Raw genomic sequence first — 139,664 nt, 5'->3', positions numbered from 1 at the left:
GGTCTTACTTCTAAAGTTTGTAACAATAATGACATAGCAAAACTCTTTTGTAAGACTCTCTTCTCTTTTTTTAATTTTTTAATTTTTTTAAAAGATTTTATTTATTTATTTGAAACAGAGAGAGAGTTACAAGTAGGCAGAGAGGTAGAGGGAGAGAGAGAGGGAAGCAGGCTCCCTGCTGAGCAGAGAGTCTGATGCAGGGCTGGATCCCAGGACCCTGAGATCATGACCCGAGCTGAAGGCAGCCACTTAACCGAAGGAGCCACCCAGGGGTCCCTGTAAGGACACTCTTCTTCAGGTGAGGACCCGGTCGACATTCTGCAGCGATCTTCGAACAGCCCAGGGCTTCCGTGACCTAACTTCATATCTAATGCATGCCACATCTCAGTTACAAGCTCCAAGCCCCGCCTGTTTGCTCTTCTTCTCCTGCTTCTGACCTCATTTACCACTATCTCTCCTCGCCTTCTCTTGTTTTTGTGAATGAACGGTTTCTATGGGGATACCGTTTCTGGGGCAAAAATATTGTTTATCCATGAACCAGGTATGCCTACAAGTGGTTGGGGAACCTGCTAGCCTATGGACAGCCACAGCGCTGGCTCGAGGACAAGACCAACAGCATTTCCTGGCAAACCTGGAGCAGTGCAGAGCTGAGCTTGTCAAGCTTCATTGTAGGGAAAGCTCTGGTGTGAATGCGGTATGCAGGGTAGACAGGGCATCTCGGTAGAGAGATCAGCCATTGTCCTAGGCCTACACAATGGGCCAGTCTTGGGCCATGGGAGAAACAAGCCGTTCCTCCTCTCATCTCGCTTTCCCTCACTCTCTCCCCACGCCCTCAAATGAAACAACAAGACCTATTTGGTTCAAGGGCCACTCAGTCTTCTCCAGGTATCACAACACCGAGCAGTCCCTGAGAAGCAGGTGCCCCACTCTGGGAGATTCAAGTCTAAGTGCAGACAGTAATAATGCCAGACAGTGGAGGGGCCCCTGGTGGGCTCAGTCAGTAGAACATGTGACCCTTGATCTCAGGGTTGTGAGTTCAAGCCTCACACTGGGCATGGAGATTACTTTAGGAAAAAAAAATTAAGAAATAAATAATGCCAGACAGTGCAAATGGGAGATTCCAGAACACTTGTTGCTTCTAGAGATCCCCTCGAATTCGCCAGCAATATATTTTTTTAAGATTTTATTTACTTAGGGGCACCTGGGTGGCCCAGTCGGTTGAGTGTCTGCCTTCAGCTCAGGTCATGACCCTGGGGTCCAGGGATCGAGCCCCACATCGGGTTCCCTGCTCAGCACAGAACCTGCTTCTCTCTCTCCCTCTGCTGTTCCCCCTGCTTGTGTTCTCTCTCTCTCTCTGTCAAATAAATAAATAAAATCTTTTTTTTAATAATATCTTTTTCTTAAAGATTTTATTATTTGGGAGAGCACACGTGCAAGTGAGACAGAGACAGAGAGAGTATGAGCAGAGGGGAGGGTGAGAGGGAGAGGGAGAAGAAGACTCCCCACTAAATAGGGACCCCAGTGTGGGACTTGATCCAGGACCCCAGGGTCATGACCTGAGCCGAAAACAGACACTTAACCAACTGAGTCACCTAGAGATGCCTTTAGTCAGTAATATTTACTGACAAAGAAAATTATGGTGACTATATCCCAAACCAAAAATTGGGACCTGTGGTATAGCAAAGACTTTCGTCCTACTCCCGGGTAAGAAACCCAGTCAAAGATGCACTTTGGATCTCAGTGGCATTTCTGGGATATCGGTATGGTTTAAGGAACTAAAGCATGAAATAGTGAAAACTGGGGGTGCCTGGGTGGCTCAGTGGGTTAAGCCTTTGCCTTCGGCTCCAGTCATGATCTCAGGGTCCTGGGATCGAGCCCCGCTTCGGGCTCTCTGCTCAGCGGGGAGCCTGCTTCCCCCTCTCTCTGCCTGCCTCTCTGCCTACTTGTGAGCTCTCTCTCTATGTCAAATAAATAAAAATAAAATCTTTTTAAAAAAAAGAAATAGTGAAAACTGGATTCTTTCAGAAACTGTATGTGTCCGGCAGCAGAGTTGAGAAGAACACGTCATGCCCACTCTAGCATGAGCAGTCCTTTGTTTTACTGAAACCCACCCCACCACCCCTCCACCCCCGTCATCTTTCCTCCTCTGGTGACCTGCTTCAAGAAGCTTTGTGGCTGATGGTGGCCGCAGCAGAAGATCAGTTTATGGGGTGATCTCACACAAGTCACCTACCCACCTGCCCCCCGCACCTCCCCCCACCTCCTGCCTGATTCCCCCTGTTATAGAAGGGAAATAATAAGGGCCCGATTCCCATAAGAGACTCAATCTCAGGAAACAAACAGAGGGTTGCTGGGGGGTGGGAGGGGATGGAGAGGGCGGCTGGGTTATGGACACTGGGGAGGGTATGTGCTGTGGTGAGAGCTGTGAAGTGTGTAAGCCTGATGATTCACAGACCTGTACCCCGGGGCAAATAATACATTATATGTTAATAAAAAAAAAGTAATAAGGGCCCGATTCTCCCGGTGCACCTAACGCCTGGGAAAGCGCTCCCTGTGCACCCTGGTCCCTGTTGGCACTGGCGACCAACCAGCCTCAAACAAAAGCAGCAATGTACCTCCAGGCAAGGTATGTGGGGGTGAAAACCTCCTTCCTGCAGAACCGAAATCCTTTTAGCTTTGTCTCTGAAGTACAAATGAGTTATGTATTAGTAAGAACACTCTTGCAGAAGGGTAAACTTTAACCAAGCCACAATAGAGAGCAGCTTTTGAAGGGAGGGAAGAGGGACAGCATCTCCTGGGTCACCAGCACTCCTAAAAGTGTGACTTTAGTAGGGGCGCCTGGGTGGCTCAGTGGGTTAAGCCTCTGCCTGCAGCTCAGGTCATGATCTCAAGGTCCTGGGATCGAGCCCCGCATCCTGCATCAGCCTCTGTTCTCAGCCAGGAGCCTGCTTCCCTGTCTCTCTCTGCCTGCTTATGAATCTCTCTCTCTCTCTCTGTCAAAAAAATAAAATAAAACCTTTGAAAAAAAATTAAACAACAAAGGTGTGTTTTTAGTAGTGGAAGTACACAGCTGATTGGAGTTGAATGTTTCTTCAGCCTTTCAGAGGGAAAAAAATTTTATCCAGTGGTTACCAACGGTATGGGGACGCCAAGTCAATGGGGGCACACTCATTTGGATGAGAAAATGGACTCAAAATACTTGTCAGTTGCATATTTGGGGGCTATGAAATCAGCATAATTTTGTGTCTTCGGTCTTTCAAGTTTCATACCAGAGAGGAAGCCACCAACTGTCCCCGGGAGCCATAATCAAGGACAGTACCCAGAGACCTCAAATGGACTGTATTCGTGATGCAGCATGGCTGCCTATGTTCTCACGATCCTGGAGCCTCACTGTTCTGGTTTTCTGGACAGCCCCTATCAGGAGAGCCTTTCATGGACAAAGCCTGAAACCTCAGGGATAAGCGACAGCGAAATGGACGCCTCCCTCCTCCCCCGCAAATTCTCTTCAGCCTTGGGGAAGAAAGACCCAATTTCAACAGAGAGTAAGGAGGCCTTTAAAAAAAAAAAAACAAAAAAACCCCACCAAGTTTGGTTTATGTAGGTTCAGTAACGGTCAGACTATAAATCCTGACATTCTGGTCAGGAGCCTGTCATCTTGTAACAATCTCTTCCGTCATATCTTAAAGAACATCCCTTGTGCTTCTTGTGTAGATAAGATAACCCCCAGAAGTTGAAAGTTCCTCTTGTCACGTTATCGCGTTCGAGGAGCTAGAACTGGTCATTTTGACTTCAGTAAAATTTTTTGCTTTTCTCAACCCAATTACCATCACTGAGCTCTGTGAAAGTACATGACACATGCTTCCTCCTCGTTAGGCATTTTGGACAAGTGTCAGCATTTAAGGTCATGAGAACTGGATTTTTGTTCCCTCTTAGGAGTGTGGTATTAAGAAAATTTAGCTGTGAACTAGGAGAGTTTACAGCCTTCTTGTCTGGAAGACAAGGAAATCGCAGCCTTCTTGTAGATGCACAACACTAGATTGGTCACAGAGGGGGACACAAGGCAAGGGTCTCCACAGGAAGGCATTTGATGGCAAGGACCAGAGGGAGGAATAAGGAACCCTCCCTGCCTTTGGAGGCCTTTTGCTCTACTCACTCGACAGTATGTCAAACAGACTTTCAAAACAGATTTCTTCGGCTGAGTTTTGTTTGTTTTCAACATAAAATTCTTTTTTTTTTTTTTTAGGATTTTATTTATTTATTTGTCAGAGAGAGAGAGCAAGCACACAAGCAGCGGGGCAAGCAGCAGAGGGAGAAGGAGAAGCAGGCTCTCCACTGAGCAGAGAGCCCGATGCTGGGCTCGATCCCAGGACCCTGAGATCATGACCTGAGCCGAAGGCAGAGGCTTCACCAACTGAGCCATCCAGGTGCCCCTCAACATAAAATTCTTAATTGATAATACACGTCTTTATTTTCTAATTAATGTCCTAGAAGAGAGTAATAATTAATAATGCCATGCAACTGTTACATGCATTGGAAAGCAAAGCATTAAGGGTTCTGCAATTTGATATCCTTTGCCGCCCATAGGAAAGTGCTTTCAGCCAGTGGCCTGAACCGTGATCTTGGGACCAACAGCTTCAGCATCAGCTGAGAACTTGTTCAAAGGGCAGAACCTCCAGTACCATCCCAGACCTACTGAAGCAGACCCCCCCCTGGGGTGGGGCCCAACAGAATGGGTTTCACAAGCTTCCAGTTGATTCTGGAGCACACTGACATTTGAGAACCACTGGGGGCTTCAATCATGCCAGAGGATCGGTGGGACAGGTCCTTTGCCTGGGTCTTTGCCCTTTTCTCCTGATTGGAAAAGGCAGCTTGGCCGAGGGGATGATACTGAGACCAGCAGCTATTGGATCCTTTTGGGGTTTGGCTCAACAGCCCCAGTGAAATCCTAAAGCTGAATCCTTATTTGCCTTTCCTGGAAATAACTGTCCCCATCCCTTGGATGCCTCATCTCTCTGTAAGAATCCATGGAGACGAAACCCATTGTTCTCCCTTCGATGAGTCCCACTGTCACAGACCTCGTCTGGCACCTCTGCTTTTTATCCTGTGACTTAAGGATGCTGCCTGCTATTGACTCCAGGCCCTGGTTTTGAGGGTTTTTTCATTCTCCTCCTGGAAAGACAGCTGGACCCTGAAAACATCTTCGACAAACCACAGACATTCATGTTCAAGAATGGAGCAAAGAGAACATACACGGTAACATCTTTTAATAATGTCCATCTCACCCTGGGAAACTCATTCTGGCTGTCGACTTCTACTTCTTCTGACGTTGTGTGAATTTGTGTGAATCATAACAGTAACTCCCGTTGCTGAGTGGGAGGAACCGTTTCAAACATTCACCACGCCTTCTCTCCTTGAATCCCCACGATGGTCCCTTCAGGTACAGGTAATACCGCTATCCCCAATTTACAGAGGAAGACACGGAGGCCTTGACATACTCGAACCATGCACCCCAGATCCCATAACCCAACGACCACGACACGGCAAGCTTTTTAGTAACTAAGGTCAATGCTGATCTGCTGTATTTTGGTTCTCTTCATTGGCGTCCCAGAATATCCAGCCTCTAGCAGAAGCATCGGGGAGCAATGGATTGATGGGAAACAGATGGAAAGAGAGATCCAATGAAGAGGAAACGAAAGCTCTTGACAGAAATTCAGGGACCTGGGCTTGAGTTTTGGTTCTCCACGAACCAACTGGCTGGGCCCCTGCTTGGCAAGACGCCTCACCTCCCTGGTCTGTTTCTCAGACTGTTAACTATGGCAGTAAGGTCTACTTCTCAGAGCTGGAGTGAGGATCCTAAGCGAAACTCCCCCCCAGGGGATGACAGGTTAGTTAGCATAAGCAAGGAGTCCAGCCCTGGAACCACAGGGCCTTCATTCTTGTTGCAAGGCAAGTTACATTTCTCTGTGTTTTCTCTTGGGTGGGGGGGTGATGGTGCAATCTGTGTGAGTAAGGGGATGGGAGGATGGGAACCACCCCGCCTCCTTGCCTCGGCGCTCCTGGCTGCTCCTGGCGCCTGATTCTCCGACCCTCCTCAATGCCTTGCTTCAGGCCTTATCTGTTTATTTATTTTTGTCCCACAAAGTAGCTGGCAAACAACAGGCTTCTTATGTACATTTTGGTATTTGCGGATGGAGCCAGACAGGGTCTGTGTCGGAATGCTCGAGCATTCGGGATGGGCACAAGACAGGCCTGCTTCAGAACAGCGTTCTCCCCGCGGGTCAGATCTCCATGGTTAGGTGGTGGTGGGTGGATTGTGGGGCCCATCACAGGTAACCAGTACCCCTGGGGAAAGGGTTCCCAGGGGCGCTCTGCCTAGGAAACAGGACTGTGCTAATGCCGGCTGAGGTCAGGGTGGGCTGGGAGTAGCGTGAGCCCCCACTTCGCCTTGTCTCTCTCATGCTGCAGTAGGTCCCCATGAAGGAGGGATGGCAGGGTGGTGGGGAAGCCTGGAAAGGACATCCACGCCTACAGGGGTCTCTCTGGATGGCTGGTGTGAGTGGAGAGAGAACCTGAAAGGTGGAGCAGGGAGGACAGCTGCACAGGACCACCCTCCTCTTGGGAGGGGGGAGGGGGGATCCTGCCTCTGCCTGTCTCCCCCCACCCCCCACTCCCCACCCTGCCCCCGCCCATGAGGAAGGCAGTCCACACTTTCTCAGGCACCCAGAGTGTGGCCTGGGTGAGAGTCCAAGAGAAACAGTCAGAGGACCCAGTGTTTGTGTGTTTTGGAGGCTGGGAGGCTGGAAGGGGGGCTTCTTATCACTCTAGCCCCTCTCTTGTCAGAGTAGCCAACCGAGGCTGGGATGCTGGATCTCCAGGTTCCCCCCATTCCCCCGAGGGTAATTACATGCCTCTTTGTGAAAGGAAATAGTTTCTCAGTTGAGCTGGGAAACCCCAGGCCCCGTGCCCCCTCCTCGTGGGTATCATGGGAGGTACAAGAAGGAAGCAGCTGTCTGTCCTCCGCGCTCCTCCCCCACACCCCTGCGCAGGGGTGCCGGCCGGCTGCCTGTGTTTTCTCTTGGGTGGGGGGGTGACAGGACACTTCCTTTTGACCGCGGAGGCCTCTGTCCCAACCTGCCGCTGGGCATGGCTGCGACACGGACGCTGGGGGGTGTGGGGGGAAGCCCAGCAGAGGATGAGATTAGGTGGTGGCTGCCTGGCGGAGAGTCCCCGAGGGGCTGTTTATCCACAGTTCCTCAGCTGCAGCTCGGAGTGAGGAGGAGTGTGGCTGGCCCACCCCTGCTGTGTCCAGCTGCTGGGGACCCGCCGGCTGCTTCCAGTTTGGCTGGGGGGCAGGAGGGCGGACAGGGCGGGGAGGCAAGGGAGGCTGGCGGCGGGCCCAGGCAGCCCGGCAGGATCTTCCTCCCCCAGGGCCTCCCTGGGCGGCCCAGTCCCCGGGAGGCGGTGGCAGAACACGGTGCCACGTGGGCGCATAGGTGAGGGGGCCGTGCCGGGAGCAGCGAGGGGAGCAGGAAACAGCTGTGCTGGAAGGGTTACTCATGAAGCCTGTTCCAGGATGTGAGGGTTCTGGGCACCTTTCCTCTTTCCACCGCTGGAGAAGGGGAGAGGGCGGGGCTGGGGGACCCGCCCCACAGTCCCTTCGGCCCCACATGGGGGATTCTGGATTCCGGGAGAGGTGGTGGCACTGGGCCAGAGAATTCTCTGTGGCCTTCCTCCAACACCCCTGATCTGAGGACGATGATCCCCAAGGTTCTAGGTGACTCCCCCTCCCAATTGTCCCTTAACAAAATGCAAAGTCCAGGAGCTCCGGATTGGGAAAATCAGGAAGAGGCTTGAAAATTAACCGGAATTGATAGCCCTTCTCTGACCACACAGTGATTTCTTCCCTGAGAAAAATCAGACCACCCATTTATTATGTCTCAACAATCTTCAGGCCCTAGCGGGAGGCGGACACAAACAGAGAAAAGGAACAGGGGACACACAGAGACTGTGAGGCCCTTGGGGGCAGGAAATCTCTCAGATCTTTTTTTAAAATTGAGATCATTGTAAATTCCCATGCAGTTAAAAGAAATAATACAGAGCGATTATACACTTTGCTAAATGGTAACTTTTAGCAAAACTTAGTGTAATATCACATCCGGGGTATGGACGTGGATACATTCCACCAATCTCATGCAGATGGCCCATGACTCACCTGTGACATGCGTGTGTGTTTGCCTGGGTGTTGACTTTCTTACAGTCTTGTCGCCTATGTACACCTGAGCTGTCGCAATCAGATTCTGAATGACTACCCCACAGGAAACAGGATCCCTGATGTTGACCCGGCTCCCCACAGGCCATCCCTGACCCTTGGCAACACTGGGCTCCATTTCTCAAGTTTTTTTTCTATATGAAAGGAGTCATATAGCATGTGACTTGTGGGACTGGCCTACCTCTCGGCCCAATTCCCTGAAGGTGGCTTATGTGTATCAATAGTTCATTCCTTTTTATTCTCCAGTCGTAATCTGTAGCATGTTAGTGCCAGAGTCTGCTTGACTGCTCGCCTGTTGAAGGACATCTGTGTCGTTTCCAGTTTGGGTCCTATTACCAATAAGGCGGCTGTGGACATTGGCGTCCAGGTTTTAGGTGAACACTGAGTGGTTTTCTATCCAGTGACAGCATCCTGCTGGGATCCTCAGTTACCGTTTCTTGGAAATGACAGAAGACAAACAGCACTTCTATCCAGGGACAGGTGAACGAGAACACGGGAATTCCCCCGTGTGATGCTATGACCTCCAACAACCAGCCAAAAATCAAGACACCTCTGAGAAAAGATCGATCAGAGGAGGCAAGGTCATCATTAGAGGGAAGCAGCCGGGACGGCAGGAGGAACCCAAAGGTAGGGCTCAGATTCCAGGCGGAAAAGAATGAGAACAGCGGACAGAGAGCACAGGGCAGTGCGCGCTGGTACACAGAGAAGTCCCGGAGATGCCCAGGCGGCTCTAAGAGCAAAGAGAAGGGGGCTTTGGAAGCATACCTGATTCAAAATCCTGCCAGCACCCCATTTCAGCTGTGTTCTGGGCAAGGTCCCTAACCTTTCTGTAAAAGGAACATAAATTTCTTTCTCGTAGGAGTCATAAGAATGAATAAAACAGTACGCACAGAGTTCTTGACTCCAAGTGACCCCGAATAAATGTTAGTTTCCTTCCCCTCTCCCTTCCCAAAGGGGAAGGAGGGCCAATAGACATCGGAACGGGCTCATCAGGAGCAGACTTCAGAAATCTGGTTCAAAGGAAACCCACAGAGGCACAAGAGGAACAGGGAGAGTGTGATGAAGGGTGGGGAGCTTGGACTCCGCAGCCCACTGGATTCCACACAGGCCGCCTCTCTCTGCCGTTGTGGCCGGGCATTGCCTCACCACAGAGCCGATGCCAGTGGGGTTCCGGCCCAAGGGGTCGTCTCTTCCACTACTGCTCTGCTGGTGCCGTTTTTCAATTTCTCCTTGCTATGTTAGAGGCCTGAGACCGACAGTGGTTGCCCCGCTTTGGAACAGCAACGGGATTGTGCTGCATAGGATCCCTTCCCTGCCAACTGCAAGCAACCGTCCACCAACCCCCCTCCCCTCCCCGCTTCAAATTCCAAACCCCAAACAGCCAAAGTCCTTGATGCCTCCAGAGCCTTCCAGAAACCTCCCTGCATGGCCCTCCTCCCTCCGTGGAGACTTTGATCTGACCAAGATGCTTAACCTTTTGATCCCATCATGGGACTGTACCCAGCCCTTGGTCCCTGGAAAGGGAGAAACGGAACCTTCCTTACTTGTTGCCATTCTTGTTTCTTTGAACAAGGGTTAGCTCCTTTTGGGTCTCTGCTCTGGAAGAGAGATCGCAGACTCTTGACACCCAGTTCCCATTCTTATCTCCTTCTCTTGCCTCCAGTGCCTCCCAGGTGCAGGCTGGGGTCCAGCGACCTGGACCTGCCGGGAAGAGCCCCTGGCCTTTGAAGCCAGTCTCTGGGGTGGCAGGGGACAATAGGACATTGTTTTCCCAAATGCCTCCTTCTCTCTGCCAGTTGTCCCTCCCATCTCCCTTTGGGTCTCAGAGGCTGACTTCCTCAAGTCAAGGGTGATGATACGGGAGATAGGAGAGGGAAGGTAGAGACATAGAGTTCTCCCTGGATATATCTCCTAGCCTGTCTAGGCTCTCCCTATGCTGCTCCTGTGCTCACACCAAACACCCTGTTTTGTTTCAAACTTCTTTTTTCACTGGATTTATTGATATCTCTTCTTGGCAACTCCATACCTCCAGAGCGATCTTTAAAAACATAAATTAGATCGCGTCCCTCCTCTGCCTGACTCCTTGCAGTGTCTTCTGGCTGCGCAAGAATGAAATTCCTGTCATCTGGTTTCCACTCACTTTTCCCCACCCCATCTCTGCCTCCTTCTCTTGCTCTGGCTTTCTTTCCATTCCTGGCACTTGTCGGCCTTACACGCAGGTCCTGCCTCAGGGCCTTTGCACTTGCTGTTCCATTTATCTAGGGCTTTCCTGTCAGATCTTCCAGGGGTGAGCTCCTCCTTAGTTTTCAGGATCTACCCAAACGTGTCACCTCCCCTCCTCAGAGGGTCCTTTCTTTCTTGACCTCCCTCCCCAACCCCTCCCCACAGGCCCTCTTTGTTTTCCTTCCTTCACAGCCACCGGAAATTATTTAGATATGAATCTGTGTGCTTTCCCTGCTGGAATGAGACACGGAGACCTTGCCTGTCCTCTCCACCTGTGTGTCCCCAGTATCTAGAAGGGGCTGAGCCAATGTTTTGTTGGATGGCAGATGAATCCTCCCGAGGTTGCCCTGGGGCTGGAAAAGGCCCATAATGTGGGCAGAACACTGGCTCCGGATACTGGACAACCCAGTGGCGGTTTACATCCCCACTTTGCCATACTCACTGCACAGCCCCAGACAAGTCACCCTGTCTCTCTGCATTTCGTGTTCCTCGGATGTAAAACACAAGTGCTACCATTTAGCTGCCGTGAGGACGAGAGAATCATGTGAAAGCACAAAATAGATCCGGAATAAGCACTGGTTTAAAAATAAACCCATATGGTTATCTAAAGGCAGTAAAATAGCCCCTAGGTGCGGGTACGCACCAATCTCTTCACCACTCCTTTAATCAACATTATCGTTCTTTTTATTTAAGGAGGGTGACACGCAAGGTGATGGCAAGGGAGGGACAAACAGAAAAACGCCCCTCCCCCCACCGGGCAAATCCAGGCCCCCTCTGGGTTTTGTGAGGCCCACGAGGGAGGAAGGGTTTTTACATTTATACGAGGTGGGAAAAAAAATAAAATAAATAACAAGACTAACGCGCGACTCATGAAAATTGTATGAAATTCAAATTTCAGTGTCCAGAAATGAAATGAAATGAGAACACAGCCACGCCCACTCACGGGCCTGGCATCTGTGGCTGCTTCAGCGCTGGCAAGAGCTGAGCCTCGTGGCCCCCCACAAATTTACTATTTGGCCCTCCCCGGAAGAAGTGTGTGGCCCCCCGCGGCTGATGGTCAGAAGTGAAGGGCTTGTCTCAGAGGCTGCTTGGCAGTGAGGAGGACAGCATGACCTGGTGGGGGGGACCCCTCCTCTTTCGGGGCTCCCTGTGGCCTGCCCTAGAAGGCCTGCTCCACCCCTGCCCCCGCCAGAGAAACAGAGGGGGCTGCACCTGCTAAGCCTTTTGGGGAAGAGCCCCCCCGCAGAAGCTCCCTTGCCCTGCGGCAGTGGCAGCCGCGCCTCCCCTTCCCCTTCCTTGTTCCCTGGGGGGAGGGAGGGGGTGCGGCGGTTCCAGCGGCTTAACCTCAGGCACAGCAACTGTAAAAGGCGGAGAGCCCCCAGCACCCTTTCTCCTCAGAAGCTGGGCCACGTCCACACCGCAGGCCCCGTGTAGGAGGCAGCCAGTGAGAGCCCGGGTAGATTCTTAGAAAAAAACCAGGAGTGCTAGCTGCTTCTAGGAAGTGGCAAGTCTGCTCCTAATGACAGGCCTCTCTCCCTGGGGAGCTTATAATCACCTTGGGAGTCTCCCGGTCCCTGTGGCGGCTGAGACGGTGGCCTTAGGGGTGGGGAGGAGTGTGCAGTCCCCCAGGCTGTGCAGGGAAGGGAGAAGAATCAAAACGCAAATGTGGAGACTCAGTCCTTGAACTGGCCTGGGCGCTGGGGATAGCAGGGCAGTCGAAGCCGCAGCCCAGGGCAGAAGCAGAAGCCTGCTGTTCCCCCCTCGTCCTTCTGCGGGTCCTCCTCCACCTCTCTGAGGAGTCTGGAGGGCAGGGCAGAGCCCCCCCAATGCTGCCCTGTGCCCTCTAAGGAAGAAAAGTCCCGTCCTACCAAAGACTGCTGGGGGTGCAGAGCCTCCCTGGCTCAGGTCCCAGCACCCTCCTCCCGCTTAGGTGGCCTCCCGTTCAAGTAATCAAGGTCAGGGGGCTAGGGGTTGGGGCCAGGCTCCAACACTCAGCAGATGTGTAGCCCTAGCGAGTCACCTGCTACCTCTGAAGTTGACAATACCCTCTTCTAATAATACCTGTCTCCCAAAGTCATCGTGAGGACCAAATGATATGCCAAGCATGAAAGCCATAAGGCCTGGGAGGGAATATTCCCGGGAATGAGCTACGATCTTCGTGCCCACCCCTTGCAATACACAGAGTGAGCCTACAGGCCCAAAGTGGCTGAGTGACTTTGAAAGCACCAAGGCCTAGCATGTCCCTAGCATGTCCCAAGCAGAGGAGGAGGGGGGCTGGAGGCTAAGACACTCTCTACTGTCAGGGGTGTGAGTAAGGGGGAGCTCCCTCTGAAGCCTGCTTCAGAGCTGGGAGGCCTCACAGACACTATCAACAGCTCACATCCAGGCAGCCCACCTCATGTGGTCTGATCTCAGCATCTCTGATAAGGCCCAGCCTTCCGGTGCCTGCCCTGGCAGTTAGCAGGAGATGGCAGTCTGCTTCCTGCTGGGCCTAGAGCAACAGTGCCTCTGGTCCCTGGCTCTCCCCCACTGCTCACCTGCCCAGGGTAGAGAAGGTGGGGGAGAGAGAGGTTTTGAAAGTATGGATTTCAGGGGCATCTTGGTGGCTCAGTGGGTTAAGCCTCTGCCTTTGGTTCAGGTCATGATCTCAGGGTCCTGGGATTGAGCCTGCATTGGGCTCTCTGCTCAGCAGGGAGCCTGCTTCCCCCTCTCTCTCTGCCTGCCTCTCTGCCTACTTGTGATCTCTGTCTGTCAAATAAATAAGTAAAATCTTAAAAAAAAAAAAAAAGTGTGGATTTCAGGTGGCGCCTGCCACTTGCCTCTTTTATTCTTGGAATGTGTTGGTGAAGTCCTAGAAACCCCCACGTGACCCCTGGGGAGCGCAGCACAAAGGGGGTGGCCTTGGATTCTAGTCCAGCTCTGCCACTCTGTAGCCTTGGTAAGTCACCTCTCCAGTCCTGTGTCCTCATCCTAGAAATGCAGAAATGACACCTTTCCTGTCTGTTGCTCAGAAAGGTCAGAAGCAAATGGGAGGTGTCTGGGCAAGGGTTTTGAAAACAGTGCAATTCGCGTGCAAGGGACTGCTACTTTCATGGATGGGGCAGGGGTCAAAGACACAGACTGGCAGGGCGAGGGGACAGAACCTGGCAATGGCCCTGAGAAGGGGGTGGGAGGCAGGGGATGGGGGGGAAAGGGGCCAGGACAGTGATTATTTACTGTTCTGCATCAGGCACTAAGCGAAGTGCCCTGTACTTCTCACACGACCCCATGGGATGGGTACTACAGTCCCCATTTTGCACAGGGCAACCTAGGCTCAGCAAAGTGAAATCATTTGCCCCAACTTTACCTCTAGTAAGGGCACAATTGGCCAGCAAGCCCAAGTCTAACTCCAGAATCCACGATCTTTGCACCTACCAAGTCTCTGGAGACGCTATTCTGGTTGTGGGTGTAAGATTAAAAACAGGGGTAGGGGGGTGTCTGGGTGGCTCCGTGGGTTAAGCCTCTGCCTTCAACTCAGGTCATGATCTCAGGGTCCTGGGATGGAGCCCCGCATCGGGCTCTCTGCTTCCCCCTCTCTCTCTGCCTGCCTCTCTGTCTACTTGTAATCTCTCTGTGTGTCAAATAAATAAATAAAATTTTTAAAAAACAAACAAACAAACAAAACAGGGGTAGTAGGACTGAAATGACCCGAAGCAGAGGAGGGGAGAGTCAGGAAGTATTTCTCAGACTGGGGCACAGAGCCTGGTCCATGGAAGATGCCAGGGCCATGGCCAACCTGTACAGAGCTTTTATGCAATGTAGAGAAAGGGGGATGGAGCCATGAGCCTCACTTACTTGTGCCTGGGGGGTGAATAACATGTACAACTGTACATGGCAGGCCTGGAAGGGCCTCTGAAATTAATTAAAGTAAAGAAAAACCAGGAGCACCTGCCTGGCTCAGTCAGTAGAGCATGTGACTCTTGATCTCAGAGCTGTGAGTTCAAGCCCCATGTTGGATGTGGAGCCTACTTAGGAAGAAAGGAAAGGAAAGGGAAAGGAAAGGAAAGGGAAGGAAAAGAAAAAGAAGAACCAAACGAAAGCTAGGATATAGATTTTGTGGCTTGATCCCTCGCCCTTTCCTGGCCTTGGAGCCCAGAAGAAGGGCCCCTCCTACCAATTCCTTCTGTTTCTCCGGGACTGCAGAATCTGGGGACTGGTGGCCCTGCCCAGACCTAGACTCAGGCCTGTGCCTCTCTTCCCTGTAGGCTTGGGGATGGATTGTGCAAAAGTGGTACCATACCTAGAGGCAAGAGGTTAGTTCACCATCTAATTACTAATTACTCACTTGCTTATTTTACTGAGCATTGCATCAGGACCGTGAGAATGGCTTTACAGCCGCTTAAATTAGTATCAGCTCCCCTCACCCAGCAGACACGCACACAGATCCAGGGACAGCAGTAAACCCTGCCAAAAGTCACTCCAACCCAGCCTATTCCCCACAACTCCTGATCCATTTAGGTCATCCCTCACAGAAGAGGAAAAGCTGCCCTGCCGACAGGATTCCCCCTATCGGATCCCTACGATGGGGCCTGCCACAGGTCATCCTTCCTTAGCCTGTCGATCTACTGCTCTGGGTTCAGCTTGAGGGGACACTTAGGGAAGGGAGGTTAGTTATGTCACACCTTACCTGGGATGCCTGGGAAGTCCCTCCTCTAGTCTGACTCCCACCTCTCTTGCTATAGTCCTAGCATTGCCCCCCTCCACCTCACGTGACCCCTCCCCGCCTCTGCGTCACAGCACTTAATGGTGGGTATGGCTGAGCCCTCCTCCTTGCAGTCCTGCCTTGCAGTGCCACAGGTCAGCCCCACCGGGAGAATGGAACAAGCGAGACCTTGCTTGGAGCCTCTTCCCTTGCACCCTCCTGCCCCTTGCCTGACCCCTCTATGTTGCCCCCTCTGAAGACCATGGAGTCACAGCCAGCAACCAAATCCCCTTCGAGCAGCTTGGCCTCCTGGTCTGGGCTCTGTCTGGGCCTGCACACGGCACCCAGGCGCAGAGCAGAGAGGGGGAGAGTGGATCCTGGCTCCGGCCACCAAGCAGGGAACTCGGGGCTCTGAGCACGCCCACAGGATGGGCCTCGGGCTCTCGCTGGCTTCTGCTCTGCCACCTTGGGCGAGTTTCTTGGCCTCAGTTTCCTCGTCTGTAAAAGGAGGTCGGTACCTGCCTACCGTAGAGGGACCTGTGAGAATCAAACCCGAAGTCTGCGAGAAAGTGCTTTGTAAGCCGTTAAGTATAGCACAGAAGCAAGTAATTATCATTCCTTGTCACCAGCACACTGGCCTCAGAACCCCGGCTGGGGACTTGCCAGCCATGCCCGGCTTCCCCGGATTTACCGCGCTGAACCCTGCGATCGCATCTGACCTCTGGACTTGCCGTGTAGCCCCGAGGGTCCTGCACTTGCTGTTCTGCCGCTGAATCAGAGTTTTGCAGCACGTTCTGTTTCCCTGTGAAGACCGCACGGCACGCGAGGGCAAGGAGCACGCCCCCTCCGTTCCTTCTCACCCCAGCACGGCGCCGCCGGGAGGATTCCGCAGGTAGGCCTGGATGCTTCTCCCTTATTTAGGCAACGGCCTGCATTCCTACCGACAAACTTTCTGCATACAAATTGAGAATCCCAGGTTAAGGGACTTGCTTGCAGGCATCAAATTACTACATCCCAGCACAGAGCCTGATTTGTAATTGTTATTTAATAAATGTTTGTTGAATGAGAAATGAATGACTGGACGCCTGGTGAGGAGCCTTGGAGAGCCCACACTTTTTCCACTGGAGCACACAGCCTCTCAGAGACGAGCTGGTGGGAGAGCTCGGGGCGGGCGGGGTGGGGAGCCTGGGAGCCGGGTTGCCTCCGGCTGTCCCTCCCCATTCTCTGACCCCCCACCCCCACCCCACGTAGCTGGCCCCTCAGGAGGTCTGAGCTCCTGGAGTAGAATCCCTGGCATTCACCGCGACTTAATCACCTCATTGCTTCAGGCATTTTAGAACCCAGCCCAGTTAACAAGTGTCTTTCCCAGTTAGGTCCTTACAGGGAAGTTGCCTGGTTCACTCCTGAAACCCGTTCGGGGAAGACTGTGCTACCTTTCTCACCTCTGCCGCACTGCCCCGAAGGAGTCCTGTCCAGGCTCTAGCCCCAGTCCCAACCAGCCTGTTTGGTTTCTCAGACTGAGCTCTCTCCGCTCCAGTTCTAAGGCTCCTGGACTCGAACATTCTGCCGATGCCCTTAAAATATGGGGGAGGCTAAAGGACTCAGGTCTGACCTTTGAGAGGAGAGTGGGATGGGATGGGTTTCACCGGCTCTCGGAGCTGGGAAGAGCCGTTGTGCTCACCCAGGCTCACCCTCTACCCAGTACCTCAAAGCCTTGCAATGGCCCCACCAACTTTTTTTTAAAAGATTTTATTTATTTAAAAAAATTTTTTTACTTATTCATTAGAGAGAGAAAGCAGGAGCACACAAGCAAGGGGAGAGGGAGAAGCAGACTCTCTGCTGAGCTGGGAGCCCACGGGGCTTGATCCCAGACCTGGAGATCATGACCTGAGCTGAAGGCAGACGCTTAACCATCTGAGCCACTCAGACGCCCCAGTCCCTACCACCGTCCTTAACCTGCTTCCAGCTGCTTGGGAACCGCACGCTTAGTGAACTCATCTGTGATCTGGCTGCTGTAACTCCTCTGCTGTAGGTCTGCCCTCTGAAGCCATTCCTTTTTGACACTGACTTTGCTGCAAAAGCCGGCACCTCTGCAAGGAACCTTGGGCGGGCGCCACGTTTCCCCACCTCTGTTCTCTGCTCAGCTGGATCTCTCTGCTTTGGAGGCAGTTTTGGTCTCTCCCCTGGTTCCCTAAGGGGCCCAGGTGGGTCGGGAGGGAGGGAGGGAGCGCAGAAAAATCAGAAGGAAGTTTAAATCCACAGGAAAGTTCTCTTCGTGAAAGGGTTTCTGGTTTTCAAGGTCAGAGGGAATTTTCGTGAAGGAAGTACCCTAGAAGGTGTTGTGGTGTTGTTTTAGAACCTTCCCTGCATGGGGCACCACTCAAATGGGACTGTCCCCTGCGGTGTAATGGGGGGCTGCATTGGCCAGAGATTCCAAGGCTCTGCCTTCTAGCAATGACAATCCAAGAGGAGCACGAGTGGCCTCAGGAACCAGACGCTGCTGTCATTCCCAACCTTGAGCTTGAGAGGAAGACGTGGTTGCCCAGTTCTTCTTTCACTGGGCTCAATTTCTTCCTCTTCTGCGCCCATGAAGTTTTTGTTCGGGGTGGAAATGTGGCCCAGATGTGTGGGTATAACCCCTCCAGTTCACTTTTCTCAAACTCTGCTCCATCTCATTTCTTCGCCCAAACGTCTAGGGGCAGGAGGCCCTGGGGCTGGTCTTCCTGCTCAGGTCCCTGGTGATTTCTTCTTTCTTCTTTTTCTTCTTCTTCCTCTTCTTTTTTCTTCTTCTTTCTTCTTCTTCTTCTTCTCCTTCTTCCTCCTTCTTCTTCCTCTTCTTTTTTAAGATTTTATTTATTTATTTGACAGACAGAGATCACCAGCAGGCAGAGAGGCAGGCAGAGAGGGGGAAGCAGGCTCCCTGCTGAGCAGAGAGCCTGATGCGGGGCTTGATCCCAGCACCCTGGGATCATGACCTAAGCCGAAGGTAGAGGCTTTAACCCACTGAGCCACCCAGGTGCCCCTCCCTGGTGATTTCTCATCCCTCTTTCTTCCGCTTTCCTTCATCTTATTTTATTCTTTTCCTTTTAAAAAAAATGGTGTTTATTGAGTCTATTTACAAAAGCAATCTAAGATCCATACAGGGAATGTGGAGATATAGAGATTTCCCTAGGTGCGCAGCCGCAGATCAAAATCACCCTCCCCAATTACAGAAAACCAGTGTTCACCTTTTGGTTATTTACTTGTGTTTTTTAAGTAAGCTCTATGCCCATCGTGGGCCTTGAACTCATGGCCCGGAGATCAAATAACATGCTCTACCTACTGAGCCAGCCAGGCATCCCTGGTTGCTGTTGTTATTATTTTTATTTTTAGAGATTTTATTTATTTATTCTACAAGGAACACAAGCAGGGGGAGTAGGAGAGGGAGAAGCAGGCTTCCCACCAAGCAGGGACCCTGACGCAGGGCTCGATTCCAGGACCCTGGGATCATGACCTGAGCCGAAGGCAGATGCTTAAGGACTGAGCCACCCTGATGCCCCTATTTTTTAAAATAATTTCTCTGTCTAGATATATACTTAAGGTTTTTGTTTTGTTTGTTTTTTTTAAGTAGGCTCCAGCCCAACATGGGGCTTGAACTCATGACCCTGAGATCGAGAGTCTGCATGCTCTACTGCCCCAATATATACTTAATTTTTAAAACTTTTTACATTTTTCCCCAAGTCCATTGTTTTATTTATTTATTTTTAAATTTCTTTTCAGCGTAACAGTATTCATTGTTTTTGCACCACACCCAGTGCTCCATGCAATCCGTGTCCTCTCTAATACCCACCACCTGCTTCCTCCCACCCCCAAACACTTTTTACTTTGAAATAATTTTATATTTACAAAAAAGTTGTGAAGATAATACAGTGTTCCCATATAGCCTTCCACCAGTTTCCTCGACGTTAATGTAACCACAGTACAATTACCAAACCTTAGGCATTAATATGGGTGGAGTACAATTTACTAAACTGCAGATTTTATTCAGTTTCTCCCATTAAGTTCCCGTTTCTATCCCATAATCCAATCCAAGATGCCACATTGTATTAGTATATACCTAATTTTTTAAAAAGTGTATATCCCCTGTGCATGCTAATTCGTAGTCTGCTATTTCCATTGGTATATATCATCAGTGCTTCCCTGTCAATTAAAATTCCCCAACGTGGGGACAACTGGCTGGCTCCGACCGTAGACTATGCGACTCTTGGTCTCAGGATTATGAGTTCGAGCCCCACACTGGGTGTGGAGATTCCCTAAAAATAAAATCTTCAGGGGTTCCTGGGTGACTCAGTTGGTTAAGCATCTGCCTGTGGCTCAGGTCATGGTATTAGGGTTCTGGGATCCAGCACCCCTCCACCCCCACCACAGTGGACTCCCTGTTCAGCGGGAAGCCTGCTTCTCCCTCTGCCCTTCACCCCATTCATGCTCTCTTTCTCAAATAAATAAATAAAATCTTGAAAAACTAATAAAAAATAAGGGATCCCGGATGGCTCAGCTGGTTAAGCCTTTACTTTCAGCTCAGGTCATGATCCCAGGGTCCTGGGATTGAGCCCTGCATCGGGCTCCCTGCTCACTGGGGAGCCTGCTTCTCCCTCTCCGGGCTGCTCCCCCTGTTTGTGTGCTCACGTGTGCGTGCACGCTCTCTCTCTCTCTGTCAAATAAATAAAATCTTAATAAAATAAGATAAAATAAAATAAAAATTTTCTATGTTATCGCCATTCTTAATGGTGGCATCATGTTCCACTATAGGGATTTGCCTTAAATTGCTTACCAGTGGCTTATTATTCTGCCATTGTTTAAATTATTTCTAGGGGCGCCGGGGTGGCTCAGTGGGTTAAGCCTCTGCCTTTGGCTCAGGTCATCATCTCGGGGTCCTGGGATCAAGCTCCGCATTGGGCTCTCTCTCTTGGGAGCCTGCTTCTCCCTCTCTCTCTGCCTGTTTGTGATCTCTCTCTCTCTGTGTCAAATAAATAAATAAAATCTTTTAAAAAATTGTTTCTAGTTTTTCACATTATGAAGAATGATGAGATGAACACCTTGTGCATATTTCTGATACATTATATGATACAAAATAATCTCTGATTATTTTTCCACAAGAGAAATCCCGTAAATGAAATTACTGTGTCCAGGAGACCCATTCCTCTCCTTTCCCAGTCCACAGCCAAGATTTGGCTCTGCTGGTGGCCTTTATGCTTCAACAGACTGCTCACCCCTCATCCTGAGGCAGGCAGGGTAAAAAGCAAAGAGGTCCTTAAGGGACCACAGTCACTGGATGGTGGAGATGGCAGAACATCAAGGGGAGCCAGAGCTTTCATACCTTCTCAGCCTTCTTCCAGGCTAACCAGCCCCAGTTGGGTATCTGATCTCTGTAGACAGAAGATGATGCTTCTTCTGAGTCCAGGGATAATGGGAAGGGACTGTGGTGGGGGTGGAGCCCAAGCTGCTAATGCATTTTTGCCAGCATCTTTGGTTTCTCCAATATCCAGCCAGACTATTAGCCATTCCCCAAGGATGGCCTTACTCCTCACGTCATCCCCCATTTCCTATAAATGGGAAGTGGCTAGGGAGTAGGCTGTGTGTGTGTGTGTGTGTGTGTGGTGGGGGGCAGGGAGGGAGGAAAGAGACATGGTGGTTTTCCTACAGTAGACTTCCAGGGGAACTGAGGCCCATAGAAGCTTCCACTTATGCAGAAGGACCCAGCAGTGTGAGAAGTACTATGGGTGTCAGGACATTCTCTAAGACTCGGAAGTCGCTAGTGAGCCTCTGCCTTGTTTCTGGACCCCAGAGATGATGGGGATGTGTGGCTGGGGAGTCGTCATTGGACCAAAGGATTGCCTCAGCTTCTTTATCCAAAAATGGTACTGGTGTCTCGAATTGTCATAAGGAAGGAGTGAGCTAAGATACGGGCAGCATGTAGAAAAGTAGCTGGTACCATCAGTAATAGTCAGTTATTATTATCATGACATGAGGCTGTACCAGCAGAAAGAGGAGGAGGGAGCATCTTCATAGCAGATGGCCCAGCGGGACCCTGTGCCCGGTAGGCAGGCCCTGGTGAGGGCTTCTACCTGGCTTGGTAAAGAAGTTCACCTGTACTTACTCACTCAAGGTGACCACTGCTGAATAGGGCCCAGGATCTCAGACCACGCTGTCTGCTCACTGCCCTGAGCATAAGGCATGAAGCATGTCGGCTCCTGGCCAAAAGTCAAGGGGGCAGAGAGGGGCTGCTTCTCCTCTGAGGCAGGACAGACTTGTCTGTCCTGCTCCCAGAACTGTTTCCCCAAGCCTGGAAAATACCATCGTCCACTCTCTCCTGCTCTGTAATTTTCCAGCTGACCTGGGATTCCCTCTGACTCCAGCCATCTTTTCTGGGGCAGAGGGGACACCAGCTCAGGGACCCAGAACTCTACCCTAGTCTCTCTGCAACATGGGTATGCCAAAGGCTTGGGAAAGCCACTGGGGCACCAGAGGGTCACCTGTTGGAGGAATGAGTGCTGAGACAGTTTCCAAGTGTCTAGTGACTTTGAAAGTTCTCGACTTTGCTCTGCTCTCTCCTGCACCCTCTGCCTGACGGCAACCCCACGGGGGTTCCATTGCACCTGGCCCCCTCGTGTACTTCCCACTTTTCTTGGCCTCCCAGCTCCCGTTCCCTTAGAGATGTTCTGGCCAACTGCTTACAGAAGCCCCGGTAGGGAAGGGACTTGCTTCCCATCACACCCGGTTGGTGACAGGGCCAGCAATGGGTCCCAGGCTACAGCCAACTAGGTTCTCCCCTTCAGAGGCATCTTGCTGTGATGCGGTGGTATTCCAGCGAAGAGTCCACACACGTGTGAGTTCTCTCCATCCCAATACAACGCCACAAAGGAAAAAGGCACAGCTGGGCCTCCCCCACCCCAAGGCCAGCCTGGGCCTCCAGTTCTCTGTCTCCCACCTGCATTGTACTGCTCTTGTCAAAGGCCTTCTGGAAACACGGGATCTGTTGGGAACTTGCTCAACAGCCGACAGAGGGGACATTTCACTTCAGCTCCTCACTCCCCTCCCCCAGTCACATCTTTCAGGGGACACCAAATTGAAATTCGGCTCTTAACTTCAAACAGAGGGACTGAGGACTGAGTTAGGAAGCGCTTTCCGCTTCAGAGGGTGGCGAACGGCAGCAAGAGCGACTGGGGGAAGAGGGTGCCATCTCCTTCGAACGGCTGGTCCCGGCTGGGTGGGGCGCAGCTCCGCGCGGGGACCGGCGGGCGGCCAGAATAGCACGTGCGGGTAATGGTCGCAGACTGGCTCCGGGGAGGGGAGGTGCCCCGCGGAGCCCGGCAGTCTTTACCTAAATGTTTTGGTGGCGAGCGGCGAGGGGGCGGTGCACGGCCCTGGGTAATGACAGGGCAGGCGGGGAGCCACGCGGGGGCTGCCCGTCTCGGTCGCGGCTACAAAGACCGCTCCGAGACCTCCCGCTTTCTTCCCCCGGGACCAGCCCCACCCCTTCCCACCCCTCCCGCCCCCCCCAACCCCCGACCCGCCTCGCCTCGCCTCGCCTCGCCTCGCCCCTCCCCCTCCCGCAGCCCCAGCGCGCATGCTCTCTCCCCCCGCCGAGCAACCTGGAGATTTAAAAGCGGCCGGCTGGCGCGCGTTGGGAGGAGGAGGGGGGGACAAGCTCGCGCGCGCCGTCCCCGGGTGACAGCCGCACACCTCGGCCAGGTAGTCGCGCGCCCCCTCTTCTCCCGGGGGAGGGGACCCCCCAGGAGCGGGAGAGGGAGCGGGGTCGCGCGGCGGAGCTCCGCGGGGTGGCGTGTTCCGCGCCCCGCGCTACTCCCGGGGGAGGTGGCGGGCCCCGGGAGCGTCCCCTCTGTCCTGCCGCTCGGTCCCCGCGGAGCAGGGCTTTCCTCCGCGGGGGGCGGGTTGGGCTGGAGCGCCGGGTCCCCCGCTGTCCCGGGCCCGGCGGCGGGTGGGCGGGGAGCGGGCCCTCCCGGGAGCCCCGGGCCGGGCGGACCGCGGGCGGACCGGCCGCTCGCTCCTGTTGCAGCTCCAGCGTCAGAGTTTTCTTTGGAAAGTTGCATTTATTTTCTTCCCTTGTCGCGGCTTCGCCGGAAAGGGACGGGATGAGTCACCGCGGCGCGCACAGTCCGGGACTGGGGAGCCGGGAAAGGGGCCCGCGGCCGGGATGCAGTGGGGTCCCCGGGCTCGGGCCAGCTTGCTTGGGCTGAGGTGCGGGGGTTGAGAAGGGAGGGAGAGGTGACCGAGCGATCTCGGACGTTAGTCTTGGGGCCGGGCTCTGGGCAGAGAGTTGAGGCTGGAGTGTGTGGGTGTGTGGGTTCCTCTGCCCCCTGCCCCGCAGCCTCGGTCATCCTTGCCGGGGCGGGAGGGAGGAAAAGGAGAGGCCCTTTTCTCCGCGCCCCCAGGGGGCCTCCGGTAGGGACGGTGACAATGCTGAAATCAGCAAACAGGTGTGATGAGATGGTACCTGGGCATCCGCTCTGGCTTCTCAGGACTCTGGGCTTAGGCAGCGGCATGGCCTGCTGGAGGAGCTCCCGAGGACCTGCGGCGTTTCTCCTGAGTGCGAGCCAGCCCTTCACCTAGTCTTTTGTTCCCCTGAAGCGCAGGAACCCCCCGTGACTTGCTTTTGCCCTTGACCTCTGAATCAGCTTCCATCTTCCTCGCAGACACTCTTGACTTGCTCAGCTTTTCCTCCTCCCCCTGGGCTGCTCGTCCCACCCCGCTTCCTCCTTTCTCCAGGGGCCAGAGTTGGGGTTGGGAGGGGTTTGGCATGGTGGGTACCTGGTGAGGATTTGCCCTTCAGCTGTTACACGGACCTGATCCCAGTGGAGCGGACACTAAGAATAGCCCAGCTGCTGTTTTGCTGCCCTGCAGTCTGCCGCGGGGCACAGCCCGGGCACCCAGGCCCAGGGCCACCTTCACTACTGCTCCTGGAAGCCTTGCTCGGGGTTGGGGGTGAGGCCCTGGGGGCCTCTGGCCGCCTTTCCTGATGCACCTAGCAGATCTTCTTTCAGAACAAGCAGCCTTGGTGTGGGGCTCACCTGCCCAAGGCTTGGGGAGCAGACTGCCCTTGGGGGTGGGGAAGGGAGGGCCCAGGAGGGACAGGCAGGAAGGGAAGCCCGGGGAAATGTGCAGCCCAGCTTCTCCTAGGGAGTTCATGCTGCGGTATTTGAGGTCACAGGCCCTTCTGTTGGATGGGTCCCATCCCCTCATTCCTCCCTTATCTCCTCCCCCCAGGCCTGTCATGGAGCCAGGACTGTTTTTCTAAAGGTGCTCAGAAAAATGGAGTTTGAGTCAGCAGGATGAGTCTGAAGAGGAAAATACAGCCGTAGCTGAATGTACAGCTGTGGACATACAGGCCCCAATTAGAGTATGTGTGTGGGGTGTGTGAGGGGAAGTTTTCCTATTTCCTCATGGAGCTTGTGGTGAACTTCCCTGCCCCTCCTGGCTCTCGGGTTATCCCGAAGAAGGAGGAGAAAGAGCTGCTCCTGATTCTTGGTGGCCCACCCACATCCTTCCAGGCCACCAGGTGGTGGCGGGTTGGTGTGGAGACCCCTCTCGCAGCCTGAGCAGGGCTCTGGAGGGATAAGGCAGAAACGTGGGGATGGTCTGAGGACGCTGAAGGTGAAATTAAGTGCCATCATTTGGACCATTAGAACCCCACAACACAGCATTATGGGTAAGAACCTAGATTGTCAGAAAGACAGGCTTTCTACCTTGGCTGCTCTCTTGGCTATGGAAACATTGGGTGAGTTACTTAACATCTTCAAAGCCTCCATATCCCTGGCTGCAAAATGGGGCTGATACTAATAATGACAATACTTTTCAGCTTTTTTTTTTTTAAGTTTATTTAGGTAAGCTCTACACCCAATTTGGGGCTCAAACTCAGGACCCCGAGATCAAGAGTTGCGCGCTCTTCTGACTGAGCCAGCCCGGTGCCCTGTAGCTTTTTTTTTGTTTCTTAAATGTGAATAGCTAATGGTCTGTAATATATAAAATAGGGAAAATGTAGAGCTTTATTAAATCATGCATACAGAGCACTGGACTTTGTGCCTTAGGTAATAGTAAGTGGTCAATAAATGTTAGCTAGTACTTACTATGTCTATTACCCAGGACCGAATGGACAGCAGCACCCGGCCTAGGACTCCATGCTTGGGTTCTGCTCTTGTTTCTTTGGGAGCAAGGTCTCCCCGACCTTGGGGAGTCTGTATAACTAGTGAAGAGACTGGCCTCCAGCACCCAGGTGCCCGGATTTCAACCCCGTTTCCTCTTATGCAAGTTATTTCACTATTCTGTGCTTCCCGTTCCTCCTCTGTAAGGCACCGCGTCACCTCACCGGATTCTGAGGGTTGCAGGAGCTGATACAGGTGGAGCTCTGAGCACGGCAGGGGGTGTAACAGAGCCTGATCAATGTCAGCTGTTGTTATCGGGTGACAGTGGAGGCAATATTTGTGGTTTATGCTTAGAAACCGGAGTTTCTGAGCAGGGGAGTGAGACCGTATATAATTATATGTAAACTGTGAATGACCTACTTGCTGTTGAACTTGTGGTCTAGTGCAAAGAACACACCAGGACTGGACATCCTGGCCTGTTCTCCATCAGTACTGTGCGTGACTTGTTTTTTAATCAGTCCAGAAACTCCGGCCCTGCCTATCTCCTCAAGGTGGGTGAGAGTACCAGGAGGTAATAGAGGTGAATATGTATCTTGAAAGATTAAGAGCCTCCTCTGCAGAAAGGTTATTTGCTGTGATTTTTAGGGAAACCATATGAGGAGGAGGGGGCATACTGAAGATGGGGTTCTACTCTGTTCCCCCCCGCACCCGCCCCCCAAGCTCTTTGCTCTCTGATGGCCAGAAGAAAAACCCAGCTTGCCTTTCTTTGAATAGTCAGTGGCCCTGTTTGCTGCGCAGCAAGGACAGAGGCTGGACCAGTTGGTGCCAGGCCCAGCATCGCGATCACTGATGCCACTTGACTCCCAGCATTAGAGCTGGAGTGTGGAGCTTTGTCTAGTGTATTAAGTGTCCCTGCTGGGGGGCAGGAGCTGACCGAGCTGTCACAGGGTGGTCCTGACATCTGGCCAGAACTTCCTATTTAATCCCTTTTCCTACTGTGAGGTCTATGTTTCCTCCTCCATGGGAGGAAGTCAACAGTTTTGCCACTGCCCCCGAATGACTTATAGGTCTTCTTGCTTCTGATGTTGGAGATGGGCCTGCCTCACCTATTGGCCGTGGCGTCCGTGTCTATAAGATGGCGAGGATAATATTCACTGCGCAATGTTACCCTGGGGATTACATGAGATAGGCATGTTTTGCAGAGGGCCTGCACAGGCCAGGGGCTCAGTATGTGTTTGTTCCCTTCCCCTTTGTTGATTCTGGAGATCACTCTCTCCGGGAAGCTGGGATGAGCCAGCAAGAAAGGGTTGGAGAGCAGCTCCTGGTCCCATGGCCCATAGTCCCATAGTCCCTCGGTCACCAGTTTCAGGCCAGACCCAATGCCCAGCGGGATCCTTGCCCTCAGGAGCCAGAGACAATTCCCTCCTTCCCCGATGCTCTTTGTTACCTCTCACCCCAGCCTCTAATCTCGAATATCCCTTGAGCTGGCACAAATAGTTTCCGAGCTGGAACCACACAGCCCATCCCTAGGGATGTGACAATCTAGCTTCCTGCTCCTGGCTCCTGTCGCTGCAAAGAGCTGGGTGCCCAGATACCTCGAGTGTGGCCCTGCCTGAATCCCTGGCAGGCCGTTCATGTTGCAACAGACAGGAATCCTGATTCAGCCTCACTTAAAGGCCTTCTGTTGAGGACTCTTCCTTCTAGGTCCTGCATGGGGACTGTGGTCCTTGCTTTCCAGGAGCTGAAGGGCTGATGGGGCAGAGGGTAGGGAAGGAGACCAGAAGGACCACTATTAGCATCTAACCCTGAGAGCTGCCTGTTGAGCGCAATAAGTTTTGGAGGAAAGAGGGGATCCTTTTTTGTTTTGTTTTGTTTTGTTTTGTTTTAAGATTGTATCTATTTGTTTATTTCACAGAGAGAGAGAGAGAGAGAGAGAGAGAGAGCGCACAAGCAGGGGGAGCGGCAGGGAGAGGAAGCAGGCTCCCCAAGGAGCAAGGAATTGGATGCAGGGCTTGATCCCAAGACTCTGGGATCATGACCTGAGCTGTAGGCAGACACTTGATGGATTGAGCCACCCAGGTGCCCCTGAAAGAGGGGATCCTTGATGGCTTGGGTTCCAGGGAGCCCTAGAGGATATACGGGACTTGAGCTGGACAGGAGTCGGGTGAATGAGGATGTGTCAGGGGGAAGTAACTGGAGTATGGCCATACTTCGGAAGGAAAATCAGCCCTGGGGCTGATACATTCCCCCATCTTGGTCCAGATCTGAGATCGAAACCCATTGCCACGATTTTGGGTCTGGTGTTCTTTCCACCATGCCTCACCGGGGAGGGGCCAAAAGGAGAGGTCGGTGTGTGTAGAAGTACCAGTCTCCAGTGGCTGTGTTTTGCAGGTATCTGCCCTTTTCTGCATAGGTCTGACCTGCTCAAGCCTCTGCAACATGGCTTCTTCCTCCAGGAAGCCCTGGGAGAACCGGTCATGCCCTACACCATGGGCCCCCAACTCTAGGGACTTGGGTCTTAGCATTCCCAAAGGGGGCTGCAGGCGGTGGTCTCTGTATCCCCCGCACCTCCATGGTGGGCTTGCCCGTAATTGGATCTCAGCAAGCGTTGGATGGGTAGGTGGGTGAACGAGTGAGCCAGTTAATTTTTGTGCTCTTTGACGTTCCTTTGGGGGAGCTTAGGTTGCATGCACTGAGGCATACTTCCTTCAAGCGTGGGCAAACTAGGACTCTTTAATAAAAGAGTCCTTTTTGGAAACCCCCTGCACCCTGCTCACTACTGAGTGACTGGGGTTTTGAGAACACATTTCCATAGGTCTGGCTCTGGCCCAGAGCCTTCTGATGATAAAATAGGACTGGTCACAGACTGTAGGATATCAGGGCTGAAAGGGCCCGAGACCGTTGAACTTGAGACCTTAGAGGTGGGACATCGCAGAGCTAGGACCAGCATCCTGGTCCTCCCAGTCTGGGGTTCTGCTCCTCCGTAGGTCTGTCCAGACCCTCTGTCCCCTGCCTCTTTTCTGCATGCTTGCGCCTCCTGAGGGAGGTCAGTCTGCAGGGTGGGGGCAAGGGTTGGCTGTGCGGGATGAGGAGAGCTGCCCGGTCTGGCTGGCTGGCTGGCAAAGTTCACATTCACTAGGAGGGAGGCTGTTCAAGTTTCACTTCGCAGGCGCCCTAGGAACTGAGAAGGCATCAGAGGCAGAGAACTTCCCAGCGGCCTGGAGACTGTGCCAAGCTCCCCGTTCTCCCCACCCTGGACCAGGGCATTTCTTGGTACCTCTACTCCACGTTGTAGGGAAGCATTTCTTGTGGCCCAAGTAGAGAAAGAATTTACCAATTTCTGCCAGGCAATTGGAGTCCAGCTCTGGGAGGGAGTAGGGAAGAGGGCAACTCTGCCCCCAGATGTCTTGGTTACTTGGCTCAGTCTTGGGTGGCTGCTAACTGCTGGCACTCTCCACCTGGGGGCTTCTCTACCATGGAAGGCTGTGAAAGCCCCCTCCCCAGTGCCATGTGGCCTTGGCAAGTGAGCACTTACCCGAGGGAGAGCACCATACCCGGGATTGGGCAGGGAGCGGGATGGGCGGTGGGTGGGCCCGAGATCACTTAGCCGTTCAGTTGTAAAGAACCTTAGACTCGTTCTCATTTTACACCTGTGAGTCCCTGGTGTGTGTGTGTGTGTGTGTGTGTGTGTGTGTGTGTGTGTGTAAAATGGCTTGTCCAGGCTATGTAGCAGCAAAAGTTGCTGAAATTGGACTGTTCTGTCCTGGTTCCCAGTTCAGAGCACTTGCCAGCATTTTCGAATGCTTGGAATTAGAGGGAAAGGCATGTCAGGTATCCAGCACGTGCCAGACACCTCCGGACGGCGGCTGTCAGCCACTGTGATTCCTGTCCCTGCGACGCCAACGCCGGGATCCACCCTCTTCCCATAAACCGGGGAGCTTGACTCCACCCTCCATCTCCTTCTCAGCCACCACCCGCCAGGTCTGCAGCAGTGACCTCTCCTCACCTGTCGGGGCCAGCACCTGGGGAGGCATTTGCATTCCTGGCATTCCTCTGCCTCTGGGGGCCAAAAGGGGTGTGAGTGGCGGCGGGGGCGGTGTGGGCAGCGCGTGGGTGAGAGGGGAATGCTACCTGAGAAGAAGGTCTGCTAGTCCGTCCCGCTCTGACAGCCGCTGCTCCCCTTTGGGGGTGAGAGAGTCCTCTGCCCGGTGTCCCGGCTGCGGAGGCCCGCGAGAACTTCCATGAGCTGTCTCTGCGAGGGGGATGGCATTCGTATCCGTGTCCTCGCCCTGCAAATGTGTGTACACATGGTCCCCACCTCATGCGGGGTCCGGAGGGCCACTACCCAGGTCATGTGAGTCGGGGAGCTGGCGTGCACACCCAGATCAGGCTGCCAGCAGCAGGGGCACCCTGCCGAACCCCCCAGGGCTCAAAGACCGGGGCCCCTCCCGGGGGTAGAAGAGAGCTCGAGGGTGAAGAGTAACTGGTCGCCTGGAGTCGGAGGGCACTTGGTCACAGTGACCCGGTGTGACCCTTGGCCGCCACTTGTCCGAAAGGAAGTCTGATTGGGAGGTCTCTGCCTGGAGCCAGATGTGTGTCTGTGCAGAAGGTCACTGCGGGATTGCCAGGTGACCCCTTGGGAAGGTGCTTCACCTCCACTTAGGCTGGCCAGGAGTGACCGGCCAAGGCGAGGGTCAGAGCAGCCGCAGAACTCCTGTCACTGGGTTGCAGAGGGGAGGGGAGAAGAGAGTGGGCTCTGGGGACTGCCTGCCCGCCGGTCCTTTCCCCTCCCCTTCCCCCAACCTCTTCGCATTTGTTTCCTTTCAGAAGCTGGACTGGGGCTCTCAGACAGGGCAACAAAAGCAACTTTCCTCCAAGCCACTGCCACCTGTTGGGTTTTCACACATTGGGGGTGAGTGGGGGGAGGGGGCCGTTGCTCCTTTCCCAGTGTCTGCGCTGTGCCCCCTCTGCCCCCCCAGGGCCTGGGATTCTCTGTGCTGCCCGAAGTGACAGGGCTCCGGAGCCGGAGGGGGTGGGGGGCCTGCGGCAGCTGGAAGGGGAATTGAGTGGGAAGGGGCCGGTGCTGGCAGCCGGGAGAGAGTTTGATGGATTACTCTGCAGGCCGAGAGGTTTCTCCCTAATCCCCCTTTGTGTCCCGGCCTGCAGCCCCCTCGCTCTCTCTGACAAGCTGCTAAGCAGAAGGCTTCCAGTCCGAGCGAAGAAAAGGCAGCGCAGCAGGGCCATCTCCAAATCCCTGGCCCCTAGGCCCTGGGGGAGGCCGGAGCTGGGGAGCCAGTCTGGGCTAGAGGTGGGGCCCTCCTCCCCTCCCTCCAGCCCTCCCCCTCCTCAGGCCCGGGCTCTTTCTGCAGGTCACTGCCTTTTTTGTAGGGTGGGGTGGAGGAGAGCGGACCCACCCTTCCTGCGAAGTTTGAGCCCGAGAATCCAAGACCGAATGCGGGTATGAAGGCACGCCCCAGGCGCTGTGTCCTGTGTGCCGCCCCTCCCCCAGCTGCCCAGGTAGCAATTCCCAGAGCCCCCGGCCCAGCCCGGGGCTGTAGTGAGAGCTGGCGCCTCAAAGGATGCTCATTTGCAGGGCCCCTGGCTGGCCAGCACGGCCTCTTTCTGGGGCGGCACTGGGCCCCAGGAGGGCAGAGCTCATTTCGGGAGTGTGCTAGGTTTTACCAGTAAAGTCCAAGGACATTGGTCCCCTGAGGCTGAGGCAAGGGGTTGGGTCATGGGGATGCAGGGCTGGTGAACGCCCCAGTCCTCTTCCGTGCCCCCAACCTAGAGGGCTGAGAGAACTGGGAGAGCTCAGTTTGGAATGAGATCCTAGGATCCAGTTCGGTGTGGAGGAATGGGGGTCCCCCCCTTCCTGCGTGGGGGAGACTGGCCAGGAGTGGCCCCACCCCCTTTCGGCAGCCGAGTCATTATTCCTGGAGGGAGCCCAGCCCACCCCGTTTCCTTCTCCACGGGAGGGGCTGCCTAGGGGCTGTGAGGGGTAGAGGAGCGTGTGAGAAAGCCGGGCGGCTTTATGAGTGTGGCGGGAGGACACAGGGTCGCCGAGCTGCTGGGGTCAGGGTGGATGGGGGCCGAGCTGTTTGATGTGCCTGGGCGGGTGGGGAACGCTGGTTTCTGCATAAAGAGCCCATAGAATTGCGGCCTGACACTGGCCCGCGGCGGGCTGCGGCCCCGGCTCCTCTGGCCTCTGTCCGTCAGCGCAGGGAATCTGCTCCCCCAGCCCCACCTAGGGCGCAAGGGGGGGCAGGAGCCCCTTTGAAAGCCCTCAAAGGCCTCTTTATGCATCCCTCTGACCCTCCCTTCCCGCAGGGAGCCACCAGAAGTGGGCTCTCGCCTTTCCTCCCACCGCCTTTACTCGGTCTTTTGAATTTTGGCGAAAGTTCAGACCAAGTTTGTTCTCGATGCTCAGTTTCATTTCCCCATGCTCGCCTGTGGCCGAACCCAGCGTGGGGCTTCCTGCCCAGTTTGGGTCCCCTCACCACGTTTGAAACTTCCGGAGTTGCCCCTTCTGGGGGTCTGGCCAGGGTTTCCCTGGTGGGGGTGGGGGTGGAGGGGCCCTTCGGTCTTTCCTATCTCTCCCACTGCCCAGCCCCGACCCCGACACTGCTTTCTGCCGAGGCTTCTTTGGGGAAACGTTTCCCAGGTGCTAGGGAGCTAGGAAGGTTGCCCATAGGGCTGCTGCTCCGGGGCTAGGCTCACTGTCCAGGCCAGCGGGCTTGCGTTCTGCTCCCCCAGGGATGAGGAAAGATGGCCTGGGGCAGAGCTCCACGGAGGTTCCTGGAGGTCTTGGGCTTCTCCCAGCCTTCTTGCTGTCAAGTCATTGGAGGACAGATACCTAGAACTTGAGAGGGACTCATCCTCCCCGAAGGCTGCTGCTCCTTTCTGGAGGCCAGGCCACAATCCCCTCTCTGTACCCCGCTGCTCTCCTCTTCCTGCTCCCTCCCTACCAGGTGCGTCTCCGGAGGAGGCCGGCTCTAGGGCCGTTTGCCAGATGGGCCCAGTGCTCCAGGAGCAGTGGGACAGGCAGGGAGGGTACTGGGGAGAATTGAGTTTGGTCTCCGTGCCTGCACTCCTGAGGAAGACAGGGGGTGCCCCAAATGGGGGCTGACAGTCATCGGTCACTTAGAAGCTTTGCTGGGCAGCGTGCCCTCGGGCTGCAGGAGGGAGTGGTGGCCACGAAAGTGGGAAAGTGGCAGGGAACCACTTGCCTCCCCACCGCTGTGAACCTGGGCTTCTGTGCTCCCGCCCTGGAGGGACGGCAGGTAGCCAGCTAGCACTGAGGGAGTCCTTTGTGGTGCCCTCCACCCTGAGGACCCTGGAGTGGGGATGCGTGGGGTGAGACTGGGGCTCTGGGGAACGTCCGGGAGGGGATCTTTGGAAGGGAGAATAGTCTTATGGGCTTGGAATTCCTTAGGCAGTTCTGGGCTGGAAAGAATCAACTCTAGTCTAGGTGGGGCAAGAGTGCTCTGGACCTTGGGGCACAGTTGAAGTCAAAAGATCGAGGATGGGCTTCGCAACCTAAGAACGGAGAGGCTTTGAGCCGGCCCACCTCCTACCCAATTCCTTTCAATGAATTCTTCACCTGCCCTTCCCCCCCCACCGCCCATCCGGACTGAAGGAGGATGAAGGGAAACTCCTCTCTTCACCCTCTTTCCTCTTTTTGTCTTTCTCTCTTGTGGGCTAAGAAGGGTGTCCTGCGTCTTCCAGGGAGCAAGGGGCTGGCTTAGGGAGGGAAGGAGGCAGGTGGGGTGCCTGGTGTTCTGTCGCAGGGCTGCAATTTACTTGCAACCACAGGGAGCAATGAGAGCTTGGGAATGTGGGCAGGTTGTGGGTGAGTCTGGGTCTGACAGTCTGTTTGCTCAGGGAGGACCCAAAGCAGGTAAATGTCCAGGGCCTGCCCAGACTGGGGGCAGGGAGTAGAACGGGCTGGAAGCCTTTTGACCCAGAACCCCACCCTCCAGGTTGGAGAGTACAGCTCCCTATCTTGATCTGTGTGCTGGCTCCTGGCTTCCCCAGGGATGCTGCAGCAGGGGAGGGGCTTGGCTCAGAACTGCCCAGCAGGGACTGATGTGTGGCCCCCTCCCAGCCATGCCACCCCCTATTTTACACTCCTCCCTATGCCACCCCCATAGGAGTGCATGCCTCTTCCCAAAGTGGATCATCAGGGTCTAAGCAGAGCTTTGGGGAAGAGGCCACAAGTTGCCTGGCTTTCCTTTCTGGTCTACTAGGGCTTGGAAAGCAGTTATGGGAAGGACACATCTTCCCCGGATTGGCAGCCACCTGATTTCCCTGTGGCATATCTCAGAGAGCACCTATCACAGGCTTTGTAGTGCCTAGAGAGAGAGAGAACTTTGTAGTGGAGAGAGAACCAGGCCACTGGGGGCGAGGGGCCCTGGGGGCTGTGGACCCAATGCTATTCCTGGGCCTTTGTAGGGGTGAATCGGTGAGGAGGGGATCTAGACTCCCACTGGGAGTGGCATAAAGCTCTGTCCGCACCTCTTTGGGAGGAATGAATGACAAGTTAGGGGATTTTTCTCAGGAAGACCCACCTTCTCTACTCCTCTTTATGGCTGACTTGATTTTCCCTCTTTCGTGGTCAACCCTAAACAGAGCAGACCGCATTGGGTCCTGTTGTCAGGAAGCAAGAGCTGGAGGCCGATTGCCTGGGGCTGGGGGGCACAGTGTGGCGTGGCTGCCCCAATGAGATCTCTATGCCCAGGAGGCAGGCCTAGCAGGGAGGGCCGTGGGGACATCTCTGCTGAGAATGGAGCCATTTGGGGAGCAGAGAAAGGCTGCCCGGAAAGTGGTGGGGCCTTCCAGCAGCTCCCGGTCACTGGTGTCAATACAGGCTGGTGCCGTTCGGTGCCCCCGTGAGGTGGGGACCTGGGAGCAGGCCCCACTGTCCCATGACAGTTGGGCAGTACACGTGGGAACATTCCACGGAGAGACTCCAGGGAGAGGTTTGCAAGCCAAAGTTCCTCCAGGGGTGCCCTCTTTAAGTGGTTTCAATGACAGGTTAAAACTCAACCCAACAAACCGCAGCCTCCCCACCCTCCCCACCCCCTTGTCCTCGTTCTTGGGGGCCAGGATTATGATGCAACGTGGCTTGTGGCCAGCAGCTCGGGATAGGAAGTGCTGCTCCTAACAGAGGGGAGTTGACCAGCCCAGCTTTGGGAAGTGGAGAGAGAAGAGCAAACACACAGGCTAGGCAGAGGGTCTCCAGAGGCACCTTGATAACAGGGCCTGGGGAACTGGGAATTCAATTGGTCTGATTTTTTTTTTTCTTTTTTCCATACCGGCAGGCAAGGGCAATGGCAAAGATAGTCCAAAACAGAGAAAAATGGACATCTGTTTGGCTCTGGAGTGTGCTGAGGTTTAAAAGTGATATTTACCTTATTAGTTATGTCAGCCTTAGGCTAATATTAACATGCATTTCCTGATTGGCAGCGGGGGTGGCACGGCCACTCCGTTGTCAGCCTGGGAGTGAACAGGATTCAGAGAACTCAGAGCAAATCCCAGAGGCCTGGTTCCCAGGATTTCACAGTCTGGGTTTGACTGTTATTGTCCTTCAGGATCTGAGGGATGAGCTATGTCCCCACCGAGGCTCCCCGCGCCCACAGGCGTGTAGTGTGGCCTGAGAAGCCGGACCTGCACGGAAGGCTGGCAGAAATGGGCTCCTGGAAGAGGCCGGGGCACTCAGTGGCAGCAAGGAGGAGAGGCCTGGGCGTCCGGAGCAGGGCCGAGCCACGGCAGCCAGGGAGCGCGTGAAGCCCGCCATGGTCCAGAGGCTGTGGGCCGGCCGCCTGCTGCGGCACCGGAAGGCCCAGCTCCTGCTGGTCAACCTGCTGACCTTCGGCCTGGAAGTGTGCCTGGCCGCTGGCATCACCTACGTGCCACCCTTGCTGCTGGAGGTGGGGGTCGAGGAGAAGTTCATGACCATGGTGCTCGGTGAGTGCAGCACAGCCTCCTTGCGTCCTGCTGCAGGTCCATGACACCCAGGAGGCAGGGTGCCTCTGCCCAAAGAGGGATAGGCGGCTGCTGGCTCAGGAAGAGCCAGTGGAGGCAGCAGGTTGGGCCCTGCTGGGTGGATGGGTGACCGTGGGCAGGGGTGGGGCAGTGGGTGCCCAGTAGGAAAAGAGCACAGGGACATTCCGTGGTCCCCTCAATATCCCAGACCCCTACACAGTGCCTGGCACGTAGCAGACACGGCTCTGCCCTTAGTTCAGCCCTTTCTATCTGTTACTCATTTAATCCTTGCAATAGCCTTTGGGGTCCCCCGCTTCATCAGTCACGGAGGCTGATGAGCAGTTGGGTCACTTAGGCAGGCTGGAGGGCTAGCTACCCATTAGGAAGATCAGGGTCTCCCAGCTGGGGCTCTTTGTTATTCCCTAGGGCCCAGGCTGGGCCCCGACTGCGGATGTGTTCTGCAAAAGCCACAGAAGGCAAGAGGTCACCGTGGGGCAGCTCCCAAGATGCTGGGCTCCGGTGGGGGGGGAAGGTCACACTGCCTGTTGAAACCCTGCCTCGTGCCCCCCACCTCTCCCTCGGCCCCTGTGCTCCAGGCTCACTTACCGGTTGTTCCGTGTATCATTGTGCCCATCTGAGGATGCAGTGTTAGTGGTCCTGGCTGCGAGGGCTAACCTAGAGTCTGCGTGACATACCCCATACCATGTCGAGCAAAGAAGTGGCCCTGCGTGTGGTGGTCATTTCCGTCCTCCTCCAGGAGCTCGGTCTCCCTTCCCCACCACTCCCGAGGGCCCCAGCCTGTGGCTCATACGACGTGTCCTTCCTGCAGGCATTGGTCCAGTGCTGGGCCTCATCTCGGTCCCACTCCTAGGCTCGGCCAGTGACCACTGGCGTGGACGCTACGGTCGCCGGAGGCCCTTCATATGGGCCCTGTCCCTGGGCGTCCTCCTGAGCCTCTTCCTCATCCCGAGGGCCGGCTGGCTGGCGGGGCTGCTGTGCCCGGACGCCAGGCCCCTGGAGCTGGCCCTGCTGATCCTGGGCGTGGGGCTGCTGGACTTCTGCGGCCAGGTGTGCTTCACCCCGCTGGAGGCCCTGCTCTCCGACCTCTTCCGAGACCCAGACCACTGTCGCCAGGCCTTCTCCGTCTACGCCTTCATGATCAGCCTTGGGGGCTGCCTGGGCTACCTCCTGCCCGCGATCGACTGGGACGCCAGCGCCCTGGCCCCCTACCTAGGCACCCAGGAGGAGTGCCTCTTTGGCCTGCTCACTGTCATCTTCCTCACCTGCGTGGCGGCCACGCTGTTTGTGGCCGAGGAGGCCGCGCTGGGTCCGGCTGAGCCGGCGGAAGGGCTGGCTGTCCCCTCGGGGCCGCACTGCTGCCCGTGCCACACCCGCCTGGCCTTCCGGAGCCTGGGTGCCCTGTTTCCCCGGCTGCACCAGCTCTGCTGCCGTGTGCCTCGCACCCTGCGCAGACTCTTTGTGGCCGAGCTGTGCAGCTGGATGGCTTTCATGACCTTCACGCTGTTCTACACGGACTTTGTGGGCGAGGGGCTGTACCAGGGCGTGCCCCGGGCTGAGCCGGGCACCGAGGCCCGGAGACACTATGATGAAGGTAAGTCCTCAGCAGCGGGGGGCGGGGAGGGGGCTGCTGTGAGAGACCCCCCCACCCCCAACTCCAGGGGACGGCCCGGTGTCGGGGGAGGCCTGCAGTCTGTGCAGTCTGAGCCGGCCCATCGCTGTGCATCTGGGTTCCTGATTGTTCCCGATTTCCTGGTCAGGACAACGGGCCTGTCTGTACACGAGGCTGCCACAGTGGCTTGCGGTCACAGTGCCTCAGGCCACGGAGAGTTTGCTCAGAGTCATTGCTTCCATTTGCCAGAAGAAAAGGCTCAGCTTAGTTAAGGAACAGAGTGGGCAGAGGAGTCCAGGCCGCGTCTCGGGTCCACCTGGCCCCAACTTCAGCGTGCCCTCTGCTCCCGCTGTTGACTCTCCCCCTTCCCTGGCCAGACCTTCAGCTCAGCGTTCCCGAGCTCTGTCCTGGAGCCACGGGCAGAGCTGTCTTTGGGTCCCCTCGCACCGTCTTAGAGAGCCGAGCACTAGCTGAGGCCCCGAGCAACCCTCAGGACGTGGTCCCCTGCCCTTAGCTGGAGGCTTTGACCGCACCATCTGACAACCAGCCGTGGAGGAACCTAGACTGCATGTGTGGCAGTCGGGTGGGCTGATGCCGGGGAAACGGGCCTGGCCACGGTTCTGAGCCCTCCCCAGTTTGTACCAGTCTCTTCCTGCTCGGGCCGACTTCTTCCCTCTCCCCTGCCCCCCACAACAGGGGTCCGGATGGGCAGCCTGGGGCTGTTTCTGCAGTGCGCCGTCTCCCTGCTCTTCTCTCTGGTCATGGACCGGCTGGTGCAGCGATTCGGCACCCGGGCCGTCTATCTGGCCAGTGTGGTGGCCTTCCCCGTAGCTGCCGGCACCATGTGCCTGTCCCGCAGCGTGGCCGTGGTGACCGCGTCGGCTGCCCTCACCGGCTTCACCTTCTCCGCCCTGCAGATCCTGCCCTACACGCTGGCCTCCCTCTACCACCGGGAGAAGCAGGTACTCACGCTGGCCGCTGGGTGGGGCGGGGGCGGAGGGCAGCCGGAGGAGCCCGGCCAGTGTCCGGCGGAGAGCTGGAGAGCGAGAAGTCCTTCTTTGACTGGAGAGGAAGCCGTGTAGCCCTGGGCCAGAGACGTGGGCTGCACGGAAGGAGGGTGTAGATTAGATTCTGGGAATGACTTCCTGGTGTCAGGACTATAAAGCACTTGAGTGGATAACTGCAGGAAATGCTAACTCCTTCTTTGGGGATCCAGAAGAATTGGGCTAGCGGAGGCGCTCAGTCTGGGCTGGGTTGTTCTAGGCTGAGGTGGGGTAGGGGGGACTGATCAGATGACCTCCTGGGCTCCTGGCTTCAGCTGCCCTGAGTGGTGGTGGTCTGGCCTGGGCAACGGCTCTCTTTATTCAGGGAGGGGCACTGTGATGGGCCCTGCCCCTCTTTGGTCTCCAAGAGGGAGAAGTGTCCATACTACCCCTTCTCTTTCTGGTTTATCTTCTTTTTCTGCCTAATTCTCTCTTTTCTTTTCCTGCCTCACACCTTTGCCTCTGTCCCCTGCCCCGCCCCGACAGCGGGTCTCTAAGCCCGATGCACCTGGCACGGCTCACCCGGCCACTGTAAGTTGGGGGCCTCCTTCCTGCTTGGTCCCATGCCAGCCAGCCCCTCCAGGGGCCCCGTTCTGTGGGAAGCCTCGTGACCAAAGCTGTGTGGTCACCTTTGTCCCCTTCACAGGCCTCAGGGATCTCTGCCCAGAGGGTAAGAAGTTGGGGTGTCCTGAGGGAGGAGACGCAGGCCTGCCCTCCTAGAGCTTCCAGACCATAGGGAGGAAGTTTGTCCACCGGAGGACATGAGTGAGGTAGCAGAGAAATGGTTAGCTAGGAGGGTGGTTAATTGATTAGGCAGCTGCAGGGGTGGGGCATGTGGACGGAGGGGCCAGGGTTTTGCTTGGGGTAGCCCGGTCCCTGAGGCCCCTGTCAGCACACGGATGACCTTCATTGGCCCCCATTCTGCTGCTGCCCCGGCTGGGGGCTTGGGGCTGGTGTCCAGAGGCCAGGCTTGGGCACGCGCACTCGTACTCAGGGAACATGCTCGGGCTGGTCCTCCCCTCGGACTGTGGAGTGTGTCTAGCCTTGGGGCTTCTTGAGGCTCCAGGCTCACTGGTCTTTCCGGGGGTGGCAGGCGGGGAGGACAGGTCCCGGGACGCCCACTCCAAGAAGCAGTTGATGGCACACTTGGCCACGTACGCTGTCTGTACTTGCCTTGCCTACTTCTGGCCACCCCAAGAGCTGTCTGCTTCCCTTCTGAGCTCTGCCAGGGGTCCCAGCTCCAGTGCAGCCGACTCGAGAACCCATCCACGTTAGGCGCTAGTGGGCACATAGGGGATGAATTCTGGCCCTATCCTTAAGTAGGGGGTTCTGACACACAGTGAGAAAGAAGTAAGAAGGGCTTCAACATTAGCCCAGCTAGGCTGAAGAAGTCTGGAACATTCCTCTTGTTCCTCTCTCCCTCCAGGCTGAGTCTGTTGGACCTTCCCTGTCCTGAGTCTGGGGCCATGAGCCTCACAGTACGGCCTGGGACCCCAGTGGGAGCAGAGCATCTCTCTGCGAGGTTGAGCAGTATGTCCCAAGGCAGAGTGGTGAGGGGCAGAAAGTAGGAGGGTTAACCCCCTGTGTGGGCATGTGGGCCCTCAGGGGTCCCATTTTTGGATTTTGTTCCTCTGTTCTTACACATCTCTCTTCTCACCTGTCTTCATTCTGTCTTCTCCCTCTACCTTGGGGTTCCATTCTCTTCCTGACCTGCAGTTGAAGTTTGTCTGCCCCTTACTGGTTCCAGGAGAGGCTAGAGGAGACCTAGACTTCTGGATTCAGATCTGTGCCCCCGTCCCCTGCCCTGGAAGGAGAGTCTTCATTAGACCCAGACGAAGGAGGGTCTGGCCTGCTGCACAACTGTCATTGAGGCTGGTGGCCAGGCTTCTTCCAGCCTCTGGTGTGAATGCTAGGGTCTCTTCTCAGAGCTGGGATCCTGTGCTTGGATTCCTACCTCTCCTGTTCCCCTCCTCCCCAGGTTTTCCTGCCCAAATACCGAGGAGATGCCAGAAGCAGTGTCAGTGAGGACAGCCTGATGCCCAGCTTTCCACCTGGCCCCAAGCCCGGATCGCCCTTCCCCAATGGACACGTGGGTGCTGGAGGCGGCGGCCTCCTCCCTTCTTCACCTGTGCTCTGTGGGGCCACTGCCTGCGACATCTCCACGCGGGTGGTGGTGGGCGAGCTGCCTGAGACCAGAGTCGTCCCGGGCCGGGGCATCTGCCTGGACCTTGCCATCCTGGACAGTGCCTTCCTGCTGTCGCAGGTGGCCCCGTCCCTGTTTATGGGCTCCATTGTTCAGCTCAGCCAGTCTGTCACTGCCTACATGGTGTCAGCTGCGGGCCTTGGTTTTGTGGCCATTTATTTTGCTACACAGGTGGTATTTGACAAGAGCGATTTGACCAAATACTCGGTGTAGAGTCCCTGTGACCCACTGAGGGTCACCACTGAGGACCCTGCCTCCCTGGGTCCCAACCCCTCCCCCACTCCCCACAGTGGATCCAGGTGGCCCCCTGGGGGGGCCTTCCAGTTTATCCCTGCCAAAGTGGTGTGGCTCTCTGCTGCCACCCCGTGGCGGTAAGGTGCAGAGCTGCACAGGTAGGGGACTGGGGCTTCTCTTTCTCTCTCTCTCTCTCTCTCTCTCTCTCTCTCCAGTCTTCCGGGCTGGCTGACAGTTGGTCCAAACGGGCTTCAGTCTGGATTTCTTCAGGGAGGCCAGAAGGGTAGGGCATTTCCTTAGCTCCGTGCACTGGAATGCGGGACTCTGCAGGGAGATGACCCAGGCAGGGTTAACTGCTAGTGTCCTGGTCAAGACATACCCAGAGAAGGGATTTGGAGAGCTCAGTAACCTCGACCACCTGGTCTCTCATCTCCAAGCTCTCTTATCCCATAGATTCCTTTGATGTTGTCTTGCATGGAAGTTTCTAGTATGAAACTCCTCTGCAGGATTTGAGACTATGAAAGTTATTTGTGGGGAGAGAGGAAGCCGCCTGGCCACATGGCACTGCCTTCTCCCATCCCCCAACAACTACATTTGATCAGGACATGGCTTGTTGGCCCCTATGGTGCCATCATAGGGACACAGGCCTTTAAATATTTAACTTATTTATTTAACTAAGTAGAGGGGAATCAATTCCCAGCTCTGCCATCTCGGTGTCTCAGAGGTGAGATCCCCAGTGGGCCCCGGGAGGCAGCTGGTTTATCGGGCTGAGCATTGCCAGAATCATCTTCCCTTGGGTGATCAGTCTGGCCCTAAAACTGCCTAACCCAGGAGCTTGGAAGCTCTGCTTACCCAGCTGATATCCCAAATCATGTTACCCAAGACTGGGGGAGTTGGGGGTGAGTGGAAGGTGGGGCTCCGGGTCTCAGCAGCCCCCCTAGCCTCCCCTCCTCTCTTGGCCCAGCCCACCCCCCACCCCCACTCCCCTCTGCTCTCTCCAGGGCTGGACTGATGAAGGAGCTGCTCACCCCTCCACCCCCTTCCCCCACTGACTCCATAACCCTCTCCCTGGGGCTGTTCCAGGACCGGAAGCACAGAGTGTGGCTCCTCAAGCTTTTATCCGTCTCAGCCCCCAGGGCATATCCGTGCTTGGGGAATCTCGCACGGAAACTCAGGAGTACCCCCTGCCTGGGCTAAGGAGGTCTTATCTCTGGGGGGTTTAAGTGCCGTTTGCAATAATGTTATGTCTTATTTATTTAGTGGAGTAAATATTTTATACTGTTTGTGAGCAATCAGAGTATAATGTTTATGGTGATGAAATTAAAGGCTTCTTATATGTTTCATTGGCCTGTGTTTATCTTTCCTGAGGGGGAAGGATCAGATCTCTCTCAAATTATCCTCCGCTTCCTTCTCGATAGGGATCCTGTGTGGGCAGCTTCAGTTCCCAGTGTCACCAGCAGATGGAGCCATAGACCAGTACTCGTCCTATGTTTGGCGCTTGGGCTTGGATGTGTTACCCCCTGGATTGGAGAGTTGTTGGGAATTTGGGGGTGGGGGGCAGAGAAAACATGGAGTGCAGGAGAGTGGGGGCATTATCTTTCTCAAAGGGCTCATAATGTGGCCAAAAGTTGGAACAAGCGCCCTCTGTCAACTGCAGCAATAGGAAGGAGGAAGGAACCTGGCCCGTGCAGGCTTGGATTTCAACGTCACTGAGCCTTGGTTCCTGTCTCCTTCACCCTTCCTGCCAGGCTGAGGGCGGATTCAGAGTCTTCCCTGCCACGCCATCTCTCTCACCTTTCCAGACTTGGCTGGCCTTCCTGTTCCCAGTCCTCCTGGAACTGTGTAGGTAACACCTCCTCAGTGTAGTTAACACCGTGTGCAGGAGCATCTGTGTTTGGGGCACCGGGCTGGCTTAGTGGTTAGAGCACGTGGCTCCTGATCTTAGGGTTGGGAGTTTGAGCCTCACACTGGGTGCAGAGGTTACATTTTTTTTTTAAAGGGCTAGCTTTATTTATTTTTAAGATGTTCTATATTTTATCCTAAATAAATAAAATCTTAAAAAGGGGGGGGCACCGGGGCACCTGGGTGGCTCAGTGGGTTAAACCTCTTCCTTTAGCTCAGGTCATGATCTTAGGGTCCTGGGATTGAGCCCCACATCGGGCTTTCTGCTCAGCAGGGAGCCTGCCTCTCTGCCTACTTGTGATCTCTGTCAAATAAAATCTTTTAAAAGTGGGGGGGCACCTTGGTGGCTCGGTCAGTTGGTGTCTGAGTTCAGCTCAGTTCATGCTCTCAGGGTCCTGGGGCCCAGTGGGGAGTCTGCTTGTCCCTCGGTTCCTTACCCCTGCCCCGCCTCCAGCAGTGCTCTTGCTCTCAAGTACATAAATAAAATATTTAAAATATTCTATATTTAACTTTGTGTTCTGGAAAATCTCAAACATACATGAATAATGAGCCCGGTACAATGAACCCAATTTTAACAATTATTAGCATTCTGCCATTTTAATTTTATCTACTCTCCCTCCCCAACCCATTGAGGGGGAGGTAGTGTTAAAGCATACGGCAGACACAATTTCATTTCACTTGTAAATACTTCAGCGTGTGGTTTGTTTTGTTTTTTAAGATTGTATTTATTTATTTGACAGAGATCACAAGCAGGCAGAGAGGCAGGCAGAGAGAAAGAGAGAGGGAAGCAGGCTCCCTGCTGAGCAGAGAGCCCGATGCGGGGCTTGATCGCAGGACCCTGAGATCCTTTAACCCACTGAGCCACCCAGGTGCCCCTTCAGCATGTGTTTTAAGAAGTAGGGCTTTTTAGCAACTCACAATACTATGAACATAGCCAACAAACAGCAATTCCTTATTATCACTGATTACCCAGTCCATGTATAATTTTCCCCATTTGCTCAAAAAATGGCGTTTCCCCGTTGGTTTGTTCAAATTGAGATCCAAACTGGAAAACGTGTGTCTAGCAGCCGTATCTCTGGTTTCTTTTCAACTGTAACAATTTCCCTCTTTTTAATTTTTTCTTCATGCCATGCATTTGTGAAGAAAGCGTCATGTTTTCCGCCAGAATTGTCCACAGTTACCCTGTGGTTGGGTAACTGTATCCTTGGTGTTATTGAAAGATGTTCCTCTTTCTCTCCTTTTTTCCCCTCTGAGCTGGTGACAAGATCCAAAGGTTTGATTAGATGCGTGTTTGATTGTTGCATCAAAAGGACACAGACCTTTAAATATTTAACTCATTTAACAATATATCCTCTGTATAATTCTACATAATTTTGAAGCAGATTTCATTCCATTCACTCATACTTCATTCTAAAGTACATCAGAATGTTTTCAGGGCGCCTGGGTGGATCAGTCGTTAAGTGTCTGCCTTCAGCTCAGGTCATGATCCCGGGGTCCTGGGATCGAGCCCCACATCAGGCTCCCTGCTCAGTGGGAAGCCTGCTTCTCCCTCTCCCTCTCCTCTGCTGTGTTCCCTCTCTTGCTGTATCTCTCTCTGTCAAATAAATAAAATCTTTAAAAATTAAAAAAAAATATTTTTCTACAAGGTAAGGACTTTAAAACAAAAATATAATCCTATTACTATAATCAGACCAAAAATATAATTTCTTAGTGTAATCAAATATCTAGTGTTCACATTTCCCTGTCTCATGATTTTGTAGAGTTTTTGCTCAAATTGGAACCGAAATAAGTTCCAGATGTTCCAGTTGGCTGATGTGTCTCCTAGATCTCTTGTAATCCGCAGGTACCGCCAAGTTTTCATTTTTTTTCCTTGTCAATTGTTAGAGAAACCGGGTTGTTTTCCTACAGATCCTCTGGATTTTGTGGATTACATTCCCAGAGTGATATTTCACATGTTATTGCCCCTGTATTTTCTGTAAATTGGTAAAGTCAGAGACCAGATCAGATCTGATTTGTTTGTTTTTGTAAGAATACCTAATGGGGGGTGCCTGGGTGGCTCAGTGGGTTAAGCCTCTGCCTTCAGCCCAGGTTATGATCCCAGGGTCCTGGGATCGAGCCCCACATTGGGCTCTCTGCTCAGCACGGAGCCTACTCCCCGCCACCCCCCGCCCCGCCTGCCTCTCTGCCTACTTGTGATCTCTGTCAAGTAAATAAATAAAATCTTAAAAAAAAAAAAAAAAAAAGAATACCTGATAGCTGTGTGTACTTCCACAGAAGGGAGATCTGGCTGTCTTTCTTTTTTGATGTTCGTAGTCCCTGATTTCTTTACTTATGCCCGTTATTTCACAGACAGTGGAAAATCACATTTCTTCAAAAAGTGCTTGACTCCTCCCTTGTATTTACCAGTTTTCAAAATAACGAATCGATTCCCCAACTTCCCGGATGCTGCCGGGGAGGTCTGTTCCCTTCGTGTCCTTATGCGTTCGTGGGTTTAAAGCATGTTTGCCGGCCTTCAGTCCCCCACAGCTGTTGTGCACGGCCGTGTTGCTCTTACTGTTGGCCAGGCGGAGCCTCTCCAAGTCGATTTCCGAGTCCTTTCTCAACACCATCTTATTTGGTCCCCAAAAGCTTCTTTCGTTTTCGGGCCTGATTAGATGTCCAGGCTCATCTTGTATGTTTCCTGCTACAACTCAGAATGAGCTATTTCTTCTGAGGGTTTCTGATTGCTTTTTGTGGGGTAAGGTTTTTGGAGACCATAAGATCTGCCTCAGGAGTGCCCATTACTGGGTACATCATTGGTTTTAGGCCTTTCCAGTGGACAAAGCTGGGGAAAATTTTAAAACGTAAACACATTGCGAGTTTATACTGATACTTCCAATTCAAGTTCAAGACTGTATCACACACACGCACACGCCCGCATGATTTACTTCTCTAATTTCTCCCACACTGAAACAGGCCTGGCCCAGAGGCTTTTAGAGTCTGCCGGTGTGTGGGGGATGTAGGAAGAAACAGAAAGAACCGTCCGTCCATCCATGTCAGCTTGTCTGTGCTGGAGCGCAGAGCCTGGCCCACCGGCTGGGAGCCCTCCTTGGCTGCTACAAACCGTTCCAGAGTACACCGGAGGAGACTGCAACACTCCGGAGCAGGAGACCGGGGCTCGCGGGGCTTTTCTCGTGGAAGTATTCCATGTCTGGGACTGGCCACGCCAGCTCTCAGGCCCTGGGCCTTGTGTTGGGAGTTCCTCAGGTTTTCAACTACATTCCTTGCAGAAACACACTTGCTAGGAAGGCCGGGGAGGAGAGAAGCAGGGAGAAAGGGGACTCTGGAGTGGACGGAGGAGGACGCAGCAAGTAGCCTCAAAGACCTCCCCACCTCAAAGACCTCCCCACCGGAGTCACCCAGTCCTCTCCACCGGGGGTCTTAGACAACTGCAGTCTGGCTCTGCCCGTAAAGACCACTGGGGGACACCTGGGGGGCTACGTCCGTCAAGCATCCTGATCCCAGGGTTCTGGGACCCGAGTCCCCGAGTCATCGGGCTCCCTGCTCAGTGGGGAGTCTGCTTCTCCCTCTCCCTCCGCCTGCCACTCCCCCTGCTTGTGCTCTCTTGTGCGCTCTCTCTCTCTCTCTCTGTCAAATAAGTACATAATCTTAAAAAAAAAAAAAAAAGACCCTTGAATTTAGGTGAGAGGAACAAGCACTTGTGAGTCAGATGTACCACCATGTATGGGGCAGGATATGAGTGGAAAATACAGAGCATAAACCGGAGAGTTTAGAGGAGGGAAAAGTAAGATCTTTTCTGGGGTGGAGAGAGGAAGGGCTGGACTATTCCACAGCTGGCTTCCCCGCAGAAAGGGATGGAGCCGTGGGTGCTAGCTTGTGGTTTGACCTAGGAATTGGAGAAAGGGGGGCGGGGATGGGGTTAGGTGGGTGGTGCCCCGTCCCTTGTGCCTTCATGGGTCTTCTTTCGGGCCTGGGGTGCCTGTTGGTTGAAGAGCCAGTTCCAGTGGGATCGGGGAGCAGAAGGAGGAGAGTGGGGAACAGCCGGTGGGCAGCTGGGATCTCAGGTTACCGCTTGTGCCATTGGGGAAAAAACCCTTGGTTTCCAGGGTCAGATTTGATTACAGCAGCCTGGCCCTCTCGTCACCATACTGGCTGGAGGCCCGTTTGAGAAGGGGACTTTCTGACACCCAATACTGTCACTGGACCTCTGCATACAGTGGGAGGCATGCCCCGGAGACAGGGTCACCAGACCCCGTCTGCCCCTGACCCGGCATTTGACTTCTCCATCATGCTTTGCCCTGTGCCCCACCCCTCCCAGAAACTGTTGAGCACTGGACGGCCCCCAGGTAATGTTCTCACTTCCTTTCATCAAATAGTGTTTGTCCACCTTCCTGTGTGCTGGAGCCTATGTTAGCCCTGGGCTGTGCTGACGAAAGACATGGTGGCAGCTCAGACAGGGAGGTGAGGACATGCCCTGGGCGCCGCCCGCTGGCTGCCAGGAGCCTGAGGTCCCAGGGGGTGGGGGGAGGCAGCAGGCTCTGGGGTCAGCAGACTGGACCCACAGACAACCCCACAGGCTGGCCTCATCCCAGTGACTTTATTCCAGTGACACGGGGACGGTGTGGGGCAGAGCACACACTTGCAACCTCTTTCACCAGTGACAGAACTGGGGCCAGCTGGGAGGTGTGATGTGTCCAAGGGCTCACTGACTCCAGGCCTAGGTTTATTCTATCACTGATTGCAAAATGTGCAGGTGAGGAGTCCACAAGGAGCCTCTGCATTATCCCCGAAGCTTTTCTGTAAGTCTAATGGTATTCCAAAATACAAAGGTCATTATTATTTATTATTTTTATTTTTTAATTTTTAAAGGTCTTATTTATTTATTTGACAGAGAGAGTGAGAGAACACAAGCAGGGGCAGCAGAGGGAGAGGGAGAAGCAGGCTCCCCACCGAGCATGGAGCCCAATGCAGGGCTCGATCCCAAGACCTGAGCCGAAGGCAGACGCTTAATGTCTGAGCCACCCAGGCATCCCTATTATTTTTTTTTTTTAAGTGAAGGACTTTTGACTCATCACCTCTGATGCGCACCAGTCAACTAGTGAACCATTCCTGTTTACAGACCACCCGAGAGGCAGAAGGCGCCCCGGGGCATACAACGTGGGGCGGGGTGGGGGCATCTGGAGACGGATGAAGTGTGGTCCTTGCTCTTTGAGCACTCAGGTCTGCCCACGGGAAGGCAAGATGGGTTTCGGGGAAGTTAGCGCTAACGGCGTAGGCAGCCTGACAAGAACCATCCAAGCGTAGGAGTGTAGAGGAGAGGAGGAGAAAGCACCATCGGGACAAGGCTAGTTCCTTCTGTGAAACAAGTGCAACGTGGTTTTGACCTAATGAACACGTGAAATGCACATTTCAATCAATCACACATAGATTTTCTCCGTCTCCATGCATTAGTCATAAAGAAAACCACGGAGTCTTATTGATCCTGCGTCCTAAGTGTGCTCACGCTGATTACCTCACTGCTAACCTCACGGCCACCATCCCGTGGCCTCTCTCCACCCACTCGCTGCTGGGAAGGCCCTCGCCTGCGTCCTCCCCAGAGCGCTGAACTCACTGCCCCCACTGGGGGCGGGGGGTAGCAGCCTCAGGGGACTCGCCTGCGTATGGCAGGGAAGCTCCTTCACAGCCTCTGGGGGCTCCGTTCACCTCTTTATGCCCTTCACAGCCACCTCAGCCTCTCAAACCTCAAACCTGATCCATCATCTAATTTCATGATTAATTTTATGTGTCTGTTTGACGGGGTCATGGGACGCCCAGATGCTTGGGCAACCATTATTCTAGCTGTGTTTGTGAAGGTGTTTCTGGATGAGATTAGCATTTAAATTTGGAGACAGTAAAGCCAATGTGGGTGGGCCCTGTCCAATCAGTTGAAGGCCTGAACACTACATAAAAACTGACCTTCCTCTGAGCAAGATAGGATTCCTTCTTCCTGACTACCCTCAGATTGGGACATTGATGTTTTCCTGCCTTTGGACCCAAACTAAAACATCGGCTTTCCCTGAGCCTTGAGCCTGCTGGCTTTCAGACTGGACCCTCCCCTCATTGCTCCTGGTGCTCCTGGTGCTCCTGGTTCTCAGGCCCTCAGACTTGGATTGGAACAACCCCCCGGCTCTCTTGGGTCTCCGGCTCACCAACTCCACCTGCACATCTTGGGACTTGTCAGGCTCCACAGTCTGGAGCCAATTCCTTGTTTTTTTTGTTTGTTTGTTTTTAAAGATTTTATTTATTTGACAGAAAGAGACACAGCGAGAGAGGGGAACACGAGCAGGGGGAGTAGGAGAGGGAGAAGCAGCCTTCCTGCTGAGCAGGGAGCCCAATGCGGGGCTCGATACGGGGCTCGATCCCATGACCCTGGGACCATGACCTGGGCTGAAGGCAGACGATGAACGGCTGAGCCACCCAGGCGCCCCAGAAGCCAATTCCTCGTAACACGCCTTTCCCTCCAGGTGCATTCTATTGGTTGTGTTTCCCTGGAGAAGTGACTAACGCAAGGAAGTTTTATTAACACCAGCCGAATCAGCGAATCAGCGTCTCAGAGATGCCAGAGCCCGAAATCAAACACCCCCCACTGAATTGAGTTTACAGGTGACAACACAGAAGCCCCAGAAAGAGGGCTTGCGCCTTTTACCACGCTCCCCTCTTAGCGGATGCTCATAATCCCCTTAACTGGAGACCGTCATTAGAAATAGGACTTAAGATGCAAATATCCGGGGCGCCTGGGTGGCTCAGTGGATTAAGCCACTGCCTTCGGCTCAGGTCATGATCTCAAGGTCCTGGCATCGAGCCCGGCATCATCGGGCTCTCTGCTCAGCAGGGAACCTGCTTCCTCCTCTCTCTCTGCCTGACTCTCTACCTACTTGTGATCTCTCTTTCTCTGTTAAATAAATAAATAAAATTTTTTAAAAAAGATGCAAATATCCCTGCAAAGATGAGGTACTGATACCGTAGGAGAACGTAGGTGACTTGCTGTTTTCTGAAGAACGGTTGTTGAAGGGGAGGTCGGGGCTACAGGATGGAACAACAGGGCTCCTACCCTCTTAGAGGTCCTTGTTGGAGATGTGCTGAAGAGAACTATGCAGAGCTGGAGCTGGCGTGCTTTAGTTCTTAAAAGTGAAAGGAAGAGGTCCTGAGGACAATGGGAGACAGGGACAGGAAGGACGGGGCAGCCCGGAGGCCTCACTCCTTGAGAGCTGGCTCAGAGCAGCGCCCGCCGCACTAGCCTGGGAAGCGGTGACTGCATGCATCTGGGCGGGGGGGCAAATGCACGGAGCTGGCCCCATCCTTAATTCCAGTGAACTCACAGAAAACCTGAAAATATGGATTTCAGGGTGCCTGGGTGGCTCAGTCATTGAGCATCTGCCTTCGGCTCAGGTTGTGATCTCAGGGTCCTGGGATGGAGCCCTGCTTCGGGCTCCCTGCTTGGCAGGAAGCCTGCTTCTCCCTCTCCCACTCCCCCTGCTTGTGTTCCCGCTCTCGCTGTCTCTCTCTCTCTCTCTCTGTCAAATAAATAAATAAATAAAATCCTTTAAAAAATAGGATTTCTAGCAGGAACGCTTGCATCTTTTTAAAGAGAACATTTTTAGCGCACGGCCGTCTGCCTTCCTAGTTACATTGGGATGTGTTGTGGGTAGAGTGGGTGGTAGGGTGTTTGGAGCAGTGAGGCAACCAGTAGCCTACTTTCAAACCTTAGATGCAATGTGTTTGCTTTTTTTGCTCGTATGACACTTCTGATTGATTTTCTCTTTGGGTCAAGAGCTTGAAAGAGAAAGCCCGGTTCTGTCCGGTACAGTGACTTCCCCTCCTATTTAGAGCAAGGGCAGCGGGGCAAGATGGTGAAACTGCTTGAAATCCCATCATGGGAGCAGGAGGAGCCGGGGGTGGGGCTGGGTTCAGCTCGGCCAGAGACCCCTCAGGAGGCTGGAGAGCCATCCTGGGCTCCCAGAGGGCTGATCTGGGGAGGCAGGAATGGAGTCGTGCTGTGTTTTCCAGAGAGCAGGGCTGGGAAAGGCTCTGTGAATACCCACTCTGACAGTCAGAGGGGAAGCAGGCTGCTGTGGGAGGGAGGTCGGAGCTCAGGGCATTGGAAGCCGGGCCGGACCAGCAGTCGGTGCAGGTCACGGAGGAGAGCCACGCACAAGGAATGGTTGATCTACATTACTTCGAAGCACCGCTCACCCTGAGAGTCTCCAACGGGAGGCTGTAGAGGCTGGCCAGTTGCCGCAAAGAGTGGGGTCTGAAAAGAGGAAAAGATGACGATTTGTCCAACCAAACATGCTGGTCTGTGGTGTATAACGCACTCTGCTCGGCAAGGGAAACTAAGGTCCCCGTTCCAAGGACACAAATGGCTCTAAGAGAAAACAGGGCATTCAGAGGCTATAAATGGGTAGACACTCTTCTTCCTTGTCTGCTCCACACAGAACTAGGGTAAGGTGGCAAGTTTGCATAGAACCTACGAGACTGTTTAAAGACAGCTAAGGAGAATGTCTCTGCAGGTGGAAGATGGTCAGTAGGAAAGAGAAGGAGGAGACTAGATAAACAAGGTGTTGGGAGTGACTGGCCCATTGTTGTTCAGGGAAAGGGGCTCTCTGGCCTGTGGGAGGTGCAGCCCTCTAGCGTAATGGGCCCATCTAGTTATCACGTGCTATGGTCCAAACGTTGGCACCCCAACATTTGTTAAATGTTGAAATCTTAATCCCCAAAGATGATGGTATTAGGAAGTCAGGCCTTTGAAGGTGCTTAGGTCCTAAGGCTGGAACCTTCCAGAATGGGATTAGTGTTCTCGTAAAAGTGACCCTACTTTTCCTCACTCCTTCCATCATAGGAGAACACAGAGAGAGGACTGTCAGCTATGAACCAAGAAAGGCTCTCATCAGAATTCAACCATCCTGGTGCCTTGCCCTTGGGGTTCCCAGCCTTCAGGACGGTGGGAAATAGATTTCCGTGGTTGATAAGCATGCAGTCTGTGGCGCATTGTTATAGCAGCCTGAATGGACTGGGATATTATGGAACATGCAATGTATCCAACCCCCTTCCCCACTCTGCCCTGACACCATGCTCTCCAATTAGCATGATGGTCATGGTTTGGCTTTCCATGTCAATTTCTCTACAGGAAAGGTGTATGACAGAGGACCCCCAACACGGCATTTCTCGCAGTGTTACAATTGCTTACTTGATGGTCCCTTACCCTAGATTGAAGGTTTTCCTATCCATCCCTCTCAGCACAGTGCCTGGAACGCAGCAGGAACTTGTGAAATATTTGTTTAGGGAATGGACCTGGAAGGGACAAGCATATCTCACTGGGATGGGAGGTGGGCAGTGGTCAGGAGAAGCAGCGGAGAAGTGACATTTGAGAACTGGGAGTCCTTCGTTCAATATTCAGGAGGCCCCTGTGATGGGCCAGGCACAAAGCTAGGAGACAGAGGGTGTGTGAAGGTGACAGACTCAGTGTTTGCTTTCAAGGAATTCCGTGGAACGGAGGAGACGTTCCGGGCTGAGAGGGTCACGTGAGCCAAAGGCTGGCGTCCTGGCAGTGCTGGGTGTGTCCGAGGGGTCAGGGCTTACGAGGCTAGAGTTCAGACTGAAGAGGGGCTAGCCAGGAAAGGGCCACTAATCAAAACAGAGAACACCGGAGGGTGATGTGGCCCTTAAACCTTGCCCTTCACAGGTTTTTCAGGTTAAAGTTTGGACCTTCTCTCAGAAGCAGCTAAGAAATCAGTCGTTGGATACTCTGGAACAGAGGAGGGACCCACTCAAGTGTGTGTTTCAGAAGGTTTCCTTGTGGCCATGTGGAGGTGGGCTGGCACGCCCGGATCCTGGGAAAGAAATTAGAAGGCCATTGCAATAGTCCTGGCCAGAGACAGTGAGAGCCTTGGGGACAGCCATGGAGAGGGGGTGGGGGTTGCTATTCTAGAGATTCGACACAACAGATCATGGTGACCCACTGTGCTTGGAGAGTGGGGAGGAAGGATTGCCAGGAATGACTGAGGTGATGCCCTCAGCTGGAAGTGGGAAGGATTTGGCTCGGGTGGCAGGTATAGGTAATGAGTTCAACTTGTATATTCCGAGATAGAGGGGTTCTGAGCACATCCAGGAGGAGAAGTTTTTTTTTTTTTTTTAAGATTTTATTTATTTAACAGAGATCACAAGTAGGCAGAGAGGCAGGCAGAGACAGAGAGAGAGAGAGAGGAGGAGGAGGAGGCAGGCTCCCTGCTGAGCAGAGAGCCTGATGCGGGACTCAATCCCATGTCTCTGGGATCATGATCTGAGCCGAAGGCAGAGGCTTTAACCCACTGAGCCACCCAGGCGCCCCAGGAGGAGAAGTTCTGTAGGAAACTGGAGACAGGGATCCAGAGGTCAGGGGAAAATTTTGGGTCAGGAAAAAAAGGTTTGGGGTCTTGAACATTTGGGTAGTGAACAAAGCCTTAGAGAGAATGAGGCCCCTCATGGGGAGTGCACTGAGGGACCATAACCCAGAGACAGAAACCCGAGGCAAGGCTAGAACCCCTTCTTTAGAGCTGGTGGAACAGAAGCCCCGAAAGAGACAAAAACTGGTCAGAGAGATTTAGGGAGACTCATGGAAGCCAAGAGAGGCCAGCGTTTCAGGGGAAGATACCAGGAAGGGACAGCTAAGCTTTGGAGGCCGGGGATGTTTGCCTAAAATGGGCTTGTTCAAGCTGGGCTTGAGGAGGACTCGGAGATGATGGGAGGGACAATGCCTCGAAGAGCCACTGGTGGGGACAGCAGACACACTCAGGAGATTGGAAAGCAAGTGGAAGCTGAGCAAGGGTAGGCGGCAAATAGAAACCATTATTTTTTGGAGTCTGATACTGAAGGGAAGGAAAGCTGATGGTTGAAGGGGGGGTTTTCTTAGGATGGGTGAGACCAAACAGGTTGACCGGCAGGATGGAGAGGTGAGAGGCTACCGACTTGGACCCGAGAGAGGCAAGGGGATGGAGCTGGAGGCTGCGAGGGGGAGGGCCCAAGCTTTGGGCACCCCACACCTCCCACTGCTGTCGGCATCTCTGAGCCAGGTGCCCCCCCCTTGGCCTTGCTGGTCTGGTGGCCCATGAGCACTTACTGAGCAGCTCCTGGCGAAAGGATGGCCCCAGGTGCTGGGCTGTGAGGGTGCATGAGACCTGGGCTCTCCCCTCAAGGACTCAGCCTGAAGGGTGGAACAGACGAGAGAGCATGCTGAGCCCCACAAGCAGGGTCGGTGCTGGCCGCCACGGAGACAGAGGAGGTCACCAGCCTAGGGCAGGCGACACCTGAGCTGAGACCTAAAGTCGGCACTAAAGTCAGTGGTGGTGGCGTGGGCCGGGGAATAGGACAAGCATCCTAGACAGAATGCTTCCCTACAAATCCCCTCCTGCTTCTTCTAAGGCTGATGGGCTCCTCTCCCCTTCCTCCCACCGCTCCCCCAGCACACTCCTCTCGCCTCTACTTAACTAACACCCCCTTCTGTGACAGAATGGGTTGTAGCCTCTCGTCTTTTAGAAAACTTGTAAAGAGAAGAGACTGATCTTTGTCGTCTTTGCCTCTCCAAAAGTACCCGGTGCTCAGCACGTGGTTAATGCTTAAACATTATGTATATATATAATAAAGCATTGCTTTTTTTTTTTTGAGTAAACACTACCCCCAACATGGGGCTCACACCACAACCCTGAGATCAAGAGCCCCATGTGCTACTGACTCAGCCAGCCGGGCGCTCCCCAAGATATATCTTTTGCTCTGACATTTTCTGAGGATGATGATCACTTTTAGTAAATTCTCAAGGGGGCCACTGGCACAGTAAAGGCATAGAGGTAAAAAGGGAAAGGAAAAGTAGGCAGAGAAAGAAAAATAAGGCTGAGGGAGAGGGCTGGGGGGGGGTCAGGAGGAAGCAAGAAAATGAAGATCAAGTATATTTCCAGTAGGGAGGGAGACAATTTCAAACAAGATCTAACCAGAGCTCTCTTAGCCGGGAAACCCTGCCGTTGGATTCTTTTCCATCCTGGGAGAACCCCCTCTTCTCCCTCCACTTCAGGGCTCTCCCGTTGGAAGCCGATTTCTAGACATAGTCCACGCACCACAGTTGTATCTTCAGAGCAGCAGGGAGAAGCTGAGAGAAGAAAGTTGGGAAAAAGCCCTATGGACCCAACTATTTCCCCATTTTACAGGGTGAGCCTAGACAGAATTTAAATTTCCTTCCCTTGAGAGTCTGAAGGAGGGAAGCTGCTGGCTGTGTCACCCTTCTGAACTGAGTATGCAACTCGCCGGTGCCGCGTTCTTTAGCATGGCAAGACTAATTTTGTTTTGCAGCTGGATAAATAAAGTAAGGCAAAAAAAAGCTGGCATTACACATTTTTGAATTAGCACCAAGTCTTCCAAACTCCACCTCTTTCAGGAAATGTTCCTGAATGCAGTGGGAGGTGGTAATTTCCCTCCCTCTCCCTTCTCACCACAGCGCTGCAAAGCTCGAAGAGCTGTACTTACCCCAACATTTGTCAGCCTGACTGTTCCTTCTCCATGATCTCTGGATCCTCAGCTGAATTTTTTTTTGTCTATGTCAATAGGATCATAACAGATAATGCGAGAGAACTGTAAAGTCGACGGAAGTCGTGGAGAGGAGTGATGGTTTCTGAAGGTGTCAGTGTCTCTGGTCCACGACTGAAAATTCCTAAAAAAAAAAAAAAAGAAAAGAAAAAAAAAAAGCCTTTTGGTGGTGGTTCCTGAATTTTTTGTTGTTGTTGCTGAATTAATTTTAAGTGAAAAAAATTCCACCCAGTTATCATACAATTCACAAGAGAGGAAACAACTCCGGGCTTAAAATTCAGAGAAATCTGTATCCTACAATGAGTTTAGTCAAACCCCCAGAATCTTACATGGTTACCCACAAGGTAGATTTTCAATCGAGTCACACCTTTTCCAAAGAGCAGTTAGAAAAAGAAGTGATCAGTTCTGTCCTCTTTGTCTAATATACACATATTCAATAGCAGTTTTCACAAGCAGAAAAAGTACATGTATCAAAGACCAATAAAATTGTTTTAGGTTGAAAAATATTGGAGGGCACCTGGATGTTTCAGTCAGTTAAGATCTGACTCTTGATTCTGGCTCAGGCTATGATCTCAGGGTTGCAAGGCTGAGGCCCATGTCAGGCTCTGTGCTAGGTGTGGAGTCTGATTGAAGATTTTTTTCTCTCCCTCTCCATTTACCCCTCTCCTGTCCTCTCTCTCTAAATCAACCAATCAATAAATAAAATCTTAAAAAATATACACATTAGTGGAGGAGGAAAGAGACTGAGTATAGATTCTGGTGAAGAAAAGTACATGAGGCTATTTCTGAGGTGTGTTTGGGATAGGTCATGAAGTGTGGTAGATCCGTACCATGCCCCAGGCAGGTTACTGCAATAAAGTCATGTATTGTCATGTCCTCTCTGGGAAACAGGGTCTTGTGTAAAGATTACAGCGAGGGCTGAAAGATGTTTCCATGAGCTTTCCTCACAGTCTAGAGACCACAAATACCTTGTTCAAAGGCTTGTTCCTTTGGAATACCTTCTGGAATACCTTCTGATTATAGGTCTTACTGTTAAGGGATGATATGTCTTTGCCCAGAATGACAGTCTTGGTGTAGAGATATTTCCAACCATCATGCCACTGGTGGGTCTCTGGTGAATCTTAGGGCCTTGACAGGTAGTGGGGTTAGTAAAAGCTGCCAGATGCAGGATCCAGCTAGCCTGTTTTATTTTCAAAGGTAACTTCTTTAACATTTCAAGCCCCACAAACATAATAACTATAGGGTCATTCAAAAAGAACTCAAAGTCTACTTTGATCAACTTTTTCTTTTCCTCCATCCACCACAGACTACAAGTGAAAGGTATGGATAGATAGCTTTTATTTATTTATTTTTTTAAAGATTTTATTTGACAGGCAGAGATCACAGAGAAGCAGGCAGAGAGAGAGGAGGAAGCAGGATCCCTGCTGAGCAGAGAGCCCGATGAGGGGCTCGATCCCAGGACTCTGGCATCATGACCTGAGCTGAGGCAGAGGCTTTAACCCACTGAGCCACCCAGGCACCCCGATAGCTTTTATTTTTAAAGATATTTAAAGTGAGGCCCAGAAGTGATAAGTTGTCAGGATTTTCTCAGGAGGATCAAGCTTGGAGTTTAGGGAGATTGAAAGGCGAGAACTCAGAATTCCCTGAGTTTTATTCCTTCATGACACACATGCTGCTGTTTGCTTCACATTTGTCCCTATCTGGGGCTGCTGATGCTTCCTCTGACTTAGAGCTCTCTCTTCTTTACTTCATGTGCTGCAAGACATTGCCTGGAAGACAGGACAGGCGATCGGATGGTTCCATGCTTGCTCAGAGTCCAGGAAATATTTCTTTAGGAAAAAGGGATGTTAACTTGGGGTAATGACGAGGCAGCAAAACAGAAAAGAGGAAAGGGGGGAGTTGCTTCAAGAAGAAATCATCGTAACTAGGTGTTATTGAGATAGGAAATGTAATTAAGTTAGGGGAACAAGGATGGCAGGACTGGGGTAAGTAAAATGACTGAAAAACACAATTGAGGGCAGGCCTGGGAGAAAAACACATAGGAAACCACTTAAATAAAATCTGCAGATTTTATTTGAGATAACCCTGAGTGGCCAAGGCTACAACTGGAAATCTATTGAGTGGTAAAGTGACCAAACAAGATAACAAAAAAGCAACATAATCACCATGGAGTTTGCAAAAACAACCATCTGTTGTGTGAGGAACCGTGGAGAGAGAGTCTGTATTTATAGCATCTTGAGTGGGAAAACAGGGCACATTAATAAACTTTTTTCTCCCAGTTCACCAATCTGAAATCTGACTTTCCTTCTAGTTTCTCTGCTGTCAACATGTACTGTTAAAAAAAAAAAAAAAGTCAATTTAAAAACAGACAGACTTGCTATGACTAATTTAAGAGCACCCAAAGTAGGCTCTTTTCCAAAAATACACTGCAATCGACAAGACTGTCAACTCCATCCAAAGAAATTGTGATACTACTGCAGACCCCGAGGACGAATCCCAGGTATCATCCAAATCCCAAACTTCCTGCTAGTTTGGGCAGAGCACGGTAGTCTGTTGAAGAGTTCCACAACCCTTCACTGTTCTTGGTCTCAGGCTTGAAATGAAATCTTTCTACAAGCAAATGTTCCCAAGGGTGTATCTTAAACAGCCTACTTTAATAATTCTTATTTTTTCCTCCCCCCCACCCCCCTCCACCACCAACCCCCTCCATTCTAAAATGGAAACTGTTGTGAGGAAACATTTTATATCAGAAGCCAAGAGTGCTAGTGTTTTTCAGTTATTGCACGTTTCCTCTTAATGAAAATATGTTTACATCCTCTGGTAGAGTTATTTTTAAAAAAGGTAACATCTCTTGGCAGTGTTGCTTTTACAGGAATACCTCTGTGTTATAATTATTCTGTCTTAGGGTGGAAGAGGTTGGAAATAAAATGACGTGCCAATGCTCTTCGAGAAACCTACCCGGGATAATAGGATCACACTCTACTCAGTGAGTTCAATTAATTTTACCTTGAATTCAGTTCTGGGGGTGAGGTGGAGGCAAAAGTAAATGACCCCACCATTTGGTGGGGTGTCTAGTATGTGCCAGGAAATGCATTAAGTACATGACAGTCTTTATCTCATTCGATCTTTTCAGCAATGCTGCACATTATCATCCTCATTTTACATGAGGAACTGAGGTTCAGAGGTTAAGCAACTCTCTGCAGGTCTTCCAGGTAGTAAATGGCCTCATAAAGGGAGCTCACACACCAGCTTTCTGGTTTCTCGTTTAAAAGAATATGCAATCTATTTCTTCGGGGTTTTGTTCAGCAGTCCAGCATACTGACTGTGCACCCCTTCTGCTGCTGAATTACTCAAGTAGTGTTTAGTACCAAGTGTGACTTGGTTCCTTAAGAATTCTACTTAATGAGAACCTATGTGCTAGGAACTCTGCGGGGTGACTGGAGCGCCCGATCTGCTCTGATCGTCACAGTTCTAAGAGACTGGGCTCTCTCCGTTTCACAGACGATGAAACTTTTGGGAAGTTAAGAAAGTTATTAAGATCTCCAAGACAGTGAGGGGTGAAAGCTCGACTGGATTCCAGGGCTGACTTCATCTGTCACACCCCGGGCCAGTGAGCTGCAGCGCTGATTTAACAGTCACTGGGGGTGTTCGTTGTGTCCCGGGAGCCGGTACTTGGGACAGCAAGCTGCGGCAGCACCAACTCCTCCGTCCACTCGGCCGGGGAAAAGGCAGGACGAGTGGCCCAGAAGAGATAAGCTCTCACGCTTTCGCTTAGCCACAACACAGGTGGTCCCCCGACCGCCGCCCGGAGAGCGGCACCCCCTCCCCCCGCCGCGGGAGACGCGGAGCCCCCACCCGTCCGGGGGTGCCCCACGCAGATGCAGCTCCTGGGCGCCGGACTCGGTCGGACGCTTCCGCGAGCCGTTAGCCGCCACTCAATAGTCCGGCGCAGAGCGGCCAGTGCGGGACTCCAGGGGACACTCGCACCGCGCCCAAACCCGTCCCCGGGAGCTCCCGAAACCCGGGCGCGAAAACGCCGTCGCTCACGACCCCGCACCGCAGACGGCAGCGGCTCCGCCCTTCCCGCCCCGGAAGTGACGTGCGGCGGCAGCGGCGTCTGGTAAGGGCCCCGACGTAGCCGGGGGGGTTTGAGAGTGGCGGCGGCCGCGGAGCGACTGGCAGGCCGGGCCCCGGCGAGGAACGCCCCGAGCGCGCGCCCGGCGGGTAGCGGCCCCACGACCCGCGCTGCCGCCGCCGCCGCCGCCGCGTGCGGGGGCGGGGAGGGCGGGGCGCGAGGAGCCGCGGCCGGCGCGGCGGCGGCGGGCGATGCGGGCGGCTGCGGGTACCCGGCGGGCTCCGCTCGGCCGCCGCCGCCTTCTTCGGCTCCGCCGCGGGGGTCGCAGCCGGTGCCGCGCCGTCCTCGAGCTCCCGGCGTGAGGAGGCGGCGGGCAGAGAGAAGCATCGCGCTCCAGGCGGAGACCCAGAGGCAGCCCCGCGCCCGGCCTCGGTGAGCGGCCGGCCCCGCGCGCCCCGTCCACCCCGCGCCCCTTGGGGCTCTCGCGACCGCCGCCCCCAGCCGCGGGGAAGAGGGAGCGGGGGCCGGGGCCGGGGGCAGGGGTGGGCCGGCAGCACAACAGGAAGTGAGCGTGGCGGCGGGCGCGGGGGCGGGCGCGCGCTCCCCTGGGACCCGCCCCCGGCCAGCCCTGCCCGGCCCGCAGCCCTAGCCGCGGGGCGCGCAGGTGGACCGCGGAGCGTCCGGGGCCGCGCGTGGCCCCTCAGGTCCCTGGGGCACAGGGTGGCAGTGGCTCTTCGGCCGGGGAGGGGGGTGAATTCTGACTCTTTGTGGTGACAGGAAGTTGGAAAATGAAAGTACAGTAATTCAGCGCTTCCCGAGGCCGCGTGAGGTTGCGGCTCTTCCCCGGACTTTGATCTGCTCTGGGGCGCTTGGTCGCCGAATTTTCTTCCTCTCCCCAAGCTCGCTCTTCATCCGGTGTCAAGTTTCATTTCTTTTTCTACTTCTGTCCCGCGAGCCCCCTCCCCCCTTGACTTTCCGCTTAATGTACAGCCTCGGCGAGGCTGGTCGCTTCTTGGTTCCTGGGAGGATCAGTTGGAAACTTTTGGGGGAGGAATATTAATTAACTGGCCCTGGCAGGAAATAAGGGGTATTGTTGACTGATGGAAGTAGTAAAAAAAAAAAAAATAATAATAAAAAATACACAGTTGCCTTTTCCCCAGGCTGTTGCTATTTGAAGTTTAGGGCATTCACTCTGGAGTCTCTTCCTCCTCACAGCGGTGGGTCAGGTCCTCACTTCCCCTTTGCGCGCTCCCAGCCACCACCCCACTGCGAGGGAAAACTTGGTGCTTTAATATTTAGAACTGTCAGTGGTGTTTTCCATTAAGATGTTGTAGGCTTCCGTCCACCCTTCCCCACCTCCCCGTCAGGAACTCCCTTCTCTTTGATTTTACTTAAAACTGCAAAAGTGAAATCCATTACATTCTTAGGGAAATACTGTTTTCAAGTTTTAGGGCAATGTAACTATACATTTACTATTTTCGTAATATAGGGTACTGAACAGTGAAGAGATTCCTGGTTACTTCTCATAAACGATGGTGATTTTAATTCAAAACTAGTCTTGATACATAATTTGGTTTGGTTTTATTTAAGCAGCTTGCTGAGTTTGGAGACCTTTAGTATTTGGATCTTAGCTGCTGTTTCTGAAAAATAGTTGGGCTCTGGGTCACCACAGCAACTGGGCTGTGTGTATTATAAACATGTTTAGGGTGGAAAAAGTTTCATTTACTAGAGACTTCCTTTCCCTAATAGGTTATTTCAACATGCTTTCTTTCAGTTTACCTCTGGGATTGATCTGTCTTTGAAGTGTTAACGTAGAATCAGTTTCAACATTTAACTCTCAGTCATGTTCTTTTATTTGCAACAGTTAAGTATTTCTCTCCTTTGTTACACTTCTGAAAAGCTCTTCTTGAAGTTTAATTTTAGAAAACTCGAGCTTTTCTGTGACAAAGGTTTTTATTGATAAGTAGTTAGAATAAAAGTATTTGTATTTTTCGACTCATCATTTCACCTTTTTAATAACTGCCTTCTGGAAGTTTTTTTCCTTAGCTCTCTTTTATGCCTGAGGAAATAATTGAATTTCACATTGATAGCACACCTTTTTAAAAAAATTATTTATTTATTTATTTGACAGAGAGAGAGACAGAGAGATCACAAGTAGGCAGAGAAGTAGGCTTCCCGCAGAGCAGAGAGCCTGATGCGGGCCTCGATCCCAGGACCCTGAAGATCATGACCTGAGCTGAAGGCAGAGGCTTAACGACTGAGCCACCCAGGCATCCCTGATAGCACACTTTTAGAAACTGAAATGAAGAGTTCAGCTTGACTTGATTGAGGTCCACCCAACTTTTCAATAGAGTATGACCTGATATTAGAATTGATTGAGTAAAATATTCCTTTAAATTACCCACCGAAGATGTCCATTTCATATCCATGTCAGTTTTTTGCAAAAGAACATTATTTTCCAGTGCTTCATTCCAAAACCACAATGTCCTTTGATTCTAAACAACCTTCTATCCCAGAGGCACTGTAAAGTACTAAAAAAGCATCAGCATTTTCCACTAAAGTTAGGTTCTGCCCCAAAGTAGCAGCAGCAGCAGCAGCGCACCAGCATTTGACTCAGTCCTTGCGCTCCCTTAATAACCAGAAGGGAAGGTAGACGTTGAAAGGTGAAACCGGAGCCCCTGTGGGTGCACGCATACTTGGGGGTCCCTCTTCTTTGCCCAGGATGGCACTCCTGTGCTCATTGTGGAGATGGTGATGCTTATTTCTGTCTTTGCGTGTTTACCTTAGCCATTATGAACCCATGGGGCTCAAGCATTATCTACATGGTAGGTATCAAGACTATGGAATTTTCTATGGCAATTCTTCCAAGAACAAATAGAATTACAGGCACCAAATTTGTAATTGTTCTGAGATTTTAGCTCTGTCCTTCATCTTTTCCCTTCCCTCTCGCTATCCCCTCCCTCCCTGTCTCCCCTGTTTCCTCTCCCCCTCGTGTTCTCTCTCTCCCCGTCTCTCTCTCTCACACACACATTGATACCCCGACCTCTATAAGCATTTTTTTTTTTTTTAAGTAGGCTCCATGGGAGCCCAGTATGGGGCTTGAACTCAGGACCCTGAGATCAAGACCTCAGCTGAGATCAAGAGTCAGACACCTAACTGATAAGTCACCAGGAGCCCCGCTAGGCATTCTTGGTATGAAGATGATGTCTGGAAATATGGAGACAGTTCTTTGGTTAAGCTAAAATTTACTAGGGAGTACTTTTAACAGGTTTAGACTAAAAAAAAAAAATAATAATTTAAATGGGAAGCATGTATAATTTAAAAAGTAACTAGCCATGAACAGACATCATTAGAAGAAAGGGTCTCTGGTAATTGAGAGAAATGGCATCCCCCTCCCGCCGCCCCCCAATACTTGAAGGATCAGACTATAAACTCACTCTTTTTTATTTAAGTAAGCCCTGTGCTCAGCCTGAGGTTTGAACTCACAATCCCAAGATCTGAAGTTTCATGCTCTACTGACTGAGCCAGCCTGGTAACCCCTAAAACTACTCTTTTAACTCCTTTTAAGTGAGGCTATGGGAAAGGTTAGCAGGGGAGGGTTACTTAGCATCAAAGTCACACTTCCAATTTGTAGGCCATTATCACTTAGTATCTAATTGTACTGCCCTGTGAACGCAGTTACCCACATAGGGAGTGGTTCTCCTGAGGAACAGAGTTGGTAACTGGGAGGAGAGACTTGGATTCCTGGGCTCAGCCTCTCCATTAACTATGTGACTGGAGATGTCTCCTGTTTCCTGTTCTTTTTTATTTTCCCATCTCTACTTTTGGATGACAGTATCTGTAAACAGCTTCAAAGTGGCAATTGAGGATTATCGAAGGACATTTTGAGTGTCTCGGAAAAGTTCTAGAAGCCCAGCTATCTTCCAGTAGTTTCTCATCTCCTGCCTTTTTTGGGAGCAGACATAGTTGACCTTCAAGGATCCCATCCTTTGTGAGTTACACATTGTTAGAATTAGGCTCCTAAGACCTACGGTTTTGTAATATTTATAGTGCTTGTTTTTAACATCTTTATTGAGATAAAATTCATCTACTTAAGTTGTACAGTACGGTGTTTTTTTTTTTTTTTTTAAAGATTTTATTTATTTATTTGTCAGAGAGAGAGAGGGAGAGAGAGCGAGCACAGGCAGACAGAATGGCAGGCAGAGGCAGAGGGAGAAGCAGGCTCCCTGATGAGCAAGGAGGCCGATGTGGGACTCGATCCCAGGACGCCGGGATCATGACCTGAGTCGAAGGCAGCTGCTTAACCAACTGAGCCACCCAGGCGTCCCCAGTACGGTGGTTTTAGTATATTCAAAGAGTTGTGTAACCACCACCACAATCTTAAGGTCAGAATATTTACATCAACCCATAAACAGTCACTCCCCATTCTTCTCTCCATCCAGCCCCTAGCAACCACTGATCTGCTTTCTGTGTTGAATACATTTGCCTATTCTGGACATTTCATATAAATGGAAGCTTGACGTGGGGTGTGACCCCAGGATCCTGAGATCATGACCTGAGCTGAAGGCAGGTGCCCCAAATAAATAAATCTTTTTTTTTTAAAGATTTTATTTATTTATTTGACAGAGAGTGAGAGAGGGAACACAAGCAGGGGGAGTGGTAGAGAGAGCCCAACATGGGGCTAGATGCCTGGACCCCGAGACCATGACCTGAGCCAGAAGGCAGATGCCTAATGACTAAGCCACACAGGCACCCCCAAATAAATAAATCTTTAAAAAAATTTCTTTAGGAATAAAGAATTCTCTGGCCCAAAATGTCAATAGAACCAAAATTGAGAAACTCTGGCCTAAACAGGGAAATCCTAAAACCTGAGACATTGAATGATTTTTCATTTCATGTCTTGATAATCAAAGGCCACTCATCAAAGAAGGAGGATCTATAGGGGCACCTGGCTGGCTTAGTCGGTAGAGCACACGACTCTTGATCTCAGTGTCGTGAGTTCAGGCCCCACATTGGGAATGGAGTCTCCTTTAAAAAACTGAAAAGGTGGGACGCCTGGGTGGCTCAGTTGGTTAAGCGGCTGCCTTCGGCTCCGGTCATGATGCCAGCGTTCTGGGATCGAGTCCCACATCAGGCTCCTTGCTCAGCGGGGAGCCTGCTTCTCCCTCTGCCTCTGCCTGCCACTCTGTCTGCCTGTGCTCACTCTCTCTGACAAATAAATAAATTAAAAAAAAAAAACAACAACTAAAAAGATGACAGAACTTGTAAATTAAATCAGGGAGCATTTTCTGAATTTTCAGTGCTGCCAATTTAAATGTAAATTAATTTATGAGAACAGAAAGGATTTGGAGGAGAAATGCCAGTGGAGCAAGAGTAGATTACTCCCTACATCTTCGGGCCACCATGAGACACACATACTTCTGGCAGATAAACCAAGTTGCTTGATTTAAATGGTGGTCTCAGAGGGCAGGGCTACGAGATTCTATAAAACTTCAATAACAGCGGTCCTCTGGCGATCGGCTGTCATCACACTGCTCCTGTGATGTAAGGAACTCACTTTATCTTCCAGCAAGACTTTTCTTAAGCAGTGTGCCTTGCTTAAGAGTTCGGGCTCTGGGTCCAGATTGCCTGGGTTTAAATGTTAGCTCCACCGTTTACCTCCTTGGCCTCGGACTTAACTCTTTTCTGAATCTGTTTTTTCAAATGTGAAATGAGGCTGCAAGGCTGTCTGTTTTGTAGGATTGGACTGTTGTGGGAAGGAAAGGAAGTAATGCTTCTGGAGCACAGTGCCTGGCATACGGTGTCCTGTCAGTGCCGGCTATTAATTTCTCGTGTGTCTTATCTGTGTGCTTCTTTCAGCTCACTGCTATGGACAGTGCGATCACCCTGTGGCAGTTCCTCCTTCAGCTCCTACAGGAGCCTCAGAACAAGCACATGATCAGCTGGACCTCTAATGATGGGGAGTTCAAGCTCTTGCAGGCAGAAGAGGTGGCTCGTCTCTGGGGGATCCGTAAGAACAAGCCTAATATGAATTACGACAAACTCAGCCGAGCTCTCAGATACTATTATGTAAAGGTAATAAACATCCGCCGCAGAACAAGAACGGGTCCTCTCTCCTGATGAGGTTATAAGGGACTAACGTCCTGGTTTATCTTTGAAGCCTTTTTAAACTGAGGTGTACTTGACAGAAAACATTATATTAGTTGTAGCAGTACAGCATAATGATTGGATACTTGTGTACATTGCAAAATGACCACTGTCCTGGCTTTATTGATCCAGTTTATTTGATAACTTCAGCAGTTTGGGATTAGTGGGGGAAACATGTCCGTGTTCAGCTCTAGTCCCCACTCTCCACGTATGCGTTGTTCCTAGTTGCAGTTGTCTTTAAAGAAAAAGTGAGTATAGGGTTGGGAATAAGGAAGAGAAAATTTGAGATTCTTGAGGACAAAATAAAACATTCTCGTGTGTATCATAATTTTAAAAGTTGTCACATACATGCTTGTTTTGTAGCTTCACTTTTTTTTTTTTAAGGTTTTATTTATTTATTTGACAGAGAGAGATCACAAGTAGGCAGAGAGGCAGACAGAGAGAGAGAGGGAAGCAGGCTCCCCGCTGAGCAGAGAGCCCGATGCGGGACTCGATCCCAGGACCCTGAGATCATGACCTGAGCCGAAGGCAGCGGCTTAACCACTGAGCCACCCAGGCGCCCTGTAGCTTCACTTTTTAATTTAACCCAGAGAAACCAGATTAATACTTCAAAGAATAGCTGTTCATGCACAGATTTGATTTCTTCAAGTTTATTTTTTGTTTAATTTCTTATTATTTTGGATACATTCTTGGGCTCTGAGGGGAAATGAATAGCTTAAATGGATAGAGTTAAAATGAGAAACTGAGATCCTAATTTTTTTCACCTTTCAGTGGTTGGTCTTATCAGTTTTCCCCATGGGGGTGTGGGGTAAGGAAGGCCTGGAGCTGCAGAAGGAAGTAGAGGGCCCAGCAGACTGAACGTTCTCTTTGTGCTCACTCAGGATGCGAACGGCTGGCACCTTTGGGATTAGTCGAGACCGCAGTTCAGGGATCTTTGACTTAATACAGATAATTTTGCTTGAGGGCGTCAGGCAACGGAAACCTCTCTTTTACTTACGTAATAGGTCATGTCGGTTGCTCATAAGACCTTTAAATACACTCCGCTTCGGCTCCATAGCGCTAGGACCTGGGTTTGGTACAGCTAGGTCAATGTGGGTGACTTTGAAGCTCTTGAGGGAACTACTTGCCACATAGAGACCCTTATTAGGTCCGTTTCTTCGGAGCTGTGGGAAGTGCATTGACAAGAGGGTGTAAGCGTGCTTATTTCATTTATCTACAGAATATCATTAAAAAAGTGAATGGTCAGAAGTTTGTGTACAAGTTTGTGTCTTACCCAGAGATTTTGAAAATGGACCCCCTGACCGTGGGCAGGACCGAGGGAGACTGTGAGGTCCTGAGCTGCAGCGAGGTGGGCAGCGGCTCCAGGGACGCCGAGAGCGGGGGCAGAGAGAAGCCCTTGCAGCCCGGGGCCCGGGCCTCTAGCCGCAATGACTACATCCACTCCGGCTTGTATTCTTCCTTCACGCTCAACTCTTTGAACTCCTCTAACAAGAAGCTCTTCAGACCTATAAAGATCGAGAGTCCGGCTGAGAAGCTGGCAGAGAAGAAGCCGCCCCAGGAGCCAACACCGTCTGTCATCAGATTTGTAACAACGCCTTCCAAGAAGCTTCTGGTTGAACCTGTTGCTGCCGCCGCGTCGGCCAGCCCGGGCATTTCTCCGTCTTCGGAAGACCCTCTCCGAGCCTTGGAGACTTTGGCTTCCCCCAGTCTGCCCGCCCTGGAAGACCCGGCCTCTGCCCCCAGCGGCCCCGCCACCTTTTCCGCATCCCCCGGGCCCTCGGCCTCCCCTTCTGTGCAGGAGCCCCCGAGGACACCTTCGCCACCACTGAGTCCACACCCCGACCTTGACACCGACCTCGAGTCAGTGGCGTCACAGCCCATGGAGCTTCCGGAGAACTTGTCACTAGAACCTAAAGACCAGGATTCGGCTTTGCTGGAAAAGGACAAAACAAGTAATTCCTCAAGATCCAAGAAACCCAAAGGCTTAGAGCTGGCGCCTATCCTGGTGATCACGGGCAGCGACCCGAGCCCGCTGGGGATACTGAGCCCGTCTCTCCCCACGGCTTCTCTGACGCCAGCCCTTTTCTCACAGGTAACGGCCTCTCGCTTTCTGGGGCCACTGATGATTGCATTGACTCCCCTTTTAAAACAAATCCAGAATCGATAACCGCCCGTTCTCACGCCGCTGCTTAGGTCTGCGTGAGAAAGGCAGGCTTGACCCCCGTGAGAATCACCCGGTTCCGCACCTGATCGGAGCTGCTGCAGGCGAGGGTTGGAGGGGCTCTAGAAGGGCTCTGAAAGGACTCATCGTCTCTGCAAGCCAAGAAATATTTGTCAGGCTCCTCCTAAAGCAACTACTGTCGCTCTCGCTTTTTTGGAGGGGAGTCCTTATAAGACTCAGTGGTATTTTATACAAAAATAGTGATAGCGTCAAAGGCTAGAAAACAGTAAATCCTGAGAACCTGAAGAAAACCAGTTGGTGTGATGTTGAGAAACAAAGTTGTATAGTTACATTAGCTATTTCTTAACTTGCTCATGTCCTGTAACATTTATTTATTTAAGAGAGGGAGAGAGGGGGCGGGGAGGGAGAGGAAGAGCGAGAATCTTTTTTTTTAAAGATTCTGGTATTTTTTTATTAGAGACAGAGCAAACATGAGTGGGGCAGGAGGGGCAGACTCTGTGCTGAGCACAGGCCCAACGTGGGGCTTGATCCCAGGACCCTGAGATCATGACCTGAGTCGAAATCAAGAGTCTGATGCTTAACTGACTGAGCCACCGGGGCGCCAACCCTGTAGCATTTAAATGGATGACTCCCAGGCTCCCCATTACTAAGGAGAACTGTGTTTGTGACTTTACCCGTTATTTTTCTGCACGTGACCAGATTGGGCTCTCGATTTGGGAAAGACCCTACAAAACACGTTAGAAAATACTTTGTCCTTTATCTTACTTAGGTTGTAAAAATAATTTCTGAGTTTCTCCTCATGAAAAATCTCAGACCTACTTAGTGGAGAAGAGGACAATATTTGGGTTCGGGGTTGGGGCGCCTGGGTGGCTCAGTCATTTAAGGATCTGCCTTCAGCTCAGTTCATGATCCTGGAGTCCTGGGATCAAGCCCCGAACCGGGCTCTGTGCTAAGCCCGGAGTCTGCTTCTCCCTCTCCCTCAGCCCCTCCTCCCGCTCGAGCACATGTGTGCGCGCACGCGCTCTCTCTCGCGCTGTCTCTCTCAAATAAATCTTTAAAAAACGATTTGGGTTCAGGGCTCTTGGTGTATTACTATAAGGTGGAAACACATCCTGGTGAGTCACTTAGTGACTGGTTTTGTTTTGCGTTTTGCAGACACCCATCTTGCTGACGCCCAGCCCCTTGCTCTCCAGCATCCACTTCTGGAGCACTCTCAGCCCCGTCGCACCCCTGAGTCCAGCCAGACTGCAAGGTGCTAACACACTCTTCCAGGTGAGTCACCTCCAAGCCCGTCTCCTGCAGTTGGGGCCTGGCACAGGCAGAAAGAGGAGAAAGACAGTGTCTTCACTCAGTCTCGTTCTTACAAAACTTCTGTTTAATAAATACGCTTTCCGAGGGTTAATGCCAGCCAGCAGACAGCTCTGGCAGATACGCACAGCCACGCTTCCTTTGCATTCTTTACTGTTCCATGCATTTCAGTTAGACCCAGAATTGTTTAGCACCGTGTAGATTTTTTGAACACACCCAATTTCTTTGTCATTTTAAGTGCTAGAAATCCTTTTTTTTTTTTTAAACGGAAAATACAAATGTGTGTGTGTGTGAAAATTGTAAAACCTTCATGTGAAGTTAAACGTAAACCTGTATACTTTAGGCTATGAGGGAAGGTTCTGGTTTGTTCTTTCCATCAAGGTAGGCCAGAGAACGTTATTATTTAACAAGAAGGACAAACAGCTTTTTTCTTAACGTTTTTGCTGTGACATCCTATTCTTCCGTGATAAATGGTTACTTCCTTTGTCCTCGTGAGCCACTGCAGGCAGCTTTCACATTCTGCCTCAGGGACTCTGGCAGGGACAGAAAGTGAAATTTGGGGTTGAGTAATAGGATGATAATGTGTTTTACTTTCTTTCCCAGTTTCCTTCTGTACTCAACAGTCATGGACCGTTCACTGTGTCTGGCCTGGATGGACCACCCACCCCCGGCCCATTTTCCCCAGATTTACAGAAAACATAACCTATGCACTTGTGGAATGAGAGAACCAAGGAATAAAGAAACAGAGAGACATTCAACATGATTACCTTTGAAGTGAGCGGTTAATAGTTCTACAATGCTAATAATAGACTATTGTGATTTTTGCCATTCCCCATTGAAATGCCTTTTTAAGATTCCCTTTGAATATGACTCAAGTTGGACTGTATATAAAAAATGCCTTAATTGGAGTCCAAGCTCCACCTCCCTCTTCCTTCCTTCACTCCTTCCTTCCTTCCTTTCTTTCTAATATTTTGAGCTTTGTGTTAAATTTTTGGTGGGGTTTAGCAGCTAGCTATGGTTCGCAAGAGCAGTTAAGAACAAAGTTACTCCTTCTGCCTTATTGGGACCCTTTGGCCAGGAAAACAGTTATGCTTTGCGTGTATTATTTGGAGGAATGTTAACTGCAGTTGGCCGTATCTTCAGGACTAAGTGTGTTCTGTGGAAAAACAAAAAGTGAGCTGTGCACAAGCAGTGAAGGAAAAGCAGTCATGCCTGTCCACACACACTAAAATCCGAGCAGTGCTATGGGAGAGATTCTGTTTGGCTTGAAGAGTAACGTACGTAAGCAATCCGCAGAAAAGACCTCTTCTATCGCGGTGGGTTTCTCAGCTGCATGTGTGATCTTGTCTCAACCTGTGAACAGAGCGCGGAGCCTAGTCTGTTGCAACATAGGAAGGTGTTTTAAACCTGGGGTTTAAGATGGTGTTTGCAACAACCGGTGAGAGCAGGGGAGCCCGCCTCTAGCACGGAAGTGCTGTCGGCTCTCTGGGTGGGATGATTACACCCCTGTGGTACACAGCCTGGTTAAGTGATGGCTTTTAGGAGGAAACCGGGTTTTGAAATCCAGAGGCATCTCTGAGTAAAACGTTCAGCCGGATGACTTGAAACAACATGCGGGGCTCTCCCAGTTAGAAGAGACTTTCTCTTTTCTGTTCGTCTTACCCTATTTTCTACTGCACATTTACCTTCTTTTAAACTTCAGGTTGTTAGGGCTGTGCTAGTTTTAAAGATGTGATGAGGAAGACGCAAAGCAAGGCGAAGCCTCCGCGTCTGCAGTGAGGTGAAGGTGTGCTTATTTCTCTGGCAAAGTGTTTTTTAGTGAGAGAGCAGCAGAATTGGTTTGGAAATGCTCACACGCAGGGATTGCGTTGTTCACGTTAGTAGGGAGAAGCGGAGGCCTTCCTCTCTCTGTTACCACATTGAGAAACTTTCACCGCACAGTAATCAGTGCAGATGCGGACGATGCTCTAGAGCCTCCAGACTGAATCGATACCAACATCGCAGCGGAATCGGTGAAAACCGTGGCTTTTGAAGTCTAGGATTAGGGCGCCTGGGTGGCTCAGTTGGTTAAGCTACTGCCTTCTGCTCAGGTCATGATCCCAGGGTCCTGGGATCGAGTCCCGAATCAGGCTCCCTGCTCACAGCAGGGAGTCTGCTGCTCCCTCTACCTGCTACTCCCCCTGCTTGTGTGCTCTCCCTCTCTCTCTCTCTCTCTGACAAATAAATAAATCTTCAAAAAAAAAAAATTAAAAAAGATAGAGTCTAGAATTAGATTATATGCCCCGGCTACCACCACAACACTGCCCATTAACCTTATCTTTTAACTCTAGAAACAGTTCATTGAGTCCCATAAACTAAGTGGAAAGAGGGAGTAAGGATTGGAGAGCTCAGAATGACACTGAGACAAACCAGCATCTTCCCGATGTATAATACTCACTTTAAATACGTTTCTGTACCGTGTAGAGACGCTGTAGTGTGAGACAGCCGAGCTAGGTTAGTGGTAGTGGAGGGACGTATTCAGGGAGCTGTCTTTCTGGTTGTAGCATCAGAGACCTGTTAGTGGTTCACGTGTGGTCGCCAGCTGCCGTCTGTTCTCGCGGGGTTCCAGAGCTCTGGGGAGCAGACGGTGGGACTTGTCTCCCACACCGAGCCACTTACTTCGCACGCTTGTTTGAAAGCAGACCTCTCAGCAGCACTTTGGAATAGTTTTATTAGGCTAATGACTATTTTGTACTTTAAGTGTAAGTATTGATGGCGTGATTTAACTTGATATTTTCAATTTTGAAAGCACAAAAGTATTTTATCTTTTTGAAGTAAAGGAGAAAAGCCATTGGTTGTTTTCGTAGACAGTATCTTTGAAGATTAACTGTCTCAGCACAGGGGTGCCTGGGAACCAAGGGCACCATTAAAACTCAGTCACAGCACCTTCCTGGGAACCAGTTGTAGTGAGTCCGCTGTCTGTAAACCTACCCCGGAAGCCTCCCAAGAGGTGTGGGCCTCAGGAGACGGATGATCTGCTTTCTGTTTGAGATCAACTGACGTGGAAAGTGTGGTGTGTGTGTGTGTGTGTGTGTGTGTGTTTCCTTTTCTAAATGAAAGTTTACAACTTGAGCTCAAGCGTATGAGGCAGACCGTTCTGTTTGTAAACTACCTCCTTCCTGGAAAAGTCTCAGCTTCATGTTTTTTTTTTAATATCCAGGGTCGTTCTTAGCATCAAAAGGTGACCTACCACTTAAGATCAATATTCACTGGACAGCCTTCTGTTTGGTGTCTGTGGCTGTATCCCAAAAGTAGCCCAAGTTAAGGTAAAGGAGCAGGTCGAATGAGTTTCTGAGACATCTGGGATCATCTGAGCTTTTCATCTACTCTGGCCCATATCAACTCATTTGTAGGCTGGGAAATGTTTAACAACCAGGCTCTCTGAAGGGAAAGAAAAAAGTCCATAAATTGTAGCATTTGCTGATTTCCATGATGTAAATGACTCCCCCTTTGGCTGATTTTAAGCCACTGCCTTAGTGTTGAGAAGGGATGAACACAGAGCCGCACACGCAGCCAGCGGCTGCCTCGTTTATTCCATCCCAGGGTGGATTTTCACATAAATTCTAAAATCACTTTTTTTCTTATTCATATGATGATTTTTAAAATACAAAATTAAAATCGTATGTCTAACTTCAGTAATCTTTTTTTTTTAATGGCATATCAGTGCTTTTGTGATGTAATATTCCTCATGGCATATTTTATGTGTTCTAACAAAGGTGAAAACTTCCATTGATTTTTAAAAATAAATACACGGGAATAATCCAGAAATTCTCAAAAAGTCAACATAAGCGTCTTAGAATTAAAATATAGGTTTAATTTTTCCACACTTTGATGATTAAATTATGAGTATAAATTTCCTCTTCAGATGTTGATGGGGAAAGTAATAAGCCCATGAGCTCATGGGTAAATACGGTGAAAGGGTACTGGATTTTTTTTTTAGCTGGAAGAACTCCTTGACAATGTACATACAGTTTTAGAGATCCAAAAAGGCAGGTCTGTTGAATCTATTCACCTGGCCCAATTTCTAGTTTTTTCCATACTGTGTGTCACTTGGGCTTGGAGGGGAACGGAAGCCAGAGGCTGGGGATGCTGCGGCTGGCACAGCAGGCTCTTGGTCCTCTGACTGCAGGCCTGCCCCGTTGGGTGAGGTCTGGCCTGTTAACCTTGTTTCATCCCGATCTCAGAATATTTGTTAGGATTACGAAGTTCTAAAGGCAGTTGTGTAGGTTTTTCAGGAAGGTAAGCACCTGGAAGCACCCCCTGGCATTTCAGAAAAGCAGTCTCCAGCCTTTCCGAACACACACCTTGCTCAGTAAAAGTTTTTGAACACCAGTTTCCTATTGCAAAATCCTGTGTGTATAAATTATGTTGTAAACCACTGTGTGAAAGTCATATGTACATCGTAAGACATACACAAAAGTCAGAATTAAGGATGGTATAAAAAGGAAATCTTGACTGGAAGCTCTAGTATTTTCTTCTTGCCCCCAGGAGATCATCTTGTGCGCCTTCTGGCAGCTCGCAGGCACCACCTTAACAGACCACTGCCTCGGGGTATCATTTATAGTCTGATCTGAAAACAAAAGGTGGATGCCTTTGTTGTGTGATATACGGAGAAATCCTTTACATGTTTGATTTGATTTTCATGTCAAATCTCTAGAAGTTCAATTTGGAAATCTTCAGGAAATCTTCCAATTTGTCTTCAGCTTCCTGAAATTTTACATTAATTCCTTTTTCCTGCATAAGCCATTACCAAGCTTCATGCATAGTATTTTTGACAGCCTGTTTCTTTTCTCTCCCGATTAGGTAGGACTTTTGTTTTACTAGTCTGCTTACAAACTTTTGGCCTTACTAATGTTCTATTTCACCAACAAATTCTCAATTACTTTAAGTTGCTTTATGCAGAACTATATAACCACCTCCATTTCTTTGCTGCATTCATAAGTTTTGATTTTTGATTTTTTGAAACATTTCAGCATCTGAAGAATTACTTTCCTTAATGGGCCAGTGCTACTGACCATTTCACTAACTCGTATATATTTTAGTTATCCAGACCCGAAATCTAGACTTGTGCACAGGTGCCACTCTTGGGCGTGTAGACCAGTCTGTAGACTAGTGCAGGTGTCTTTGTGCGGAAACCTGGAGCTCCGAGTGAATTACCAAACCAACGGGAAAGTTAGAAAGATTACTCACCAGTTATCTGAGGGGAGGACAGAACTTGTTATTTCTAAATGGAGCTGAGAAGTTAATTATTCACCCCACAGTAGGGAAGTGGAGGTCAACATTAATTATCTTTCTTCAGCCGGTACCCTGACCAGAGAATGGGGCCTGTGGAAAACATTTTGTGAATTATCTTCTTGGTTTTGTGTCAACAGATGTTGTTAGTTTCAGTGCGGCAGGCCTTACCTGTAACAAGGAGCCCCGTTACCCCTCTTAGGTCATCAGAATTCTGCTTACTGCAGTTTGAAGTTTTAATCTTAGAATCTAGAAGTCTTGTGGGTGGTAGAGTATTAAGCAAGAGAAGAAGGCAGTTTGATTGCATTTCTCGTACTTGGTGGAACCTGTTAGCACAAAAGTCATGTTTTGACGTGTAAACAGAGTAGTCTGAAAGGTGAGTTGTTGATGTGGTTTACGTGTTCCATTTAAAGCTGCCAGTTTCTTCAGGCTTTTCTGGGGGGGAAAAAAAAAATTGCAATAGACTGACAGCCTGCCAGAGCGTGGCTGTCGCAGGGATGCTGCCATCCGTCGTGAACGCGGGAAGCCCAGAGTGGCTGGTGTGACAGGGGAGGTGTTGGCCCTCAGGCTTTCCGCAGAAACCACGACATTCAGGCTGTTGTTAACATCGTTTTAAATGAACCCCCTAATAAAACTCAGAAGGGATACAATCAAACATAGTAAGGCTCTTGAACTCTAGTTTTTTCTTTTTTTTAGTTACAATACACATCAGAAAGTTTTGTGAGGTTTAAAATTTTATTTTTAAAGAGGCAATAGGGAGACGAGAGAGCATTTCCTTCCAGTCATTCTGGCTTATTGGCTGAGTACCTGTGTACGTGTGGATATGCTGATGTACTGAGCGTGTGTGTGTGTCTGTGTGTGTGTACGTGCGTGTAAATATACCTTCCAGAGGGAACATAGTTTTCATCCTCTTGGATGGCTCCTAGGCTATTTTATACTGAAACTTAAAATCGGCCGCACTTTGCAGTTGCCACTTTGAAAAACAAATCCCTTGCACATTTATTTTTAAATCCCTAGAATCGTAGACCTTAAAGACTAACTGCTTGCCACCCTTTTAGAACTAGAAGGCTGCACGTGACGTGTGCTGAACAAAGCCGCGTTGACCCGCTCTCCTGCACGTACGTCACGGCCCTTTCCTGAAATTTCTACATGTCTGCTTTTGTGTAGAATCCTCATTAAGGTGGGTTCTAAGTTTCTCACAGAGCGGTTTTATACTGAGAGTAGTATTTCTAAAGGACAGATTTGACCGTGAATTGATGAAATGCTGGGGAGGTTCTGGCACCGTTTATCCAAACTGTACCGAAGCAGCATTAGCAGAAACCTCAGAGTATCTTGGGCTGAATGTTCTTTTCAGCTTTGCCTTGTTTCCCATCTCATAAGGGCCCATTCTGACTCTTGTCCCTCCAAGGATTATGAGCCACTCTAGGACAGGCCTGGGACCTTCTGGACAAGGGTGGGCACGCCCTGCGGCCGAGCCAGAGTTCTAGCCAGTAGAATCATTCAAGTTTGCCTAGAATAGAGTTCAGGGGTGGGAAGTCCACATACTGGTATTAAATCACTTGGCACTTTTCGGGGCACCATTATTAGCACTGTTTTGTTACTAATAACTGGAAGCACTTAATGATTATTTTGTTTAATTTCGACCTAAGGATACTGAGGGTCAGAGAAGTAATGTTTATTTCTCATTTATGTTTTCTGGAATTACGACTCTTTGGAAAAGACAAATGGATTACCTAATGAGCCATTCTTTCAGGCTCTGTAAGGTATGCTCTTATGGCTAGGATGTTTTAAAATCATTTGCAAGCTTTTAATATTGTGCTTTGTAGAAATGAATGACTTCTTAAATGATTTACAGTTGATGGAACACACTCAGCTTTGTAAACTGTCCACTTTCCTGTTCCTTCTCTGTTTACTCGTTGTTGCTTATTGTCTGTTAGGGGACGCAGTCCCTTCTAAGACATTTCTTATTTCCTGTTTTTGAGGCCAGTACTACCAAGGCCTTTATATGTACATTACATTCAGTGCTTATGTGGGAAGTAGCAATGTCTTATGTACTTCCGTGTTCATGATTAGTGATTAACTAATATGCATATATGTAAAGATAGAAATTAATACAATTAAGTGTTTTGATCACTCGTGGCCTATTTTTTGGTCTGGCCATTTGAGTTTCCTAATCACAATCATATCGGTTTCTGCACTTTTGCCTTCATGTAGTTTCACTGACCTTTGTGGGTAGGGAAGATTAAATATGAAACACTCAGTCCAGTCATTCTGCTACTGGTAGCTTGGTTTGAGGTGAATACAATTTTTGACTAAAATCAGGTTTTTAGAATTATACCCTTTATTGGCCAGATAATCAAGTTGGCTTTAAAAAAAAAAGTGTATAACTTTGCATTTTGAAGAATAAACCAGTAATTTTCTCTGAGCCCTACTGGATCTTCAGGTGTGGCTCTCACATGAAGGTTGAATGTTACTACATAGTAAACATTTGATTTTCATCCGTCCTGTGTCTGATGCCGAAGACGAGCATATGTCTGCTGGAGACATCAGAGAGAAGTGTTCTTGTAAGAACCTGTCAGGGTCTTTCCTCCAGCCGGGATCAGCTTGACTGGGAAGACCGTTCCTTCCTGGTTCATTGTCCCCCTTGTTTGTTGAAATCGATCTCTCACCATGTCTAGTATCCAGCACTTCTGTGTACATGAGAGACCGCTAGGTGATGCAGGCACACACTTACCCAGGGGCACAAATGACAGATAATGCGTCACTAAGAACTTGTCTTAATGTCAGTGTAATTTGCTCTAGGGACACCTGCAGAGTAGTAAAATTGCTTTTTTTCTTCTTTTTCCTAACACTGCAATTAAAATGATGGTGACCGCTACCATTTATTAAAATCATACTGATGATTGGTGCAGCTGGAGAGCAGTTGCTGTGTCTTCTCGCCCAGCAGTCTGTGCTAGCCTGTTGGGAACCAGAGGGGGCTGTTTTAAGGTTGGCTAGGATTGACTAGCCAGGTAGTCTCGAATTCCCTTCGGATGTGGCCGAGCACCTTCACATAGAGCGCAGGTGGGTGAGGACAAGGGGTTAGCACTTTGAGGGCTTCCTGATATGCTGCTTTCAAAAGAGAAGAGTGTAGCTCCTTCTTAGCATGGTCCAGACACAGCAGGGGTTGCGCTGATAGCCTGTCAGGTGACCCTTTTTTCTATCACTTCAAGTTTTATGCAAAAATTTTGTTAAATTCTGTAATGGTGATGTGTGTCTTTGTAGAAGGATATGTTAAAAACAACTATTTTTATGTAGGAACTGACAGAGGAATTTGCTTTGTATAATGGCAAGCTAGCTTTAAGAAAGCACTGTAGCAAATTTACTGAAGTCCAAAACTATATAGATATGTTAATAGGTATGTGTGCAACTAGATATGGACAACAATTGTATTTTTTTAAATAAATATTTTTAACAAAATGACTTTTTGAATTGATTATTCCTCTCACCTCCGTTGAGGTGGTCTGTGTGGACTCTGTGTTCATCCGTGCTAAATGGGTAAGTGTCAGTTATAAGTTCAGTTTCTAGTGGTTATCATTAAAACCTGCCTGTCAACTACTTGATGCGTATCTACATTAAAATATTAAAAGCCTGAGTTGGAATATAGGTGGTGGAAAGGGGAGACCGTAAAATGATCTTTGATATAAAAAGGAATTAAGAGAACTGCATGGGTTAGAAAAATTATTCACCACGTGAAATCTTTTCATTTTACCTGTGAATTTCACTTTTTAATTTTAAAAATATAGCTTTTAAATTTTTAAAGTTTCTACAATTTTAAAAATGTAGACTCGTGCTAGCCCTCGCAAGAAGCATGTCTTGCTTATTTCTGCCCTAGACATTATCTATAATCTTCATGGAGTTTTCAGTATAAGAAACTGGAGACTTGGGTTCATGAAGTAAATGAAATGAGGCCCTTTCAGAACAGAGTTGATACAGTATCCATGGGGGAGAGCGGGGGTTACTAAGTGGCACCCATTACATCACAGAGGTCTGTCTCCCATCCCCAGGTGTGGACCTGATAGAGTCACAGAGGGTTCTTTGGGGGCAGCAGTGACGCGTCCCTTCAGGTGGTGGGTAGCCGTGTGCAGGCGGCTGGGCGGGAACCACTTCTGATGAGTGCTGGGTCCTCCTAAGCCACTGTGGTCAAAATATTCCCTAAAGTGAGAGTCCCGTGAGGTCGAATAAGTTTGGGAAATGGGGGCACCAACTCTTGGAGAGTCAAAATGCATTATTAGAATATGGAAAGCTCTAAGAAATCCTCCAGTAAAACTTGTTTGGTCCACCATTTTCTAACCTTCCTATGGACTCATTCTCCTGAGAAGCGTAAGGGCCATTTTGTTACACTTTCTTGTGTTTTTTAGATGCCTCTAATGATAAAATTCTAGCCTAACACCGGGTGATCTCCCAGAGCTCGCGTTTCCAGGTGGGAGAGAGTCAGGAGCCGCTGGAAGCTTTCACACCGGTTGTCCCTGGAAAGCACAGCACTGAGATACGCCCTGTAACCGGGTGTCCATGCAGGCGATGCCCTTTGGGATCGGTTACCTTCCGAGGATGGTGTGGCATGAAAACTGAAACGGAGACCTCATTTCTACCGGATGGAAAGCCCTGGTGTCGAGGTGGTTGCTGGAGCATCACGCTGATGTCGGGATTCCCACTTACTGAATGTGGCGTTGTCGTCGTCGTCATTGCCAGAAACCCTGTGTCAAGGCCACCGTCCGCGTTGCCCAGGCCAGTGGTTGATGCTGGGTCCTCACTGGAACTCCTGGCAGCTCTGGTTACTTCCTCCTCCTCGAGATAACTTTTCATGATGCCTTCTAGGAAACCACAGTGCCTCCTGAACTTCCTCCTCTGGCTTCTCTCGCTTGCTCTGCTGGACGGGGTTCTTTCTTCAAACCTCTAGGTGCTGAGGAACCCCAAGGCTCAAGCTTCCTGTCTCTCTAGAGTCTCTCTCTCTCGATGGTCTCTTCTCCAGTCCCAGGACTTTACATGCTATTAATGTATGTGGCCACGAAATTTATATCTTTGGGCTTGACTTTTAAGCTCTTTTTTTTTTTTTTTTTAAGATTTTATTTATTTATTTAACACAGGGATCACAAGTAGGCAGAGAGGCAGGCAGAGAGAAAGGGGGAAGCAGGCTCCCTGCTGAGCAGAGAGCCCGATGCGGGGCTCAATCCCAGAACCCTGAGATCATGACCTGAGCCAAAGGCAGAGGCTTAACCCACTGAGCCACTCAGGTGCCCCAGCTTTTAAGCTCTTAACTTTGAAATTCCCCAGCCTTCCTGATACCCAAGGTAGCATCAAAAAATGAACATGTCTGAAACTGAACTTTTTTTTTTAATATTTTTTTTATTTATTTGACAGAGATCACAAATAGGCAGAGAGACAGGCAGAGAGAGAAGGGGAAGCAGTCTCTCTGCTGAGCAGAGAGCCCGACGTGGGGCTCAATCTCAGGACCCTGGGATCATGACCCGAGCCGAAAGCAGAGGCTTTAACCCACTGAGCCACCCAGGCACCCCTGAAACCGAACTCTTGAGTGCTACCCCCTTTCTCTTCAGTGGTCAGTGGCCTTGTCATAGGGCCAGTAACTCAAGTCACATGCCTTGGCATCATCCTGGATTCCCGCCTTCCTCACACCCACACCCCACCCATCAGCAAATCCTGACTTTGAAAATACAGCTTGAACCCAGTCATATTCACTACCTCTGACGCTACCAACACTGTCCTAGCCATCATCCTGTCTTACGTAGTCTAGGCAGTTGTGTTCTTGCTGGTGGCCTGGTCTCACGCCAGTCCCACGGTTTTCCCCACACAACAACCAGAGCATTACTTTTTAAAAAGTGTAAATGAGGGGCACCTGGGTGGCTCAGTGGGTTAAGCCATTGCCTTCGGCTCAGGTCATGATCTCAGGGTCTTGGGATCGAGCCCCGCATCGGGCTCTCTGCTCAGCAGGGAGCCTGCTTCCTCCTCTCTCTCTCTCTGCCTGCCTCTCTGCCTGCTTGTGATCTCTCTCTGTCAAATAAATAAATAAAATCTTTAAAAAAAAAAAAGTATAAATGAGGGGGGCGATCCGGAGGCTCAGTTGTTAGGCGTCTGCCTTCGGCTTAGGTCATAATCCCAGGGGGGTTCTGGGATCAAGACCGTGTTGGGCTCCTGCTTCCCCCTTCCTCTCTTCCCCTTTTCCTCTCCCACTGCCCCTGCTTGTGTTCCCCCTCTGTGTCTCTCTCCGTCAAATAATAAAATCTTAAAAAAAAAAAAAAGGATAAGTGAGGGGCACCTGGGTGGCTCAGTTGGTTAAGCGTCTGCCTTGGGCTCAGGTCAGGATCCCAGGGTACTAGGATCAAGTCCTGCTCATCAGGGAGTCTGCTTTTCCCTCTGCCTGTCTACCTCTCCACCCCTCCCCGCCCCCAACAAATAAATAAAGTCTTTTTAAAAAAATGTGTAAATGAGACTATGTGCCCTGCCTGCTTGCAACTCCCAGTGAGCTCACAGAGAAACCACAGAATCCGGACTCCTGCTGAGGCTTGTAGGATCCGGCCCCTCGCTGCCACTCCCACCCATTTCCTGCCTCTGTCCCCACCTTCCCCACTGCACTTAAGCCCCGCTGACCTGCCGGCTGCTCCTCAGGGGACAACACACCCAAGCTGGCCAACACCCCTGCGCTCGCCCTGTCCCTGGTCCTGTGTCCGGGCGACAGGCTCTTTCCCCGGTACTGAGATCACTGCTCAAACAACACCTCCTTAGGAAGGCTTTTCAGAGCATCTGACAGTCCCTCTTCCCACTCCCTTCCCCCTGCTTTATCTTCCTCTGTGGCACTCCATTATCCCGCTGCACGTTCTTGCTGTCCACCTGCCTCCCCCTGCAGTGTAGCCTCCGGGAGGCAGGGACCCCTCGCTCAGGCTCTGCTTTATCTCTGCGCCTAATCAGGGCCTTGAACACAGCAGGTCCTCCATCAATCATTTAAAAATGAATAAAGGAATCCTCTGAAAGACTTCTAGGCCACTGTCTTCCTTTAGTGACGCCAGCACTTGGGTGGATTAGAGTCCCGCCTCTGAGTAGCAGAGGGACAGCTGGGAACAGGATGAGAACGGGATGATCTCCCGCGCTCGGAAATGTCACTCTTAAAAGAAGGAGGACCACGTAAAAAGCCCTCCTTGCTCTGAAACTGATTTTGAAGTGTGGTATAAAAACATATCTGCCTTCCCTTATTCTGATTATATGTAGAAGGGAACAGTCATTCTCACTCCTAAGAGTTTTGCTTCTTCTAAAATATCAACCATGTGAACCTATGGTTTGAGGGAGGCCACTCTTCGGGAAATATTTGGTCATTTGTTTCTGGGCTCCATATAAAAGAATCCATTGTCCGTAATGGATACCACACTTATTAAATTTAAAATATTTTATTTCAGGAAAGGTACACTTAGATTTGTTTCAATCTTGTTTTCTATATCCTTAAATTAATCATGACACCTTAGATAAAGCCAGTGATTCTTCTAAACCTGTATCAAAAGGAAGGATTTTGTTGTTGTTTTTGAAAAACCACAAGAAAAATACAACTGCTTTCTTTTGTGTCCAGGTCAGTGATCCCTCCAGTTCGAGTGCAAATTTAAGTCTGGCAGCCATCAAAGTACTTAGAGATCTTCTTAACACAACACCCCTAGACCCTCAGCTTTCAAAATGAATTTGGATCTGACTTACAATAAATATGTGCTAACCCTAGGCACGATTCTGAAGCTGCTAATGAGGTTTTAAGAATAAAAATTGCTAACGTTGACGAAGCAGTTTCTCTGTCAGCCATATCATCATTGCTTCAAACAAAGTCACTTTCTTACAGAAGTCCTTTGAGGTAGGGTACGTGCTTTTAGAAATGTCACTTAGATTAAAAAAGAAAGAAAGAAAAAATAAAAACCAGGCTGGAAGAGCGTCTGTGATCTGTGTGCCCAGGGTCACGTACGCAGCTGGAGGAGGAGGCGGACGCCCCCACCAGGCTGGCTCCCCCTGGAGTCCCACCAGCACACAGGGTGCCAGTGGGGCTGGCTCACAGGACAGATGCTACTGATCTGGGAGACACCTGTCCGCGTGGGGCGCACTGCTTATACCCTCTGCTGAGAACCTGGATGCACTCTCCCTGTTCATACCCGTACATCTGTACCGACACAGAGAACCTGCAGGTAAACGAATGTACACTTGCTGTGACAGCCATCTTCCTACCTACGGCCACCTGGGTGCTCTCAGCCCTTTCCCAGTGGCGGGCTGGGGACACCCTCTGCATTACCAGGGGACTCACTCAGGGCAGGAGGCCTCCTCGGGTGTGCCGCACCGTTTGAACGGCTCCGCAGTCCCGGCTTTTTGTTAAAGGAAAACAAGCTGACACGGTATAAAGAGCTTTTTTTCCTCTATAAACGATGGAAAGTTAAAATTAGATATTTTGGAGAAGTTCTGGTGCTGTTTTTCCACCTTCTAGAAGTGCAGTCCAGAAAAAACAGAATCTTTATCCCATTCTCCCAGAAACTTCGGGGCGGTTAGCATGGGTCGTTAGCAGTGGTATGCTGGTGGATGTTTAACAGTGGGCTGGGGGGGGGGCCGGCGGGGGAGCGCAGAAGAGCCAGGATCATAGCCTTTACCGGTTTCTGTAAATATGGATGAATTCTGTAATATGGATGAATATTCCCATGTGGCCGATCTCCAGCCACCAAACACGTGATCCCCGAAAGTGCTGTCGGAAACAGATGCTCAGAAGCACACCTTTCCGATATACAGATGCAAGACATAAAATAAAAAAAAAAAAAAACCCTCAAGGAAGTGATGAGTTTTGAGTGGTTATGACCTTTGTTTTTAATTTAATTAGTTGTAAGTTTCTGTAATTTCATTTTGAATAATGGCTGTAACAACCAGCTCTCGAAATGAAATTTTAACAAGGCAAGTCTGAGCTAGCCCAGCATACCACTGAATTAGTGTCCCAAAGATAGCAAGATCTAACTTTTCCTTATGATGTTTTAGATGTTAAATGAACTACTAATAGCAGCAACCAGAATCTGAGGGACCTCGGACTCTCAAAAACAAAAAAGCACATACACCCTTTGAGCATGCCGGGGAAGAGCTTGGGGTTTGTTTTCGACCAATTTAAAATATATTTACATCTAGCCATGATCTTTGAACTTTACAATTTCAACTTATCCTTCCAAACTTCAACTAAAAGTGATCTTCAAACCCAGGCGGGACATGGTCCATGCAAGAGGAGACCAACGGAGTGAAGCGTGTGTCTGTTTTCCTCCTTCCCATCTGGGTGTCCTGGACAGCTCTGACCAAAGGTCCAAACCAGGGAAGAGGAAGGGAACTTGAATATCCATCCCATAAACTTCTAATGATTTGCCCCAGGAGGATCCAGGTACCAGAAGTCAATTTAATCTCTTCTACCCAACCAAGGATTAGTGGAGAAGATCTGAGCCAAGGCATGGGGAGATGCCCCCACGGCCTTCCCCCGCTGTCTGGAACACTTTGGTCTGTGCTGGCACCCAAGGGCCTAGCGGTCTCCGCCGGGCCCCTTCACCCAGCTTTACCTCTGGTAGCACTCTGAGCTTTCCATCCCTAGGGCTTTGTCCTGGGTAGGAGCTACAAGAGAAAAAAACAGGTAGTGTGGCAGCAACGATTACTTCTGAACGCTTTCCCAGGCTTTTGTTTCTCTACCCCTTCTAGGGCTCGGCAGGGAGCCAAGTCCAAAGGCAGACTCACTAGTTCTGGCAAACCAGAACCAGTAACCATTGGTGGAGGCAGTTTGTTGAGACTAGTGTGGGCTTGGGGAAGAGAGGTTACTTTTTGTCTCCCACGAATAGGGAACTCCATAGGTGTTGCTCCTTGCAAATTCGGCAAACATTTCTCGAACCTAAATGAAGGCTCCTGCTTAGCGCTAGGCTCGGTACCTGCCACCTGGGGAACAAGGCCACAGCCAAGTGCCAAGTAGGGGCCTCCCAAACTGAGTGGCCGCCTGCGAGAGAGAGGACTACAGATACCTGTTCCACTTTTTTTGTGATTTTTTTTTTTTCTTTTATGGAGAGAATGAGGGCTCTGCCTGGGCATGCTCTCTTAAGAACTGGCTCCATGCAGAGCTGATACGCTTGCTGGGGCCTTGAGATCTCTGGGCAGAAAGGCCAGGAGGCAGGGAGGCTCGGGGGTATGAAAATAGCTTTGGGACTCCCCTGCCTGGGGTCTCCAGGAACCGAAACTATTCTTAGGAGGCATCTCTGCCCTGAAGGAGCTTTCCTTTGCTGCTTGGCCCGAAGGACCTCTTTTTGGAAAAGAAATCTGGACAAAAGTCAAAATCCTAAACTGCAAAGAGATGGCCAATTAGGCTTCTGGGCCGCGTTCCAGCCGAGGAGGCAGACTCTGCCTTTCAGGGCCCCGCACGGGCTGGAAAGAGATTCTTGGCCCGTGGTCCCTTGGCTTGGTGGGATGCAGGAAGCCAAGTTCACAATCCATGCCCCTCTCCTCCTGGAGAAGGCATGAGTCAGCCTATCCCATTCCCTCCTGCCCTAAGCGTCCAGCACACACAATCGCATGGCAAAGCAGGAAGAGGGGGAAAGGAAGCCGTAGAAAAATAAACATTTCCTTGCATTTGACTTGGAACAGAATAGCATTCGTGGCAAGCTAAGATCTAGGGCATCTCTCACGGCTCCCCCCTCCCCCACGTTTTCCTCCTCTTGTGTAGACACAGATTCTTTCCTTACCTGATGAGAGTTCAGGATGCATCCTGTGGAAAAACAGGAGCAAGATATAGAAGGTGAAAGCCAGGCAACCAAAGATCACGCCGCAGACCAGGAAACTATGGCTGCCCTGAGCTTGGAATATCTGCCAGAGGGGAGACAGACACAGACCGTCACACCATCGCATGAAAGGGGGACAGCAGGAAGCAGCTCTCCCTGAACCCCCGCAGGCTTCTCAGTCGGGCTGCAGCCCCGGCACCACCCCGATGGGCAGGTCATGGGCGGGAGGGCCACCTTGGCCTCGCTTCAAGGTTATGTTTCTGGAGGAGGCAGAAATCCTGCTCTGAGGCAGGGGCTGGATCCCATGACCCCTGCCGTCCCTGTTGGCTCTTGTCTGGGATCTTCTGGAAATCTCCATCTCTTCCTTAAAAGTCTGAGCATAGGGTTTCTCTATGCACAAGGCCTAACCAGACTTTGCAGAGGATTTTATGGGTGTCCGTTTATCACGGAAAATGTAAAGCAGAGGCCGAAGGAGCTTATGGAGCTCCCAGGGACCCATCACCTGACTTGAACAATTAGCACCAACTTCCTCTGTACTCCCCCTCCCCGCCCCACTTCTTCCCTAGATTACACTGAAGCAAACCTCAGACATCACGTCATTTCGACGCAGCCCTTCCCCCTCCGGGCAGGGTACCAGAAGAGAGAAGGAGGGCTGTGATTAGGGCATGTGGGAGACCGAGAGACCTAGGCTTGAGCGTCCTGTTACTCAGTAGAAGTCGGACTGACTGAGGGCAAGTTGCTAATTTACCTGACCTTCAGTAACCCCCTTTGGAAGAAGGACAATGACAATTATTTCAATATATATGCCTTATACTCTTTAATAAATAACAGATTTTTGTCCCCCTGGTGAGCAGATGAGACCTGGGTCTATCTGAAGAGAAGTGGGAGGGCTGGCCCTTGATCGGGGCGGGACTTGGGCAGGACAGCTGGGCCCCGTGGAGGGTGGCCAAAGGCTAGGAGAGGTGGGGTGGGGACAGTGGAATGAGAAGGGGAGGGAAACGAACTCCTGACTCCATCAATCCCATCCCAGGCTCTGGGAGCTAACGAACGTTCCCACAGGGCCCCGCTGGCCGCGCTCCCAGACAGGCCTGGTGTTTGCGTTGGACCGGACCATCCATGCCTTCCCATCTCCAAGTCCCACATTCGGAAGCTCGAGCTTTCAAAGCTGGCTCGGAGGCACAAACAGGTCACAGAGGGGGCCCTGCCTGCTGGGCGGGACCCTCAGGGAAGGGACAGCTGCTGGCTGCAGCCTCCCGCCCGCTCGGAGGGGCCCCCCCCAAATGCTAGCCCCTTCCCTTCGAGCTTCCCCACATACCGAGCCAACTAGCATCTGGAGAACCATCTCGCCAATTCCGGCCCCCGTCACCAGCACTGTGGTCGCACAGCCTAACCCGAAGAGAAGGGTTTGGGTCAGTAAACGCAAATTAAAGAGACAGAAGTCAGCTGGTATAACCCCAGTTATTTCTGGGAAGACTCTGGAAAATGGTGCGATGGCCTGAGAAGACTACTTCGAATTTCTCAGATTTCTCACCCTCTGGCCCTTAACTTGGCTGCGGGAGTGCTTGGGTCCTGCTGTCACGATGTTTTCACGGTTCTAGAACCTTGAAGTCCTCAGGTTTCTCTTGGGGGCGAATTCCAAGTTGCTCAGCCTGGCATTAGGAAGGGTCCTTCCCAATTTGACTGCCACCTGCCTTTCCAGAAAGCTTTCTTGACCTGCCCTGGGCAGACGGATGGCCTCCCTGCCCCGGCACCGCACTGATGACCCCACCTCTGCTCCCTCCGGCAACATGGCACAGACCTTCCAAGTCCAAGCTTCCCAGTCCGGCTCAGGCCCCGGGCCCCGCGGTGTCAGCTACTAGCCTTGTGACCTTAGGCCCGTTTTCTCCCTTCTCTAGGCCTCAGTTTCCTTCTGTAAAATAGGCACAAACACCTCCACAGGGTTGCCCTCTGGGAGGTCTTATGCAGTACAGGGACGTGCTTAGCGTCGTGTGGGTGCACAGCGAACCCTCGAGACCCTGCCAGCTGTCAGCCTCACCCCTTCAGGATCAAGTTCCCAGGCTTTCATGGGGGTTTGCAGGGCCCTTTATAATCCCTGCAGAGAGCTCAGCCACCTCTCACCCCTACTCACGATCTCTCCTCATCTCCCTCCCACCGGGAGAACCACCCGGCTTCTTCCCGCTGCCCACTCCTGCTGGAAGGCAGCTTCTGGCATGCTATACGCGGCCTCCCTTCCTCCTCTGCATCAGCCAAGCTGCTGTTCATCTTCTAGCTCCCTCCATTAGACCTCCTCCAGCACTCTCCCCCCGGCCCCAAACATGCATTAAGCTGCTCTTTCTCCGCTTCCCCCGGCACCCCCCCCTGCCCTTTTCCCAGGTCCCCCACTGTCTGTCTACAAGCCCAGGAGACAGGACTGTGCCTCGAATTTTAGTTCAGAGGCCAGCATACAGTAGACGCTTAGTATTTTTTGAATAAAACAGAGATCATCATTGTCGACTATGGGCATCAAGGTCTTCTTGCAGACTGGCTTGTATTTGTTTCTCTCTCTGCCTTTGCTGTCACCCTGTTCACGGCCCCCCACCCTTCCCTGGAATGCCTTTCCTTTCTCCTTCTGCCTTTCCGGATCCTGGGCCAGATCCCATCCCATCAACTCCGTGAAGCTGTGTGTGGATTCTACACCGGTCACTCCCTTCTCTGAATTCCAGTAGCATCCACATCTATTTTACTCATTCACTCGAAAACCTTCTAGTACTTTCTGTGCGTCAGGTGCTGAGCTGAACACCAAGAGGGCTCAGGGGACTAGAGTTAACATGTAGATTGAGTGGCGGTTAAGCTGCTAAGTCAAGTGTTCTACATTTCCTCAAATGCACAAACAATCCTCCAGGTAAGTATGTGCACCCCACTTTGTAGATGAGAAAACTGAGGCTCAGAAAGGGGAAGAAAAGGGAATCGTACAAGATCACAAAGCCCGAAAGTGTGCAGGCAGGACTGACGTTCCAGGGCCCTCAGGGAGCATGTCATTGAAGAGAGGACACAGATACAGAAGCTGAGGCAGGTACAAAGGGGAGGGCTACAGCTTTCTAGGGGGAGTTCAGAGAAGCTTCCAGAAGGGGTGGGCAGGGACAGGGCAGAGTGGGCACTCCGGGCAGAGAACAGCAGGTCATTCACCATGGCTAGCATGCAGGCCCTGAGAGGCAGCGGGACGGGAAGAGGAGTGAGAAAGGAAAAGAGCCCCCCAGGAAGTCAGGAAGGCCGCGGCCGGCTCTCTTTCGCAGGGAGCCCTCCGCAGCAGTGCGGGGACGGCCTCCCAAGTGGTCCCAGCCCGGCTGCACTTCAGAGCCCCCAGTGGCTCTGGATCCGTTCCATTGAACGATGTGGAAAAAAAGCCCAGGCCTTGGGGTTTGTTACAAGTGCTCCAGGTGATTGTACTGTGGGGGCAGCATTGAGAACCACTGAGGGAGGCAAACGCGAAGGGGACAGGCCAAGACCTGCCAAGGCAGGGAGGCAGGCCATCAGAAACTGGGAAAAGCTGGGCACCGTGGAGGATTCCAAGCAGGCACCTGCTGGGAAAGGCCTGAACTAAGGCAGGGATGGCGAGAGAGGAGAAAATGGATTTGAGAGATCATTTGCAGGCAGAATCAACCAATACCAACTGGTGTTATTATTACTGTTATTCCATTTGGCTTAGTTCATTCATTAATTTCTTTTTAAGTAGGCTCTGCGCCCAAGCAAGGTGGGGCTTGAACTCACAACTTCGGGGTCAGGAGTTGCATGTTGTATGGACAGAAACAGCCAGGAGCTCCTAGACTCTAACACTAGCTGACCACTTAGAACTCTGGGATCTTCCGTGTGACATGGGATACCCATGTTATTTTTCTGCATCATTTACTCACTTGGGGTTTGGAGATCATCCTTAAATTTCAAGGACCCAGGCCTCCCATCTCTTGTTACTGTGGGTAGCTGAATTGGTCTTGGCTCTATGACTCTGTCCCCACCCCCCAACCCCACCACTCCTCCCCTAAAGAAATCGCTCCTCTTTGACGTTGGTTTTCCGACACCCTAGGGCACTCTAGTGGCTTCTACGGGTAACGTTAAGTGTTCAAAACATAATTATTTTTAATTAACTCATTTTAAGAAAAGATATTTTGCTGTATGCAGCTGGGTGGCTACAGAAAGAGGAGGGAGATTAGTGGAGAGAATTTGAGGTTTCTGACATCAAAGAAGCCCATTGTCACAACCCCAAGTCAAGCGCAGAGGCGCTGTTCCACTCCTCTAGGCTTCCAAAAACACCCAGAAGCACAGTGGAGCCAGGAGGTGCTGTCACTGAGCAGTGATCAACCCCTTTCCAATGCCATCACTGCCCTGGTCTTGGGACTCGGAATTTCCAGCACAGCCATGATCGCCAGCTGTGGGTCGGTAGGCATCACCACGGGAAACGGAAAATAGGAAAGAGAAGCTTACTGCTTCTCAGGGCCCCGAAGTCAGGGGACCCAGGTGTAAGGCTGCATGGGGGCAGCCACGTGGGTCAGCGCGGGCCCACCTGTGAAGCGGCTCCCAGCCCAGTCCAGAGGTTAGTGGAGGGCCTGCATTTCGGGGAGGGGGTAGAGCAGCGAAGGAGCCGGAATATACCACGGAAAGGGGGGGGAGGACGTGGCACCCAGCCAGGGAGGACGCTCGGGGCTCTGCACCCCTGCCCACCCACCTTTGTACTGCAGAATGTCCTCCGTGTAGGCCAGCATGCTGGGAAACGTGCTGCTGAGGAACAGGCCCAGGCTGGCTGTCCCCACGAACAGGAAGGCGACGTTGTAGGAGAACACGAGAAGCACCAGGAACGTCATCACCACGCCGACCTTCGACAGCAAGGACGGAGGCTGTTAGCCATTGGGAAGAGCTGGGCCTCGGGCTCCTGACTTGGAAAGGGCCACCCTGACCCCAGGGCGGCGCTGTGTGACCAGGACGCCTCCCTGTGGACTCTGTGGGAACTGCACCTTCCCCAGGCTGGGCTCCGCGGAGAAAGCCCTGGGAACTGAACGGAGGGCGGCGGCTGGGGGAGGGGGCGGCGAAGGAGCCGTCCAGACCGCTGGGCAGACGGCCTGCCATCACACTCAAGGAGCGCTTGGCGCGGCAGTACCTCCTGTCCCCAAGGTCTTATCTGTGAGCACGGGGACTTCCAGCCAAGCCATCAGCTCTCTGCCCTCCACTCCTCACGAAGACGAGCTGCTTCTCTTGCCCCAAAAGCCGTGAGCTCGCAGAGGAAGCCCAGGGGTAACAGGAGAAGCTGGCAGGGCTGGGGGCGGTAGTAGGGGTGGGTGGTGGGGTCCCCACCCTCTGGGGACCCAGGAGGACCTCCCAGGAAGAGGGTCGGTGGCCGTGGCAGTTTGGCTGCCCTCACCCAGGGCTTCAGCTCAGACTCCTGTGACCAGATTCCTTCTTGGGGTTAGAGGTCCCTGGGATGTGGACTCAGGGACCAGAGATCTTTCTAATTCATAAAGGGTCTCTGTCACATGGGCATTGTTTTGTTAAGTCACGCTTTTTCTAAATTCCTTAAAAATGCTTTTATGTCAACATTGAATACTTTCTTTCTTTCTTTTTTTTTAAAGTTTTTGTTTATTTATTTGTCAGAGAGAGAGTACACACAAGCAGGCAGAGTGGCAGACAGAGGCAGCGAGAGAAGCAGGCTCCCTGCCAAGCAAGGAGCCCAATGCGGGACTTGATCCCACAACCCTGGGATCGTGACCTGAGCTGAAGGCAGCGGCTTAACCAACTGAGCCACCCAGGCGTCCCAATACTGAATACCTTCTATGCAAAATTCCCCTGGGGGGAAAAAAAATTCCGCTGGGAAGAAACAGGCAGCTTGGGCCTGGAGGCAGAAGATCCAGGTGTAAGTACCAAGTCTGGGGCTTTAAGGTCCTTGATCTCTCTGATTCTAGGCCCCTAGTCTGCAGAATGGGTTACCAAAGCTCCCCTGGAGAGTGCTGGAGAAATGACAGCAGCACAGGGGCTCTTAAACTGTGAGTCTTCAGACAATGCTCACTCCTAGTATTTGTGTTTTGAGCGAAGAAGGTATGTAAGAAACCACCTCCAGCCCCACTCTGACCCTGGCTGATTGACAGATGAAATGAGCCTGGGCACAGGGAAGGGATGGTCACCCTCCCCAGGCAGATTCCAGGGACGTGCTCCAGCTGGAGGAACGAACCCAGCAACTGCCACCCATGAGCGCCCTACCCTTCACCCTTCTTTACCAGCCCCCCAGTCTCTGTGCAAGATCTCAGTCTCAGACTGTGGCTCAGAGGCCTTGTCAGCCTGTCCCCGAGGGGGTTCACAGCAAATGGCGGCTGATGGAGACACACTCTCTTCACAACGGAGAAGCGAAGCGAAAGACTTCTCTCATGCAGTAAAAATGCGAAAGCAGTAGACATAGTTAAGGTTCCAAATATAATGTATTTCTTTGGCACAGAAAATGGCCTCACAGCCTCACTGCTCTTTCTTCCTCCTCTGCTCAATCTTTCAACGTTGGCGCGGCCCCAGACTCCCCTGGCTCTTCTTTGTCTGCATTTCCTGCTGGTCCAGCGCCATGGTTTCAAATATCTCTACGCCCAGTCTCTTAAACTCATCCCTCCAGCCACAACCTGTGTCCAGAGCTCCAGCCTGGAACGAAATACCGCCCCTTTGATGGGTGACTGGCTGGCTGACATGATTGTCCAAACGGAACTTGGCCTTTCCTCCCCCAAACCGACTCTTTCCCCTGCCCCCCAACATCAGTGATGTGGGCCCAGTGGACAGGCCCTATATCTAAGGTAGTCCTCAATTCCTTATTCCCTCCCCTCCTACATTCAGGCCAGGGCAAATCCTACCAACTCCACCCAAATAAAAGGTAGACTCTTAGACCTCTCCAAACCCATCCTGACCACCTTCATCCGGCCGCAGCCTCTCATGTGTGGACTTCGAGACGGGCTCCTCACTGTCTCCTTCCTTGATCGACTCTCACCCGGGACAGGGGAGTATGTTTTTGAAATACAAAGCAGATCATGTCCACTCCCTGCCTAACACCTACTGAAGGCCTGCCTTACTCCCACTTTGAATAAAACCCCAAACCTGGCTTACAAGGCCTTTTGCAGGATCTAGCCCATGTCTGCTGCCCCAACCTGTCCTCCCTGCTCCCTGTCGCTGACCCTGCCCACCATGCTCCCTCCCAGTTACCCAGTTAACTCCACCCTTGGGCCTTTCAACCAGCAGTGGCCTCTGCCTGGACCATTCCCCACTCCGTGCCACCGTGGCACTGGTCCCTTCTGGAAAGTCAGTTCCCAACTTGCATGCCTGGGGCAGAACCAGGGCTTTGAAGATGCTATTCCTGGCCCCCCTGCTGCCTGGCCACCCTATTTTCAAATCAGATTTGAAATTGCAGGAAATTTACAGGAAAGCCATGAAGAGTCACCCTGAAAATCCCTAGACTTGGGGGAGTTTGAAAAACACCTCTCTTCTTTTAGCCTGGGTGACAAAAGCCTGAGCACGCCCAGGGCCAGCTAGCAGCTCCACCAGGCAGCCCTCCTCCCACGCAGCCTGCTTCCCACCTGCCAGCCGCCCTCATCCCGACCCTCCCCTGCCCATCTTCTTCCCTAGCCGAACTTCCCCTATAGCTGTTCATTCACCGGGAAGTGGTCGTGGAGACCCAGGAGAACAGGCAGCAGGGTGACCATGAATTTAAACATGAGAGGACCACTCAGAAGAAGTCGCAGTGACTATAGGACAGTCACTGGGCAGGTGTGGAGCCAGGAAACTCACTCAGGGCTGTGGAATGGTAACCCTAAGGGGGTGCCCACCAACGGCAGCTGAAAGGCCCTGAAAACGATCTAGGTGCCACGGCTCCTCTCTCTGCACCCCAGTCTGAATCTCTGGGGGAGGGGCCGAATCTGTCTTTTGCAAAAGCACCGGTAATGTATTTGGGAGTCATTTGCTCTAGGATGGTGTTTTCCCACACTTGCTTGATGACACAAACCCCTGGGGTGTTGGTTAAATGTATAGATCACTAGGTTCCCTCCCCTGGACACTGCGGTTCATGAAGCCTGGGCTGGGCCCAGGAATATGAGTTTCCTTTTAAAAAACCAGTAGTGCAGGTGCGTTTTTTATCATCAATGGCTAAGGCATATGGGGACTTCAGATGCTCTTCTCCCCCCAGACTCAGAGTCCCACCCCACTGTCCTCTGTCTAAGCAGCTGACCTTGGGTCTCGCAGAGGCTGGCCACCTGGAGCACATGTACCCCGACTCTTTTCCACCCCAGGACCTGCTCCTTCCCTGGAGCACCACCTCGACCTCCTCCTCACTAAGCTTCACGATCCCTTCTCCACTGCAGTCTGTCCCCATGCCCACCCGGGGGCCTTCCTCTCTAACAATGGCATCTGCCCAGACCCCTCCTCCCAGGCTTCCTCCCTTTCTCCTCTGCCTACACACAGGCTCCTGTCAAGCAGAACTCTCTCCAACTCAGAAATATTTGCCACAGTCACACCTCCACTTCCTGTCTCCCTCTCCCTCTTGAGTTTGGCTTCTGCCCACACTACCTCCCATCTACGGTGAATGGAAATTTCTTTCTTAGAGGTCATCGACCAGCACAAGGCCAATTATAAGGCCTTTCTTGCAGCTCATGGTCTCTGGTCTCTGTAGCCCCAGCATTATTTCCCGACCCCCTTTCCGCTAGAAACTCAACGCAGGGAAGTACTTTTTGACAGTGGATTTGGCTACCTGGAAAGAGATAAGTTCCCGGTCACTGCAGGTATGTAAGCAGATTGTGGACCCCTAGAGGGGATGTTACAGACGTGACTGGAGCCCTGGAAGGGAGGCTGGGCTAGATGACCTTACAGGAATCTGTAATCTAGACCTTTCATCATAGATGCTGACATGGACACACATCAGGTCCAAAGTCTGAATGCTTGGGCCCGGACACCCAGCCGTCGAGGCAGGCCAGTTCCCTGAATCCCATCCTACCTTCTAGTCTGGCTACAAAGAGTCATCTGGGAGAGTTTCAAAATGCAGATTCTGAGGCTCCAGCCCAGAGATGGTGATTCAGGTGGCCATGGGGCTCTGACCAGCTGGGTGCCAAGAGGACACAGGAGGACCAAGGCCTGCACCTGCTTCCCTTGTACCCTTGGCAGGTTGTGCCCTGGGATCTGCTCCATTCACAGCAGTAACCACCTCTTATAGCCCCTTTCTTTTATGGGTACAAAATCAGAGAATCAGAGAGGGAAAGAGGTTTTACCAAGGTCACACAGAGAGGCTCCACCTTCTGGATTTCCATCCCTTCTTCACCAGCGCCTCTCACTTCTGCTTTCCTCCATCTACTACATTCCTGCTCTGCTGGCAGAGTCCAGTCCTGAGCAAATGTCCTGGGGCAGCAGGAGGGCCAGGAATAAATAGCCCTCCTGTGCTTCCAGGAAGTGATAGGAGGCCACTTACCACATTGATGAAAACCATGGTGACTGGCTTCAGTTTGGAAGAGATGGGAATGGAGATGAGCCGACCCAGGGTGATGAAGCCCCAGAAGAGGCTGGGGAGGTAACCAGCCACCTTGTGCCCCACAGAGAGCGGCTTCTCCACTGCATAGCTGTATACAAAGGCTGAATACTCGCCCTGTGGAGAGACATGCCCTGCTGAGCACACCTGTGGGGCAGCTGGACCCTCAGAAAAGGAAACCCAGGGTGGGGGCAGGTGTGCTGAGGGCTGAGGAAGGACTGGTCCTGCTCCTAGAGCCTTAGTGAAAGGGGGGCTTGGAGCCAGGATCGCTAGACACAAGCAGGCCTGAGCTGAGGACAGGACACATACCATGCCACAGCTTACAGACTGCACCTGTCCTGAGGGGCAGGCCAAGCGAGGCAGTGGCAGGGTGGGGGAGGGGGTGTCTCTGGGTCTCCACAGGGGGTCTGGGCACGTGGGCACTTCTCCCCGTCCCTCCAACGGAGCAGACTTCCACCACATGTCTTATTTATGAGGATGCCACAGGAAGGAAGGGTACCACAGCTGAACAAAAGGGGTGTCAGAGTGTCTCATTTGACAGATGAGGGGGCAAAGAGAAGTGAGCTGCCCAAGGTCACACAGAGAGTTGGAAGTCAACCAGGGCTAGCACGTGTATTTCCCCCTGGGCCATCTGTCTCCTGGGGCCTTCTCTTTGGAGAGACCCTGATATGGCAGTCAGTTAATTCGGTCAGCCATTCAGAAGGACCCCGACCGGATCCTCCGAGACTTCTGAGGACAGACACTAACTAGAGTAGCAGAGGCCCCTGTAGGTCACGGAGCTGGGCCCAGCCCTGCCTGTCGCTTGTTTACCACACAGCTTGAGAAGCTGGGGTTTGGAGTGTGTTCCAGGAAGCAGAGTGCCCTCGGGTTTACACAGCGTGACCTCTACCTGGAGAAATAGGGCTCTACCCCTTTACTTATTTTTTTTTTTAAGATTTTTTTGTTTATTTGAGAGAGTGTATGTGCACAAGCGGTGGGGGGAAAGGGAGAGGGTCAGAGGGAGAAGGAGACTCCCTGCTGAGCAGAGAGCCCGATGTAGGATCCCAGGACCCTGGGATCATGACCTGAGCCGAAGGCAGACGTTTCACCGACTGAGACACCCAAGCGCCCCTGGGCTCTGCTCCTTTAAACAAATGTGGGTAGCCCACCCTTGGGAACAAACCAGAGAAGCCCCTAGCCACAGAGTTAAGGAAAATAAAGACAATGGGTTAGGACAGAAGAGATGGTACCAAGGGGCTGCGAACAATTCTGCAGACGGTCTCCCCCATTTAGCATAAGTGTTTGAATCCACTGTACTAGAGGTAAGGCCTTTAGGAAACCACGATGCTTGGCTCTTTCTCTTGCTACCCCCAGCTGGAGTCTCCCGGGAGGAGGGCAGGCTCACCGTCAGCCCGTCGGTCATGAACAGGACCAGGGCCGCTGTGATGTGGATGGCGAAGAAGGAACAAGGGGCTCCTTTGAAATTCTTCCTCTGGTAGCAGCTGAACAGGTCCTTGTGGCCTGGAGGAGACACAAGGACGAAGGGTGAGTTTCAGCTCCTGCTCCTTCCTTCCCCCCCTGCAGGCCCCAGGGAAGCCGCTGGCAGGTAGAGAGCCTGGCAGAATGGGAACCACGTACGCCTCCCACCTTCTACTAACTTCCACCACCTGTTAGGGACGGCCCTCTCAGTCCTGGTGGAGGCAAGCCTCTGAGCGCTCCAGTAACTGGGCCCAGGTCATGCAGGCCGGTCTAGGCAGAGGGGAGGCTGGGGCTGTTGAATGGCAACCCGAACCCGCACGCTTTGGCAGGATCTCTCCAGCCCCTTCTCGCCAGCCAGCAGTGCCGTGGCTTGTTTCCAGCCACCATTACCCAGGATGGGATCTACGTTCCTCCTCCGGGGGAAGGGGACACCAGGGCAGCCTCGGTGTGGGGCTGTGGGCGGCAAAGGTCGTTAGAGCCCCCACCTGGGTGTGGCTGAAACTTTGAGGACAGGGAGGAGGCATCTTCCTTCTCGGGAGGCTGCGTCTCCAGCGCCAGCTCATCGGCAGACAGGAGCAGGGGTGTCCTCTGGGGGCAGCAGGCCAGCAGCCGCTCTTTGGACAGCAGAAACAGCACGGCCAGGGGCACCGGGAGCTGGGGGGTGGGCAGAGGGTCAGGAGAGCCCCGTTCCTGGCAGGCGGGCCCCTTCCCGAGCCTGGCCCCGCTGTTGACACCACCACACGGTCGAACAGCGAGTGTCTGCACAGTCCTGATGGAAGACAGCTCTTTCCCCGGGGTGTCCACCTGGGAAATACACTGTCGCCGGCCAAGGGTGCCAAGGTGTGTTGACCCAGCGCAGACTGGTTTCATTGCGGCCCAGCCTTAACCACATCCGTTTTCTGGCAGACAGCTCCTTGTCCCACGCCAGACTCGGACTCATACCAGGGCTCTGGTCCTGGAGAGGGGCCAGAGATAAACTCGTTTCTAAGATCCTTACCCTGAATGGTACCCCCACACTGCTTCGTGCCGGGACATCAACTGACACTTTACAAAGACAGCTTGCTTTTGTTTACTTTGCCCATTTTCCAGATGGGGCGACTGAGGCTCAAAGTTATGACTCAGTCATGACCTGTTGCAATGGGAAGAGATCAGAACCGGAAGCTACAGACCCCAAGAACCTTAGTGCCTGGTCACATAGCCGATGTGGGGCAGAGTGGGAGGGGAGCCTGGGTGCCCTGACTGTGTCCAGGGCCAAGGCCCCCTCGGGGCTTGTCTGGTTGACGTTATTCTGAGGAGGTACAGAGCCTGTCCTCAGGGGCCTCATGTCCAAACTGGAAAAGTGGAGACAGGCGCTGCTTTTGATGCAGGCTCCGAGCAGCATGCACACACAAGCCCGGTGTTCCGCGCGCGGCTAGTCCCACTAAGCCACTGGGGTTTCGGGAACCCCCAGAGCAATGAGAGGTGTCTCCTGCCTCTGCGGTTGCCTGGAGAAGCCTCCGCCGCCTCCCTCGGGTGCCCGGCCTGCATCCAAGCTCCCCCGCCTCCAGGAAGCTCTTCGTCAAGTCTGACCTCTGCTTCCTGCCGCAGCTTCTTCCCAGTTCCCTTCGCTCAGGAAAGAAAGGAAGCCCCAGGGGGCTGCGGAAGCTCCCCAGAGGCCCTCCCCAACCTCCCCCCCACGCCCCGCCCCGATGGGTGCAGCCACTGTGGACGCCGGAGGCAGCAGGGCCCACGTGGCGCCGAGGGGGCCTCCCCACCCCTGGAGCCAGGCTGGCGCATGGGGGCATTTTCCCAGGGGTGCCCCCTCCAAGAACACCAGCCTAGTGCTGGCCCCTCCCTGCAGTGCTGTGCCTGCAGGAGCCTCCCTCCGTACTCGGAGCTGCGTCCAGGCCAGACATGCCACGGCAGCACCACACATCAGGCCCAAGGGGGAGGAGATGACCCCCGCCCTCAGGAGTCCAGGTCTGATGGGGGAGACAAGCCCTCCCTCCAGTCTGATGGGGGAAACAGGAAACCCTCACACAGAGGCCTGCAGCAGCAGAAGGCCTGAGTGAAGGCCAAGGGGAAACAGCTGTAAAGAGCCTGGTCACTGCAAGTGGGGCTTTCCAGGGAGGCACGTGGTGGGAAGGACGACACGGGGGATTGGCCCTGCGGAACACTGCCTTTATGAGAAGCCCATTCAGAGGAGGCGAGCTCCACCTTCAAAGTCAGAGAGTGCTGGGTGGGCTGTGCGGGTGGGCTGTGCGGGTGCGTGTGTGGGAGTGAGTGTAAACATGCATGACCACAAGCGTGCACGGCCCCATTCTCTTCTGGGCTGGACTGTTTATCTTCAGAAACAAACCAGTATAAAAGTCCGGACATCCTGCAGCCAAGCGCCTCCAGTCTGCACTTCGTGGGGCAACAGAAAACAGACTGCCACTTAAGCTGGACCTTCCGGCTTCCTGGTCCCAGAGTCTTAGCTTCGACATTGTTTGGACAGTGCTCCTGCCCCTCGCAGGTACCCCCTTGGCAGCCACACGCCCAACACTGTATTGTTTCCAAAGCAACGATCGGCATGGACAGAACATGGAAAGAGCAAGAGATGGGGCCTGGGTTTTGGAGAGCCCCGAGGGAAGATTCTGATACAAGGAAAATTACAAAGGAGAAGAAAGGAAAAATGAGCGCTGACTCTGAGGCAGGAGGAAGGGGGTCTGTGCGCGGATCCAGGGTTCCAGCCCGGCCAGAGCGTTGCTAGCCACTGATCCGGTCCTTACTAGCCACCGATGGTCCCCGGGACGGTGTGCCACCCCCGCTCTGCTGCTCCACAGGACTGGATGATCTCAGAGACCCCATTCAGTGTGACATGTACCCTGTCACTTTGAGGCCCAACAGCAGCTGGGTGCCTGAACCCAGCCTGCCTGTCCCTGGAGGGGGGACAAGTCTGCCCGGAGCCAACTGAGGCCCTCAGTCATGACAAGCCATCTGGTCCTCCGCCCACAGTCAGGCAAATGGGGCCCTGGAGTACTCCATCGGCACCCCCAGCCCAGGCCGGGCCCCAGCCAGGAGGCCTGATCTGCGGCTGGTGCTTCTGACGGTGCATCCCCAGCTGCAGAGAGGGTAGGGGTGCCTCTGGCCACAGCCTGGGCTCCTCCACGAGAACCTGTTGCAGAGCACCGGGGGTTTCTAGCCAGAGACAGTCAGGCTGATGGGGAGGACGGCAGCTGGGGAGCAGAGCGGCCTTAGTAACTGACCCAGTCACTGTGAGTGGCCTCTCTGCTCTGCTCTGTGGCAGCCTTGGTGTAGGCAGGATCCTTCAGAGGTCATCTCGTCCATCCCCCAGCCTCCGCAGGAGCCCACCTCACACCAGGGCGCAGGAGAATCCCACCAACGATTAAGGGCCCTGGGGAAGAGCCTGACATCATACAGGGCTCTGCCCCTGGATGTGCTTTGTCTGGCCTCAGAGGAAAAGAGCTGGTTTCCCATGGAGCCTAAGATGGCTTGAAAGTTGACCCTGATTCCATTGTGCTAAACCTGCTCACGGCTTTATCTCCCTTGAGATCACAGTCATGGATTGTCCCCAACAAGGACCTTCGAGAGGACCTCCTGTGACCCCCCTTTGCCTTCAGATACCTCCCCGGAGGGGGTCAGTTTTCCCATCCCCTTACCTTCCCACAGGTCAGCACGTTGCTCATAATCAGAAGAGTCTACCCTGGGAGCTGGTATGGACTGGTAGGTGTGGCTGTCCACTTGTCCCCAACCAGCCCTCCCCTCGTGGCACTCACATTGATCAGGGCCATGATCCAGAAGGCGTATGACACACGGGTCCCGGCTCTGTCCTGCGGAGGCAGCTTGGAGAGTGACTGGTTGGACAAACGCCACACCTCAGCATGGTGCTGGCCCAGGACCCTGGACGCGTGGAACAGGTGACTGCCAGAGGTGCTGTTGGCTGTGCCATTGGCAGGCAAGCAGTTGGCCTCAGACAGGAAGGGGTCGGCAATCAGGGGGCTCAGCAGAGCACCGAAGCCCACAAAGAAATGGAGAACCTGAGGAGCGAAGAGAAGTGGCAGGGGTAGGGGGGATGGCTCAAGCTTCCTAGCCCATCCCCCACTTTGTGCCCCATCTGGGGAGCCCCTGCCTGGTCCCAGAGTGGGGGAGCAATAGGAAAGCAGGAGAAGTGAGGAGAGATGTTCCTCTCCACGACCTTCTTGGTCTGGGAGAACTTGGGTGACAGTGGCCATTCTCCTCCCTCCCACTTCCTTCTTTCCCAAATCTTAACCACAACTGGGGGCTGGCCCCATGATAACATCTACCAGCTAACACCCCCATAAGGATGGGGGCTTGATAAAGGGCAGGGCTGGACAGGAAGGGAAATACAGAGAGGGGGAAGGAGTCAAGAAAACAACAAGCCCTCCGGTCTTGCCATCATAGCACTCTCGGGTTCACGAAGAACCTCTTCTGGGGGGGGGGGGCGCCTAGACTCCCGTGACCACCCTGCACACAGGGAGCATGACAGCCTTTGAGAGAGGAGGAGACCCAAGTCCAGAGATCGTGACTAGAAGTGGCCACACTGCACTGAGTCCCCAGGTCTCCTACCGCATCACCAACTGGCCTAAAGTAAAAGACACCTAGCGCCGGGGAGGGGCCCGGGAGAGGTGGCCAGGGCCCAGGGAACACCCCGTGGCCTCCCACCACCCAGCCCCATGCCCACGAGTGGACTCACCTGGAGGAAGACGGCCGAGTCCTTCTGGTAGATCCTCACCAGCTGCATGTTGGCCACGGTGTCGATGCAGCCCATGGCCAGGCCCGCCAGCGCCATGACTGAGGCCAGCACCTGCACGTCTCGGCATAAGGGGATGATGGCAAACACCAGCGAGATGGCCAGCGTGGACGTGAAGAGGGCCCATAACGACTGGGCCAGGCTGCAGGAGTAGAGGCGTGAGTCAGGGGAGGGGCTCTGGGTTCTCCAAATACAGAGCCCCCTCCTTGCCCTCCCTCCGCCGGGCAGCCTCGGGGATGCCTCTGGTAGAAAAGGGGAGGGGGCTGCGGAAGAAGCTCTGTCATTAGCTTGGAGCTTGCAGATGCGATGTCCCTCGTGTCCCCCGTCTTCTCGGGTTGCAGTCCCTGCCGCACAGAGGCGGCCCAGGATATGCACTGAAGGAAGCATAACTGCTCCTGTTTCACGTACAAGCAGTTTTAAATTGCTTAGGTAGAGGCGCCTGGCTGGCTCAGTCAGTAGAGTCGTGTGACCCTTGATCTTGGGGTTGTGAGTTCGAGCCCCAAGATGGGCGGAAAGAGGACTTAAAAATAAAACCTTTAAAATAATAAATGAATAGTTTACTCATAAACTATTATACACAGAGGTCTTTCGGTCTCTCTCACGGATGTGTGAGGGGCATCTGATTTGAGTATCCCAAGGTACTGTGCCATATTCGGGGAAACGGTGGGGGTGGGGCCTGGGGTGGAACCCGAACCTCTCCCCTCCCCAGCAGGGCTGCAGTGCGCTCTCCCCACACAGGAATGGCCAAAGGGCCCTTCACAGGCGCCAACTAAAACCACCTGAACCAAAGCCCGCAGCCAAGGTATTTGGGTAACTTGGCACCTTCCTCCACCCCATCCCCCTGGCCCTTGGGCAGAGATCTTGGCTCTGCAAGTTTCTGGAATGGAGTCCCTGTGGCTGTCCCCAATGAGAGGTATCTGGGAGGTTGACCTTCCTGCAGAAGAGCCCACAACAGGCAGGCTGAGTCCTGTTCCCCTCAGGAATGAGGGGAAGTGAATGGAACACGAGTGAGCGAGTGAATGGTATGTCTTAGGGCTCCGTCAAGATCATGTTGGTACGCCCTACCCAATAACCAGACTCTGAGAAAGGAAGGATGTCTAGTGTTTTCTGGAAACACTCTGAAAGGCTAATGTGGGTGAAGGACATTGGGTAGGAAGAAGGTTCTTGGGATGCCTGGCTGCCTCAGTCGGCAGAACATACTACTCTTGATCTCAGAGTTGTGAGTTCAAGCACCACATTGGGCATAGAGCCTACTTTTAAAACAAAAGAAGAAGAAGAAGAAGGTGGTTCTGGAACAAAGAGGTTATAACAGAAGGTTTTCAGATTATGAAAAGTTCTGGCAGCTGGACCTGGAGAAGTGGCAGGGGCGTGTGGCCAGAAGACCTGAGGTTCCAGCACATTAAGGAAAAGAGGGAGGCCCCGGGAGAGCTTTCAGCTATGTCTTTCCCTTGATGGTCATGCCTCTGCCCCCTCTGGCTCTCTACTTCTCCTTTTGGTCCATCTTTGATTACTTCCGTTATCAGAAGGCCTCTGCCGATAGCACTAGTTCATTACTTCCTCTTTTCTTGTTTCCAGGCTGATCTGCTGGGGAGATCACTGATCATGACCCCTGTCTGTTCCCAACTCTGTGTGAGCAGGAAGATGCGGACTCCGGCCACACTTCACCCCAGCCACTAGAAGGAGGGCCAGGAGGGTGGTGTCGTGGGGAGGCTTGCTCAGGTCTCTCCCGGCCCCCCTTCCCCTGCTGACAGCTTGGGGGACCCACTGAGCTTCGTGCATGTCTGCCTCTGCAACCGGCCTCGAGTCTCCCTTCGCTCCCTGGCACCCGGCGCAGAGGGGATGCCCATGTCTCCACGGGTGATGAACGCGGCAGGCTTCTCATGATTGCTCACTCACTCTTTTCCGTTCCTTTGCCTGCACAAGATGAACCCGGCAGCCTCCTGGCTGGCCTGACTTCAGGGATAGCAAGAAGGTCCCCCTCTCCCCCTCCACTATTCTCCCCATCGAGTGCGCACATACACGGGGTGGGGTGACCTCTCCACCACCTCGCTCACCACTCTGCAGTAAAGCGTGGACACCGCAAGTCAAGGGCAGACTGTCATGAAGAGGTCACACGTTATCACTGTGGCCCTGAAAGACCCAGACGAATGTGGCTAATGACCAGCCCTGTAGGGGGCCCAGGTGGCTCAATCCGTTAAGTGTCCACCTTCAGCTCAGGCCCCGATCCCGGGGTCCTGGGGTCGAGACCCCGCTTCAGGCTCCCTGCTCAGTGGAGAGTCTGCTTTCCCCTCCCCCTCTGCTTCCCACCAACCCCTGCTGGCTCGTGCTCTCTCTCTCTCAAATAAACAAATAGAATCTTAAAAAACAAACAATCAATCAAACAAAACAGCCCTGTGGGAATGGGACGTCGGATCAGCAAGTGAGCGTGGCCAGGAGAGCTGCGGGAAAAGAAAATGACAGCTAACCTTTGCTCACAGGCCCAGGGTGGTCAGCTTTGCGATGGTGCCTGCTGGACCCACACGTAAACTAGGACTGAGAGAGTGTGAGAAAGCAGCCGAGGGTCTGGACTCGAACCCAGGTCTTCATCTTGGTAATGCCTAGGCCACGCTGCGCTTCCGTGGTGGACAGAGAGAGGGAGAGGGAGTGTGTGTGTGTGTGTGTGTGTGTGTGTGTGTGTGTGTGTAAAAGGGCTGGTGCTGGGCCACAGACCCGGCTGGGAACCAGCGGGAACAGCTGTGGTGGCTGGAACATGAGCCCCCAGGGGTCCCTCTGCGGGCGCTCTGGCAGCTTCAAACCCTTCCTGGGATAACTGCTGACTCCTGGCTCCGTGACGAGCTTCCCAAGGCATGTGCGGCAGCCTGCTCGCTGCGGGCCCCGTGCCTGGCACCGCGCTTGGCCCCGAGCTGCTGTTCCATCCAGGGGTGCTGGCTGTTGCCGCCCAGATGGGAAACGTGCTTGAGGAAGGCTTGCCTTGTCACCCCACACAGGATGGCCTGGAGACTTAGTGGGGCCTCATGCGGGAGTTGTGGTACGTGACAGAGAGAGAGTCGGAGACAGAGACAGAGGCCAGAGATAAAGCCTTAGGTAGGGCTGGGATGACAGTGTAGCAGCAGGAGGCTGGGGAAGGGCCGGAGAAGGGCCACGGTCACAGTGGACTGCCCCATCTTGGCCTCTCCTCTCTTCCATTTGTACCTTCTCACCTTATCGTTCTGGAGGACACTTGATGCCCACAGGGAAGATTTTTGTTCCCGGGCTCAGGGACAGCCAGGAAGGGATGAGAAAACAGAAAGGAGAGGCTGGAGGGAAACTGGCCTGGGAAGGCCCCTTCCTGCATCTCCTGCCAGCCCCTGGGGCATGATTTGAACCTGCCACTTAACCAGCTAGGGCTGGGGAGGGCAAAGCCCATCTTGGAGACGTGCCCCATTTCCTGGGGACAGCTGTGGCACAGGAAAGCCTGTGTCTCCACCCCAGCAACGGCCTGCCCTCCTCAGCTGCTTCAGCAGGGCTGTGCCTGGGCATTCCAAAACTCAGCCTGAACACATTTCTTGAGAACGGTGTACTGCAGCCAAGGGAAAAGAAGTCCCAGATACATCCCGGAGCCAGACTGAAATAGACTAATTGGCTCGGTCACTTAATGGTTTGGTCAAAGGCCCCTTCCAGGAACGTGGGTAATTGAAAATTATGGAATAATAATGTCAAAACAGCTTTGGCAGCACAAATGTAGTAGGATGTATAATTGGACTAGCATACAGAAATGTCCAATCACTATGTTGTGCACTTGAAACGGATAAAATACGAATGTCAACTATACTTCAATTGAAAATTAAAAATTTAAAAAAAAAAAAAAAGACTGGTCCTCCTAACCCTCCACTTTCCAGCGGCAGCTCAGGGCAAAGCATTTACACACAGTCCCTCTGAGCTTGCAGGGGGGGAATACTTAGCTCCTTTATGAATGCGGACGGTAAGCTCTGTCTCCTGCAGCTGCTGTGCATGTGCAGTCAGTGTGATCTTACAGTCTTTTTTTGCTTGCTCCCTGGGATCTTTCTCCGGCCACTGGCAGCTCCCTTCCCCAGTGCTCACCTCCTCCCTGCCAGGGGAGTGTGCTCAGCAGCTCCCGGATTCCCCAGCCAGGCGGGGCCGCAGAGCCTGCTGGTCTGGGGTGACCGTGGGAGGTCGGTTCAGGAACTGCTACAGTGGCAGCAAGGACTACCCCTCATTTTATAGATCAGGAGCCGAGCCCCGACAGGGGAAAAGAGTCAGGATCCGGTTTTCTGACTCCCAGTCCAGGTGAAGGCCAGCATTGTGTCGTTCCTTGATCCTCCCTTCCCTGGTCCTGGGTTCAGAGGTTAATTCAGGCCAGTGAAAGAGGGGGGTCCCACTTCCCTAAGGCCTGGGGAGATGCAGGAAGAGCTCAGAGAGTTTAAGGAACCCTTCCTCAGGAAGCTTGAGAAATGGCCAGGTTACTCATTGATGGCTCCATGTGGAAGGTGAAATGGGGGAGGGAGAGCCTCGTGGTGCCTGCCCCACCAGTCTGCTGTGTGACCTTGAGCACGCTTCTGGCCCAGGTGCTCTGCTTTACCCCGAGGATACACGTGATCACCTTGACTTGGCCTTGCCAGGGTGTTGGCTCTGGCCCTCCCGGTTCCGTGATAAGAGGAGGGGCTGCTTGGCTCCCAACCAGGGAAAGGGCTTAAGCAGTAAGACAGGAGCCAGCCCAGCCTGCCCTCCACGCCCGCCTGTGGTGAGAAATGCTGCTGAGGACCAGCCCCTTGCCACCGCGACGTGAGGGACCCCAGGCTGGGCACTGCTGTGCCCACAGTCTTGCCTCAGGACATCCCCACCCTGATAATCTTCTTCCTGGAGGAGCCAGGGAAGAGGAGAAGCCCCCAGAACCCAGAAAGAGTCAGAGGCATCCCCAGGTCCTCCCCACGCCGAAAGGAGCTGGCAGCTTCCAAGAGAGGAATGGGCTTGGGACAAAAAAACAGGAGTCAGGGCATCTCCTGGGATCTTGGGCAGGCAGGAGACCGGAGCTCAAGCTGCCCAATGGGGAAGGGACGACCCAGACAGAGGGGTCAGGGGAAGGCCCCCCTCTAACCAGTCATTCCCACAATGACAACCCAGCTTGCTCAGGGCCCTGTGTTAAGGATCAGGAGACTCAGAGGGAGCAGCAAGAAAGCCTGTCTTTGGGGAGATCCCAACCTAAGGCAGGACTCAGGGCCCGTTGGGGCTGCTGCACCCCGGGGCTGCTGGGGAGCTAGCCTTGCAGGGAGCACTTCCCGGCTTTGGATGGACTTGTAGCTCCTTATGCCCAGAACCCTCTCCTCCAGTTACTCGAATGCATGGTCCCTCCTGGCCTTCAGGCATCAGCTCAAATGTCACTGCCTCAGAGCAGCCTTCCCTGACCCGCTGGTAAAAATAAACTCTCAACTCTGTTACGCTCCAGCCCCACCCTGCTTCCCATCCTCTGGTTCACTGATGGGGGCTACGGAGCATAAGCTCCATGGGAGCGGGGACCTTGTCCACTGTGTTCACCCCTGCAAACGGTGTCTGGCTCAAAAGATACTTGTTGGATGAGTGAATTAAGGGGTGGGATGAGTTTTGAAACCTTTGCATTTCAAGATTCTTTTTTTAATTTAAGAAACGGAGACAGCGGGGGCGCCTGGGTGGCTCAGTGGGTTAAAGCCTCTGCCTTTGGCTCAGGTCATGATCTCAGGCTCCTGGGATCAAGCCCTGAATAGGGCTCTCTGCTCAGCGGGAAGCCTGCTTCCTCCTCTCTCTCTCTGCCTGCCTCTCTGCCTACTTGTAATCTCTGTCAAATAAATAAATAAAAATCTTAAAAAAAGAAATAAAAAAGAAACGGAGACAGGGGTGCCTAGCTGGCTCTGTCAGTGGAGTGTGCAACTCTTGATCTCAAGGCTGTGGGTTCGGGTCCCACATGGGGTGTAGAGCTTACTTAAAAAAAATAAATCTTAAAAATTTTCTGAGATAATTTACATACCACAAAATGCATCTCTTCCAAGTATATGATTCGGTGGTTTTTAGCCATTCAGAGCTGTGAAGCCGTCACTACCATCTGAGTTCAGAACATTGCTCTCACCTCAGAGAGAAACCCCGTACCCACAGGGCGTCCCTTGCACCATTCCTTTCCCGTATGCTGGGAACCTACCACTCTACTCTCCGTATCAGTAGATTTTCCCTTTCAGGACTTTCACAGAAATGGAACCATACAGCACGAGGTCTTTTGTGCCTGGCTCCTTCCCCTTAGCATTTTGTTTTCAAGTTTCCCCCATGCTGTAGCGTGCATAAGAGCCTTGCTTTTTCTAGCTGAATACCACCCCGCTGTGTAGGTGTACTACATTTCGTTTGTCCGTCCATCCACTGATGAACATCTGGTTGGTTTCCACTTTTTGGCTCTAATGAATAATGCTGCTATTCCTGTACAAGGTTTTGTGTTGACATGCTTTCAGTTCTTTGAGGCATATACCTAGGAGTGGCACTGTGGGGTCGTATGGTAACTCCCAGGCTGAGATGAGTTTCTTTCTCTTTCTTTTTCTTTCTTTCTTTCTTTCTTTCTTTCTTTTTCTTCTTCTTCTTCTTTTTTTTTTTTTTTAAAGATTTTACTCATTTTGACAGAGAGAGACACAGTGAGAGAGGGAACACAAGCAGGGAGAGTGGGAGAGGGAGAAGCAGACATCCTGCTGAGCAGAGAGCTGGATTTGGGGCTCGATCCCAAATGGGATCATGGGATCATGACCTGGGCTGAAGGCAGATGCCCAATGACTGAGACACCCAGGTGCCCCACTGAGATGAGTTTTTTAAAGCAACAATCACGGGACACCTGGGTGGCTCAGTTGGTTAAGCGGCTGCCTTCGGCTCAGGTCATGATCCCAGCGTCCTGGGATCCAGTCCCATATTGGGCTCCTTGCTCGGCAGGGAATCTGCTTTTCCCTCTGTCTCTGCCTGCCTCTGCCTACTTGTGATCTTTCTCCCTCTCTCTCTCTGACAAGTAAATAAATAAAATCTTTAAAAAAAAATTTTTTTAAAGCAAGAATCACGTCTGGGGCCAGACCCCCAGGAGGCTCTCAGCCCAGGTTTGCTGCATGCTGAAATGTGGACAAGCTGCTGGAGAGAGAGGCAGAGCCTTTCTAGATGGGAGACCACCCAGGGCACAGTTCAGAGGATGAAACTGGCTTTTGTATTGTGTTACAGGTGCTTCAGGGGGCCAGCGCCTTGGGGAAGCAGGTTTGACAGTGGCCTGGGAAACCCCTCCATGGAAGGAAGACTGGATTTCACGCAAGGGGCAGGAGGGAGTGAGAGCTGGGTCTGGGGCAGGGCAGGACTTGCAGGAGTGGGAAAATTAGAGGTAGAGAAGGAGACCGTGAGTACGGCAGAGGGGAAGAACTCTAGCCTTCAATAAAGAGTGTGCATGCAGGGGAGAGAGGCCAAGGTGAGGCTGGGAGAAGGACAGGGAAGGTCTGAAAGCCATTTATCTACCCTGATGCCTTTGAGATAAAGGGGTCTCCCAACTGCCCAAGGTGGTTAGACAGGTCCCCAAGAAACCAGGAAGAAAAACCCCTAACCTTTTATCTAAATACCACTTTCTCTTTCCTATCTGACAAAGCACATACCTATACACCCTGCCAACGGGGTGACTTTGTGTTCTCGTCTCTGAATGGCTCCTCGATCCCGATAAGCAAGATATTTCTCTCTCTCTCTCTTTTTTTAGATTTTTATTTATTTATTTGAAAGAGAGTACAAGCAGCGGGAGCAGCAGGCAGAGGGAGAAGAAGCAGGTTCCCACTGAGCAAGGAGCCTGATGTGGGGCTCGATCCCAGGACCCCAGGATCAGGACCTGAACCGAAGGCAGAGGCTTAACTGACTGAGACGGGGGCAGGGGATAAGGGGTTGTAGGGGGTCCTGATCCTACCCTGAGCAGAGAGCTCCTGTCCTGTCCTGTCCGACTCTAACATCCAAGGCTGTTCAAATGCGGACCCTCCAATGCATGTCCCTGCGGAGGCATTCAGAATCCCTCTTCAGCCCTGGTCCTCAGTCTGGGCCAAGCAGTAGTCAGCTCTTGACTTGAGCTGCCCCGTGCCTCTCGGGGAGTCCGTCCACAACATCTGGCTCTCGCCATGTGTCAAACCAACCCCTCCCCCATGCTCTCACCAGTACCAGCCTGGAGCACTAGCGCTATCTGGTAATCACTTAAGCTGAAAAGCGTATGGGGGTTGGGGTGGGGGGTACTAGCATCTGAACTTGCAGTGAGGGCCCACAGAGTTAAGCTTTAGTGGTTGGTTTCCGAGCTTTGTTTTGAGAAATTGGGGATTGTGACAAGCTGTCAGGTCCAAGCTGGGTAGTGACTCCCGTGGACACACAAACCACCCCTGTTGCCACACCTTTCATTCCCACTGAAGTCTACTTTGCTCTTAGCCAAAGGGAAGGGTTCTTCCTGACATTTTGTTTTGGGGGCAGGAGGACTGAGGTCTCGAATTTAAATGTGAACTTGAACTGATAGGACTTAATGCCCTCCACCGCACCCTACCCCCACCCTCAGATCCCAGCAGGAAGCCCCAGAGGCCCTGGGTTTCCTTCCCAGGAGTGTCAGCTCAGGAATCCGCAACCCATATGTCTGTGTCTGGAGAGGACAGGGTGTAACTTGTGCCCTACACAGTTCACGCTGACTGCTCATGAAGCAAGAGCCATTTCCCACGCATCTGCTTCTAGAGACGAATGCCTGTGTTCAAATCTTGACGTAAACAGCGGTGTGGTATGACCTGGGGCAAGTGTCTTGCCCTCTCTGTGCCTCAGCTTCCTTATGCACAAAATAGGGAGAAAATAGTACTAATCCGTAGGGCTGGGGGGAAGACAAATGTCAGTACAAGTGAGGTACAGAGAGCAGTGCCCGGCCTTGAGCGACAGTTCGGTGAAGTTAGTTATTACTGTTACCAATATCATTTTTCTTTCCCGCGAGCCCCAGGACCCTTTCCACTGCCTGCTCAGAGCTCCTGGTTAAGGAGGGAGCCAGTGATCGAGGTGTGGAGCAAGTGAGGGAGACAGGGCCCAGCTGGGTGTGGATCTCTGTTGTTTTCACAAAACCTGGCTCTTCAACCTGCCATTTAGAATAATCCTCATTCCCCTTTCCTGTTCTTTGCACTACCCCAGGTCCTAAAAAATTCCAGGTAAGGTCCTAAAAAATTCCAGGTAAGCTTTTGTAAGTCAAAATACTTTTTAAAAAGAAAGAAGGAGAAACAGAAAAAACACCCTGCTAGATTTCTAATTAAACCTCGAGGCAGAATCAGGAAGGATCTTGAGATTTTTTTGAAGATTTTCTATATCCCCCATGCATCCAATCTTATATAAAACCCACAGAAAAACCAGCATACACAAGACTTGCTTCTTCAGAGGAGGATTCTTCCATTTACAAGAGAATTTGATAATGGGGCTAATCACACCCTAATTGGTAATGATTTGTCAGCTGGGTGCCTTAAAGTGGGGTCTATCTATGTGACACCTGCATTCTCTCCATCAGCTCCAGAAGCAAGGTGGATAGGAAAACCCACTCTCATGTGGAGGAGTGAGCCAAGGGGGGAGAGCAACTGGCCCAGAAAGCATCCCCCCCTCCAGATGTTTCTCTGGGATAGCCTAACTATGGTTTTGTTCCTGGCCCTCTGCTTGCTTGAGTCGGTGCAGTCCAGAAAACCAGCCAGCCAGAAGCTGGGGCTAGGGAAATCTCCAGCTTGCAAGTCATCTATTCCCTGCTTTGGGTCTGTTTTCCCAGCTGCACTAGGAGAGCGAATCCTGCTGCCTTTCCAGAGGGCTCTGCGGGGGCGGCCCTGTCCAATTTAAGGCCGGAGACTGAGGCTCTGCAGAAGCATACAAAGGGGCATCTCTGGGGCCATGGCAGGCAGAAGCTAGAGTTCTGCCCTGGGACAGAGATGGAGGAGTAAGGCCGGGTGGGAGAAGTGGAGGGGTCTCCTGGCACCAGAGATGGGGGGTCGCCTTGCCAAGGTGCGCCTGAGACACCCCACGCCTCCCCCACATGGCCCTAATGGTCAGGTCCTGAGTGTCTCAGAGGCAGAAGGGCTTGGCCTCCAGGGGATAGTGCGGGAACCCGCAGTCTCTCGGAAGCAGGACCACACAGGACCCAGCGGCCCCGAGGCCCCCCGGGGGAGAAGGAACAGCCGACTAGCGTGTGTCCGCTGCACCAGAGCCGAGGGTGTGCGTGGAGCCCGCCCCGGGGCGCTCTGTCAAGCAGCAGCCCGCTCTGGCACCTAGCATGGCCCCTGAGGGGACACTCCCACTCCTTCCACCTCACTTCCAATTCCGCCCCCGGCAGCAGGGGCTACTGCCCAAGCTTGGAGCCGCGGAGCAGGAGGAAGACTCTCCCGCCGCCGCCAACTCCATCACCCCTGGCCCCGTGGCGCGCGCGGGCGGGGCGGCGGGTGAGAGCCGGGTTTAGCTCCTCACCCCCGGGAGCGAAGGCAAATAAATAATCCCGAAGTCACCTTCAGTCCCTGGAGAGACTTTTCCGGGGAGAGCTGGGGTGGGGGAGGGAGGCAGTCCTTCAGCTAAGGCGGGGCGCGGCTGGCGGCGCGGGGAGAGGTGGTCGTCGCCCGCCCGGAGGCTGGGGCGCCGGGCAGCCTCAGCTCCGCGGGGGCAGGGACGCGGCGGCGGCAAGGGGAGGGGAGGGAAGGGAAAGGAAAGGACGGGAAGGAAAGGAAAGGAAGGGAAGGGAAGGGTCGGCGCGGCCGTGCCGAGGAGCGGCGGGGGAGGGGGGCTAGAGGGCTGCGGGGCTGCGGGGCTGCGGGGCTGCGGGGCTGCGGGCGCGCCGGGCACTCACGTCCTCTTGAAGACGCCCCCGAGGGCGCTGCCCAGCAGGAGGCAGAGCTGCTGCGAGAAGAAGACCCAGGAGATCTGGGGCAGCGAGCTGTGCGTCTGGCAGCGCAGGTCCAGCAGCGTGGGCCCCAGGAAGGCGATGCACAGGCCGAAGCTGAAGAAGACGCTCCAGTAGGTGAGCGTGGGCTGCAGGTTGCGGCGGAGCAGCCCGGACACGCGGCCGTCGCAGCCCATGGCCCCGGCTGGCGGGCTGGCGGCTGTGGCTCCGCGCGCCGGTGCCCGAGTGCCGCGCCGCCCGCGGGAGGGCCGGCTGGGCCCGGGAGGCCGGCGGCCGGGAGGGAGGGGCGGGGAGGGGCGGCCCGGCGAGGGGCCCCGCCCTCGGGCCGGGGGAGCGAGGGGGGCGCGTGTGCGGCCGCCGGGCACCGCGTCGGGGTCCGCGTCCTCCTCGCGCGGCCCGGGAGCCGGCGTCCCCCCTGCTTCCCGAACCCACGCTCACCCTCCCGGGCTGCGGGAGACCGACCGCCTGCCGCTCTTCGCTCCCACCCCCTCTCCAGCTGCCCGTCCCACCCGCGTCCTTGCACGGCCCGCCCGGGGGCGGCGGGGCCTGAGCCCCCATTGCAGAGCTGGGCGAACTGAGCCCGAGACGTCCTGGATGCTCGCACAGCCTGGAGGGCGGGCTCTTCCAGCGCTCCGCGTCCGCTCGGGGAGCGACAGTTCCCCCCCAGACTCCAGCCTGGCTTGGGCTCTGCCGTGGAGGAACCCCGGAGCACAGCCCCCTACACATCGGGGGCTTCACAGATGGACTTCGAGGGTCTGACAGCGCCCCCATCTTTCCCTGGAATAGAAGACAATCACCTACATACATGCTTTTCTTGGGAGAGTATTCATGGCTTTCGTTAGCACCTCAAGAGGGTGAGCACTTGCGACAGAAAACCTTATGAAACATCCCATCTTCATGCCAAGCTCCGCCCGAGAGCTGGTCTTCGCCGGCCGCATCTCATGGGGCGCTGGACAGGTGCAGGAGGTGGCAGGATGCAGATGTTCTGTCCGGATTCTCTCTCCTTCTTCCTGGTGGGGAGTGGGGAGGAGGAGTGGGGAAGGAAAGGGCAGAGATCTGGAGGAATCCCATGAGGAATTCTGAAAAAATTCTTTGGGTGTTTTGGGCCTAGAGTTCTGAGGAAAATTCCTGTTTTGTTTTGTTTTGTTTTGTTTTTAATGCTGGAAAACCCCGGATGGGGTTGTGGGGGGAGAGATGTTAGTCTCCAGACCCGTAGTTCTTGGAGGAGCCTGTGGCTGACACAGCCTGTGCCTCCCCCCAGGTGGCCATGGAACTGACAAGTCCTGCTTGGACCAGCTTCTGGGGGAGCCAGGGTTCCTGCATTGGCCTCTGGAGGCAGAGCAATACGTTCCAGACTGTCACCTCTGCTCAGGTGTTCTAGGGGTGGCAGAAGCCATGACATCATGGCCACTGGCCCTCCAGGGGGAACCAGAGCTGAAGCGGCTGAGGAGGTAGGAGGGTGGGTCCTCTCCTGACAACTTGGCCTGAGGACAGGTAACCAACTTCTCCTGCAGGTACTGGTTGTGTCTCACAGCCACACTTGCTCCCGCATCTGCTCCATCCGCCCTAGACTCTGAGTGCCTGGGAGCAGAGCCTCAGGGTCTCTGTGGCTTGGTGGTTTGGGAGGTTATAAGAATTATTTATTCAGTGGTGGTAAGTGAGTCTACACAGTATTTGTGATTCAATCAGAAGTTATCCTCTGTGGGGTGCCTGGGTGGCTCAGTGGGTTAAGCCTCTGCCTTTGGCTCAGGTCATGATCTCTGAGTCCTGGGATGGAGCCCACCCCGCCAACACCCCCTCTCCCCGCATTGGCCTCTCTGCTCAGCAGGGGGCCTGTCCCCCCCCACCCCCACCTGCCTCTCTACCTACTTGTGATTTCTGTCTGTCAAATAAATAAATAAAATCTTTATTAAAAGAAAGATTTTAAAAAAGTTATCCTCTGGAAAACAAAACCAAAAATAAATCATAACAACAAGCATTTGATTAGGTCCTCTCTGCCATTCTCACAGACTTTTAGAACCGTAGATGGTCAAAGTTGGAAGGAACCATCTCCAACTTGAGTCTCGTATTCCCACCCCATCACTGCTGGTAAGAGCTTGTCAGTCCTGTTCTTGACTGATCCCTCTTACTGTTCGAGGCCTTACCTATCATTTCCTGCGGGTCCGCTTCCACTGTGAGTCAGCTCCAGTTGCAAGGAAAGGTTTGGAGCTCAACTGAAACGCCCCTCCCTGTGGCTCCCTCAGCCACCCACAGGACAAGGCTAATGGCTCTGGGCATGTTATCCTTCATGCACATGACCTTGCCCCAGCACTTGGCCTTTTCAGCTCAAACGCCTGAAATGTTTTCATAATTTCCTTAGATGTAAGCCCTAGATACATCACCCTACTGGTTCAGCTCCTCCAGCCACAGTAGCCGTGACCCTGGTACAGTGAGGCAGCCCAGTGTGTCTGGGGGTGCTCGAAGCATTCTATAGCTTGATCTGGATGGTGGTTACACAGATATAAACATACATAAAAATCCATTCACATATACACACATATGTACACTTAGGATTTGTGTCTTCTATTGTAAGCAAGCTATGGTTTGATAAAATAGTGAAAAGTAAAAGTAAGTAAACAAAAACGAAGTGAGAACTCTCCGTGAACACAATATCCAGCCTCCTTAGAATTGAAGCCTGCCTTCCTGCCTTCTTCTTCCTTTCCTTTCCTTTCTTTCCCTTTCCTTTTGGCCTGCAGGGCCCCTGTGCTGGGACAAGCAGGCAGGGAAACTGGCGCAGCTGTGACGTTCTTTCTGTCGTGGGGGTGCTTTGAGAGCCTGCAGGGGGAAACATCTCGTCTTGCCTGGGAAGGCTTTCTTCCTGGACTGTTGCGGAAGGAGGAATATGGGAAAAGGTTTTGCTTAATCTCTCTTCTTATTCTTCTTTGTCTCTATTTTTCGGTATCATCACCTTGTCTACCTTCTTCAAGAAATTTCTCCAGAAAAATCCTACCCAATCCCCGAATTCCAGCAAGCCCCTGATCCCCTCCTGGCCCCCTATAATCTTCAGGGTCAGCTGTTACACCCAGGGACTGCCGGCTTCCTCTTCCTGCCACCCTGCCTCCCCTGCGGCCAGTTAAACGGTGAGTTAGTTCGTAAGGGCTAGGACTATATTTACCATATTATATTTTATTTGCCAACTCACCCCACCCACATCCAGGTGCCTCACAGAGTGCCTTGCAGTTAGCAGGTCCCGGATAAGTAGATGGGTACTGAATTATTTGCACATTGCCCTTATAATTATTTTTGGGTTTTCATCTATGTATCTTATCTCCCAATGGTAACAAGTTGCCTAAGGACAGAAGCTGTCCTCTATTTCTTCTGTGTCGACTGTCCGAATGTCTAGCCCTCCCTGGGCACCTTGGGGTCGTTCTTCAATTATAACGACAAAACCTTGGATGGTCCCTTAGCCACTCTCAGGTTTCCTCCCACGTGCATTGGAAGGAAATTATCCCCGACCCTCACTAGCTCTGGAAAGCAGTTTGAGACCCCAAAATAAGGGAAGATGGACTAGAGAGGCAGAAAAGATCTATGGGAGTGAAGGGTCCTCAGGCGCTTGCAGACTGAAATCTGTTTATTTGCCTCAAGGGTCACCTCCTCTGGGAAGCTTTCCTTAACCTTCCTAGGGTCCTTCCTTGGGGGTCCATCCTAAATCATTGCTCAACGTCTGTGCAGTGCCTCTCCTCCAAGGAAGGGCCATGAGCTTGGCTCTTCACTGAGTGCCAGGACTGGCTTTTTGGTGAGATCTGTTCACCCTCTCCTGACTCCCTGACTCCTGCTTACACCTGGACGTTGATCAGCAACCCATCAATCACCTGGGATCAAGCTCTGCATCTGGGCTCCCAGCTCAGTGGGGAGCCTGCTTCTTCTCCTTCTCCTTCGCAACCCCCCCACACCACTTGTGCTCTCCCTCTCTCTCAAATAAATAAAATATTTTTAAAAAAGAATGTATAAAAAGAAAAGTTTTGATGATCACAGCCTAGAGCCTTTCGTCTGGACTTGGACCTGATTTCACATTTGGCAGGATCCTCTCAGTGACTGTGGGCCTGCTTTGGGTCCCCAGGACCCTCTGGTCTCTGCTTCCCCGGCTCGGAGGAAGGCAGGCAGGAGCAGTAGAAGTCTCCAGTTTAAGGTCATTAAGCACATCTGCTGTTCCTCTGGCCATTGGGAAATGAGGCCACCTCTCCCCTACTTCTGGATTTTATCTTCACAGCCCCAGCATCATCTCCTTGCTGGCCAGAGTGTGCAGAGTGGATTGGCAGGCTGGGTCTGGGCTCAGCACTGAGGGATGGGGGGAGTGGCAGACAGCTTGGTGCCAAGAACTGTATCCAGATGACCCGGCCACCTTACCCCACAGGAATGCCAACAGCGGAGATGGGTATGCGTAGGAAGATCTCCTTTGCCAACTATCTGGATGAACCGAGTTATCAGCCTGTGTGGGTGGGGGGTGGTGACTGCGGGTGCCAGGAGGGACCAGGAGAGACAGGAGTGGGTGAGATGGCCCAGGAGCCTCTTAAGAATGAGACCGGTGGCCACGCGCATCCTGGAGAGAATACTGGTGGTGCTGAATATGTGTTAGTGGTTAACGGGACTAGTTGAAGCTAGCCTCACGTTGAGGGTTGGAAGGACCCTCTGAAATTATCCTTCCACCCAGACACCCAATCCCATTTACAGCACTGCCCAGGGAGCCACTCGGCCTCAACTTTAGTGTGCCCGGGCTCGGAGTCAAGCTGTGAGATGTGTGCAAAACTGAGCCTTGGTTTCCTCCTCTCTTAAAATGGGGGTAATGAGGGCACCTGGCTGGCTCAGTCCGTAGAGTGGGAGACTCTTGATCTCGGGGTTGTGAGTTCAAGCCCCATGCTGGGTACAGAGCTTACTAAAAGAAAAAGAAAATGGGGAGAATAATACCTCCCTTACTGTGAGAAAGTGTAGACAGGGTGTGATACAGGAGCTGGTGTACCAGGCTCAATGAATTCTCCTCCTCCTCCTCGTCCTCCTTCCCAACAACAGCACAAATCGCTCTCCTGGTCTATACGCTAGCACAGGGGCTAGCGAAGTATGTCCCCGGACCAGCAGCATCAGGATGTCCTGGGAACTCCTTAGAAATGAAGATCCTTGGGGCGTCTGATTGGCTCAGGTGGTTAAGCCTCCAACTCTTGATTTTGGCTCAGGTCATAATCTCAGAGTCGTGAGACCGAGCCCTGCATCAGGGCTTTGCACTGGGCGTGGAGCCTGCTTTAAGATTTTCTCTGTCTCTCTTCCTCTGCTCTGCTCCCCCAACAACCCCTTACCCTCTCTCTTACCACTTACCCTCTCTCTTAAAAAAAAAAAAAAAAAAAAGTGAGAAGGAGGTGAAGATTCTCTACTGACTGGTTGGCTCAGTCAGTAGAGCATGTGACTCTTGGTCTTGAGGTTGTCAGTTTGTGCCCACGTTGGGCAGAGATTATTTAAAAACAATATCTTAAGGGACACCTGGGCAGCTCAGTCATTAAGTGTCTGCCAGGTCCTGGGTCCTGGGATGGAGCTCCACATCGGGCTCCCTGCTCAGCAGGAAGCCTGCCTCTCCTTCCCCCACTCTCCCTGCTTGTGTTCCCTCTTTCACTGGGTCTCTCCCGTCAAATAAATAAATAAATAAATATAATCTTTAGAAAAATAAAAAGAGAGAGAGAAAGAAACAGATTCTCAGTCCTGCCCCAGACCAGCTAGTCAGAAATAATCTGTTTCAGTAAAACCCTCCAGGGGACTCGGTGGCAGCTCCAGTGTGCGAATGACTGCTTTAGAGCCACAAAGGAGAACTCAAATTCCCACTCTACAGAGAGCCATTCACTATTTGAAGACATTCTTCATGTTCTCCCTTGACAAGTTTCATTGTCCCCAGCAACATCCTCTCTACTTCCTTCAGCCAACCCTCACTGGCCGTGTATTCTAGACCCCTTGCGATGCTTTTCTGCGATCATGTCATGCTCTGATTTTTAGTGACCTTCATAAAAATGGGGTCTCCCAGCACCATATTCTGCTCCGAGTGGTCTAAGGGGTACTGAGGACAATGGGCTTGCTGCCTCCTCTTTTCTGGCAACTTTGATGGCTTTATCGAGTGGCCACTCTGTGCTAAGCATACGACATACAGTGACTTTTTGTTTACATTTTTCGAAGTAGGCTCTGTGCCCAGAATGGGGCTTGAACTCCTAACCCTGAGATCAAGCATCACATGTTCTGCTGACTGAGTCAGCCAGGCACCCCCTGTTTACTTTACTTTTTTTTTTTAATAGAGGTCAAACTTATGTAGATTAAAATGTGCAAGGCTTAAATAAACAAACTGAATTTTTATATGTGTACATACCCAGATCAAGATACAGAATAGTTCCAGCACCCACCCCAGAAACGGTAATGGCCTTGCTCAGTATTATGTCTGTGAGAGCGTAAGTTTGTTATTCTTCGTTGCTGTGCCGTATTCCTCCGTATACATACACACAATTTATTTGCATACAGTTTGATGGCATACAAAGTTATGTACACGAATTTATTTATCCCATCTGCTATTGATGGACATTCATGTTTTTTCCAGTTTGGAGCTACTATAAATAGGGCTGCTGTGAACATTCATGACTTGTCTTTTGGGGGATGGAAACACTCGGACTGTTGAGGATTTGCTCAGAAGTGGAGGTGTGAGGTCATGGGCTTGGTATAGCGTAGGTGATGTGGCCAAGCAGTTATCCAAGAGGTTGTACCAGCAGACACTCCTTTGGGGTTCCTTTCTCTCTACGTCCTTGTCACCAGTCACCTTCACTTTAACCCTCATGTTGGGAGACATTAGTTTCTTAGTTGCTTTTTTTTTTAAAGATTTTATTTATTTGACACAGAGAGAGAGAGATCACAAGTAGGCAGAGAGAGAGGGGAAGCAGGCTCCCCACTGAGCAGAGAGCCCGATGTGGGGCTTGATTCCAGGACCCTGGGATCATGATCTGAGCCGAAGGCAGAGGCTCAACTCACTGAGCCACCCAGGCGCCCCTCTTAGGGGTTTTCATCTGCATTTCTCTAATAAGAGTTACCGTTCAATATCTTATATACATTTTGGTCACTTACACATCTTCTCTTGTGAAATGCCCCTTCAAGTCTTCCACCTACTTTTTTTTTTTTTTTAAGATTTATGTTTTCATTTTAGAGAGAGAGAGAGAGAGAGAAAGGAGGGTGGGGAGTGGGGCAAAGAGAGAGGGCAAGAGAGAGAATCTTATGCAGGCTCCATGCCCAGCACAGAGCCCCACATGGGGCTTGATCCCACGGCCCTGAGATCATGACATGAGCTGAAATCAAGAGTTGGTCACTTAACCGACTGAGCCATCCGTGGGCCCCAAGTCTTCTGCCTACTTTCAACATTGAGTTGTCTGTCCTTGGAAATATTATTGAGGAGTTCTGTTTATATTCTAGATAGAAGTCCTCTCTCACTTACGTATATTATAAATATCTTCTCCGCGTCTATAGCTACATTATCTTTAATCTTCACAATGATCCTATGAGGCAGGCATTATTATCTCTTTCTTATGGATGAGGAAACTGAGGCTGAAGAAGGCAGAGTAACTTGCCCAGAGCCACACAGCTAGAAAGTATCGCAGCTGAATTTTGAACCCACTCCAAAGTCTGGACCCTCCCCATGACGCCATCTGCCTCTCACATTCGACTCCCACTTACACGCCCAAGACTGGTGCGCAGGCTTAGAGCTGGTGACATTTTCCCCCAGGAACTGCTTTTTTTTTTTTTTTTTTTAGATTTTATTTATTTATTTGTCAGAGAGAGAGAGAGTACAAGCAGGGGGAACGGCAGGCAGAGGGAGAAACAGGCTCGTTACTGAGCAAGGTGTCAGGAAGTGGGGCTCGATCCCAGGACCCTGGGATCATGATCTGAGGGGAAGGCCGACTGAGCCACCCAGGTGCCCCACGCCCCCAGAACTGCAGTTGTCGAAATGCAGTTGACTTATGGAAGTCCTATGCAGTATAGCACTTGGTCTACGTGGAATAACGGGAAGAATCTGGGCGTGGGAGCAGGACAGATCAGCATTAGGTTCTGGTCCCTCACTCAACTGTCATCTCCACCCTCAACGTTGTCAGCCCAATTCTCTTAAACTGCAAAATAGCACATCCTTACAGTGTTGCGGTGGGAAGAAATGAGAGCACACTTGAGCCTCTGGTAGAACACGGAGTTCGGTGCCGCCTACATTTTTCGTTGTCTTCCCCTACCCTGAGCCTCATGTAATTTCCATTTGGGTTTCTCTTCCCTGCCAGCACACTGTGGATCCCAGTTCAGTGGTGCCACAGAAGGGCCATTCCTCCAGCTGTCCCAGAGTAAGGATGGCCCCTCACAGTGATAATGGATGGTTACTAACCGTCATCCAACTCATTGAGAAAAATATTGAATACAATGCCCCATTCTCCACCCTCTAATTAAACTTTCATTTGGAGCTCAGGTGAGCTAGTCATCTTGTGGGGAGCTCCCCACCCCCCACTGCTACCCAAGGGGTCTGCCCGTGTTCCCTCCATCTCCACTTACCACCCTTCCTTGTGATCACCAGCTGGGGTGTCCTTAACGCAGATCGGATGTCTGTGCCCCGAGGATGGAGATTGGGTCACACATTAATCCTTCTGTCTCAGGTGCACGGCCCAGCACCTGCCTGGTGCCCAGCAGACATCCAGGATATAGGAGTCCGTGAATTTCAAGTTTCATTACTAGAAGCTTGAACTTACGAATAAACTCTGAGGCAAGAAATAATATTCGTGGAGGGTTTGGTGATGGATGAACATTTCATCTATTAGTCATTCTCAGACCTGGCTATGGGTCAGAATCACCTGGAAGCTAAAGACAGTCAGCTTCTCTGGTTGATGGGGTCCTGTACTGGTATTTTGCCGAAGCTCCTGGGGGTTTTCTCATGTGCAGCCAAGGTTGGAAACCACTGCTCCAGAGAATGGACATTTCGCCCTTGGAGAATTGCTCACATACCCTGGCAGACCATTTAGGGCCTGCGTTAAAGTGTCCTTGTTGAATTCTACCGGGGCTTTCTGCCTGGCTGGAGCAAGCCTACGATGGATTACTGCAGTTACGGTGGGAATGTTGCTGCCTACGGATCCCTGTAGGAAGATGCACAGGAGAGGTTCCTGCCGGGCATCCGTACCAAGAAAAACTGCAATTCTCCTGAATATCCAGTTCTTTTTTATCTTGTGGATGCTGGGAATCACTTAATTAACACCTTTCCAAGCTGATAGAAGCTGCTGGAAATCTCATGGCTGAAGTCATGGTCCACCTTCATCGCCTGTACAGAATCGTATAGTATATGTATCGTGTGCTGACTCGGTTCCTTTTTTTATTTTCTGTCCTTTTATTCCCCTTTCCTCATCCTCCTCCTTTTTTTTTAGTTGAGATATAATCCCCATACCGTAAGTGAATGACTCAGGGGTGCCTGGCTGGCTCAGTTATAAGAGCGTGCGACTCTTGATCTCAGGGTTGTGAGTTCGAGCCCCATGTCGGGTGTAGAAGATTACTCAAATAATTTAATTTAAAAAAGCAAAGTGTATGAGTCCGCGGTTTTTAGTACACCCGCAAGATTGTGTGATCATCGCCACTACCTAATTCCAGAACATTGTCATCACCCCTAAAGGAAATTCCATCCCCATTAGCAGTCACATCCCCTTCCCCCTTCTTCTCAGCCTTTGGCAACCACTGTCTACCATCTTTCCTTATAGATTTACTTACTCTGGACAATTCATAGAAAGGGACTCATATCATATGTGGCATTTGGGTCTGGCTTCCCTCATTTAGCATGTTTCCGAGGTTCCTCCGTGTTGTGACACGCATCTAGTACCCTTTTCGTGGCTGAACAAGAAATTCCATCACAGGGCTGTGCCACAATTTGCTTTTCCATTCATCCATTGATGGACATGGGTTTCCACTTTTCTGCCATCACGAATAACGCTGCTGGGAGCACTCACATACGAGTTTTCATGAGAACAAGGTTCAGGTCTTTCGGGCACTTACCCACAGCGGATTTTCTGGGTCACATAGCAACGCCGTGGTTAACTTTCTGAGACTCTTTCCTCACGGAAAATTATTATTTTTTTATCTTGTTGTACTGTTCGCCTCTCTGTAAGCCTCTACAAATCCTTCTTTCTGGAACAAGGCAGAGTATAAATAAATAAATAACTCCCCAAACACTCCCAAGCCATCTGTTTAGTAATCTGTGCTAGAATTTTGCTAGGATTCTATATTGAGTGGTTTAGTCCGTTGTTTCCAGAAATACCGTCTGTCTCTTTGCGAAAATCAGAACATTCTCTCGTCGCCAACGTCCTCTTCATTTTTCCTGGTCGCTTTTCAATCTTACCTGTAAGGGATTTCATGACTCGGGTGTCTGATTCCTTGGAATCTGGCCTCCAGCCCTCACGTGCAGGTGCATGAGCCTGCCTTCTTGTCTTCCTTGGGATACAATTAAATGTTTATATCCAAGAACATCCTGCACTTTGTTAAAACGACGGCTGAATGGAGGCGCCTACAGTGAACAGTCCTACCTCATCCTCTCCCCTAGTCTCACTCCTCAGAGGCAAACACTTCTACCCCCGTTGTTCTGGGAGTGACTTCCGCATCTCTAAATAATGTGCTTATGCTGCTGTTTCTGGATTTCTGCTTTCTAGACAGCCTCTATTGATTTGTTAACTGGGGAGCACAGGGATGGAGTTCACACACATCATCCGTACAGCCCTCTTCCCATCCTCTTCCCAACATGGTTAGAAAGCTGTTTTTATTCAGTTCCTCTCAATAAAATGAAAATAAATCTGTTGGTGACCTTTGCTGTTTCAGGTAACGTATTTGTATCTTATTTCTCATCTCGTCAGCTCTAGCTAGTCTGGACTCGCCATCTTGTAGGCTGAGCCTACCATCACTCCTACCTTTCCCTTGGGCTCTCCTTCCCAACTTCTGTCTTCTGAACATTTCCTTGAAATTCTAATTTTCTAACCATTGTTAGGTCTTCACGTTTTGCCTATAGGTTGGTTCTAAAAGTTTAAGTCCAATAAATAATGTTTACATTTGTGACAATGTAAACACCGATTGTGGCAGAGCCAGCAATGTCTCAGAATTACCTTTCCTTTTGAGTTCATCCTAGAGTTCGACTGCCTGTCTCCTCCTGCCTTCTCCTTGTACTTCTCTTCTTCTCTTCACTTGATATTATCATTTCCTCAAGTTTTGTCTTCCAACGTTTCAGCCTATCGAGGATTCTGTTTATGAGGTCCCCCTTTTCCTCAGGGACCCCACACACAGGGTCCTCTCTCTTATGCTCTAATTTGGACAAGCTGGTTTTGTTGTTGTTGTTGTTGTTGTTGTTTGTTTGCTTATTTATTTATCTAGTAATATTTATGCCCATTGTGGGGCTCAAACTCACAGCCCTGAGATCAAGAGTCACGTGCTTTTCTGATGAGCCAGGCAGGCGCCCCTGGGTGTGTGCTTTTCTGTTACACGGTTGTCCACCAGGGACTTCTTCCTTTCACTGATGCCCTGGCCTGGTCCCATTGTTCTCCCTTCCTTCCTCCTTCCCTCCTTCCCTCCCTTCTTCCTTCTCCTCTTCCCTTCCCTCCCTCTCTTTTTCTCCTTTGTTTATGCTATCATTTTCCCACACCCCGTTTTACATCAAAGTAATTTCTTAAGAGGGGGCTTATGGTACATGGATTTTCTGAGTCCCTCCTTTCTGGAAGTGTCTTGGCTCCACCATCACATTGAATGGTAATTTGGATGGATATAGACTTTGCATTAAAAATTATTTTGGGGGGGTACCTGGGGGACTCAGTGGGTTAAGCGTCTGCCTTCGGCTCAGGTCATGATCTCAGGGTCCTGGGATCGAGCCCCGTGTCCAGCTCCCTGCTCAGCGAGTAGTCTGCTTCTCCCTCTGCCTGCCCCTCCCCCTGCTCATGCGCGCACTCTCTCTCTCTCTCTCTCTCTCTCTAATAAATAAATAAATAATGTTTATAAAAAAATTTAAAATCGCTTTTTTCACACAATGTTAAAGATATTATTCTAGCCTTAGCTAATGGGAATCCTGAGGCCAGTCTAATTCTGTTTTTTTTTAAAGATTTGATTTATTTGACAGACAAAGATCACAAGTAGGCAGAGAGGCAGGCAGAGAGAGGAGGAAGCAGGCTCCCCGCTGAGCAGAGAGCCCGATGCAGGGCTCGATCCCAGGAATCATGACCTGAGCTGAAGGCAGAGGCTTTAACCCATGGAGCCACCCAGGTGCCCCTTAAGATTTTATTTTTAAGTAATCTCTACACCCAACGTGGGGCTCGAACTCACAACCCCGAGATCAAGAGTCATATGCTTAACCAACTTAGCCAGCCACGTGCCCCTGGTTCTTATATTTTTAGAGGTAAACTTTTTCCTCTCTAGGGAATCTTTGAGGATCTTGTGTTTCTCATTGCTATTTTAAAAAGTTCACGACGACAGAGCTTATGGTGTCTCATTTACTCGTGATTCTTGGTGTCCACTTTATACTCGAAAATTCTGCTCTTTGGCTCTGGGGAATTATTTTATTTCTTTATTTGAGAATTTCTTTGTACTTTTGTTCTGGATAGACTTTTATCATAATGATTTTCTAATTCTCTACCTTCCAACACTGTTTACTGAAATATTTATTTCTATAATCCTAACTTTAATTTCTGGTAGCCCACACTATTTTCTTTTATTCTTTTTTTTTTTTTTTTTTTTAGAGAGAGAGAGAGAGCATGAGGGGGAGGGGAAGAAGAGGAAGGGTGAAAGGAGAGGGAGAGAGGGAATCTCAAGCAGACTCCATACCCAGCAAGGAGTTGGATTCAGGGCTCGATCTCATGAGCCTGAGATCATGACCTGAGCCGAAATCAAGAGTCGGACACTCAACCAACTGCACCACCCAGGCGCCCCACTCACACTATTTTCTGGTTGTTTCTTTCATAGCCTCCTGTCCTTGTCTGGGGATGCAACAGCCCTCAAATCTCCCTGAAAATACCTATCAGGTTTGGAAGGTTTTCTTGTGTCTTCTGTGTCGGAAGGTGTTTCTCTTTCTCGTGGAGCACCCTTGCCGCCCCTGTGTACTTACCTTTGCTTCCTTTTCACACCAGAGGCTTTGCCAGATGTCTGAGGTCTTTGTCTCTCCGTGTTGAAGAGCGAGGCTGGACTGGTCAGTTGGCTTCATATCCTCCGGGGAGGAAGCCTGGGTCACAAGGTGGGGGGACTCCAAGTAACAGAAGTGGAAGCCCCTTCTTTGGGGTTGTTGAACCTTCCGATGGGGATGGATCCCTGGCTGCCCTTCATGTCGCTTAGGGATCTGCCGTTGCTGCGCTGTTGGCCAGTCCTCCTCTTTTTAGCCACCGCTGCCAGTCTCCTGCCTCCTCTACGCCATCCAACCCCCGGCCTCTCTGAGCCCTACTGTGGTTCTGCTGGAATGACGTGGCGCCTTCTCAGCCGCCTCCCACTCTGTCCTCCCCCTTCATCGGGGACCGCTCTTCTCCATGTCCGTCCCTATATACTCGCCCAAACTGTCCCTCTGTGCCAGCCTCCCTTCTGTTCTCGTCCTCATTAAGAGAATGTACTTTCCTTCAATTGCTTTATCGTTGGTTTCGTCAGGGGGGTCACAGGAGGGATGACAAACATGTGGCTAGTAGTCGGTCTGGAAACAGAAATCTGCACTTCCCTCTTTTTCTGGTTTTGTTTTTATTTTTTGAAGTAACCTCTACACCCAATGTGGGGCTCGAACCCACGACCCTGAGATCTAGTCGCATGCTGCACTGACTGAGCCAGCCGGGCGCTCCTTCAGTTCCTTCTTCACAGTCTGTGTTCATGCTTTCCGGAGCATAGGAGAATGCTCCAAATTCAGTTTCGTGCTCATCATTAGTATCTTGACACTTTGGGAACCGGAGTTTCCTGAAACCCGAGGCGCTCCTTCCTTCTGTTTGGCTGCTTTTATCCCAGCTGTCCCTTCACCCCAAATGGGGCTTCCCCACCCGTCCCACTGCCCCGTCGCCCCATCAAAGACCTCCACACACTCCCCTCCGAATGCTCGCTGGTGTCCCTGCCTGTGAATTCCAGGTCCGGCACGTGTGGTGCAGCCGCAGGTCCAGCCCCGAGCACCGCCTTTGTTGGGCGGTTCTGACCCACAGTCCAGTCCCGGGCAGTGTCTCCTGCTCTATGGCAGCACCTCCCTGCCTGTGCTGCCTGCCTGCAGCGGGTCCCGCCTTCCTTAGCCTCCAAGTTCCCGCCTGCTTTCATACCTCATTTACATCAAAAGAGGGACACTTTATTTTTTTTATTTTTATTTCAAAAAAGTGCTTTATTTATTTGACAGAGAAAGAGAGAGAGAGAGAGCGTGAGCCAGAGGCAGAGGCAGAGGCAGACCCCTCGCTGAGCAGGGACCCTGACACAGGACTCGATCTCAGGACCCGAGAACAGGACCTGAGCCAAAGGCAGATGCTTAACCAACTGAGCCACACAGATGCCCCAGAAGAGGAACACTTTTCTTTTTTTTTAAAGATTTTATTTATTTGATAGAGAGAGACACAGCGAGAGAGGGAACACAAGCAGGGAGAAAGGGAGAAGCAGGCTTCCCGCTGAGCAGGGAGCCCAACACAGGGCTCAATCCCAGGACCTGGGATCATGACCCCAGCCGAAGGCAGACACTTAATGACTGACCCACCCAGGTGCCCCAAAGAGGGACACTTTAAAGCAATTGGTGTCACGTCTGCTGAGGGCTATTTGGCATCAGCCATCAACACTTATGACTGCACCTGACCCCTGACCTGTGATCCCATCATCCTCGTCATCTTCGTACTTCTAGAAGGCTCTCCCGCAGATAGAGGTGTTCTTCTGCAAAATGACACCTGTCCAAAGTTATTGATTGCAGCACTGTTTATGTGGACAGAAGATCTCTAGAATGACTAAGTAGGGACAGAAATGAGATACCTTCGTATCATGGAATATGATGTCGTCATAAAAAATGAGAAAACTATATATTGATAGGAAAACTATCAAAGATATACGTAGTAAAAACCGGGCAATGCAGAGTCAGTGGCTAACACTTGTGTAACATTTGTGAAATGGGGAGAAGGTAAGATGTGTTTATCTTGTCTACACATAAAGTCCCTGGAAGTTTCCAGAAATATTCACTGACTCCAAGGAGGGAAGCTAGCTGAGGGGGATGGGCGGAAAGGGACATTTTCACTATATACTCTCTTGGACTTTTTAAATTACGGAGCACATGAATGTGTTGTCTATTGAAAATAAATAAATAAAATTTAAAACTCTGCCTTTGTATAATCTCAATCTAGTTTTTCAAAAAGCACGCACAGAGGCACCTGGCTGTCTCAGTACGAGGAGCACATGACCCTTGATCTCACGGTCATGAATCTGGGCCCCATGTTGGGTGTAGAGATGACTTAAAAATAAAATCTTTAAAGAAACCAAAAAAGTAAAAAGTAAAAAGCATGCATATTATACTAAATTATTATAAAATGGGGCACCTGTGTGGCTCAGTCAGTAAAATGGCTGCCTTTGGCTCAGGTACATCTCAGGGTCCTGGGATTGAGCACCACATTGGGCTCTTTGCTTAGTGGGGAGTCTGCGTCTCCCTCTCCCTCTGCCTGCTGCTCCCCCTGCTTGTTCTCTCTCTCTGTCAAATAAATAATCTTTAAAAAATTACTATAAAATAACTTCTATGTTAATATGTATTCTCTGAATTCAGAAGATGTTCTAGTAAACATAATCTTTTAGTATGAAATACACAATTTCACTCTATTAAAATGCTTGTATGGGGGCGCCTGGGTGGCTCAGTGGGTTGGGCCCTCTGCCTTCAGCTCAGGTCATGATCCCAGCGTCCTGGGATGGAGTCCCGCATCGGGCTCTCTGCTTGGTGGGGAGCCTGCTTCCCCCACCCCTCTCTGCCTGCCTCTCTGCCCACCGGTGATCTCTATCAAATAAATAAATAAAATCTTTAAAAAAAAAGATCTGTATGTTACATGTCGTATTGATCATATATATCCTCTTCTTAAATTTCTCTTTATAAAAAAGAATCTGAAGGGAAAACATCAAAATGTTAACGGTGGTTATTTCTGGGTAGTTGGCATCTGAGTGATTTTAATTTTCTTCTTTCTCCTTTTGCTATTTCTCCCCCAATTTTTTATGATAAAGATATATGGCTTCCAATAATCAGGAAAAAGTCCTGTCCGTTCCTCCTCCGCACTGTTGGCAGGATAAAGCTCGGTCCCTTCCACAGGCCTCTCGAGGCCCCTGCCTGCATTTCCACCCTCCTCTGTTCTCCATCCCTCCCGGACATCCCCCCCACCCCCTGCCGGAGGATTTGTGACCCCTGAGCAAGGTCCCTTGGCTGTTGTCCCCTGTCCTTCAGTAACACGACCCAGCCTGTCCAGCTCAAATGTCCCTGCTCCCAGATAGAATCAGGGGCGCCCTCCTCTGTGCCCCAGTAACCCACTGTCTCCCTCTGTACTGAATTCCGCAAGTGTGTGGCCTTTGTCTTGAGTCACTGTTGTTCCGGGAGTAGGCCAGCCCCTGACTCACCTCGAAAGCCAGGAAGTTGTGGGCCTCACAGGGAGTCTCTCGTGCTCCCTCCACCTTCTGCGCGGCAGAGGCCCTAAGAGAGTTACCGTTGGCTGCGGTCCCCACTTTGCTTTGGTGTCTCCTTTCTGTGTATCAGAGTTTCTGGGGTGTGAACTCAGTGTTCTGCCTGATGTGGCTGCTGTCCTAGCTTCCGAAGCAGTGTCCTCGGATAGGGTGGCGTCTTCCATGCCTGCGATGGGTGCTGGACCGACCCGTGGTGGTCCGATGTGAGGAGAGGGCCCTCCCAGGATGGCGGGTCTGCAGGAGGCAGGGGAGGCCCTTTTCTCATGTCCTTGGAGCAAGTCAGGCTGGGAGATGAGGTGACATTCAGAGCAGAGATTTGCACACCACGCCTTCCCCTACCCCACTCCAGGAGCCTTCCAGTCTTCCTGTCCTTCCCATCCTGGAGGGACACTGGCCAGAGGGGAGGAGATGGGAGCAGGAGGAGTGAGGGGAGCAGGGCCCCACTGTCCATCTCCTTGCCCAGAGGACTGGAGTCTTCTGGCCATTTTGCAGATTCCTGCAGAAAAATCTGCTGCTAGACAATTTGGCTTGTTCCCGGTTTCCCAGAGTGGACAGACCCAGTGGTTCACCAATGGCCCCTGGTGCCCCCATCTCTCACCAAGCCCCACCCCCAGTTCACAGGGGAGCTGAACTTGAAAGAAATGGCAGAGGTCAAGTTCCTTTCCCAACCATTTCTGCCCTGGCTTAAGGGATATTCTCACAGACTCTCCCCTAATCCAGCCAGTGGCGAGGGTCTCAGGCTGGGACTCATCCTCTCCGGAAATCTCCTTGGGGAAAACCCTGTGACGACAGAACCAGGGCTAAGTAAGCCTAGATGCGGCAAGCACACACCCTGGGCAGACAAGGGCACTTACCTATGAAGCCCACTGTTCGAAATCCTTCCGTTAATAAGCACTACTGGCTATTATTTACCTAGATCTTAATATGTACCAGATATGTTCTGAGTGCTTTCCCCGTGTTAAGGAACTGGGCACGTTGATGACAACTCTGGTTTTGCACACAAGGAAACTGAGACACAGAGAGGCAAAGCAGGTGGCCCTGGCTGCTTGGCTAGAGGATGGGCTAGCCAGGATTTGAACCCTTCTGCTCCAGAGGCTGTGCCCCTAACCACAAGGCTAAACTGCCCAGGGAGAGGCCGTCATCCAGGCTGACTGTGTCTCTCATTTGCAGCTTCTCGTGAAGGGCTCATGTTCCCGGGGAGGGCGCGGGTCTGCCTAGTTCACACCTGGCTGTGAATTGGCTTAGCAGGTCCGTCTCCAGGAAGGACCTGGCTACCGGCCGAAGGATGGCCCCTGGGTTTCTTGCGGGGTGGGTGGAAAATGGAGCCTCTAAAGACTGCGTGAGGGTCAAGGAAGAGACAAGAGGGTCCTTGGAGCTGCCTGAGGGCGGCGGGGAGGAGAGGGGAACAGTGAGTCCCCCAGCTCAGCAGGGACAGCAGCAGGGAAACAAGATGAGGAAGGGCTCAAGCTGACTCCTCAGGGCCTGTGCTTTCAGTGTGACCCCCTGAAGTGGAGTGAAGGGGCTTGAGAATGGATGGACAGGGAAGCAGACGGAGAGCTGGCAACGGCCCTCCAGGTCTGACCGGGGCTTTGGAGTCCGGCCGGCCATAGCCCTGACCTTCCCACGATGCCCCAGGCCACTCCACTGGAGTCCGGAGGCACAATTCTGAATTCCAACCCCCCACATGCAACCCAGCTTTTGGCTCCCCAGTGGAATGAAGAGGGTCTGAGCCAGCTGGATTCTGGATGCCGGATGCTGCTGGGAGCCTTCTGTTGGCATCACCTAAAAACCTAGAATAAGCTTCTGCCACCGCACATCCGCGGCTGCCCATTCTGTGCCTACAGCGCCCTCCCTGGGCCACCAAGTGATGTGGGGAGGTGACCCAGATGAACCTTGTCTGGCCTGTGAGGAATTTAGGTCGGGGAGGTTGTCGCTTGCCCAGGCTACAAACCCAGATGTGCACACACCAAGGGTGACACTCCTTCCGCTAACCCACAGCGGCACCCCAGGGCTCCCAGCCCATGCTGTAGCTCTGCGGCCTTCCCGGGGTCCCCGAGCCTCAGGAGTTCCTTGCCCTCCAGACAGCCTGGGCACTGCTTCCCAAACCTCTATGTGCTTCAGAATTGCCTGAGGAATGTGTTTTAGATGCAGGGCCCCAGAGTTGCCCCCCAGAGCTTCTGAATCTGGAGGTCTGGGTTGGGGCTCAGGACTCCGAATTCTTAGCAAAGCCCAAATAATTCTAAAGCAGGAGGTTCCTGCCTACGCCCAGCTCTGAGAAACCTGTACCCCTTGCCATCTCAGGTTCTCCGAGGGGTCTCTGCCAATCTTCTTCCCATGGCAGGGGTCCACAAACATCCCAGGGATGAACGGGGACCCCTTTATTCTGTTACATGGATTCCTCTTGTGGGTTTAAAATATTACAAAGGGCAACAGGAGACTTTTCTAGACTGCAGACTAGCTGTCTTAGGTTCCAGGCTGCCTTTCCTGGGTTTCACTGCTCAGGTAAGGAACAAGTGAGGTGAGAGGGCCACCCCTTGAGGTCCTGGCAGGGGCTTGGAGCTGCACCTATGTTTTCAGACCAGGTTGGGGGTCCGTTTGGCTAAAGTCATAGACCCCAAGGCAGTGTTTCTCAGTCTGTGGCCCAACCGCTTCAGAACCACCTGTGTTATTTGGCAAAAATGCAAATTCCTGCCGCCCACTCTAGCTTTACTGAACGAGAATGGGGAACGGTGGAGGGGGGCAGTATGGGGACAGGGCCCAGAGAGCTGCATTCTTAGCTAGTGCGCAATCTATTCTTATGCTTGTGAATGTTTGGGAAACCCTGTTCTAGAACAGGGACTTGGCAGTGTCAGAGACATGGGTTCGAATCTCAGCTGGGCCAAGAAATAGGCATGTGTGTGTGTGTGTGTGTGGTCTGGAACTAACCTTTGTGAGATTCCATTTCCTCATCTATAAGAAGTGGGTTATGGGGGGGGGGTGCCTGGGTGGCTCAGTGGTTAAGCCTCTGCCTTTGGCTCTGGTCATGATCACAGGGTCCTGGGATTGAGCCCCAAGTTGGGCTCTCTGCTCAGCAGGGATCCTGCTTCTCCTTCTCTCTCTACCTGCCTCTCTGCCTACTTGTGATCTCTCTCTGTCAAATAAATAAATAAAATCTTAAAAAAAAAAAAAGAAGAAGAAGAAGATGTGGGTTACTATGTCTGCCATTGCTTTTTTTTTTTTTTTTTTAAGATTTTATTTATTTGTTAGAGAGAAAGAACACTAGCAGGGGGAGCAGCCAGCAGAGGGAAGGGGAGAAGCAGGCTCCCCATGGAGCAGGGAGCCCAATGCAGGATTCAATTGCTCCCAGGACCCTGGGATCATGACCTGAGCCGAAGGCCGACGCTTCACTGACTGAGACCCCCCCCAGGCACCCCTGCCCATTGGTCTTGCTGTGAGGATTCGATCAGACTGTGAGAGAACACGGCTACCCGGCCGCTGGCATGGAGGGATGTGTCTGGAGGCACACCCGGCCTGGGGATAGAGAGAGGGATGCGTGAATAAATGCCTTCCCTGGGAGTGGACAGCCGGTATTACTCATCCTCCGCAAACCCTCAGCTGCTTTGACACCTTCCTGACCTTGCACTTCCTGTGGGGTGAGCTCAATGGGGCTTTTCAAAGGTGTCTAGATGGGTTCCCATCCGCAGGTGTGGGAACTCCAAGTTGGAATCAGGTGACATAAACTAAATGATCGTTCAATTTGGCTCCCCCTGGCCGAGCCCTCTGTCCACCTCCACCCTCCCACCCACTTCCCCTCCACCTGACATTTCCAACCCCTTGCTCTGTGGGACAAAGCCCTCTTGGCAAACGGCAGGTGGGCCAGGAGATGGGTGTCATCCCGTCTTCCTTGCCTCGCCTCCCCCAGTCTGGCCGATCCAAAGAAATGCCAATGCTTTCGAGAAGCTTCAGTCATTCATAACGGGTCAGTTCCCTCCGGAAATGTTCCCCAGCTCTGCTGAAAGCCTGCCAGGCGACTTGGTGACGTCCAGCTCTCAGCCCACACAATGGGCACGGGCAGAACAATGCGGACTAGGAAAAACATCCCGCCTGTCCTTAGTCTCACATCCTCCTGGGGACCCCACCCCACGCCCACCCCAGGGCTCCCAGAGCTAGTTTGGGGGGACGGGGGGGAGGAGAAGGAGGGGTGCAGAGAGGGGCCCAGAGCAGCTGTGGACGAGGGAAGGTGAGGAGCGGCTGCATTCTGAACCAGCTGGGCAAGTCAGATTAGAAGTCAAATCTGCTTATTCTGGCTCCCTTGCCGGGGCTAGAGGCCAAGGGCTCCACAGCTCGGGGCCGGAATGAATTAAAGTCCTAGCAGGCAAACAAAGCAGTTCAGGTGTACCTGGTGGGAGGCCTTGCTGTGTCGTTTAACTAACCGTGTGCACAAGGTGTTAAACCTCCTCAGACCTCAGTTTCCACATCCGTGGAATGGGGTCATTGTGCCTGCCCTGTCTACCTCATAGGATGTTTTCAGAGCAAAATGGTCTTCTGTGCATGAAAGTACCACCATTGTTGCCAAGGGACTCCCTGGTCACCCACGGGCACCATGAGCCCAACAAAGCAGTTGTGGTGGGGGTGGCATGCCTGGGGTAGATCACACTGAAGACCACCCAGATAACTGAGGATCTGAACCCCGGGAAGAGACCTGACAGACACCGGGAGCCTGAGTACGGAATACAGGTTGGGAGGGGCTCCTGGTGGCTCAGTCAGTTAAGAGGTTAAGTGTCTGCCTTTGGCTTTGATCATGATCCCCACGACCGTCTGGGTTCTCTGCTCAGTAGTCTACTTTTCCCTCTCCCTCTGCCCCTCCCTGCTCTTGCTCTCTCTCTCTCTCTCTCTCTCTCAAATCAATAAAAAAGAATCTTAAAAAGAGAAGAATGCAGGCTGGTAGACTTTCTAGATAGTCGGGCTTGGGGGAAAACTGATGAGAGGTGGAGAGTGTTGGAGGACTTACCTAGAGGTCACATTTCCATACTAAGCTCTGTTTTTACTCAGGTTGTGCATATCTGTGTGGCTTTTTGGGCGATGGAGTTTATGAGGGGCTGAAACCCCCTGATGCCCTTGCATCAGCATGGGTGCAGCCTTACTTGGTGCCAACAGAACCGAGAACATAAAGAGTGTTCACGGAGTTGATCAAGAAGGGCTTCCTAGGGGCGCCTGGGTGGCTCAGTGGGTTAAAGCCTCTGCCTTTAGCTCAGGTCATGATCCCAGGGTCCTGGGATCGAGCCCCGTATCGGACTCTCTGCTTGGCAGGGAGCCTGCCTCCCTTCCTCTCTGTCTGCCTGCCTCTCTGCCTACTTGTGATCTCTGTCTGTCAAATAAATAAATAAAATTAAAAAAAAAAAGGAGGGCTTCCTGGAGGAAGAGAGTTTGAGGCAAGCTTGAAAGGAGGAGAGGGAAATGACTCCTACAAAACACTAAAGTGGAAACAGACAGGTCGGTGTAAAATCTGGAGCAGGGAGGGCCCTGCAAGGCATCTGGGACCCCCCTTCATGATAGGAACAGGGGCACTGAGTGTCGTCAAGGGGAAGGCACCTGTTCAAGGCCCAGTGAGTTTGACTGAGCTGGAGCTACTGAGGGAGGTGGAAGAAGAAGTCCAGGCAGAGGAAACATGGACAGATACACTCTGGGGGTGCAAAGACTTGGCGGAGGAAGTGTCTCAGGGCATGATGGGTCCTTGGTCTAGCAGCAGAGTACAGAGCATGCTGTGGGCGATGGGATACAAGCCGGAGAAGGAAGGTCAGAACTGGAGCACAAATGGCTTGGGTTGCAGGAACCTTGCAGGAGAAATGACAGTAGGACACTCAACCGCATGTTGGAGCTCAACCGCGGCCAAGTTCCTCTAAGCATCCTGAGGGTGGGGGTGGAGGGAGTAGGGTCTGGAAACACCTAGAAACAAGACTGGCTTTACCTTGTGACTGTGAATGGGCACTTACGCCTAAAGAGGTCCGATCTCAAGGCAGGGGTAGCATGGGAACGCTCCGTGCTGCAGAGAAGGGCCGGTGGTTGGACTGGAGAAGAGGGGGTTCCAGCAGTTTCCTGATGTATCAGGTGCTTCATTTTTATGTTAATTCATTTTTATTCCCCTCCAGAGCTGAACTGAGGGTACAGGTACAACTCACTTTCGGAGGCTTGCAAAACTCACCGATACTGCAGAGGCTGAGGAAGGGGAGGGGAGGGAGGCTTACCCCCCTCCCGGCACCCCCCCACCCCCGGCGCTCACGCCCTCTGGGCTTATCACGGGGCATCTGTGAGGTCCAGATAACTAAGCTCACTTCGAAGCCATTACTGTAATTTATGCAATCGGCTTATCTTTCCCTGACCAGACGGGAGTTCCTTGGGAGAGCGCACTGTTTACTTATTTCCAAATCTTCAGTGTTTCACAGACTTGCTAGGGCCAAGGAGATTTTTAATAACTGTTTGTTAAAGTAAAGAACATTTAGGTAGTTTGTTAAGCTTATAGCACTTTGCGTAACACGGTAACTGTCAGGATACCGGACGTGGGAATTCGCAAACTCTGACGGCAGTTTGGGAGGACGGGTACTCCCTACGGACAGAAGGGGGTTTGTTCATTCCTGAGCCCCTACACGCCCTTCTTCCCTAGTGAGAACCCTTTGGCCTCTGGTCACAGCACCAGCGGTGAAAACAGGAGGACGGTTGATCCCTGCAGCCATCTGCTATCTAAATGGGACACAGATAAGGACACTAACACTTCCGCTGAGCTTTCTATGTGGCCCATACATTCCGAGTGCTTTCCATGTGCTAACTCATTTCATCTCCACAGTACTCCTACGATCAGCCTATTTTACAGGTGGGGAAACTGAGGCCCAGAGCAGCCATGTGATGTGGTCCCACAACCAGGAAGTGGGGGAGCAGTATCCAAGTGGAGGCCGCCAGGCTCTTGACCTCCACGCCGCACCGCTCCCTTGCTCATCTGTCCCAGCCTTCCCCACCGTCTTGAACAGTGAGCTGGGCAGTCAACTCCATCACCCAGTGGGGCTCTCGGCCAGAAGTGCACAGTCACGGTGGCTGAGGATAACCTCTCAAGGCAGGTGCCCACAGCAGGAAATGGTTCTGGACCCTAACCCCTGGGCCTACCCCCTCTTCCCCAAGGCCACGCTCCGACTCATCAGCTCCGGCTTCTGGAATCCCAGGTCTGGTAATTATCCATACTCCACGGTCACTGCCTGCTCTGGAAAGGCCAATTGTCTTATTGTGAAGTGAGTGACTTCAAGGGGAGAGTGGCCCAGCCTCCTGGAATCCATGCGGGAAGGGGGTTCACACACCAGCACCACTGTGTGCCACGTTTCCCTCAGCTGCTCTGAGCCCTGCTTCTCACCTGTAGGCCATCCCGTGCTGCCCTGCCTGGCAAAGTAGAGACCCAAGGAATACGGTCAGACCAGGTACAGATCTGGCCGACCGAAGATGGCACCATCCTCTGCAAGCAGGTGAGACTTGGCAGAGCTGGAGTGAGCCCTGGGATTCCCAAGAGGTGCTCCCAGGCCTCTGCTTCAGCGCTTCTAGGGACAGAGCACTCACAAGCTCAGAAGGCAGCAGACCCACTCTGAGTGACACCTTGACCCAGTGCTTTGATCGCGAACTCTCTTCTATAATGACTTCCGCAGCTACAGTTAAATCCCAAAACGCTGGGCTGAGGTGGTCTTCTTTAAAAGTCTTGCAAAATCTTTTAGGTAGAATGTGCTTAATATATTCTTACAAATGATCGAGATCTTATCAAGGGTCGAGAAAGCAAGCAAAGAAAAAGTGCCCAGTTTTAATGCCAGGACTGGGGTCCCTGGGGGAGGGAGGGAGCTGGAATTCCTGCTCTTAGAGAAGGGTGTGGGCATGGGTAGGGTCTTGAAGCTTCCACATTTGAGCATGAGGTGCCTGACCCCTTGTAGGCACTTGCTCGTGAATCCTCGAAATCCTGCAAAAAAGGGTGTTGCTGCTATCTCTGTTTTACAGAGAAGGAAACTGAGGCACAGAGAGGTTGAGTAACATGCCCAAGGTGACCCAGCTTGCAGGGAGCAGAGGTGGGATTTGAATCCCTGTCCACGTATTTTGGAGCTCTGGGTGTGTAAGAGTCCTCCTCAAGAACCCAGGACCCAGCTGACCCCTCCTCCAGGGAAAACGTGGATGGCATAAAAAGGTTTTGTTGTCTCTGAAATGTTAACGGGAAAAAAAGAAAAAAGAAAAAAAGAACTCAGTAAATTTTAAAAGAATGACTAAAAGACAACTCCCTTTCCCCCAAGTAACTGAGATCTCGTGAGAGGAAACCAAGACCACGTCCTAACTAACTCTGAGACTCTGAGCTCCCCCAAGTAGGGTCTAAGTCAGGGTCAAGTTTGTATCCCCAGTACTGGAAACCGTCTGGCACGGAGTCAGGAGCCCTCAGATGAATAATGGATGAGGGAAGGAGGGAGGGAGGAGTCAGGAAGATGAGGACGGGGCTGGAAGCTCCAAGCAGGGAGGAGTGCTGACTGCAGCCAGCCCGGAGGGCAGAGCCACACCCCTGCTTGCCCCTACAGCCAAGGCCAAGCCGTGGCCCCCCATGTCTGTGTTGGCGTCACCAGAAAACCCATGAGGGCAAGAGACAGGATGACACTTGGCACTCAGAGAATTCACAAGGGTCGGAGGCTTGGGGAGTCTGCAAAATCTTCTCCCTTAGGGAGGAGGCTGGGTCTGATGGTTGCTCCCCAGGTTTAAGGGCCCCCCATGAAGAGGTAGGAGGGGAGGGGCAGGAAGAGGGGGTGGTAGAGGAGAAAGGGGAGAGAGAGGTACAAAGGAGGGAGGGAGGGGGAGGAGAAATGGTTGATGGGCAGGGAAGCTGCCCTCTGCCTGGTCCTTCTGCCCCTGGGAGGGCAGCATCAGAAAGGACAGCAGCCAGAGCGCTGGAGCAGGACACGGGCCCCAGGGTCCTACGCTGCCCCTTCGGTTGGTGGATGGTGGGAGGTCCAGAGTGTCCAGAGGAGGGCCTGGGGGAGGGCAGGGGGTGTGTGGTGGGGTCAGGGGACAGTGGCTATCAGCTAATTCTCTGGTGCCCGTGGTCACCTATGCCTGTAGTGATGGGGGGGACAAGGGTGCTGCCCGCAGTCCCCAGGATCCCAGAAGTGGATCTCTGTGCAGACAAGTGAGCTGAAGCGCCCACGCTAGCCACCCACATCTGCCTGGGAGGCAGGTGGTGTAGCATAGAGCATGTGGCCGCACAGGTGTGCAGACCTGGGTTCAAATTCTGACCAGCCCGCTTAGCTCAGTGTGGCCAGGCTCACCCCCAAACCCCAGCCGCCTCACCCTGGGAATGTGATGGCCGCCCCCACCTCACAGCAGCCCGAATGAGAGAGGCTCCTCCTCCCTCCTCCCTTGGGTCTGGGCTCTGTCCTGCAGGGTGTGGATGTCCTTCCCCTCCCCCTCTCACAGCCCTCCTCCTGGGGCCTCTATGAGCCTTGGAAAACAGAGATCTATGACTTCCCATCCACAGTGAAACCCAGAGCTTCCCCCCTTCATGGCCCAAGACCCCACATGAGTGGCTCACAAGCCTGGCTCCACGTTAGGGTCATCTGGGGAGATTTTTCTGGATGCTGATGCTTGGCCCCACACCAGTGGATCTGGGCGAATGGATCCAAGCCAGACCCGGGCATCGGTCCTTCCTAACCTCACCAGCCTGCCCAGCCTCGGTGCCCCAGCCTGCCTCCTCCTTGTGCACGCACACACACACACACACGCACGCACGCCCTTCAAGGCCTTTGCTGGAAGGCTCTGTCCTTGGGGGTCCACATGGCTCCCCGCCACTACTCACTGCTCCCCCGATCTTATCAGAGAGCCCCCAACCTGGGCCACCACCTCTCTCCTGACCCTCCTTCATTTGGCTTTGTCACACCGCTGACCCCTTGATGGGCCATACGTTTATTCGGGTGACATCTCTCTAAGCTCTAGGACACCAGGGACGTGCTAGTTTATTCAGTGTCCCCTCCTCAGGGCCCAACACAGTGCCTGGCACCCAATGGCTGCTTGACCAAAATCTGTGTAAAGAAAGTCCCCCTGCGCCCCAGGCCTGAGCTCCTGGAAGGGGAAGGCAGACTCATGCATCTGGGCGTCCTGGCGTCTGGCATAGGACCAGTCAGTCTGGGCCAATTCATGGTGCTGGTGGTTTGCTCTGGAAACAGAAGGGCTGGTGGAATGCCGTGGAGCGTCAAGACCAGAAGGAGGGGTCCAAGCAGACGGAGGTGGGAAGGTGGGCCGCAAGGCACTGAGCTGCTTCCGAGAAGAAAAGGAGGAGGAGATCTGGCCGAAGTGTTGACCACTTAGCTGGCCTGAGCAGCCGGTAGGTGAGGGCAGTGGTGGCCTGTGGGACAACAGCCCTGACCACTGGACCATGCAGTAGGGGCAGGACGACAGGGAGCTCACAGGAAGGGAAGGGTGGGGCAGGGGAGAGTCAGCCCCAGACCCCACCCTGACCCCTGCAGCCAATATCCATGAGCATCTTTTCTCAGGCAGCTGTGGGGCTATTGCAAACCAATGTCCCCGACCAAGGCCAAGTGGGTGTGGTGAAGGGAAAGGCCAGTCAGGACCACAGGCATCCCTGACCAAGCCCAGGAGCAGATGGCACCAGGGGGCCCAGCAGGAGATAGGGAAGTCCCCAAGGCGTGCTTTTGCCCAGGGCACCAGCAAAACGGGCAGGTTCCTGCCTGTGAGAGCCATAAGGCTTAAGGACATGATGGTGGCGGTGCCCAGGGAACATCGGGCTCCAGGATCTGGGCTGCGTTGTTTAGTCTGGACACCGGAACCTTGGGGCCAGCCCTGGAAGCCCGTCTGCCCCTACACCTCATAACCAGAGTCACTGGGCCTTCCAGCCTCCTTCTGAACTACTTCTCAGCTGAAAGGTGTTGAGCACTAACCAACTACAAGGCCTGGGTGCCCCAGGCTTTTCTCGGGCTGCTCTGGCCGCCTTGCTGCCTCCACAGCAACCCAGCCAGGTGAGCCTACACACCTGTTCTTAAAGGGGCAGGCACCTAAGTGAACTGGCGGCCGCCACTGCCTGCAACAGTGCGGACCCAGTGGAGAGCTCTCTCCTGGAGCCCCCGCAAAGCAGCCTGTGCCCCCAGCTCCTTCCTGTGTGGTTTCCCTGGCTCTCAGGGCCCGGTTCTCCACTCCCCCTTGTTTTGGCTCCTTCCCCTCCTGCAAGACCAGCGCTGGCAGGGCGAATAGACCTGGGATTCTTGTTTGCTACAGGACTCTGGGGGAGGTCATTCACACTCACTGTCCTCGCCTGCAGTGGGGAGAGAAGTGGGCTGTTGTGCGGGGTCAATGCGATGATCCCGCACCATGCCCGGCACGAAGTAGGGAGTCTCGCAGACCTCAGGTCTGTCCTGTCTCCTTCCAAACTCTGCTTAAAAGGTCTGACTCCAGTTCCCACCACTGCATTTCCCATCAAGCACTAACCGTACTACCATTTGGTGACCAGCTGCCTAAAACAGGTGAGGAGGTCTGGGCTGGCAGCGGTCGTGCTGGGCCGAAAACCTAGCCCCGGTCTGCCCCTTACTTTCATGACCTCGGAAGACATCACCCAACCTCTGCATTAGCTTCCTTCCCTGAAAGCAGCCAACCCATGCAAGTCTTCAAATTGGAAAGTCCTTATGGCCGGCCAGAAGGCTGCTGGACAGGTAGGGTCAGGAAGAATC

The 139,664-nt window shown here is 52.2% G+C and overlaps 3 protein-coding genes and 1 long non-coding RNA gene across 9 annotated transcripts; 3 read left to right on the top strand and 1 right to left on the bottom strand.

The window, feature by feature from the left end:
- The first annotated feature begins 22,848 nt into the window (after nucleotides 1-22,848).
- On the top strand, nucleotides 22,849-41,749 carry SLC45A3 (solute carrier family 45 member 3). 4 transcript variants are annotated; one of them, XM_032878447.1, is made up of 5 exons: nucleotides 22,849-22,904; nucleotides 34,903-35,278; nucleotides 36,126-36,908; nucleotides 37,623-37,888; nucleotides 39,948-41,749. In XM_032878447.1, the coding sequence occupies exons 2-5, from the start codon at nucleotides 35,107-35,109 to the stop codon at nucleotides 40,383-40,385; spliced, it is 1,659 nt and encodes a 552-aa protein (XP_032734338.1). In that variant the 5' UTR covers nucleotides 22,849-22,904; nucleotides 34,903-35,106; the 3' UTR covers nucleotides 40,386-41,749. The 4 variants fall into 4 exon arrangements, with proteins under 4 accessions (XP_032734338.1, XP_032734340.1, XP_032734341.1 ...); XM_032878449.1 differs by lacking the exon at nucleotides 22,849-22,904 and adding an exon at nucleotides 29,861-30,224; XM_032878450.1 differs by lacking the exon at nucleotides 22,849-22,904 and adding an exon at nucleotides 30,736-30,829.
- A 17,472-nt stretch (nucleotides 41,750-59,221) lies between these two features.
- ELK4 (ETS transcription factor ELK4) lies at nucleotides 59,222-69,516 on the top strand. The gene is made up of 5 exons (XM_032878446.1): nucleotides 59,222-59,403; nucleotides 64,831-65,046; nucleotides 66,338-67,210; nucleotides 68,456-68,572; nucleotides 69,212-69,516. The coding sequence occupies exons 2-5, from the start codon at nucleotides 64,840-64,842 to the stop codon at nucleotides 69,308-69,310; spliced, it is 1,296 nt and encodes a 431-aa protein (XP_032734337.1). The 5' UTR covers nucleotides 59,222-59,403; nucleotides 64,831-64,839; the 3' UTR covers nucleotides 69,311-69,516.
- Nucleotides 69,517-83,298: 13,782 nt separating this feature from the next.
- On the bottom strand, nucleotides 83,299-111,761 carry MFSD4A (major facilitator superfamily domain containing 4A). Its single transcript, XM_032878445.1, has 10 exons — nucleotides 111,229-111,761; nucleotides 100,332-100,530; nucleotides 99,394-99,654; nucleotides 96,121-96,289; nucleotides 95,562-95,677; nucleotides 94,121-94,294; nucleotides 89,375-89,522; nucleotides 85,991-86,061; nucleotides 84,640-84,760; nucleotides 83,299-83,527 (listed from the first exon to the last, which is right to left on the bottom strand). Exons 1-10 carry the CDS (start codon nucleotides 111,456-111,458, stop codon nucleotides 83,472-83,474), a joined length of 1,545 nt encoding a protein of 514 aa, XP_032734336.1. The 5' UTR covers nucleotides 111,459-111,761; the 3' UTR covers nucleotides 83,299-83,471.
- On the top strand, nucleotides 111,293-115,107 carry LOC116879860. Of its 3 annotated transcripts, XR_004385112.1 has the most exons (5): nucleotides 111,293-111,399; nucleotides 111,779-112,136; nucleotides 113,292-113,370; nucleotides 114,249-114,401; nucleotides 114,994-115,107. It is a non-coding gene; the product is annotated as an uncharacterized LOC116879860 (long non-coding RNA). The 3 variants fall into 3 exon arrangements; XR_004385113.1 differs by lacking the exon at nucleotides 111,779-112,136 and having other exon boundaries at nucleotides 111,297-111,399; XR_004385111.1 differs by lacking the exons at nucleotides 111,779-112,136; nucleotides 113,292-113,370 and having other exon boundaries at nucleotides 111,294-111,399.
- The last annotated feature ends 24,557 nt before the right edge of the window (nucleotides 115,108-139,664 follow it).

Source organism: Lontra canadensis, unplaced genomic scaffold (assembly GCF_010015895.1).
Source record: "Lontra canadensis isolate GAN:19392208 unplaced genomic scaffold, GSC_riverotter_1.0 scaffold63, whole genome shotgun sequence".
NCBI lineage: Eukaryota > Metazoa > Chordata > Mammalia > Carnivora > Mustelidae > Lontra > Lontra canadensis.
The sequence above is the reverse complement of the archived record's forward strand: the minus strand, read 5'-3'. Positions and strand labels throughout refer to the sequence as shown.

Bases quoted from the DNA above. Each gene is read 5' to 3' on its own strand.
- ELK4 (XM_032878446.1), top strand. From the start codon at position 64,840: ATGGACAGTGCGATCACCCTGTGGCAGTTCCTCCTTCAGCTCCTACAG. The intron at 65,047-66,337 runs GTAATAAACATC...ATTTATCTACAG, and splicing joins TCAGATACTATTATGTAAAG to AATATCATTAAAAAAGTGAA. The intron at 68,573-69,211 runs GTGAGTCACCTC...TTTCTTTCCCAG, and splicing joins GTGCTAACACACTCTTCCAG to TTTCCTTCTGTACTCAACAG.
- MFSD4A (XM_032878445.1), bottom strand. From the start codon at position 111,458: ATGGGCTGCGACGGCCGCGTGTCCGGGCTGCTCCGCCGCAACCTGCAG. The intron at 95,678-96,120 runs GTGGGGGCTCTA...TGTCTCCTCCAG, and splicing joins AAAGTTTCAGCCACACCCAG to GCCACAAGGACCTGTTCAGC. The intron at 83,528-84,639 runs GTAAGGAAAGAA...TTTCTCTTGTAG, and splicing joins GCATCCTGAACTCTCATCAG to CTCCTACCCAGGACAAAGCC.
- SLC45A3 (XM_032878447.1), top strand. From the start codon at position 35,107: ATGGTCCAGAGGCTGTGGGCCGGCCGCCTGCTGCGGCACCGGAAGGCC. The intron at 36,909-37,622 runs GTAAGTCCTCAG...CCCCCACAACAG, and splicing joins CCGGAGACACTATGATGAAG to GGGTCCGGATGGGCAGCCTG. The intron at 37,889-39,947 runs GTACTCACGCTG...CCTCCTCCCCAG, and splicing joins TCTACCACCGGGAGAAGCAG to GTTTTCCTGCCCAAATACCG.